At 34.9% G+C, this 135,214-nt stretch overlaps 1 protein-coding gene and 1 non-coding gene across 6 annotated transcripts; one reads left to right on the top strand and one right to left on the bottom strand.

The window, feature by feature from the left end:
• Nucleotides 1-3,170: 3,170 nt before the first annotated feature.
• PRKACB (protein kinase cAMP-activated catalytic subunit beta) lies at nucleotides 3,171-120,947 on the bottom strand. 5 transcript variants are annotated; one of them, XR_012078994.1, is made up of 11 exons: nucleotides 69,637-69,913; nucleotides 40,175-40,236; nucleotides 37,930-38,058; nucleotides 30,954-31,052; nucleotides 29,774-29,856; nucleotides 26,873-26,999; nucleotides 25,890-25,985; nucleotides 22,878-23,000; nucleotides 12,272-12,436; nucleotides 5,126-6,471; nucleotides 3,171-4,714 (listed from the first exon to the last, which is right to left on the bottom strand). XR_012078994.1 is itself a non-coding variant. In XM_072974103.1 (11 exons), exons 4-11 carry the CDS (start codon nucleotides 37,990-37,992, stop codon nucleotides 6,346-6,348), a joined length of 882 nt encoding a protein of 293 aa, XP_072830204.1. In that variant the 5' UTR covers nucleotides 37,993-38,058; nucleotides 40,175-40,236; nucleotides 81,848-81,897; nucleotides 120,620-120,946; the 3' UTR covers nucleotides 3,171-6,345. The 5 variants fall into 5 exon arrangements, 4 of the variants coding, with proteins under 4 accessions (XP_072830204.1, XP_072830203.1, XP_072830202.1 ...); XM_072974103.1 differs by lacking the exon at nucleotides 69,637-69,913 and adding exons at nucleotides 81,848-81,897; nucleotides 120,620-120,946 and having other exon boundaries at nucleotides 3,171-6,471; XM_072974102.1 differs by lacking the exon at nucleotides 69,637-69,913 and adding exons at nucleotides 81,848-81,902; nucleotides 120,620-120,641 and having other exon boundaries at nucleotides 3,171-6,471.
• TRNAS-AGA (transfer RNA serine (anticodon AGA)) lies at nucleotides 23,831-23,903 on the top strand. Its single transcript has one exon. It is a non-coding gene; the product is annotated as a tRNA-Ser (tRNA).
• Nucleotides 120,948-135,214: the final 14,267 nt, after the last annotated feature.

Raw genomic sequence — 135,214 nt, forward strand, 5'->3', positions numbered from 1 at the left:
TGCCATCCTCCAGTCCTTTACCATCACTTCCCCCTGGCCAGACCTATCTTGGTGCCAGAGGGCCGACTGGGAACTAGTGTCCCACCTACCTTTACAATGAAGCCATGGTTCACCTCGGTATATAATCCTAGGTAAAACCATCACTCAGAACTTTGAAAACATTACTTTCCCATTTTTCTGTCTCTTCCTTTTAGAACTTTCAGACAATTATCATCTCTCTTGAAGCTAACATTCCATGTTTTAACTTTCCTCTCATATTTTTTTTATTTTTTAATATTAATTCTGAGGGATTTCAAAGGCCATATTTTCCAGATCACTAATCTTCTGTTTAATCAAATCTATTCTAAAATTTATTTTCTTTTCTTAATTCTTAAAATCATCTTTACTAAGGTGCAGTATACTCATCTTTAAGTATATAGTTCAATGAATTTTGAGAAATGCATACAACCAAACTGCTTCTTAGATGCATTCGTGTTGTTGCTTGTATCAGCAGCTTGTCCCTTTTTATTGGTGAGAAGTCTTTCGATGCATGGACACAGCACTATCTGTTGATGCGTTTGTTTGGGACTGTTACAAACTTGCTATGAACGCTCATGTCTTTGTGTGGACATACGTTTGCGTTATCTTGGGTAAACACCTAGAGGCAGAAAGGCTAGTCATGTGGTAAGAAAGTGCTTAAGTTTGTAGTAAACTGCAAACTCTCACCCACAGTGGTTGTGCCATTTTCTGTCCCCACTAGCGACGCATGACAATTCCAGTTTTCTGCCTCCTCACCAACACTTTAATTTTAGTCATTCTATTGGTGGGTAATGGTGTCTACTGCGGTTTTAATGTTCAATTTGCTGATGAATAGTGATGCTGAGTATCTTTGAAGGTAGGCAAAACTGACGCTGCTACTCAGGTTTTGTGACAATGTACTTGAATATTCATTGCATGCTAAGCGCTGTGCTTCAGGATAATGTTTAAGCCTTTGTCCTTTTTGAATTGTGACAGGGTAGTCTCTACTCCCATATTTCAGATAATCGTATTTTCTACCTAAGATGACATTAAATGTGGTAGGCCAAATGATGTCTCCCCACACCCCTCACCCCAAAGCTGCCACTCCTAAATCCCCAGAACCTGTAAGTGGCTTCGGTTATACGGCAAAGGAACTACGGTTGCTCATCCGCCGATCTTGAACGTGGGAGAGCAGCCTGCATTAGCCAGGTGGGCTCACCATAATCCTAAGGGCCTTCAAAAAGGAAAGAGGGAGGCAGAAGAGCACATCAGAGGGACGCAGTGTAAGGACTCGGCCCAATTTTGCTGCCTTTGAAGATGGAGGAATAGGGTCACAAATCAAGGAAAATGAGAGCCTCTGAAGCTGGAAAAGGCAAGGAAACAGGTTCTCCCCTAGAGCTTCTAGGAAGGAAAGCAGGCCTTGCCGATACCTCGATTTTAACCCAGGGAGACCCATGCCAGATGTGAGACTTCCAGAGCTATTAAGACAGAATAAATTTGTGATGTTTTAAACCACTGATTTGATGGTGATTTGTTACAGCAGCAATAGGGAACTAACACATTAAGGTAATCATTGGCTGTAAGCATTACTGCTCCCTCAGTCGTCAGACAACAAAGCACCAGGGGTTCCCTCACCAGCCCTTCATCCCCATTCTCACTTTCCTTTTGGCCATTTCAGTAACATCACCATTAAGAGATGAGCAGACACTCTAAGCTCAACGAGCCTGGTGTGTTCAATTTTATGTCATATTATCACGAGAAGAGCTCGATGCCAAGGGCAAGTCTGCCCAGGAGTGAGGCTGCTCTCACTCGCCCCTGCTTCCCCTACTCTCATTAGCTACGGTTTCCTGTTTCCCGCTAGTGTTCCAGGAAAGAACAGAAACAAGCAGCAGGTGCATGAGGTTTGTGACCATGTGTTTTTTCCTCCCCTTTTTGGCTTATGGTAAATTAGCTCAGTACTAGCCAGGTGCGCAGCACCCGAAGGGCGAGGACCACAAGCCTTTGGCGGTGGGAACACGGCGCACGCCACGGGAGCGGGCTCGGCGGGGGCACCGGCGGTAGGACTGCCGAGGCGAGGCACCGCGGACGGGGGTCTGCACAGCAGGCGCGCACCCGCACGCGATCGAGCTGTCAGCGGGCTTGGCTGCGTTTGAGGCCTTTCCCCCTGGCGGAGACGGCCAGTTCCCTCTGACGTGCTCGCGTGGTCTTTTCTCGGTTTGTGTCTCTCTGTCCTAATCTGCTCTTATAAAGACGTCAGTCTTACTGGATTAGGGCCCATCCATGGGACCTGATTTTACCTAAAGTATCTCTTTAAAGCCCTACATTTAAATACAGTCATATTCTGAGGTGCTGGGGGGTCAGGACTTCAACAGATGAATTTTGGCAGGACACAATTCAGCCCTCGTCAGAGGGCACAAAGGCGACTAGATAAGGCATACAGAAAATGCTCAGGGAAGTTAAAATGGAAGTATTTAACTTCGCATTCGGTATTTGTGTGTAAGAGAAAAATTAAATGAGTTTCAACTGATGATAGTTCTGGAGTGAAGATATGCCCAGATTTTTATAATTAGTTACATAAGGAAATGAGGAAACTAGATTTTATATTAAGCCCTAACAGTGATAAAATGAAGCAATCACTGGAATAAAAATAGTAAGCATTATGTTATAAAACGCATCAATATTTATAACCGCAGTAACAATCACAGCAATAAAAAATGGTAAGCTATTAAAATAATTACCTAAAAATGTATTTCTTGAGGTAAAGGACAACTTTAGAAACACACATTAATCAACTTGGCTAAACCCAGAAGAGGTACTGGTGAAGCTCAAAAGTACTTCTGAAGAAAAAAGTATAAATTCATAGTTCATTTTTATAAGGATGAGGGCTCTTACAGTGTCATTCCTGTAAATATGAATATTTTCAACATTATTTTAACAGTAATTCAGACAAATGCCACAAGGAAAAAGGAGAAGCACTTACTAAAAACTATGGAACGAATCCAGTGGCTTCTCAGTAAACACCAGGCTGGAATTGACTGGTGGACGTTTGACCCCCCGTCTCTCTGTTCTCACCCAAACACGTAAAAACCAGGAATCCATAAACATCTGCAGTATCCACAGAAAGTAAATCAGGAAGCAAGTGCACTGAATATTAGGATACAAGACTCAATAAATTGTTTTATCCTTTGAAGATACTTTAATTTTGCAGTTATTGATTAATTAAAAAACACAGCTGTTTTCAGCATTTCCTAGCTACAGTGGTGCATAGGAAATTCCATTCTAAACAAAGAAGTAAGTAATGAAATAACAACACACCTTAACGTTTTACATTGATAGGTTACAGTGTACAAGGTGCTTTCACATAACATTATTTCATTTGATTCTTCAACAAGCAGAAAAAACAGTGGGAAATAAAAATGATTATTTTAGGCTTACAAAGAGTATTTTCAGGCCAATGGGCAGTCACTACAAGAACATATCAAAACAAGACAGCAATGCCCACAAGCCACAATATTTTTTTGGTAGGCTGACAGTTTGATATCAATTAGATATTTAGCATCAGTGAAGGAGGAAGGAATCAGAACAGATACAAGGTTCTCATGATATTCAAAGAACTGTAAGAACACTGTAAGAGTAAGAAGGAAGATGCCCTAAAATACCGCCTTACCACGGCTGGCTCCAAAGCACGTGAGCACTTCAAAAACGCCACATGAAAAGAATCTCGTCACAACACGTCAAAGTTAGAAGGGACCTCAGAAACTGCCTTATGGAACTCTTCCATTTCACAGATAAGACAACTGAGGCCAAGGGCATGAGGATAGTGACAGATCAGGCCTGACACTCAGACAACTTGACTTTCAGTCTAGGGCTCCTTCCTCTACAATGTCACCTCCTTATTATTTATTGAGCAAAATGTAATTTCTTGTTTCAAATAATGTAATTTGAGATTAAATACTGATTCATTCCATTTATTTCTTATTCAAGTTTTTATCTTATTCTTGGCTAAACTGTGGCTGAAACTGGGAATTTTATATAATTCTAAGATTCTAATTCAGTGTACTTGAGTGGTTAGAAATAGACTCCCTTGAGATATTTGAAAGCTTGCTAATGTCCTTTAAATGGAGAGTTACGTGGCTAACTAGCCCTCAAAACCAGCGTATGCCTAGGGGTCACTACCTAGATTCTATAGATTCTATAGCAAATTGTACTGGGCAGTAGTAATTTCATAAAATTTTTTTTCAGAATTCATAGAAATCTTTTTAAATTACTGGAACTCTAAAAATGTAATAATCAAATTGTCATCCCTATGACTTATTAAAATTATTATGCAATAATTTTACAATAATATACAACAAAGGTACCATAGCATTTATAGCATACATATAGAATACATGATCAGCATGTTCTTGGGTCTAAATGAAATAAAAAAAACTAATTAAAATATTTTATACAAATGATGTTTTAAATTTATTAACATGATATATTTTTGTTACATAAAACTTGCTACAGCAAAGTATTTCATTTTTCTTGCACGTTTTAAATATAGGTGGACCAGTCAATCAGTATCAGCTTTTAAGTGACATGACCATGCAGAAACACTTGACAAACAAAAGATGTACAGAGTGATGCAGAGAACATCTCAGACAGATCTTTCAGTGTCTTCAAAGGTGTTACAAGGGTGTGGTACAGATGAGAAGAAGTAGAGTCAGTGACCTATCTGCACCGGTGATGAAGCAAAAAAAGAGTGCTTATGTACATTGAGATCAGTCTGATTAAATACAGCTCATCTTATATGCATGTAAATTGATCATAAAAAATGAACACAGTTTATTTTTAACTATTTTGGTGTGTCATCTTATGATAGGTCACTGACACACAGAGATAAAACCAGACAGTAAATTTAAAAGCAAAGGAAAAAAATAGTTTAAAAACTGAGTTAAGCCATGGAGTCTCAACAGTGAACAAAATGTGCAAAAGTGCTTGAAATTTCCACATGACAGCCATGTTAAGTCAGTTGGCAAAAAGTATATAAAAATCTAAACTCAAATACTAAAATTGTATCTGCATGATCATAATTCTGTTTAATAAAAGAAGAGGCTAGAAATTGACATATCTAAAAAGACCACACCTCAAAATTAAAACACAACTGTGGCAGTTTTGTGAACTTCGTCCTTTTCCATTGGTGAGGCACGGGGCGGAAGCGGAGCCGCGACAGCGCCTCCGCAGAGGCTGACAAATCCGGCGGGCGCCCCAGCGCAGTCGCCCGGCAACAGCGCCTTCTGTTGTCTCTGCGACAAAACACAAGCAAAGCAAAACAAACAAAACCCCTCTGCATTTAAATGAAAGTGCCTCCGTATTGTTTACAAAAATCAAGCCATTTGTTTGACTTAGCCAAGTATTTGTCCATATTAATGTTCTTTTTTAGCTCATTTCTCTTCTTTTAAAAAAGTTTACAATGAGCACTATTTGAGAAACTTAAAAATGCGTCACTTCGTTTAGTCACATTTTATTAAAATATTGGCTAAAACCCTGATGGAAAGTTAAGGTTTAGGAATCTTAGAACTCCTCTCTGTTACCTACGAAAGTGCTGGTACCAGGTGAGGGAATCCGGGTGACAGTGAGCCTTATCGTTCACTTTTCCTGCAAATGAGACATGCCTGTCACGCTGCACAGGCTGGTCACTTAGTTCCTCAAGGGGATGACGACAGAAAAGGTGACAAAGGGAAACAGAGCTTCTGAGCTGCAGGAATCCAAATTGCTGGGTCTAGCTACTCTGTGTTAGTGAGTTCTAAGAAAGTTATTATTTTGTTTGTATAAATTTCCTTGGTGAAGAGACACTATCTTCAAAAATTGTCAAGAGTTTTGGCAAAACAGTATGAGCTACTCAAAGTAAAAACAATTATTAGAAAGTATATCCTCAAGCAACTGACCAACAAAAATATTGGCAAGCACTTCTAAGAGCAACATTCACCCTTCCTTCCAATGTCACAGAGCCGTAACACTGCCCATCTGAAACACCAACAAAATAAAATCAAGCACTATTTGCGGAAAAACTAATGAAACGAGAAAGGAAGAAATGGATGTAGGAGGAGAGGAGAAAGACAAACCAAAGAGCAGCAGGAAAGTGTCTCGTTCTGTGCTCTGGCACAGACGACGCGTGCTTAGCGGTGCCTTGTTACACAGGTGATGCAGAGTGCACACACGGATGACGGCAATTAAGACCTCACTCAGTCGCTGGAATGAAGGAACTAGGTAACTGCTTCGACAAGGACGGTCTCGGCTCCACCTTCTCTCTCAACAGAGTGCAAAGACTGAGTGTGAGCTCTGATGTCATCTGGTTGCTCATCCCTAAAATTCGCAAAATTCTTTTCCACATTTTTCTGTTATAGAGACACGGATATCTTCTTCTTCATAGTCATCAAAGTTGCTGGTATCTCCAGAGCCTCGGAACTTTGGTATGAATGGAGCTTCAACCTACAATTGAGACAGAGGGAAAAAGAAGTGTGATATTTCTTATAATAAGAAATATGTATTTGGTCTTCTTGTCAGTTCCTGGCACAAAGCTCTTAAAACCCTTGGATCTCCCAAGAGTTAAGAGTGGTAAAGGTGCCTTTTGTTATGTTAATGAGGTGCCTTCCGGGAAAGCTCCGAGGTAACCTAAGGATGGAGGCTGGTTGCCAGGGGAACCAACCGTGTGATTAGAGGGTTGGAACTTTCAGCCCCACTCTGACCTCCTGGAAGGGGAGAGCGGCTGGAGATTGAGTTCAATTTTCAACGGACAGTGATTTAATCATGCCCGTGTAATGAAGCCTCCATAAAACCCCCAGGAGGGGTTCAGTTTCCAGAGAGCTTCTGGGTTGGTGAACATGTGGGGATCTGAGGGTGCTTGCCTGGGGAGAGGAGGAAGCCCTGGGCCCCTTCCCACATTCCTTGTCCTAGGCATGTCTTCCATCTGGCTGTTCCTCGGTTACACCCCTTTACAATAAACTGGTAATCTACTAAATTTCTCAGTTCTGTGAACCACCCACCAAATTAGTCGATCCCTCAGGGGTTTGTGGGAATCTGATCTATAGCCTCCCGGTCGGAAGCCCACGTGACAAACTGGACTTGCAGCTGGTTTCCCCAGATCGTGTCAGAAGTGAGTTAACTGCTCGGTGGGATGGAAAAAGGAAAAATAAATGCCTGAGAATTTCTAAGGAAAATAAATTCTATTGCTACGTGGTGGCAATCTTTAAATGCCTTTAAGTACCTATATGATAACAGCATTAAAAGAGGAAGCAAACTGTAGATTTGCTATTAATCGCAACATTTCCATTCAAGGACTGGTACAGGCCAACGCAATACTTAAAAGAGACTTCTAGGATAACTAACTGTTCGCATCAAAATGCTGGCACTTAAGGTTACAGAACTCCACTTTTTCCTTTTTCAGTTTCTTATTTCTAAAGTCTATTTCTCTATCCCTTTTTCCTTAATTCCTTCCTCCCGACGTGACAGAAAACTCAGACTTATTTTTAATCTCCTTGCTTTTCTAATTCTCAGGTTTACTTTGTTTAAAAAAAATCTGGCCATCAAAAATTTCTGGGAAATTTGAAAAAAAATCTCTTTCAGAATTATAAAATTGTTAAATTCTGAACATTTTTCTTCTTGGACCCTAAAAATAAAATGTCTTTCCATTATTTAAAATATGGTCTTTATAAAGATAATGTGGTATACTGAATATGTTTGAGGAAAAGATTTTAAAAGCTGAAAAAAATAGTACCACGATTGACACAGCGTTTACAACGTTTATGGACGATCACACGCAGGCTGTGTCATTTCCTCAGCACAACGCTGTGAGGGAGGCGGGGCAGGCATTGTGATTTCCATCTTACAGCTTATAAAACGGAGAGTTGACCAAATGCACATGACTAATAAGTGGCTAAAGCAGGTTTCAAATTCATAATTTTCCACTTCCGGTCCAGAGCTGTTTCTAATTATTTACACCAGTAGTTTCTGAAGTTTTTGATGTATATGCTTTTTAGTAAATCATTTTTTGAGTACATATCACCAACACAGGTATAGTTATTTATAAATTATTGACACACATGACTAAACTAGTATAATATACACACAAACAAGACATTTAAAAAGAATAAGGTGAAAAATAAGGACTGGAGAATCTGGTATCTTTGTTTGCCAGCTGCTGGCCTCGTGTGCCTGTCTGGGGACTGCAGTCCTGCACCACGCGGAAGCACGAGCTAAGCAGACAGAAGCCTCCTGTCAAGCCAGGCAGCAACTTAGGACCACAGCTACTGAGCAGTCATCTCCAGAAGATGACAGTACAGTCTGAGTTGTCCAGGCCCTTTCCTTCCGTTTCCTGTTCATGAGCATTTAGTCAGAGGACAGAAAGGACTACGAAGACTCTTCAGATTTACTATTATTTCTGTGCTCCTGTACAGAAGTAGAAGAATCTGTACAGAGTTACAGTTGAGAGGATATTAAAACAAACGGCTGCACTGAAGTACTGAATTATTTCTACTTGTAAAGTATCCAGGGGCCCCCAAGTCCACTTCTGCTGACCATCACGATATGCTGTCAGTCAAGCTGCCCCCACAACCACCTGTCTGTTGCAGGGCACCACTTCCTGGCAGGTACGTTGTTTCCCAGCGGAGCTCAGTCAAGCCCTCTGTGAGCAAGTGAACGCTAAGTGAGCAGGAGCAGTTCCGCTCTACCTATTTTAAGAATGACTGTTAAAGTTACAATACATGGTATGGATAGGTTAGTAAATATTGGCTAAGTAGCAGCAGAAATTTTTATTTCTAAATATAAATAGGAAAATATTCAAAACATACCATAAATCTTTAAAAATACTAATAAAATGGACAAGCTTCAAGAAAATCTAATCAATGCATCTAAATATAGCATTAATTAATAATACAACTATAAAGATCATATGAATAGTGATAATTACAAAGGGATATGAATGATTTTGTAGGAAAATATAAATTTCTAAAATTGACTCAAGAGGCAAAAATTTGAAAAGACCAATATCCACAGAAGAGTTAATTTGTTAAAATTTCCAAGATATAAATATAATTCCTATGTTCTTTAAATTTCCAAAAGAGTAAGAAACATGGAAAATTTCCACACTCACTTTATGAATCCAACTCCATATGAATCCATATGGATTTTATGAAGCCATAAATTTCAACTCCAGAAGAACAAAAGCTACAAGTCAATAAAACCTATGACTATGGAAGTAAATCCTAAATAAAATTTTAGGAAATTGATTTCAGGCAGATATTAAAATAATACCCTATATTCGTGATGTTTACTTCAGGAATGTTAGGGTATCTCATCAGTATGACTCCTTATACTAATATGTCAAAGAAAATAAAATACAGTATGCTAGCAATTAAAGATATTTTCTTGACCAGAACAAGAATACTTTTCCAAGACAAACAGCTAATTTCGTATTTGGTGGTAAAGCATGAAAGGCATTCTCATTTAAGAGAGGAACAAGACAAGACAGCTCAACAGGCCCACCATTTTAAAGTATTATTCTAGACATTCCAGCATATAAAATAAAACAAAATGGAAATAAAAGATATAAATATTAAAAAAGAAGAAGCAAATGACATCTCTGTCCACATCCGTCAATAAAATCCAAAGGAATCACTGAAAAAAATCTGTGAAAATCAAGAACAGAATTTATTTAATAAGGTGGCCAAGTACACCATGAACAGAAATGTTTTCTCCTATGTACTCTTATAATGGGAAAGAAACACATTCACAATAGTAACCAAAATATAAATTTAAGGAAAAACTTTGAAGAAGAAATTGGCCCTGTATGAGGGAGGGGTCTCTACACATTTACGGAATGACAGAAAATACTCGAATATTTGTAGAAATATAACATGTTCATTATAAAGAATTCTCAAGAGTGTGGTTCCCTTCTAATTAGAGTACTGTAATCCCAATTAAGATCCCCAAATACAACATACATATTAAGACCAATAAAACAGAGGAGTTATTGTTTAGTGGGTACAGAGTTTCAGTTTTGCAAGATGAGAAAAGTTCTGGAGATAAATGGTAGTACAATAACATGAATGTACTTAATGCCACTGAACTGTACACTTACATATGATTAAGATATTAAATTTTACGTTATGTGTACTTTACTACAATAAAAACTGGAAAAAACTGAATTATGTATTTTTCACAAACATGAGAATTCCACATATTAAATATGTATTTTGAAAACTGAAAAACATATAAAGCTGCATAAAATGGTATAGTGTGCATACATGAACAGACAAAAAGAACTCATAAAAAATGAAGTTCAGAAACAGACTGAAGTATACAGTAATTTGTATTAGCAAAGGTGGAGTTTCAAATAAGAGGACAGATAATTATTCAACAAATGCTGAGAGGATAATCGGGTAATTATTAAACAACAGTAACAAAATTTAGATCAAAAAGCACTGAAAGAAAATGTAGATTAAGTAAGTCACCCAAACAGAATCTTGCAGTAGGTAGTAAATGTGATGTAACGGTCTGAAGCTGCGGGGAAAGTGCAGGTTGGAGGGAAGTAGATGTTAGGTGGCTACTGAAGTCATGGGAACGGACTGTAGTGATAACGAGCACAGAAAGAAAGAATGAATACGCCAGATGTTAACAGAAGTGCTGTCTGGGTGATGGGATTACGACAATTTCAAGTCTATTTACTTAACAAATGATTACCTGATTATAACTCTATGGAGCATACCTCAACCAGAAAGAAGAATAGAGCCTGGACCAGTCTATTTAATCTTTCCCTCCAAGCTACTCCGCCTTTCGCATTCTCTACCTTAACCCAAATTTTAAGGATAAGAAGTAATTGGCTTGAGATCTCAGGGCTAATGTCCGGCTGATCTGGGATTCAGCCCAGTGTCGGCCTAACCCCAGAGTTCATGCTCTCTCTGCTGCCCTCTGAGGCAGTCTTCCTGCTCCAAAAATGCTCAAAGCATGAAAGTTAAGCAGATAGTGTGCAAAATCCACGACTAGCTTATGAAACAATGTATTGTTCTGTGCTTGGGGGCTTTATTTAATTACACATGTTCAAAGGCCTTTAAAGAGGTAATGTGGTCCTGGAATTGGGAATCTGAAGAATCTGGAATCTAATATAGGTGTTATTTTGCAGCTGTGTGATTATGTTTAAAGTAGTTAACCTTTCTGAACCAATTTTCTTGAGGAAAATGATACCACTGATCCCAGAGGATTGCTTCAAAGATTAAAATGAGAAGTTACAGAGTTGCTTTTGTTAATTATAAAGTACTACATTGGTGCTAGGAAATCTGGAAAGAAATATGAAATGTTTATTTATTAGGTTTAAAATCTATTTTAAACTGCTTTGGACCTTATTCTTGACTACATAACATATCCAGTTGAGATAATGACGCTAACGGCTATGTTGGATGAATTTAATGGTTAGAGAGTTTCTGAACCCCTCTTTGCCTCTCAAAGAGGGGTTTTGGTCTTGCTATATTTTCGATTTGCTGCATTTTAAAATTCTTTTAATGTTTTAAAAAATCTTTATAAAAATATAAATTAGAAAAATTGTATTAATAATAATTAGAGCATTTACATTTCTTCTCTAAGGAAATTCACTCGTGTGGCAGCACAGCTTTATTAAATGTGGCAAATTTCTGAAACAGAAGTTTTGGTTTTATGAAAAAAAGAAAAATTAATATATTCAATATGAAAACACTTTATTCATAAAAATCATCTTTAACTGAGCATTTAAGAAGCAAAAGGAGAGAGAAAGGTTGTTCAGCACAGCAAAATCTTTTCTTAAATGTCTCAATTTATTACAAAGGTGAGGCAATAATGACTGAAAAATATCTGATGCATCCAGCAATTAAATGTTATTAAATCTGGCTGTGTGCCATTTCTCGTAGGAGAATGTATTTATTTACATGTCATCCTACTAATATGGTCTCATGTCAGTTCTGATGCACAAACCCTTAGAACATTGCCTAATATATAATTACCATGGTATCGTGAAGAGAAAGAGGCACGGGTAGGAAAAATTTAATAAGGGAAACATATGAAATTGATGGTCAAGACTGAATATGCGCTTTCTCTTCTATCAAGGAGAAAACTCAGTTTTAAGTTGTGGGCTATAAAATTTCTTTAAGTCCTGCATAAGATTAATTCAAAAGGTAAAAAATTAAAACCACGTGCTCAGTTGAAGACACTTCTGTTACATATAATGTAGACAGGAACTTTTAAATTGAAGAAAGAAAAGGCTCACCTTCCTCTGGTAAATAGCGATCCAGTCTGTTGTGGCAAACCACTTGTGAGTTTTTATGTCGCTCACGCCGTTCTTCAGGTTTCCGAACCGCTTCGTCAAGTCCACCTGCAGCAGGTTCCTTAGAAGGTCCTTGAGATCCGAACTGAAGTGCGATGGGAATCGGACCTGCAGGACAGACCGTGGTGTAACACATGTTCCAACACTCAGGTTTCTGTTTTGATTTCAGAAGGGTTTTTTTTTTTTTTTTTTGAGGTTGCAGATCATTATATAAACAGAAATATGTAACGATGAGCTTCAACTACTTTTAACTACATTCTTCAGTCTTGACAGTAGCCTTTAAAAGGAGAATTATTTGGTTGAATGAGCTAAAACTGTTCTTTTAGGGCCTTGTTTTGGTCATGAACCCTCTTTAAGAAATGGATCCTTCTCCAGAAAAATGTGCATAAGTACAGACTTTTCCAGCTCTTCTAGAAACGTCAAAAGGTTTACTCACCTTCAAGAGAGACCCCTTAAATCCCACAATATAAACCTTTGTCTTAGAGACATACACGTTTAAACTTGTAATTTAAGTAGAAAAAGCAGCATATGAAAATGTCAGTATGTACACTTTTGAAAGAGACGATCAAAAAGGAAGTCTAAAAATGATTATAAAAACCCATGCTGCCTTTTATAGAACAGGAAACCACTTTTACTAGTGGGTGACTTTTAAGCATAATTTTGCTATTATGCAATAGTTTAAAAATAATTTAGATTGGTTTAAAAGTATTCTCCGTCTTCTAAATTGTGAAGACTTTACAATTAGTTGACTGACCCCCAGCCTTAAAAACAAACAAAAAACCCAAAATAACTGAAGATGTTATGTATTAGACCATCAATAAAATAAAGTGCCAAACACAGGAGACCTAGGCTTGCTTTCTGTTTGTTTAAACACATTCTTCTCTAACTCTCTGCTCCAACCTAACTCCTAGTTCTCACCTTTTATTAATACGGGTACTGAAAAATTGGAATGAGTATTACTGAGGGATGGTATTAGAAGGAATAGCTGCATCTCGGCCCCATTTCATGTTTCCACCTTCACTGAACAGAATATTCTCTGCATTATCATGGCCTCAACTTCAAACTAACCACAGATCTCTGAAGCAATCCCTTAAAGGGTCAACAGATCCATTTCTGAACTCCTTGCATTCTTTCTTTGGTTCTCTACATGTGCCATCATCACCTTATAACCTGCATCACGCACTGTCACCTAACCTCAGGGGATCTCCACAATGCATTCGTTCATTTAATGATGCTGTAGTATTTGTGCATGTCTGTCTCACCCTGACTGTGAGCTTCTGGAGGGAAGGTACTGTGTCATTTTTGTGTTTCTATTCCCAGAATTTACTAAATCATTTCAAATTATGTAGTTCCTCCATTTGACAGTTACTTATTGAGTACCTACTATGTACCAGGCACAGTTCTAGGCACTGGACATACATCAGTCAGCAAAAACAAAGACTCTGATTTCATGGAACTTAATCCTAGTTGGATATGACATACTTGGTGAATATGGTATTAATTCTGTTCTGAAAGATGGAGAAACTAGGGTTCAGAGACATTGTATACATTGTATATCTTACCCACTCATTACACTATAAAGTGACGGAGCTGCAATTAGAAATCTAGTGTGACAATTTCTAGCCTCAAGAATTTTGCTCTTCATTACACTGTTTTCAAACATAAAGAACTGTAGTTTATATTATGATTTTTAAAAGTCAAAAAACAATTTTAGTGTAAATCATAAACGAAAATCACCATCACACCAGAGGAAAACTAGTAGTTGTTTCAAGCACCAAAGACTATTTGAAGGTTAAATAGCTAATGAGTGACCAAGTTTGGGGGTTAACTCAGATAAATTAGCAACCAAAAATCTCACTTTTGCAAAACCTATATTATTACGGATTGTAAGAGGTTCTGTGTTCTAAAAAAAATACATCTGAATTACCACCCTCTCTAGTTTTTGCTTTTGACACATGATGGCTTATTAGAAGTTAGGCATTGTGCTAAATAGTTTGTAAGCACTGACTCATAAAATCCAAAACAAAACAATGAGATAAGTATGGTTATAACCCCCATTTTATAGAGAGATTAAGTCATTTGTCTGAGATTACAGAGCTAATAAATGGTAGAGCTATAATTCCAAACCAGGTGCTCCAACCCCATAACATATACCTTAACTCCAGGGTGTTGTCAGGAACCTTATGAAAGGCTGAAATTTTCATTTTAAAAATATTTGCTGCACATTTCCTCATTTACCCTAGTTGGAGTGAAAACTAGACAATATTCAAAGGCACACTGTCTACTTGAAAAATAACATGATTATTTAACACAGCAGTTTTATCTTAACTTTGTTTCGATTCCAAACAAATAATTTATTTGAAGCAGACTTATCTTCAATTACAACAGAGTCTGCATGAGCCACTGAATGCAATGTGTCAGTTATTCTCCCCTTCATGATGTTCAGAATGGTGGACAGTGAGGTACCACATGTAAATTATCTTCTGAACTCAGGTGATATGCAGTGCCATGGATGAAGAATATATATACCTGAATATTTTGGAATGCAGATAAAGTGGTAGTCTTGAGTTAGTTAATGAGTGTGTTTATCTGTTCAGTCCTCAGAACAGCCATTCTTAACTGAGGAGTGGTGGTAGAGGGTTGTGACAGTAGATATCAGAGTCACTGGGGAACCTTTTCAAATCCTAGACATGTCCTCCTCACCTGCATGTCACACCCTCCTTTCCCCAGAGATATTGACAGGAAACCCACGCCCTCATAGTAAGGCATGTTGGTGATGGGAGTCTGTCTTATCCTTACGGTACACTCGAGGAGAGATAATGAGGATTATTGTTAAAGTTATTTTGGTGAGTGCTCTGAAATGTAATCAGAAATGTAGTTTCTTTGTTGATTGAAATTTCCAAAGAGCCACGCTGATTCATCAACTGAAATTAGCAAAAACCAGAAAATAGCTTAAAAGAAGTTATGTGTTAAATGCACGACTTTTATTTGTAGTTTTTAATCTGGAAACACCAAAGACTTCTCTAATGGAAAAAATGATTACTTTTCCTTCAAAACTGTATCAAGCTTTGATATTGTATTATTTCTATCACTATTATCAGTTACAACTGCTGTAGAATGCAGAAAGTAAAATCAGAATTCCAGAATGTTGTAGATCACTGCAGCTTAATTTGTTCTAAACCTTCATTTGAAAGACAGCCTGAGCTTCAGTGAGACTACCAGCTCGGTCAGTTTCATTACTGGGAAAATAACTTAATCCTCCTGACTCTTACATCTGTCTGCAGTCCATTTTCTGCAAATAAGGTGAAAGCAGCTGTGAAGAGCCAGCTATGGAAAAGAGGCAGTTTAACTGTATTAAACTAGTAGATCTTAGTGATAAGGTTACTGGAAACCGGCATCATTTAACATGAAAGAGGTGTCCGTGCAATATATACTCCCTGGAGAGTTTACTGGGCATTTTTTCCCCCTAATATTTCTTGTTTAGAATTCTTTTTCAAGCTTTAGAGACCAAGTTACTTCTGTTTCTTAACAATATATTCTTGAGGATGAATCTGTTTCTACAGTGAGGTACAGACACACACGCACCAACCTTTCCACATGTGCTGTGTATCAAAATCACTTGTAATAATTTAAAGAATTCAGGTGTTTGGAATACACAGAAGGCCCAATGAGTCAGTATCCCTGAGAGTGGGCATCTACTCTAAAAACTTCGTGAAGGCAGAGACCACAACTGACCTGCTGTGTCTAGTAGTGGTCTGCCATATACTATGAGCTTAATAAATATTGAATAAATGCATGAATTTAAATTCAACAACCACTGACTAAGTACCATCTATGTGCTGGGCACTGATGGGCTTGGGATGTGGCAGTAAACCAAAGAAGACGAAGATGACTGCCTCCACAGTGTTTATATTCCACTGAGAAAGATAATAACTAATTTAGCAACAAGAGTGACCCTGCAAAGATGCTGTCAACCTACTGTTCCTGACAAAACCTTGCACTGTGAAGTTTTTAATTTTTTACTCTGAAGAAAATGGGGAATCACTCACTGCAAGGTTCTGAAAGGAGTAAAGGATCTGATTTAATGTTTTTAAAGAACTACTCTAGTGACTCAGAAGAAGAGAGCAGTGTCAGTGGAGGTGGTAGGAAGTGGTTGAATTCTGTGCATTTTCTAAAGATAGAGCCAAGCTGGTATTTCTGTGCATCAAACATGGGTAAGGACTCGAGGGTGTTTGGCCTGAGTAACTGAAAGGATGGTGTTGCCATCAACTGAAATGGGAAAGATGGTGGGAGGAACAGATCTGCTAAGGAAAACAAAAATCTGTCAGTTTTAGACAGGCTGAATTTGAGATATTTATTAGACATCTGAGTGGAGATCTCAGGTAGGAAGTAAGTTGGATCCAAGAGTCTGCAACTCATGAGTCATGTATGGACCAAAAAAATGAATTTGGGAATTGTCAGCTAGCATTAGAAGTCATAACACTGGATAAGCCCACCATGGAGGAAGTGCAGAGAAAGAAGAGAAGAGGACCAAGCCCAAAAGACTTAGAAGGGAAGTCAGTAATTGAAGAGTAAAGCTAAGATTATGAAGCGTCCCTGCAGCCAGGGAGTAATGAATGAACCACTGAACTACATTCTATCTCTTGTTTTGCCAACTAGCTTTTGTCTTTGGGCAATTCTGAGCCTTGATTTACCTACATATAGGATAAAGGAGTTAAACTAAATAAAACTGAACATTTTGGCATCTCAAAAATTCGACTAAGCTATTTCTTTTGCTTCAATGCCTGGGCTCCAATCCCAACTCCATTTACATACATGTTCTATGCTTTAGGGCAAATTCTTTTTACCTTTCTGAGTCTCACGCTAACTATAAAATTATGGGAGTGTTATTTCATCTGGCAGGTGTGAAAAGAAATTAGATAACTTTTATGAAACTGCTTTGCATCTTGACTAGTATCTTGTAGGCACTAATTCATATTTCAGTTTTTCAATCTTGTCATTAGAATAATATTTTAATGATCTGAAGTTGAATTTCTGAATCAAAGAAGGAACCTGGAAATCAGCAGTATCTATTGTTATGTTTCCAGACTACTCAAGAACAGCTTGTGCTAGTTGGAGAAGTGTAAGAAGTTCTTCTTTTCTTCTTGTCTCAAGCTCCACCTGTTAAATTTATAGAACAGACACTCTCTTCTTCTCTTAAGGTACTTAATTTTGATAGAGCGAGGGGGAAATGGACAACTATAACCCTGTTTTATAAGGACAGAATTGTGAATATAGCTGATACCTGAAGTAACTCTGTCAAATCATATTGCATAATATGTTAAATCAACTATGAAATTCACCCTGAACTGAGCAAACTCAAGAGAATATTTGATCTGCTTTTAGCACTGATTATAAAGTCTTACATATTTTGCTTTTAGGAGTAACTATTATTTTCTAAAAATTTAAGAGGAAGTTACATCCAAAAAGTAAATCAGTGCATGTTGTATAGGATCCATACTGGATGATTTAAGTTCACTAATTGGTTTACTGACTCTTTTAATTGTAGAAATAAGACCAAAATCAAGTTTGTCTAAAATCCACTTAATCACAGAAATCACAAAATTGATCTCTGATTGAAGAAGGGAAAATTTTTATTGCTATTCTGCAATTTACAGGGGAAAAGATCATTTAACTAGTAACATTTTCTTTTGTGCAGCAGGATAAAATTTACTGGACTTAAATGACCCAAGAGCCTGCACTCGACAAATAAACAATAATCTATTAACTTCTGTCCACAAGCATGTTGAAATGAAATTTTAAGAAATTCTCTCTCTAAATTAGTACAGTTTGAAGAAATCTACAATTCCACTAAAAAATCATCTAGCAAAAATGAGCATGTACATTGGCTAATTTTTCAAAAGACATAACAACTTTTCATATATGAGGCTTTCTAACAGATATGATGCCAAGCTCTGCACAGCCTCAAAGGCCCTGGATCTTATATAATCAGTCTGGATACTATATACGAAAAGAAACATCTAGGAAATTAAAAACAATACTCATAAGTAGCAGTGCCATGACTGTGAGCTCACAGCGAACAGAGAGGATGAACCCAGAAGGTCACAGAGGACTCTCACCCACCCCGTCCTCAGTCTCCTCTGTGAAACAAGTGGCAAGCGTTTGCCCACAGATCCCCCGGAGTAAGGACTATCAGAGCAAGCATTAAGAAGAATTTTAAATGTCCACAGCAGGTGGTTAAAAAATGGCCCTGGATTTTATACAAAAGGTGCAACTGCTTTTATATTTTATGAAAATAACTACCAAGTATTCTAAGACTTTTAATCTATAGACATAGGCAGACGAAAAATGGCATTTTAATTTCTCAAAAAGCACTAACAATTGTGTCTCAGAAAAAGTGTAGTGGTATATCTGCATGTGTGTATGCTATTTAGGGAGATACAGAAAAAAGCTAACACAGTAGGCCTGAGCCTGCTACTCTTATTTAAAGAAGGCCTGCCTGCTAGTTTGGCCCTTGGCAGGTATCTGGGAATTGGAGTGGTAACAGTTCCAGACATTGAAACGAAACTTTCCTAAACGACATGAATGCCCCTCTGTACCTAGACTGTTGGTACAAACAATATGCTGAACATCTGCTTTTGTTTTGGGAGTGTGGGATTTTGATATGTGCTAGATAGAGGGTGCACACGTGATCCCAGTAAAATCCCGGGCACTGAGTCTTTAATGCGCTTCCCTGGTAGACAACATTTCATCCACATTTGTTGCTGGAGGAATGAAGTGTGTCCTTTGTGACTTCTCTGGGAGAGGACTCTTGAAGGCTTGTGCCTGGTGTCCTCTGGACATTGTCCCATGTGCCTTTTCCCTTTGCTGATTTTACTTAATGTCCTTTCTTGTAACATACCTTGCAACGAAGGTACTTGTTACAACGTTAAGGTATTCATTCCTTAAGTATCACTATACACTGGCTGAATTTTGTGATTCTTCCTAGAGAATCACCCACTCTGGGAATGTTTTTGGGGACCCTGGACACAGAAGGCAATAGCCATTTGGCTGCTAATCAACTACCCTACGCAGGAATGTGGACTGCCCTTCGTGAAAAAGTTAATCTTTGATCATTCTCTGTATACATATGTTTACAACTTTATATTTTGTATAGTGTCTCCTTGTACATTTTTGGTGCTCATTAGAAATGGAATCACTGGAATTTGACACAACATTGTAAAATGATTATAAATCAATAAAAAATGTTAAAAAAAAAAGAAATGGAATCATATTTATATATAATGGAGCTAACGATTTTTAAAATTAGGTAAGTCAGAAACTCTAAGGTTAAGGTACAGAAGCTCAACATGTGTGTTGCTAGGATGAGGCATAGTTAATGTGGGAATTAGAAGACTTTTCTGTCAGCTATGCATTTCTAAACCTGAACCCTGATACTGCATGAATAATCTGACATTTAAAACCACCTCCTCTGTTTTTTTAAAGGCAAAAATATGTGTAGGAGAGAATATAACAAGCTGATTGATCATCTTTCTGTGCACTTAAAAATACCAGTTTGAGTTAAAATATTGCGAACAGAGAAAGACTAACAATCTAATGTTCAAATATATGTACGTTAGTGAACTAATCACTTCATTAAACACATTTTATTTTAACTCTGGTAAGTCACTGATACCTATAATCTTTATAACATGGCTTCAGAAAAATATAATCAACATAAAATGTTGCATAAAATAATTACATGCTTTTTAAAAACTCAGAAAAAAACAATTCTGAAAGAAAAGTATATTTTTAAATATTTGATGTCATTAAAACCATTAAAAATTTTAAATACAAATACAGAATCTGTAAGATCAAAATTGGGTTTTTAATGACTTGGACAATTAAAAAATTTAAAAACAAGTTAGTCTCCAGTTTGACTTTTTGCTAGTAATCAGAGAGATAGTAACATTTTGTGACGTGGATAGTGATGCCTTCTACTTGGGATTTGAGTGCTGAAACAAATGGCTTTCCTGGGAAACGGCGGATATGATTTTATAGTCACATAATACAGATCCTAGTGATCACTTATTGATAATATTTTGCTTTCGTGAGTTTTAGTTTAAGTGAGTAAACAGAACAAGAAAGGAAAATAACTTTACATCCAACATAGGGAGAGATAATCTGGCACCTTTATTTAAAAACAAGGGTACATCAAACAACCTTTCATATTTCTAAATAAACGAAGGGAAAAAAATCAAATATTGTGGTATGATAAAATTTCATGTTTCTACTCTTCTCTTTTAAGATGAATAGGATTAAATTATTACGATTTAAAAATATATGCAGATTTAAATTTTAAGCTAATATTGGATCCTAAATGTTAAAGTTTGATATGAAATAAAAACATATTCATAAACAACTGAAAAACGATGTAAAATGATTGGCAAACGGGGGCCAATTCATACAGATGACGAGAACACATTTTTAACTAAAGCAATCTTTCTAAATAAATGAAATTCAGTATGACAGATGGCATCCTTGTCAGAAAATTTCATTCCTCTTACAAAGTGTGAATAATAGCAATAAATAGTGAAGACTCAAGAACTTTGTAACTACCTGTAATTAAACTCTTTGGAACTCTCACTATAATCTCTTCATTCTTAGTCTCTGTATTAGTAAAATATGCTTCTCCCATTCAGTGATTTAAAAGAGGATTTTAGTCCTCTCATCATTCCTTACATGAACTTTGGTTCTTATTTCCCCTTCGGATTTTATATAATCACTTCTCAAATTCTTAAAAAATAAATCACTGCCTTGTCTATTAATTTTTCTTGATGTTTTGTTTTTGTCCATCTCAAAAAGTTTTTTTACTGTGACTTTAATATTCTGCTGGGTGAAAACAATTACAAAGATAAGAAACCTGAAGTCTAGAGATACACAAATGTAGCAAGGACAGCAGAAATACTTAATTACCTAAGTACCTCATTCTGTCTTTCTCTGTTACTTTAGGTGTAAATCTACCAAAACTTGGCTTAGTTATCTGTAAGAAGTATTCATTTTTTTACCTCTGACATAGTTGAAGTATACATTCTTAAGTTTGTGAATACTGCCTTAATGTAAAACTTTCCTCCATAAATGAAGTAAAGTATAACTGAAAACCCTGTGACCCCTGTGCATGGCATATGTACTATGAGATGTGGAACAATACTGGGTTGAGATGTGGATTCTAGGTGGTTGGACAGACTCATTCTATTGTTCCTACCGCCCAGCTCTGTAGCATCCATAATTTAAATTTAGGTCTTGGTAAAAAAGATAAATTATCACATTATGGCCATTCAGGATACCTTCTAAATAGCAAACATTATAAAATTTAAGTTCATGAATGCTAACAGTCAGCTTTTATACTAAATGTAGAACCTGAATCTGGCTGAGATACAAAGAAACTGAGATTTTTCCCCCTATCTCCTTCCAGATCCTTTAGGTTGATTAGGCTGGTCTCTTCCTTAGAAGGTCACAAAATATGAAAAAGTCAACTACATCACATCTCAGCGTAATGTCATGTCAAGATTGATGCTCTATTTCCTGGTCATATTCTATATGCGGCAATGTGATCAAAAAAAAAAAAAAAAGGAAAAAAAGAGAAAAATAAATAGAGTGTACCACACATGGGATTAGGAAAAAAGAAAAAAAACGGAAAAGATCCCTTCCTGTGAGCTTTGTCATAAATGTACAGAAGGCCTCCCGAGAACTTCTGAAAACCTGTTTCTTTGCTAGCTGGTGGGAAGAATCAGGCTCATCTCTATTAAAATTGACTGCGGTATTTTTAAAAAGGATCTGAGGTATGAGTTGAGGCAAGAGTGAATAGATGACTTTAAACAAAATACTCTTGGAAACAAGATTAGGAATTAAAAATGCAAAAGAAGGAAGGTTTATGGAGTGATTCGAAAATGTGAAACACTATGACTCACAGTAAATCTACTCATATTCAAGAAAAATTGATGTTATTTCCATACTTGCTAAAGATTAATGGCAATTATAATCACATTAACAACTGTTTACATCATTTCTATGAATTCTCATCTTAAAAAAGGCTTAGCTATTCAATATTTACTTCCAATTTTGTGCTGTCTGACATAATTCAAACAAGAAGTCTCTCCTAAAAGAGGAAGGGCATATAAAAATAGCCCCTGAAACTTCTCTCCAAGCAGATTTCCACATATCTAACTAAATAACTAACCATTTTTACTTATTTGAAGGAATTTGGAAGGATTAGGGCTATGATCCTGTATTTTGTAAGTGATAAAAATATTTAAAGTGGAAACTGTTTATCATCTTGCTAATACGTTTGTAAAATTGCCCTTTTTTATTTAAGAGACTTCAATGACTAAATATTTATTCTGTTATCTTAAATGGGTGCTAGACATAAGGGCAGCAACTATGGATATTTCTGTATTTTTTCCCAATTTAGGGTAATATTCTGATGACATTAAATGGTTTCACTCTACAAAGCTTAAAATTCATGTACAGAAATAATTATTAATAAAAAATAATAAAATACATTGCTTACCTTTCCGGAGACAATCTTCTCATAAATCTGAATTGGCTGGTCTGCAAAGAATGGGGGGTAGCCAGCTGCCATTTCATAGATTAGCACTCCTAATGCCCACCAGTCCACTGCCTTATTGTAGCCCTACGATGAACCAACACCAAGTGTCTGTTATCACCTACTTCACCCAGAAGAGAATGACGTCATGCATTACTTCACAATGACCTTAAGTATGTGAAAGTTTTAAAAAAGCAGTTGCTGAGCAGTTATTCAGGGTAAAATAAAAAAAATAAAATAAACAAAATGTATCAAGTCAGATTTGAATTAAACAAAGGGGAGAATTTCCAGATATTGAAATTGGATATTAGGAAATATTATTCAATCTTCTCCCTAAAATCATTAAGAATATTATAGACAATAAAATATGCCCTGTTTAATTGAGATAATTTAGTTGCTGCTCAGTAATAGGAAGAGAGTTGAACCAAATTACCTCTTAAAGCTCATTCTGGTTCCATAATCTTATGAATCAAGCTTTCTAGGAAATACTTAGAAAGGTCAAAAGTTTTGAAATGAAAGGGTAGATATTGTACTTCATAATAAGTAGTGGAGTTGACTTCATAACACTCTATATTGTTGGAGTTAGGAGGGTGAATATACTATGGATAATCCTGTCTACTTCATAAGATCGTAGGAAAGCTAAAAGTTTAATGCAGAACCTAATAAATGTAAGTATTTAAGTATTCTTTATCTAATTACTGTTTTCTTTCTCATCTCTAAAAGCTATACAGGAGAGATTAACTAAGTCATGGGGTTTTGTGAGAACTACATCAAATAAAAGGAAATGATGTACATAAAAAGAGTGTTGCAAACCAAATATACAATTCTAAGGTTATTCTTAATTGGGTTGTTTTCATGTTAAGCTTATTAAAATTAAGATCTAGAAGTATTTATAAAAAAAAAAAAAGACTAAAGGGGGAAGGTATAGCTCAGTGGTAGAGTGTGTGCCTAGAATGCACACGGTCCTGGGTTCAATCCCCAGTACCTCTGCTAAAAAAGAGAAAAACCTAATTAGCTCTCCCCAAAATAAAAATAAAAACTATAAATTAAAAAAAAAAAGACTAAAATATTAACGTATTTATATAAAGTTTGTTATCAACTAGAATCAGTGTCAATTGGCAAAAGATTATGGGAAAAAAAGTCCAACTTGATGCCGGAGAGAAATGAGCTGAGTTCCTACCAGATCTTCTGGTCTGCCCTCAGATGTATCCTTTAATTACCTCTGCCGCTCCCCATAGCCCAACCTTCTGTCAAAATTTTAGCTTTATAAACTATTAAAATTACAAATTATTTCTAAAATATAATACTATAGAGTTTTTTCTTTTTATTTTCTGATTCTGCATGTTTCTAAAAACAGAGACTAGTATACTAGAAACAGCACTTTGTTTTACTAATAGAAAGGAGTCAACTTTGCTTTAATTCTGTAAGTTCAACTCACTAGTAATATAATTACAATTATTTTTTGCTACAATGAAAGCATGTAATGTTGAAACAAGACATCTTTTTTTTTTTACTAAACTTTGATTTCTAGTTTTTAGATTGTGTGCGAATATTTATGTAAGTGTGCCAGATGCTTTTAATATCTCAGGTGTAAAAAATTAAAACAAATCAGTAAGAAAAACTAACTTCCAATAGATAAATGGGCAAAGGACATGAACTAGTAATTCACACACAAATACCAAATGGCCAATAAGCATTAAAAAAACTAACAAAGACATGAAACTTAAAGTAATTCAGGTATCATTTACTGTCTACCAAATTAGTAATGATTTTTAAAATAAGAATACCCAATGCTAGAGAAAGTGTGGTGGAACACTCTCAAACACTGCTGAGGGGTGTAAAATGTTACAATCTTTTTGGAAAGCCCTTTGGCAGTATGTATTGAAAGCCTTAAAAATGTTCATACCCTCTGACCAGGTAATTCCATTTCTAGAAATCTATCCTAAAAAATTAATTTGAAATGTAGAAAAAGTTTTATGCACAAAGATGTTTGTCAGATCTACTTACAATAGAAAATAAAAGTAAGTAACCTGAATATTCAACAATAGAAGAATGGCAAAATATGATATGGTACATTTTCAAATAAGCCATTAGAATTATGTTTGCATACTTGTTATCATTCAAGTGAAAAAAGCTGAATATAAAACTGTACACAATATAACATGCATAGAAAAATACATTGAAAATTTTTTTAAAAAAGTCTGCCTCTGGGTGGTAAAATTATAGGTTTTTTGATTGTTTCCTTATATTTTCCAAACTTCATACAAGGAATATATATTTCTTTTACTATATATATAGTATAAGTATATAGTACAGTAAAAAAAAGTATATGGTGTAAAGAAAGGCATCTATCTTATCCCTTTCCTGGCTCCTGTCTGTGCCCAGAAATTATCAGTTTCTCCTTTTTAGCTTTCTTCAACAAGGGATGGCAGTAGAGAGGAAAACAGAAGTTAAACCATCTTTTCAGATATGATTAAAAATTTCTCTCACCATATTTTCATTGTTTAGAAAAGTAGAAATGTCTTCAATAAGACAGTATTCAACTGCCGTAATATTCCTATTTTTAAACTAAAATTAAAAAAATTATTCACACACATTTCTTTCATTTAAATGGTAAAGCTGAAACAAGAAGAAGTGACAACTAGCACATGTCATCTTCAGTTTGCCTCTTGGTGTGATCCAGAGCAAGGCCTTCCCGCCCTCCTGTTATTTGGGATAATTATGAAAAGGCTACGCTTTTGGCTTCAAAACAGGTCAGATTTATTCACACTAAATTCTCTCAGATTCAGAGTTAAAATGAATTGTTTATGGGATTAGTAGCAGACTCTAAATAATTAATTATGCACAAATAGGTTTAAGTTCATAATTTAGATTAAATAAATGTCAAATTAGATCAATAAACTGTTTTTAAATAAAACTACACAGTGAAGCACGCAGTGTATTTCTACTTTTTACATAGCAACATTATAAATATACCTTGCTGAGGATTATTTCTGGAGCCAAATATTCTGGAGTGCCACATAATGTCCAAGTTCTGCCTTTAACTCTTTTGGCAAACCCAAAGTCTGTGACCTACAAAAGAAAAAAAAATTATTTCATAACAAATGCATTATCATACCTAAGTTGAAAGTTAAAAATTAGGGTTAAAATTAACAACATAAAAAAAAAATAAGTCAATGTAACTGAGATTAATCCATGAATGCTACTATTTAGTGAATGAAACTTAAAGCAACCCATGCTGGAAAACCTTTCCTTAACTCAAACAGAGAAACAAATGAACAAAAAAATTAGTTTTAATAAAAATGAAGCAGTGCTAGGAGTGTTCCCTGAATCCAGCATGTCCTCTGCCATTATCATCATCAGAAGCACAAAAGCATCACTGGGAGAATCTATTGATAGCCGAGTAAAAAGGAATGCTCACATTGTATTAATAGTGGAAATGGAAAGAAAATGCTGTCACCAGTCCAGTGCTGGTAGCTAGGCTCTTTTGGCAGCTACGCTGTAGAGTTAAAAAGCACGAACTCTCGAACAGACTGTCTGAGTTCAAATCCTAACTCTACCTGTGTGACCTCGCTGTGTCTTAGTTTCATTAACTTTAAAATGAGGATAACAATAGGATTTATACTTCACAGTGTTATCAGAATTAAGAGATGATACACATAAGACACTAAGAATAATGCCTGGCACTAAGTGAACACTCATAAATTCAGCTATTATTTCTTCATGCAGGAGCCTGTGCTCAGTCCACAGGTATAGATCATGGGAGAGATAAGCAGGCTCTGATGGAATTTCTGGTTCTCTGTAAACAGCGGCAGAATTATTAGCTCAACTTAAGCTATCAGGAAGAGCTGTTTCCCTCAAAGAAAAAAAATCCAATATTAGTAGTTGTGGTTAAACACATACAATTTCTTACCTAGCGTTTCCCCAAACACATTATATATAATGTGTTCAAGTCATACCTGGATATAACCTTGGTGGTCAATTAAGAGATTTTCAGGCTTTAGATCTCTGTAGATGAGGTCTAGTGAATGGAGATACTCAAATGTTAGCACTATCTGAGCTGCATAGAACCGTGCATGGGGTTCACTACAAAGAAACAAAACATTGATTTTCTGTCAAATGGGTTAACATATACAGTAATTAGTAGATTATGCAAAAAATTAATATAAGGTAGAGGTATTCTGGGAGCAAACAACATTTGTTTTCTTTTAAGCATATACAAAGAATATTGTTATTTTCCAGTATGTACTAAATTATAAATCACCTTCAAATAATGCTTTGATACTCCTGGTGGGCAGCAGATGTTGAAGAAATATATACTCAGATTGTCATTGTAATTCAAATTATTATTGGCCACATTAGAAGATTAAAGATGTCTTTATAATTGTGTCTGACCTTGAGAATGACTGAAAAGTGCCAGTTAGGTTGTCTCTCAGGGCCATTGCTGCTGTTGATAGGCTCCATCTACCTTCCTCATAAGCTTTAAGTACTTATTTAACTGCATTAATCTGCAGACTTCTGCCATTTTACCCAGGCTCTTCCTATTACAAAAGTGACATATGCTCATTGTAGAAAAAAATTATGAATTATTAATGAAGAATAAAAATACCAATAATCCCATTCAGAAACCACAGACACAATCCCGGTGTCTGCATTTCCCAATCTCCTACTACACCTGTTTCCACAGACACCTAAACATAAGTATAATCTGCATATTTGTGTAAATACACATCATTCTTGCATGCATAGATTAGATCAACTGATAGATTAATTGTTATTTTGAAGTCACATTCTGAGTATTTCTCTAAAAGAATGTACCAATTTTCTAGTTTGTGTTTCTGTTTCATTTTCTAGTATATATGCTGAATTCTGCTAATCCCCCTGATAAATTGCAATGACTTTCAGATTTATGTCCTCAGTGAACAACCTTAACTATGAATAGAATTTCCCTCAAGATCGTTGGCATGAGTTTGATCCGTTAGCACCAGGAATAGAAATTCTAAAAAAAGACTGTATATGCTGCTCTTTTTGCTTGTCACTCATTATATTTCCAAGGTCCTAGTCTGATATATACCAAGTGCTCAGCAAATATTTGTTGAATAAATGAATATGTGAAGAAAAACACTTTTTTTTTGTGGCAAAATTTTATAATACCATTCCAGTTCCAGCCCCATGCCAACACTGTAACAAGCTAGGCCATATGTTGTATGACAAGGAATGAGAGCACTATAAAGGGAGATTTGAAGAATTACCCTGGTCATTGAAACATACATCCCTAATTTTGGAAATGTTTGACCTGGGAGGTCAAACATCCTATTTTCTCCATACATTTGTTAATATAAGATGAATTTACCATCTTATACTTATCAACGTAAGTATAAGATACACTCAGTATTTTATATTAATCTCCACACTGGTGTTCGATTGGAGGTACACAAACATTACATAGATCTATAATCAAATTGTTGAAATGTGAGAGCAGCATATTCTATAGGAACATTTAATGTTGTAGCAACTTCAAGTCTAGATGGTTACTATTTATGTAGAGAACTGTAGTGACTCCACTGATTCTGATTAGAGCCATGCTCAACAATAACTCAGTCTTCTCATCACCTCAAAGCTTCTAAGGTAGGAGTTAGCAACCTTCCAAGTGTGTGTGTGTGTGTATACATATATATATATATATATATAGTACGTGTGAAAGGTTAAATACAGTGTCTCTGTGTAAATTACATCAATCAACTTGCTTTCCTCTTACTATCAAGTCAAGCATTAAATAAGAGTGTGGAGAGTTGCAAAGGAAAGATGTTAGTTATTACAGAATGGACAAAATGTTTTTTGAAGAAAGGCTTAGGTTTGGTACTTCAGTGTAAAACTTTAAATTATCACAGGGCAATATGAAGATTCTGGGCCTGCCTGGACAAGGTGTGTTGGAAAGGATAACAGGAGGTGAAAGAAAATTATTAAGATGAACAGAAGCTACTCTGTATTAGCACAGTGCCTGACCCATATTAGGAGCCTGAAAGATATTAAGTCAATAAGTGAATTTTGGCTTAGGCCTCCAGTAACTAAAATAACTCTCACGATGGCCCATTACTGAATATGATCTTATGTAATCTGAGTCTATCATCATCTCTTCATGAACTGAATTACCATCTTCAATCCTGTTTGAATTCATACTGATATTTAAATTATGCCAATATATAATATATTGAATGAAGCTGGACCTGCTCTTGGTTTCAGCTTCATTCTAATAGTGATTATTAACAAACAGTAGGAGCTTACAAACTATTACACATAGGTAAAGCTAACAGAATCTATAAACTATTTCAATAACTGTGTAACCTTATTAGTAATAACCTAATGATAAGGTGCAAACTCTTTTAAAATTACATACAGATGCTTAAAACTCAGCATGGCAACAATGCTAAGGAGAATTAAACTTGTACAAAACAAACTCACCATCTCATCGCTATGATACCATGATTACCTTTTCTATATATTCCTTTCTTATCTTCATCCTTAGACAAACCTCTTCCCCAGAGATGTATTACTAATATTTGTTCAATAAATACAGGTTTAAATTGAATTAATGTTTGTGATATCTGGAAATTCTTCAAATAATGGACCTACCAATGGTATTTTGGAAGAATATTTACATTGCTATCATGGTGTTTTCATTTAATTTTTAAAACTCAGTATGGTATGGCCTCTTATTAATATTTCCACCAATTATTCATGTAGCTAAAATACTACTAAATTAAATGAAATACATTTTTAGCACTGACAAAAACTTAAAATTTCGATTTAAAACAAATACACAGCGTATAAAGGTTTGATGAGCATAAATTATTAGTTACCTGAATCTTCCAATTCTCCTTAGATGTGAAAACATTTCACCACCAGGGACATATTCCATAACCATGTATAAATTAGAATTATCCTAGGAACAAATAAAAAGGATAAATAAATCAAAATTATGAAACCTAGATTATTTCTCAAGAAAATATTTTAAGATAATGCCAATTAATGTTCAATTAAAAAAAGACTAATTAAAAAATCTATCTGACAGACTACTAACATTGGGAAACAGAGAATAAATGGAAAATGCTCTAACTTTTCCACACCGGGTCACATATTTTTTTTCTTCCCTTAGTATTCCTGCCACAGATTAGTCTGGGATATTTCCTGTTCCTGATCTCAGAGGGAACACATAATTCTTGAACAGTTAAACACTGTGACAATGACTTACTGCTAAAGTATAAGCAAAAGTTAAAGAACAATTTGAAAAAGTAAGAATATTACATTTTATGTACCAAAAAAGGTCAGAGAGATTAATGATTTTTAACATCATCCTAAATACACAGGTCTTCATCTGATTTAAAGAATAAAGGAGGAGGGAGTGGATGCAGCTAAGCGGTAGAGCACGTGCTTAGCATGTGCGAGGTCCTGGGTTCTATTCCCAGTGCCTGCATTAAAAAAAAAAGAAGAGCAAAGGAGGAAAAAGAAAAAAGGCTAAAATGTTTCATGTAAATCAACTGGCAGAGATACCAAGTAAATCATTCCAAAAAGCTGGAAAGCTGCCAACCTAAAGAATAAATCTTGTGCAACATTATGAGGCACTTAAGGGCCAAAGACTACTCTGCTTCAAAGGTAGGCAGGTGTATTCATTTGTATGAGTGTAAGATTTGCAAAATAAGATTTCACTATGAACTCTGAAAAACTGAAATTCTTGATTTTATAATACTATCTCATGAAAAACTACACATTATCTTTAACAATTTCCTCAAAGAGAACCAAAACCTTTTCAAATGCCACCTGTCTTTAAGCACAACAGGATTTAATTACATAAAATCTAAATGTGTTACTTACTTTGTTTATTCATATTCTCTAGGTTTATCATCTAGTTTAGAGTCCTATTATAGCTTCATATTTTAAAAAATAAAAGGTTTATTATCTAGTTTAGATCCCTATTATAGCTTCATATTTTAAAAAAATATCAGTTTGAAAATATTTCATTTGGATAAAAGTAAAATTTACCTTAAAAGAATACTCCAGTCGAACAAGAAAAGGAAAATTCACTGCCTGTAATATTCTTTTCTCATTCAAAGTATGCTCTATTTGCTTCAGTTTAACAACCTGTAATTGAGAGAAAAAATATATTTAATGTATTTGAACAAAATTTTAAGGTTACTATATATTTTTTGAAAAGCTTTCCATATAATAATGAACCTGAATAAGCAAAATTGTGACTAGACTTGAACAAAGACAACAATAATAGCCACCAATTAGGCTTGTCAGATTCAAATAAAAAAACCTAACAGAGGGGTAAAACTTGGTCTTAAGGTCAACTATAAACTTCAGTCAAGAAGCAAGTGCCAAGAAGAAAGAAACCCATAATTAATTACTTAAAAATTAATATGTGAAAATACTTAGCTCACAATTTCTAGTCCACTAAAAGAGTTGCCACGAATTACCGTACTAAGCAGGTATTGATTTTAAATCTTGAGAAGGAAGGAAATTAAAGACAGAGGAAAAACCAATAATTAAAAAAACAGTAGATAAAAATGAACAATCTATTAATTTCATAATATCTGAATAAATACAAGAACAAATCCTAAAAATTCAATTCACATAATAACATAATATTGACATAAAACGACTATGCTTTTATAATAGGTCGTTTTCAATTAATCAAGCTTCCACTGGATTGTCTAATCAATCAGGTACATAGTATGGAATGCATCTTATCTTGACTTCATAGAGACTGTGATTCTATCCCACATGTGATTAGATTTTGAATTTAAGAAAAAAGGTGACCTTAGCTAAGGAAACAAACTGTCTTGTATATGTGTAAATCATTAGAAGGAGGCATTTTTTTCTTGATAGAGGTATGCTGTCAGTGTGGAGCAGTCACAGGATTGAAGAAGTTGAACATAAATAAGGAAGGTAATTAAAGATATCATCCCATAATTTAGAATATAAAAATTATAGCATAAAAATAATGCTGGGCAAAGAATAACTGACTGAGTCAGAAGACCTGTGTTCTAATCTGAGCCTTCTAGTCAACCAGTTTTGTGACACAGATGTTACTTCAGTTCTTTGGACTTCAGTTGTTTTTTCACCTGAACACTGAAGTGGCTGGATCACTACTGTCCACATTTAACTAGTTTCAGAACCAACTAGTCCATACTTATCACAATAAATTATATAACATGAGCTGGAGAATTACTGTTGAACTTTGTGTTTACTTTTTATTAATAGACTTTTTTTTTTTTTAGCAGTTTCAGGTTCACAGCAGAAATGAACAAAAAGTATAGAGATTTTCCATGTATCTCCTGCCGCTATACATGCATAGTTTCCCCCATTATCAACATTCCCCACCAAAGTAGGACATTAAACCTCCACTGACCTATCATTATCACCCAGAGTTCATAGTTACATTAGGGTTCACTCTTGGTGTTGCACATTCTATGAGTTTGAGCAAATGTATAATGACCTACCCACCATTATAATAATAGATAGAGTAGTTTCTCTGCTCCAAAAATCTCCTGTGCCCCACCTATTCATCCTTTCCTTCCCACCAAACCCAGGTGACCATCAATCTTTTTACTGTCTGGATAGTTTCACCTTTTCCAGAATGTCATAGTTGGAATCACATAATACATAGCCTTTTCAGATTGGCTTCTTTCACTTAGCAATATGCATTTAAGTTTCCTACATGCTTCATAATGGCTTGAAAGCTCATTTCTTTTTAGCACTGAATAATATTCCATTGTCTAGATGTACCACAGTGTTTACTTTTATATATTATGATATAGCAGGTTTTTAAACATAAACAATGTGTTACCTTGTAAAATAAATAATGAAAACTGCAACAGAGAGGCTTCCTACATTATGTCCTTACTTAGCCCACTACGTGTGTGGGAGCATAACAATTAAAATGAACCTAAGCTATATGAGCTGGCAAAGCAAATATGGTAGTTAATTTTTAAATTAACTTAATTTTTAAAATTAACTAATTAAAATCTAATTTACTTTTAAATGTGCACACCTGCTACATATAAGGCATACTAGTAAGTGCAATGGAGATAAAGACAAGAAAGTACCTGCCTTCATGCTGCATAAAATCTACCTGGAAATATGATGCATAAATATGTGAATAACAGTATGTGAATAACTGCCAAGTGAGAGTTCTAAGTGTTCAGAGGAGAAAATGTTCATACCAGGCCTAGACATAATCTTTCTGAGTCCCAGACTCTTCATCTAACATTGCTGATGACAATAATAATGCTTACTTTGAAAGTGACTGTGTAGCATAATACATGGTAAGTGCTTGGCATAAAGAGAAAGCTAAAAAATGTCAGTCTTTACTATAATCTATTAAAAAAGGTGAGAGCTCGGCTAGGTCTTAAAGATGGATAGATAACAAACATCAGGAAAAGACAGAGAAGTACTGCAGTCAGGGTTAATACCCAGAACCATTACCTGGATGGGGTAAATATGAAATAAGACTTATAAACTCTTAAATAAATACTAGAGACATAATGGATAACATGACAATTATAATTAACACTTTTGTATGTTATACATGAAAGCTGCTGAGAGTAAACTAAGAGTTCTCATCATAAGGAAAAACATTTTTTCCTTTTTCTTTTATGTTGTCTCTATGAGATGATGAATATTCATTAAACTTATGGTAAACATTTCATGATGTTATTATATAAATCAAATAATTACTTATACAGTGCCTTATGTCAATTATGTATCAATAAAACTGGAAGGAAGAAAGGTAAGTCCGATGGCTAATTCCTTTTGGTTATAGCTTAGGACAATGCTTCTCAAAATTTGGTAATGAAGTATACCAAAATGGCAGAGAAAAATTAACAAATACCCCTGGGAGTACAGGTACAGTCCATGTTTTATTTTCACAATTCAAATAAAATTTATATTTACTTCTTAGTATTTCTGTCACTTTAAATACATATACTTAAAAGTATTTATAAATGATTACTCATCAGTTGGCTTATTTTAGCCAAACATTTGAGAAGTTATTAATAAGGAAGACAGGCCACGGATCGTCACATACTACCCTGTACCACTCAGCATAGCACCAAATATTCCTGTGAGTCCAGTTTCAATCAGAGAAGTAGAGAATAGAGGACATATAGAGGAACTGTGTGAATGAGACTGACTTCATTTAATAAACATCAGGAAAATTTCTGAGTAAGTGAAAGAATATGATATGGTTAAAAAAACTTTGTTGGTAATGAGGAGGGTAAATTAGTACAAGGTGGAAAGTCTTAAGATGCTACTGTGCTTCTGCAGTGAAGGAAACGATGAACAAAATGAAAAGGCAGCCTACTGAATGAGAGAAGATATTTGCAAACAATATATCTGATAAGGGGTTAATAGCCTAAAAGAAAACAAAACAAACAAACTCATACAACTCAACATCAAAAAAAACAAACCTATTAAAAACCAGACAGAGGACCTGAACAGACATTTTTCCAAAGACATATAGGTGGCCAAAAGGCACATGAAAAAATGCTTGACATCACCAATCATCAGGGAAATGCAAATCAAAATCACAGTATCACCTCATGCCTGTCAGAATGGCTATTATAAAAAGACACAAATAACAAGTACAAGGATGTGGAAAAAGGGAACCTTCATACACTGTTGCTGGGAATGTATATTGGTACCATCACTATGGAAAACAGTTCAGAGGTTCCTCAAAAACCTAAAAGTAGAACTACCATATGATTCAGCAATTCCACTTCTGGGTACTTTTCCAAAGAACACAAAAACATTAATTCAAAAAGATATATGCAACCCTATGCTCACTACAACATTACTCACAATAATAGCCAAGATATGCAGAAGCAACCTAAGTGTCCATTGATAGATGGATAGATAAAAAAGACAGAATATAAAATGGAATATACTCAGCCACAAAAAAGAAGGAAATCTTACCATTTGCAGCAACATGGATGGACCTACAGGGTATGAGGGTATTATGCTAAGTAAAATTAGTCAAAGAAAAATACCATATGATTTCACTTATATGTAGACTCTGAGTAACAAAATGAATGACCAAATAAAACAGAATCATAGATACGGAAACTGAGAGGGGAGGGGAATGGGGGAATGAGTGATACAGGTATGGGGGGTTAACAGATACAAACTTACAGTTACAAAATAAGTGAGTCACAGGGATCAAATGTATAGCATGCAGCATAGTGTCAATAATATGATAACTTTGCATAGTGATAGATGGTAATTAGACTCATTGTGGTGATCATTTTGTAATGTATAGAGATACCAAATAACTATATTGTACATCTGTAACTAACATAGTATTGCAGGTCAGTTACACTTCAAATAAATAAACACTTTTTTATCGTTGTTTTGCTAGCAACACAAGTATACTAGTCACTTACCCTCTCTGAGATCCAATTACCCCACCTAGACAATTAGGGTAAGAATTAGTTGATCTCTAAGAGTTCCATGCTCAGATTGTTCAAACTAGGAGTGCAGAGCTCAAGGATGAGCTGAAGCTCATATAGAACAAGAAAATAGGACAAGCACATAGTTCAGAGATTAAGATTAGCTATCTTTAAAGAGTAGAAAAGTAGACAGAAGTTAAAAATAGGGGAAAAAAAAAAGAAATCAAAACAAACAAACAGAAAACAGGAAAAGGCAAAAAGACATATAAAAAAGAACCCCGAGAGGCAAGAAGTCCAGGGACAAGACAGTTTCAAGGGAGTGGTCAACACATCATAGGCTCTAAAATGTCATGTAAGATGAGCAAAAAGCCCGCTGAACTTGGTGATTACATCACTGGATTGGTGACCCTTGGTAACATCATTCCAGTAGAGTAGCAAGAGGTAGGAGATAAACAAGGAGGCAGCTAAATTGTTGTGGGCTAAAGAATTAAAAGGAAGTTGATTGATCCAGTAATCCTACTCCTGGGCTTGTATCCAGAGGAAGTTCTAATGTGAAAAGATACATGTACCCCAGTGTTCACAGCAGCTCTATTTACAATAGCCAAGACATGGAAACAACCTAAATGTCCATGGACAAATGACTAGATAAAGAAGTTGTGGTACATGCACATGTGCGTGTGCGTGTGCACACGCGCGCACACACACAGGAATACTACTTAGCCATAAAAAAGAACAATGCCATTTGCAGCAACATTAATGGACCTGGAAATTGTCATACTAAGTGAAGTAAGCCAGAAAGTAAAAGAAAAATACCATATGATATCACTTATATATGAAATCTAAAAAAAAAAAAAGTACACAAATGAATTTATTTACAAAACAGAGACAGACTCACAGACATAGAAAATAAACTTATGGTTACCAAGGGGGAGAGGGGGTTGGGAGGGATAAATTGGGAGTTCAGAATTTGTAGATACTAAGTACTATATATAAAACAGATAAACAACAAGGTCCTACTGTATAGCACAGGGAACTATATTCAATACCTTGTGGCTTATAATGAAAAATAATATGAAAAGGGATATATATATATATATATATATATTTATATACTTACAATGTTGTGTTAATTTCTGGTGTTCAGCATAGTCATTCATATACATATATGTATGTATATGTGTATATATATGTATATATTCATATATATGTATATGAATGACAATGCTGTACAGCAGAAATTAACACAACAGTGTAAATCAACTATACTTCAATAAAAAAAGGAAGTGAGTTAGTGGATAAAGTGATTAAACTATTTTTTTCAAGAAGCCCTGTTAGAAAAGATATGTGAAAGAGGGCAGTAAACAAAGATGCACAAATGTGTATATGTGTGTATTTAATTTTAGAGAGATTTTTTCATGTTAGATGTCAGTTTTGTTTTTTGTTTTCAAGTAGAGGTTGCATTGAAACCTCAGACCAGTTTAATGATGTGTTGTCCAATATGGTAGCCACTAGCCACGTGTGGTTATTTAACACTTGGAAGTGTAGCTCATTTGAATGGAGATATACTGCAATTGTGAAATATAAATCAGATTTTGAAAACTTGGTATGCAAAAAAGAATATGAAACAACTCTAATATTTATATTAATTATATGTTGCAATGATAATATTTTAGATACACTGGGCTAAATAAAATCGATCATTAAGATTACAACTATTTCTTTTTTTTTTTTAAATGCAGCTACTAAAAAATTTAAAATTACCTATGTGGCTGACATTATACTTCTGTTGGATAGCATTCGTTTACCTACTATCTGTAACCCTGACTACTAGTTCAGTACTGTCTCCTCCATTTTCTTATCTATATGCCAGTAAACCAAAATGTCACTCTTGAGAATGTAGAATCTATAAGATAATATATCAAGATTTGCCATTTTTTCTTACTTTCCCTCAATCATGATTACTAGGAAAATAGAAGCTTAATATTTAAAGCACGAATAATTCAGATACCCCAATTCATTAGATAGCACTAATATATGATAAATACTTTAAAATTATTTTTTAATTTTTTAAAGATATAACTGACAGATAACATTATCAGTTTCAGGTGTACAACATAACAATTTGATATATGATAGTACATAGGTTTTCAAATTTTCCCCTGCTTAACTTACATTTTAAATTAAACAACCTCAATTATGTTGAACAAAAGGGCTTTGATTATCAATTAAAATAAGTCATAGAATAAAATCAGTAAGTTTCTGTTAGCTCAATCTAAGGATCAAGCAACTGATCCTTGTATTTTTCCACAAGGCAGAGTGTAGTAGAGATGCCTGTTCTCTACATATAGAATTTAATATTTTGTTAGTAAATATATATATACCTACTGTGTATAAATACTGAAATAATATTTCATACATTAAAACAATTAACTATGTGTATCACACAGTCACAATAAATAGGAGTGGAAATTAAATGCAATGGTAAGTCATTCTATTGCATGTGTTCAATTATCTAGAGCATAAAACCGAAGTTTACCTTTCAGGTACATAACAGTGAATACACTAACCTTCTGCTTATCTAAGATCTTCATGGCGTAATACTGCTCAGTGGCTTTATGTTTCACCAACATGACTCTTCCAAATGAACCCGTTCCAAGGGTTTTTTTCCTTTCAAAGTCCTCCAGCCCGGCATTATTCTACATATACATGAAAAAATAAACTTAAAAATTGGAAATTTTCATAAGAAGACTATGGTAACTATAATAGATTTAGTGATAAATTATCAGAATAGATAATCTGTAACTATTCATTTAAAAATAATACAAAGAAACTATTGAAATTCGAGGTTATTGGTTCTATTTTTTCTTTGAATAAGAAAGGATCTACTAATTGAAAGAGACATATCACAAAACAGTAATGTGAGGAAATAAGAGCCTCGGCTGAAATGTGAAAGGTCATTTTCCAGTATGAATTCCTAGTACTGGACTTCTAATGAATTAGCTCCATATTTTAATAATTACAAGCCGACCAGAAGTATGCAATCATGGAAGACACACGATGTCAGTGCACTTGCAAACTGCAGTGGATGGATAAGCTGAGAATCAGAACCCTTTCACTAGAGTTACATCTGAAGAAAGCACTTTCTCATTTCTATCCTGGTATGAGCTTATAGACCTAGATAATAGCAGCATGAGAGCTCCTAATGGCCTCTCTCTCTGGTGTTGTAAAAACCCTGTATTACTTTAAAAAGTAACAGTAAGATAAAAAGAGTTCCTCACTCCCACCCAGATAACCAAAAGTCAGAGTCCCAGAACAATAATCAGTCTCTTTTCCTCCTTGAATAGATGCTTTGTTACAAGCAAACATCTTTGTTTGGCTTTCACTATATAACATGGAAGCAAAGAATTGGAGGCATCAATCTATTGCATTTGTTGCTGCCACAATAAACTGAAAATTACTAGGAAAAATTATGTGCTAAACAGCACCAAGTGGTAATTGCTGTCCCATTTATTTAATAGGTTTTCATTATAAAGGTCCCCATGAAAATCTTGGAAATAATATTTCCAAGGGCCAGTCTGTACGGTGTTAAACTTAATAAAAATGTGACTCAATATGACTTGTTTATAATGAAGGAGTCTGAATAACTACAAGAATTCACTGTAGTTGGATTTATTCTCTATTGCAAACCAAACTTTGCCTTTGGAGACACATCATAGCTTCTAAATAAATCATTACAGAGAAAGCAAGTAACTCTAGGTTTCTATTTATAAAATCTGTTTTCAACATATTTTAACTCCCATTTCTAATAACTTTAAATTGCCATGAGATTCTATATCAATATAGAAGAAGTCCTTATAATACTGATAGAATTAATTTTATAGATTAATATTTAATTTCTGTTTTATCAACAACAATGAATTGAAATGTTTAATATACTTCCCAAATAATGAAAACGAACATTATTAATAGACAACAGAACATCTCTTTTTGCTAGTCACTGCTTTTCATACAATAATCCATCTTCCTTACCTCTCTCTTAATGCTTCATGTTAGATAATATCTAATGTTTTGTAATCACTAGAGTGACTATGTTTTAAATTATATCTCATGCTCTAAATCCTGGTAATTACGTCATCTTCCCAAAACATAACATTTATTTAGAATTAAATATCTTTTAGTGAAAAAAATACTTGAAATAAAGATTTTGTGCTAAAAAAGGTTTTCAAAATTTAATATACTATTAAAGTTTATTAAATATTTATAAAAAGAGATTCAAAAATTTTTTTTGGCAAGTACAGAGAGCTCTTTTATATACAGGTTTTAGATCTTACTTAAGATCTAAAGTACTTAAATTACATAGGACTTAACACATCAAAACATTTATGAAAGGATTCTTGTGTACTTGATATGTTGTCAACAGCCAAGTGTTTGTGATTGAGAATTTGAAGCTGCACAGTGTGATCCCTACTGTCATAATTAATAAAAATAATAAATATGCTATCAAAGACAAATCAAAATTAGTATAATATTAGAAAGTATCAGAAATATCAACATTTTGTAACAGTTTGGAATTAGTATCAAAATTTGTAATCAGGTATCGTCCTGGAAATTAGTTCCCACTCCAATTTAGGTATAAATAAAATTATTAATAAATCAAAATATAATGTTATGGCAAGATTCTCATGTTAAGCTTACATTTATTAATGCTACCTGAAAATTAAGCTTTCTGAAGTAGCAAATTATTTGGGCAAGAGTCATGATTTTACTCAACACAGGATTTTTAAATTACAGAAAATTAAAGATATTCCTTACCGGAGCAGGATTTTCCCATTTTTTTAAAAAGTCTTCTTTGGCTTTGGCTAGAAACTCTTTCACTGAAAACATATTAAAAAAAAACAAAAAACAAATTATGACTTGTAAGAATATTTACATTGCATATATAAATATTTTACATATAACTATACTTGCTTAAAAAACACAGACTTAGGCCAACTATGTTGCCATGAAATGTGTATTCACAACCATGATACACTAGAGAGCTATTTAATTTCTTTAAAGAAGCAGCAAACATTTTCTTAAGTTTCTAAGAATATCTAATACACTTCTACATGGAGATCACTTTGATAATTTCAAATCTGATAATAAAAATACTGTTCCTGAAAACACATCTGAAAGTAACGAAAAAAGTTAGAAATCAATCTATGACAAAATACTGATCGTAAAAAAAATAAACCAGAGTGATATTAACAGAGCCTTTAAACATAAGAACTGAAAACACTGGGAGAACTTTGTTGATTTACGGAGTTTCAAAAATAACTGATTTTAATAAAAGGCTGTTTTCAGGTGTAAGAATTTATATTATTAGATTTGTCTTCTCTACTAAAGGTAGAGAGAAAAAGGAAAAACCACAGAGTAACACAAAGAATAGCCACAAAGACAAAAACAAAACAGAACAAACCACAAACAAAAAACCCAAATGGCTTAAAACTCTCATTCTAAATCTGGAACAAAACTAAATGCCTAATTTAAAATGTAAACTAAAGTAAAGCAATTCAAAACCAGATGTTTATACAATGATCAATAATGGCCACATTATTTTACAGAGCTGTGGTTTGAAGTTTTAGATTTGCTAAATGAAGAATCATGTAAAAAGCTTCCTTTTTTTCATTATCTTCCCACAAAGTCATTAACAAAGACTTCTGTTTACAAAACAACTCCAGGGCTTTAAAAATAAATAGGAAAAAAATTTCAGAGAGAGAGAAAATGGCATTAACAAACTGTATTCTTGTTCCTATAGTTAGGTATGAGAGCAAAACCTAACTAAACAAGAAGTAATTATTTTAGTCCTTCTTTTTGCTGGGAAAGTTCCCAGTATTCCTCTGATATCTGAATCTATAAGTAAAGAAAAAAGTAACAGAAAGTAAGATTTAAATAATGTTGAAATAGTAAAAGGCTAAACAAATGGCACACTGATATTTATTTCAGAGGTAGTAAAAATGATGGCGATGATGAAAAGAAAAAATTAAAAGTGGGAGTGAAGAGTTCACAAATTCTTTAATAAGACTATCTAATGATGTAGTAGTATTAAACTGAGGCATTTAAAATATACATTATAATTTCCTCCTTTAACCCCCACTGAGGTACCTCTGGCAAAACATTGTTAAATGAGAAAGTTGTTGGCGTTCTAAATGCTTTGAGATTTCAAAATGGTGATGAACACGCATCAAGTGGAGTCTTAGATTTTATGTAACACTAGCATGCATTTCTGAAGATATTACTTTACTATTTTATACAAACTGTCACTTGTATTTTGCTGTAAAATACTCTCAAGATACCTATTTTAGAAAATTTGAGAAAAATAATTTTTAAAATTAGAATCTTTCCATTGTATGAAAATCTCATTCACCAAAACAATGAATAAAATAATTGTACCTAATTATGCAAATATGATCTAATTCCTTCTGGGGGTGGAAAATTATTACATTTTCTTTGACTTTAGGATGGTTCAAGTCATTCTACTTCTAAAAGTTAATGTACTAGTTACAACTGAAGAAGAGTGGTTTTGTAAGTAAGACTTTCTTTTTTTTTTTGCATGGAGCAGACATATCTGCATATGGCACTGACTTGGAAATGACAGCTATAAAATAAATTAAGAACATAATTTATTGCTAAATGCAACTGTGGCTTTTAAGAAACAACTTGTGACTCTCAAAATATACCTCTGATTTCTTTTGAAAAATATTTTTAGTTATCTTCTATTTATAGAACTTGTACATCAAGTAGCAGTATAAACTCTCCAGATGCCTGCATGAGTTGTAATTTGAAGACATGGAGAATCAGGAAAAGAAAAAAATATTCCTAACATACAGTTTCAGCTTCTTCAGTCACTTCCTGCTAATTGGACCTTGAGTTAAGAAAAAAGTAACTGGTCAAAGGAAACACTGGCAGTATTTGCCAAAGGTGGTAAGTGAAAGAAAATTTCCTTTTTCCTGCTTGGTGAATGAGCTAAAAGAAAAATTTTAGGTACTCTTTCAATTTCATTCACTGATAGAATATTCAGGAAAATCTTTGAAATACTCTCTGTACTCATCAGTATTCTGAGTTTATCGCCAAGCCATACTGCAGAAAGCAAATAATCTCATAAAGGTCTTATATGAACATTATCAGAAATGATATGAATCAAAGATATTAATTTTGTAAATTATTTCGACAAATAAAGAGATTCCCTTTTAGAGTAAAGATAAGTGTTAATTATAATGTCATTAAATAGTTTCATGAGTAAAACTTTTTCTGAAACACTTTTTGCCACATAAGTATATATACATATACACATGAAATCTCTAATTTGTATGTGCAATATTTAGATGCAAAGATGAACAAAATTAACTCTTTGTAAAAATGCTACTTAACCAAAATATACATCTTATAAAGACAAATACCAAAATTAAAATATTTCACAGTATGCTAGATTATGAATAGTTCTAAAACAACAGGTGATCCAGGACCACATGTGCTTGCTTAGAATTTTGTTAGTTTTACACAGTGGTTAATTTAACTTTCTGAATGATCTTCTCTGGTTATTTAAAAAATTTATATCCACTTATGTAAGGAGTTGGCAACTAATTAATAAAATGAGTGGTGGGAGAGAGCTAAATTCAAACACTGAAGCACATTTAATTCAGAGTTTCCTATAAAGCATACACTTTAAGGTCTCAAATCTTTTGTTTTCTTGTTGTGTTCTAGTATATAAGCTGTATCTATATTTAAAATTAACTTAAACCATTGTGATATCCTGCAATAGCCACAGGCTTTGGAGCTCGGCACACCTAAGTTATAATATTGGTTCTAATACTTCTTAGTAATCATCAGGACCTATTAAAGGTGAGCAGTAACTCCCCTGAAGAAAAAAAATCTCAACAAAGGATTTTTCAGCAAATATGTTTTGTTCTGTACTAGTCAATAACGGAGCAAACTAGGTAATAAAAAAGTGAGACGGACACACCAAAAATTAACTCAGTTTCTCCTCAGAAGCATATATTTCAATTAAATTTATTTTCCAAATAAATTTATTTTCTCTTCAGTTTAAGAAATGAGCATACCAAAGAGATCTATATACGTTCACCCAGTGTTCATTTGTAGAAGTATTCATCCACGTTCATGAGACGAAGAAAGAAGAAACAAAGGAATCATTTTTATGCACTTGCACAAGTACGTTAAAAAAAACAAAACAAAACTTAATTCTTACCACTCTTAAAATAGGTTTGAATATATTTATCCACAGAACATAGTTAAAAAACAGAATATAGAGTTCATTTTAAACATTAGAAAAATTTATTAAAAATTCAAGTATGGTATATCTTTATTCCAAGTTATTCGGATAATTCTGCAATGTTTCATGAATTACATTTAGTGACTTTATCTATTCGGCATTTTTCAGTTCTGTGTTAGATAAACTAGATTGCTGTTTATTATTAAAAAAGCATGTTGTTAGTTACAGCATGCCTAATCTAATGCTTACCTGAGGTTATCAGTCACGTTTTTATAAGAAGAGTTTAGAAATCTATTACTATATAGATTACAGCTACTCTGGATGTTGAATTCTCTAGTTTTCTTTGTAATGAGATGACTGTCACTTCTCTCCTTCACACCTCTTTTACAATAAAAGCACAATTGTATTTAATGGATATCCAAAAATAGAAGGGAAACATATAGAAAATAGAACACAGAATATAAACTTCCTAGGGTAAATACCCAATTAAAATATTAGCTAAAATGGATAGATATCACACAAAATTTATAACAGTATTTTTTCTTTCAAAAATCTTTCATTAATCTGGGTTACCTAATTTCAATGTTGTGTATTAATCTGTCTTTGGCTGTCCTGTACAACTCCCACTACACAGTGCTGTATTTGTTGTTTCTAAAATATCACACAAGATACTGCAATATAAATCATTTCTATAGATAAAACTCAACATAAAACCAAACAAACTATTCCTTCCATCAACTAAAATATCTTATTAACTTAGAATATTTTATAAAAATATGACTTTCTGAGGAGCATAACAAGTGGCAAACAACCAAATAAAAAGTTTTAAAGATAACATTTGCTTTATTAAAAGTAGTTGCCTACCAGATACTTCTGAAGAGGAGCAAGCTTGTATTCAAAAAATAAATTAAACATTGATTAAATGATACTCATAAAAACAAGATATTAGCACGAAATCACCTATACACCTTTTCCCAGAATATTACATATAGAATAAAACATTAAGGTGGAAACAATTATTTGACTAACATGTTCAGGTAGACTTTTAAAATTAAATTGTAAGGAAATAAAATAAATAATTACTGTTTGGGGCCAAAATCAATACCATTCTGATTTTCCCTAAAGCAACCAACAAAAACTTTAACTTCTCATAGCAGTAGTGCTAATAATATTAAGTAGCATATATTGAAATACACATCCTGTAACTATTGCAATGCCATCTCTGGACTTCTGTTTTTTATTCAAAACTCTATTGTAGGAAAGACACTCTGAATTATAATACATCGCTGATTCCCTTCTGAAAGACAACAGCGTCTTTCAGGTATTTTTACTTCATTAGTGCTGTTCTAACAATCTTTCCAACATTTAATGAGCACTGTTCAGTGGTACTAGAAACTGAGCTAGACTCTAGGAACACAACAAAGAATAAACATATCTCCACTATGTAGGAGATGAGAAGCTAAAGGGAAGACAGATGGACCATTATAATGGAATGTGAAAAGGACTACAACTAAGGAAACTATAAGGTGCTGTTAGAGCTGAGAAGAGGAAATTCTTGGGTGCTAAGGCACGGCATAACAGATGATGCAGCATTTGTGCTGAATCTTGACAGATAAAGAGCTCCTCCGATGGATAAAGTTGAAGATGAAGATAGGCTGGGATGATCTTGAATAAAAGGCATGGAGGAAGGAGCATGGTTTTTTCAGGAAATGGCAACAGATTTGCAATAGCTGCAGGGTATACGAGTGCAGCGTGGGAGGTGAAGTGTAAAGGCAGGAAAGTGGCCAATCACAGAAGTTTGCCATGGTGATGCTTTTCAATGTGTGGAAAGGAATGGGAGTAAACTGAGTTACGCACAATCACTATACTGCATTTCTTCTGGGAAACAGGAAGCGAGATCACTTGCTTAAGGAAGAGGGGAGCCAGATGGAGTAAGGAGGGATAACAGTGTGGGTTAGAGGTCTGAATATTTTAAACCTTGATGGCTTATCCATGCAGGGAATAAGAGAGGGGGCAATTCCTCTAAAATTTCCTATTAGGGAAAGAGCAAGTATTCCATACTATAACCAACTGTTTCTTAATAGTATTTTTTTTGGTAGTAACAGTTAATTTTTTTTAACTGGACAGATAATTCATGAGCCCCCTAATCTCTTTGTAATTATTTTTATTTTCCTTCTCTACATAAATAAAAGCTTTATTCTATTTAAATTATTTAGTGTATATCAGAAAACACAAAACAGGATGGGATCTGAGTAAATTACCTATGAAAACACCAAATTCTATCAACAAATAACGGAAAGTGCCATCCCTTCCAATACCTCTGGGAAGTGTAAATCGAGTGAACTGTCACAGTCTGTCTTCTGCCACCCCTCCTTCAAACACCCACCTCTTTAGAGCTCAATATTTGTTGTTTCTAAATATGCTCCCCCCAACACACACATGCTGTATTACAAATATTTTTAGTAAACTAATATAAAATATTCCAGTTGCCACAAAGTACCTCATAAAAATTCAACTTATAGCAACAAAGCAACAGAATTATTCTGTAAAAAGTGGTTTCCTACCAGATGCTTCTGATGACTTGCGTGCTTGATCAAAAAGAATAAATTAAACAGATTAAATGACACATAAAATCACATACACACAAGAAGTTACCCATCCATATATGGTCATTAGATATTCACAATGAGGAACAGAATGAAAAACACATACTTAAAAGTGCTTTATATAATGATAACACAATTTTTTTTGTTACGTATTGTTTTTTTAACCAATCAAAACCCTACTCTGGAAATGTGTTAATGAAATATCATCTTCTTTCCCTTTATTCTGAAGAGCAATTGTGTTCACTTTGTTGAAGAGATACTTTGTTTCACCACATTCAAACATGTTCATTCAAAGCAAATTCACTGTAACCTTTAAAATGACAGTGGGTATAAAAAACAACTTTAACTATATTTCAGCTATATTTGTGCAGTTCAGTGGATGGGGCTATGCCTAGTTTTGTGTTCTAAGATATTAATTAGTCTTGCACAAAGTCAAACAGGATATGAGTGGTTGGAAATTTAATAGGCAACAAAGGCTACATTTCCTATTGCAATACTACTTTACCCTTCCTCTCCTTATGATTTTTTATTAGTTAATTCTTTTATCAAATCTTGGTTACAAGTGAGCAGTATAGTTACTCACTACGCTGTTAAAAAATTTAAAACTCTTGGTGAGATATCTATATTTAAATAATCAAATTATAGAAAGAAACACATTAACTTATTTGACTAGTATCTACATAGACAGATGGATGCACCGTGAATCCATGTAGCTTACTCATTCACAACTAGTCACTCTTACATGCTTTCTCTCAACTGGCTCTCTAGCTAGGGATGCTGCAGATTTTCTAGGCCATCAAAGCAATGTCTGATTGAAGATGTTCCCTATATAGCACTTTGTAATAAAACTTACACTAAATTTATGGTCATAAAACTAATGACCCAGGCAATTCTTGAAATGCTCTTTGAAATGCACTTTACTTCCTTAATTGTTCACTGAAGCTTTTTCTCAGAGGAATATTTTATCTACCACAATCATATGCTAACAATTTTCCATTTGGTTCTGAATTCAAATATTCTGTCCTATTGCTGGACAGAACAGAGCTAGGAGTGAATCCCTAGATGACAGGGTGTACACATTTTCAACTTTACTAGACAGTAGTAAGTGGCTCAATAAATGGTTGTGCCACTTTACAGTACTACCATACCCTTGATAAGCCACATCCTTGACAAAAAGCGTTGTTTAATTTTTACTTTCTAATTTCTGACAGTCTAAGGGGTATGAAATTATATCTGATTATGAAATATTAGGTAAATGTCTCAGTAGAATTTTATAATTTTTTCCCTTAAAGGTTTTATTATTCTTTTACTACATTTATTCCTAAATTCTTTAGAGCTTTGATTGCTATTGCAAAAGGGAGATTTTTTTTAAAATTACCATTTGTTTGTTGCTGATAGATAGCACATCATTGATGTTTATATACTGATCTTATAGTATCTGGCAATCTTGCCAGACTCTCTGTTAATTCTAAAATAACACTGGTAGATTCTCTTGAATTTTATATGCAGACAATCACATATCTGTGAACAATGACAACTTTGTTTCCTCCAACTTTTTTTTCATCTTACTGTGCAGGTTATGACTAACAGTACGACAGACACAGACAATAAGCATCCTGTTTCTAACTTCAGAGAACATGTTTCTAACCAATTTGCTTTCCCATACTTTACTTATAAAGCTATACTAGGATAAATACATGTAAGAATATCTTCTATTTTTTAATTCTTTGAAAGATTGCGTACAAGATTAAAATTTTTGTTCTTTTTGAATGTGACTGTAAAACTGTCCCGTCCAAATTTTGTTAAGCTTTGAATAAGATTTTTAACTATGATTAAATCCTAAATTGGTATAGTTCTAATCAGTTGTTTTAAGTCTTCTCCATGAACTAAACTTTGGCTCTGATGTATCTTTATTTTCTATTTAACTGATTTTTGCTCATGTGTCTATTAGCTTTTTTTTTTCTTCTGATTAACCATGCTGTGCTTCCTCTGACTTGTTTACTTGAACTTACATCATAAATGTCCTTCTCTTTTCCTATTAAAAATGTCTCTAAATCCACTTCAGCTGTATCTCAAGTTTTGATACATAATTAAATTTGTGAGTTATTTCTTGACTGTGAGTTATTTGAATTTTTAAATCTTTCAATATATTATTTGTGGTATTTGCTTAGTCTTTTATTATTGGTTGCTTTGTGGTCAGAGACCACAGCCTGTATAGTAATTCTTTAAAATATTTTGAATATATTTAGTCATATAATCAGCTTTGTAAATGTTCTACATATTTCTGTGTATTCTCCGATTACTGGGTGAGAATTCTTTATATAAGTCTGTAAGTCTTATATACGTATAATTTTTCCTTCTAAACAGGTCAGTTTTGTTTTATATATTTTGAGGCTCTGTGAGAGGTGCATAGAATTTTTCTCTATTTCTTTTTTACATGATTATTAATTTTAAATGGCAGTTTGTATGTGACAGTTCCACTCTCTGACATTCTTGGGAGGGTCCAACCCTGTTGAATCTGCTGAATACCATTTGTTGCAGGTACGTGTGTGTTGTGTATATATTTTGATTTTGGATTGTGAACTTAAAGTTCTGTGGGGCTTTATCTGTGAGAAAACTGAACGGTTTGATTTGAGGATGTTTTGTATTAGCTTCTGTTTGGCATCCTGTAGGTGTTACTAGCCTGAAAGTGTTACTGTAAGGTATTTTACTTTATTGGCGATTCTCAGACCGTACAATTAATGTAGACTGAAACGTGAACTCTACTGGTGGAAAAGCAGTAAATGACACTGTCAGGAGAAGCGTCCCGCACATATGCACAACCCCCACCCGTCCCCAGGAACCCAAGCCAAAAAATACAAGCTTCTTATTCCCTCCCTGTGTCAGTGGAGATGTTTTATTTTTCAGTCTGTGCTTTCACTGAGGTTAAGATCCTTTGAGGATCCTGGCTTCATATAGGAGGCTAAGAAACCCCAAGGTGCACGGATCAAAGAACTCGGCTCTCTCTGTAAGGTCATGTAAAACAAAAGCCCTCTGGTCACCAAGGTATGAAAATTTCCTCAGGATAGTCAAAGTATGCTCCCCCTTAGAGCTCTGGCTGCCCTTTACCACTTCACTTTTTATACACTGGGGTTTCTATTACATTCTTGTAAGTTCAGGCATTTACTTGAAGGGATGCTCGTTACGTTTTACTCAGGATTTCTAAGTGCTGTTGTATCTTCTTTAACTTTTGGTATAAAAGGATTTTCAAATTATCTAGTCTCCCATTTTAGGATTTTTTCCCTTTATAAGACAAACCTTGTGTTAAACTGTAAGATGCAAAGAGACCTGGATGTTTATGAAATTCATTTTTTATCCTCATAATCCAAAACTTACATCAGGATGCATTTAGGTGCTGGTGCTCTGTTATCTTTGCCAAAACACAATGAGCTCTTCCAATGTATACATGTAGGTTTTTCTTCAGCTAAGTTTTCCTCAATGTTCTATTATCTGTTCTAAGAGAAAGTCATTCATTCAGTATGTAGTTCCCTAGTGCTATCTAACATAATTTTTACCTCATAATTTTCATCCTGTCCATTTCCCTTACAACCTGGTAGTTTTCTCAAGTTAGTTCTTTACGTCATTAATTTACCATTTAAGTTACCAGTGACTATTTCGCTCTTCACTGCTTCTAATGCAGCTTTATGTTTTGCAAATGCCAGGGTCATTTTCATAGAAACTTCTCTTATCATATCATTATTGTTTCTTTTTTACTCCTGCCTCTCACCCAGCTCTCTTCATCCTAGTTTCTTGTTTTGTCTTATTTTATAGATTCCATGCTCACTTGAAATTTTTAAGGATTCTACATAGATGCTATCTGTAAGTTCTTATTTTTAAACCCTCCTCCCACAGAAATTTTCTATACATAAGTTCATTCTCTTCTCCTTGAAGGCTGTGAACTTATCCCTGTGCATAATCTCTTTCATAGGCTCACATTATTGCTTTTCTTATTTATTCATTTGTGAACAATGAGAAGCCTTTCAAAACTTTACACATGCTCCCCCCAGATAAGTGGATCTTCCCATCTCCTTCTTGGCTGTGTTAGAAACAACTTCTCAGACCTTTTAGTTAACACATATTTACATTATCATTCAAGTAATCCAGTGACTCTAAGAAATGGGAACAGAGCCAGGACTTAGGGCTCCTTACTGGTAGTGATGCCCACCACATCAGGGAAGAGCCCTGTTATATCTGGAAAAAGAAAAACAACTTTCTTAACTTGGTTAGAATAGCAAATTCCTGACTGTCTCACTATTAATTATTTTAGAATAAAAATAATCAGCAGCGTTGGATCTTCTACTCATCTGTCCCACAGTCTTTCTTAAAAGCCTTACCCACCCAAGTTAGGGAGGGGGAAACTATTTTTATTTCATGAAGGAAGCTACTCAATATAAAACTTAAACTTTGATGTTTGACCTTCAATCTGATACTGTACTTTTTCTAGGCAAGTACCCTTCCTTAATTCCAGGACTGATATTTTCCCGGTTTTGTGTTCTTAAATTTACAATCTAGAAAACAGATCTAGAAAGAGGAATTAATTAAATGCATTTGCTCAAGTCTGTAACTTTCCTGTAATTCAAAGCATAGCAAATCTTTTTCAGAGATTTGCCTTCAACTACAGCTAGGCCAATCAGCTTTTATCTGAGATTTTGAAATAATGATGCTAATTATGTTCCAATAAGCACATGAACCCCAAAATATCAAAACACACGACTGATATTTTTCATTGGTAACATAAGAAAAGTGTTCAAATATGTAAAAAATGGATAAGTTTTAATTATTCATTTATTTCACAACAATTTATGAGTTTACTACTATGTTTGGGGCACTAGGGTAACCACCGGAAACACACAGATGAACGCGGCACTATCCTCGACTTAAAGAATTCAGAGGCTGGAGACTGGAAACTGACATGCAAATATATAATTTCAATAGAACACAAGTAACTGTTATAGTCTGTAAGTTTGCTTTGGGAGTACAGAGGAATCACCTAACACTATGGAGTCAATGATGGAGGCACTGAAAAGCATAGCTGATTTTCAGAACTTTTATGATAAAAGATATAAATATGGAAAGGCAGCAAGAAATAGTATGCTGTATAATACGGCCAGATCAGAATTTCATGAGTGATGCAAAAAAAAAAAATTAAAAAATAAAATAAAAAAGCCAGAAAGGCAGATCATTGATCTTGTATGCCACTAAGGAGTTTAACCTCTAATCTTACAGACAATAAGGAGTAACTGAAAGTTTTCATGTTGGGTTAATAAATGGGCATATTTGTATTTTTAAAATGGTAGCATAGGAAACGGTCTGGAAGGATAGAAAACTGGAAGTTGAGACTAGTGAAGCTGCTACATTGCAGTAGAATGCCAGATCTAAAAGCATTCTCAGTGTCAGTGAGACTGGAAAAGAACTGAGTGATTTTTGAGATATTTCTAATGTAGAGTCAATAGAAATTAATGGCTGAGTGCATGTCTGGGGAGTGAGAAACAAGTCAGGAATGACTACAAGGTTTCTGTTTTAAGTTACTGCCTGGAGAGTGGGATCATTAACAAAAATCAAAATGAATGAAAAAGGAGCAGATTTGGAATGGAAAGAGAAAATTCACTTTTGCACTGAACATTCAGGTAACAACTAAAGATGTGGGCATGGATGAGATCATTTAGATAAATTATAGCATTAAAAGAAGGCCAAAGATAGATTCCCAGAGAAAACTATTCCCAGGAAAGCCTAACATTTAATAGGCAAGGAAGGAGAAAATAAATAGCTTTTTAACTAGAAAAGTACCACATACACATAAATATTACAAATATAGCTATAGGCCTGGATAAAAAGGTCTAGCATTTGCTTATTTTCAAAAATAAAACCACACTTCATTTGAAATTTTCCACCTCTTGAAATGGCTAAGGCATTTAACCACTTATGATATGAATAAAATTAGTTGAACTTGGACAATCCTGAAAAAGTCAGAATGTTTAGTTATGACTACTGTAATTCCTGTGGTAGAAGAGGTTATAAGGGTAGGCCAGTCTGATCAAGTATATAAAATACTATCTGAATAATCCACAGCTTTCTTGAAAGAAAAATAAAGCAATAGAGAAACAGTAACAATTGTCTTCGGCTAAGGCCAACACCCCTAATTGTAAAATCTCTAGGACAGTTTCAAAGAAAAAAAACATACTGTCTAGATTCAAGGAAGTTCAACCCTGTAAGTATGATAACCAGGTATACTCAGTTTTGACATCCAAGAAATCCTAAGAAACGTTAACATGTTGATTTTATAATCTTAGCCCAAATTTAAAACACTAGACCAGAAAAAGCTATCTAACAGCAAAATAACAGGATAATAACAATAACAATTAATCCTTAATATATTGCATGTAAAATGTTCTGTTAATGTCTAATACCATCCTATAAACAAATATCTAACAGGGTTGAAGAGGGTTATGTGATACGGCAGCAGGATAAAAAATATTTAGTGGCAATAATGAGATGATCCCCAATTATGGAAGAAAAGGTTAATCTACTTTGAATTCTACCACTATAGAGCAAAAAGCCAACCCTCTTAGGTTCTGAATTCCAATTCCAAATCCTTTTAGAATAAATTATAGACTGTTACAAGCGAAAAACCATATAACACTTCTCCTAAACATGCACCCGATTCAAAGATTAACTTACAAACATCCTCCTTTTTAGTTAAACAAAAAGATGCTAATGAATTATGCTCTAAGCAAATATTTCTTCCTCTAACAACAGGATATCTATTTTTAGCTGCAGGTTTGGCTTAAAGTGAACAGCTTTTACCCTATGATAAACTGCAGTATATACTACAGTATATTTTCTCAAAAACCATTTTTAGAAATGTTTAGAAAAATAAATCCGTATTACCAAAACGAAAAGAAACGAATCATCACAAATTACTCATCTTAACAAATTATTTCCCCAAAAATAATTCCTGAAAAATTTTAACAAAGCCTCTGAAACCAAAATGGGTATATTTATTTCATCATGAAATCCATATTTCTCAATGAATTATAGTTCAAAGCAACCAATAAATCAACAAAATTTTGACATCTTATTCAAGATTGAGTATTTTTTTATATAACCAAAATGGAGCTAACAAAAATTAATATTAGAATGACAAAGCCAATAAAAGGAAAGTTTAATTATCCTCAGAATCAGATATTAAAAAAAAAATCCTCCTTTACCATAGTGGGTCTTTTACTCACTAATTTATAACACAATTAATAACAGTGAATACAATAAATCAAACCATAAAATAGATTAGAAACTGATTACTGCTATTAACTATTAATAGTGGTATTAACTGTTCACAGTTCTTAATGGATTTAAAAGCGTATTACTATAATGCCTAAATGTAAAAGCATCAACAGGAAATGTAATTCACAGTAGCTCTGGCTTTACAACAGCCCCTTAAAAAATATTTTTTCCTCTTACAGTTATATATTTTTCAAAAATACAAAGCTGCAGTCTCAGAGAGCATACTTACCACTCATGATGAAAATCAGCCTTTCCAAAACATATTGTTCAAAACAACAACCCAACAGCAAAGGGAGTTATGCTAATCTCTAGAGGTAGAAGAACCGATGGTGTAAACACATACACTAGAGCATGCAGCATACAGAAAATGAAAAGAGCTTTCTTTTGTTTTAAAAAGAAAAGCCCCTAGAAGCAGAGCATAACTGCTCAGTGTGAGATATCACTAGTAAACATCAGATTAATGCCAAAGATGTGTATAACTAGATTTAATTCCTTTCAAGCTAGTTATCCTAGCTTCCTTTATATACCAGAACAACTCAAAATGGCAGGGAGAAAATGTTCGAACCAGGATGTATAAGATGTTCTCAATTATATCAGCATGAGTTGTTACCACGGCAACATTAGACCAGAATTATCGGTTCACTTGTAACCAAGCTGTAGCTTTTCTAAAGCTTTAATCAACCAAGACAAATAAAATGCCTTTTTATTCTAGAGCCACATGATTTTAAAATTACCACGTTTCTTAAATTTAAGCATTTATCTACCCGTTTTACATCTTTCAAAGATATTTTAAAAATTGCTGTTTTCTTCAAATACTCACACAATCCCATGTTGAACCTGGCAAGGAACACACAGCAGAATGATTGCACCTAAACGTCTTTCAATTACACCAGCTCTTACTGCTAGCTGTGGACCTCACTGATATTAAAATGCTGTGTGCTGTTGCTAGTGACTATTGGCGATGAATCTTATTGCCCAGATCGCTGATAGCTTTCATTTTTCATGAGCCAGAAAGCTATACTGCAGCACAAATGTTAACCATTTAAACATTCTGTACTATGGGAGAGACAAAACATAATACTATATATATCTCTTCATTTATAAAGGAGAATTGTAAAACAACTTATTTATAAACTTCCATTACATTCGGCATTACAAACAGTGTCCAATTTCATTTAAATGTGGTTTTCAAGATGGGAGTACACAAAAAATTACTGACAATTATTGTTGAAGTGTAAAATACCCTACGTTAAACAGGATTAAGATGATAGATTGTTTAGAAAGGTGGGCAGACTAGACGGTATGCTGAACAACCGTTCTGATTCCCAGAGACCCAAAATTTGTACCAAAATGGTACAGAGAATCTATAGAATGGTTCCTTGTTAAGTGGAACTTCAGCAAGTGAACATGCCATTTTAAAAGTTGACAGATGAGACAGGACTTCCGGTGATGGGAGAATGAGTAAGTCAGTAAATCTCTCTAAGAAACAACTATGAAGCTGGACAAAATTATGAAAAATAATGACCTCATGGTTTTGGAAATCTGGTGATCACAAACGACAAACTGAGAAGTATTTATTCACGAAAAACTGCTGCACTCTGCACACAAACGGTGGGAGTCTGCGGTGTTCTTGTCTGGTGCTGCCACTGTTCCCCACCGGCTCAGTTAGTGCAGCACTTCTGTCAGGGCGGGGCTGGCCATGACAACCAGCAGCTTTGCTGCCAGAGAGGGCTGACATGATTTGGAGAGGAAGCCAAGAAACTCTACAAGAGTGATGTTTTCTATAAAAAAAAAAACCAAACTGTAGGAAATGAACAGGGAAAGGATTCAGCTTTGCTAGTCTGAAGTGGTGGCCTTAGTAGGGGTGAGAAGTAGATTGATGGTCTAGCAAAAAATTTAATACAGAAAATGGAAATGAGAGAGGAAAAAGAGGGCCTAGAGAAGCTCTCCACATACCCAAGGTTGACAAGGAAGCTGTTCCCCTAGGGGAGACCCAAGAGGTCCCAAAGGAAAGCTAAAGCCGGTACAGCCTTGAAAACTGCCTGATGGTTGACTGTACTCCCCAACCCATAAACAGCTCCATCAGCACAGACTGGCTCAAAGTGTTTGAGTACAACCTCTGATTAATTACTGAATAACAACTAAGCGATGCAGACACAGGGTGCTCCCTAGCAAAGAAATCAGTGGCCAGACAACACGGGAGATATAGCATAGATTAAAGCCAAGGAAGTTATGAAAAGAAAACAAAATGTAGATAAAAACAATCTTCAGGGAAGAAAGAATAATCAAAATGCAGAGCTAGAAAATATTATTTTTAAAAGTCAAATTTTTGACAGAAGCATTATATAATCCATAATGAGGAAAAAAGATACAAAATGCCTCTGAATGGGCCCATATATAGGATTTAGCAGACAAAAGACTTCAAAGCAGCTATTATAAATATATCAAAAGAATTTTTTTAAATTGTACTTAAAAATTAAAGGAAAATATGATAGCAATGATACAACAAAGAATTTCAATATCGAAAAATAAACTATTTAAAATATAAAAATTACAGACTTTGAAAGTACAATAACCCAAATTTAAAAACTCACTACATAGACCCAACAGATCTGAGGAGGGCAAAACGTTCAATCAGTAAGCCTGAAGATGGACCAGAGGAAGTCATCCAGTCTGAAGACAAACAACAGGAGAAAAATGAACAGAGCCTTAGAAACCTGTAGGATATCAAAGGTATCAATATATAGGTAATGCAACTCCCAGAATGAGAAGAGAGAGACGGGGCAAAGAAACAATATTTGAAGATATAATGGTTGAAAATGTCCCAACTTGATGGAAAGCATTAACCTGCGATCCAAGTTCAGCCAATGCCAAACATGTTAAGCACAAAGAGATTCATACCTAGACACCTCATATTCAAGTTATTAAAACACAAAGACAAAGAAAAATCTTGAAAGCAGCAAGAGAAAATGACTAATCACATACAGTGGAAGAGCAATATGATTAATGATGACTTCTTAACAAAAATAAGAGAGGTCAGAAGGCAGTGGAATAATATATTCACAGTGCTAAAAGGAAAAAGAAAAAAAGTTTTTTACAAATCTCTGCCTGGGAACACTATCCTCCAAACACAAAGGTGAAATAAAGACATTCCCAGATAAACAACAACTGAGGATATTTGCTGCAAGCAGAAATACTTAAGGAAGTCTTCCCAGAGGAGAGGAAATGACACTGGACAATACTCAAACTGACAGGAAGAAAAAAAGAATACTAGAAATGGTAAATATATAAGTAAAAGGCTATATAAGCACATATTTATGCTTTCTTTTCTTAATTTCTTTAGAGAAATTAAAACTGTATGAAGCAATCATTGTAGCACTGCAATTCTGGGTTAATAAAAATACAAATGTAACATGAAAATAATAACACAAAATTTGAGAAGAAATTGAGCTGTATTGGATCAAAGTTGCTATATTTTACTAGAATTAAGTCAATGCTGTCCTAATGTAGACTGTGATAAGATAAACTGCATATTTTAACCCCTAGATCAACCATTAAGAAAATGTCTTTTTAGAAGGTAGTTTAAAAATCAAAGAGGAATTAAAATGGCATCCTACAAATATCTGTTTAACATAAAAAAGAGAGAAACTGATACAAAAAGTCTAAGACATACAGAAAACAAACAGCACAATGAAAGACATAAATCCAGCCATATCAATAAATCCAGCCATATCAATAATTACACTAAATGTGAGTGGAATAAACAGATCAAAAGGCGGAATTTATCAGACTGGATAAAAAAGCAAGGTCCAACTATATTCTGTCTACAAGAGCCACACTTTAGATTTCAAGATAAAAATAGGTTGGAGATAAAAGGAGAGAAAAAGATACACCATATGAACAGTTAACCATAAAACAGCTAGAGTACCTATAGCAATATCAGACAGAATAGACTCTAAGACAAGAAAGATTGCTAAAGTCAAAACAAGGAAATTTTATGATGATAAAAGGGACAATTCACCTGGGAGATTTAACAATCAGAAATGTATATGTACTGAACAAAAGAGTCTCCACAATGCTAAAACAATAATGACAGAATTGAAAGGAGAACTAAATAATTCAACAATTATAGTTGAAAATTTCAATATTCCTCTCTCAATAACTCATAGAAAAACCAGACAGAAAAATCAGTTGGATATAGAAGACTTGAATAAACCAATAAAATGATATTTATAAAATACAGCGTATAAATAACATTAGCAGAACACACATTCTTTTCAAGCATACATAGAAATTCTCTATATTAACCATATGCTAAGCAGTAAAACACATCTCAAATTAATTTGAAAGGATTAAAAAGTCATTCAAAATATCATCTCTGATCATAGCACAATCAAATTAGGAATCAACAGAGAGAAATTTTGGAAGTCCCAATATTTGGATTTAGGTCACAAAGAAATCCCAAGGGAAATTAGAAAATATTTTGGTGGGGAGGTATAGCTTAAGTGGTAGAGGACACGCTTAGTATGCATGAGGTCCCGGGTTCAATTCCCAGTACCTCCTCTAAAAAATAATAAATAAACAAACAAACAAACAAACAAACTTAACTATCTACCCCAACCAAAAAAAATATTTTGAACTGAATGGAAAAAAGCCTACGAGAAACCAACATTTATGGGATACAGATAAGGCATAACTTACAGGGAAAGTCATCACTTTAAACACTGTATTAAAAAAAAAAAGGTCTCAAATTAATAATTTAAGCTTTCACCTTAAGAAACTCAGAAAGAGGAGCAAATTAAACCAAAAACCAAAAAGATCACAGCAGAATTCAATGAAATGGAAAATAAAAACAGAGAAAATGAATGCAACCATTAGTCTTACTAATAAAACTTTAGCTAGACTGACAAAAATTAAGACAATACAAAACAAAATAGAAAGAAACTAAATACCAAAATCAGGAATGAAAAGATGATAACACCCCTAAAGAATGCTAAAGATGCTAAAGAAATCTGAAGAATTATGAGAGAATGCTATAAACAACTTTATGCAAACTACGTAAGATAACTGAGATGACATGGACAAATTCATAGAAAGATATAAATTACCAAAACTAACTCAAGAAAAAACAGAAAATCTGAAAAGATCCATAAACAAATAAAAATATTAATTTATTAATTTAAATTCTTCCCACAAAGAAAAAAGGGTCAGATGGCTTCACTGGGGAATTCTTTGAAACATTCAAAGATATAATACCAACCCTACACAAACTTCTTCAGAATACAGAGGAGGATGTAATACTTCCCAACTTATTCCATAAGGCTTGATGCCAAACTAGTCAAAGACCAAAATAAAATCACAGATCAGTATTCAATACAATGCAAACATCTTTACCAAAATACTAACAAACCTAATCTAGAAGTATATAAAAAGGATTATACACCAGGGCCATGCAGGATTTATCCTAGGAAGGAAAGGTTGGTTCAACATTGAAAATCAATTAATGAAATACACCACATTAATAGAATAAAAAACTACATAAACATCTCAATATATGGAGCAGAAGCATTCAACAGAATCCAATACCTGTGATAAAAACCTCTCCACAAACTAGGCCTAGAGCGGAACTTCCTCAAGCTAGTAAAGGGCATGCGGGTGTAGGGGTGAGTTGGGGAGGGGGACCCTACGTAGTTTACATCATATATAATACTGAAAAATGGGAAGTTTTTCCTAAGAATGGGAATAAGGCAAGGATGTCAGCACTCACCACTAGTATGCAACTAGACATTCTAGCAGTGCAATGAGGTGAGAACTAAGATACTGAAGGCATACAGATCGATAAGAAAGAAGTAAAACCGTCTTTTTGCAGATGACATAATGCTATACGTAGAAAATTCTAAAGAAACTAGAGAGAAACTACTAGAATTCATAAATAAATTTATCAACACCACGGGATATAATAATATATATATAAAATTTTAATATACTAGGAACAAACAATCCAAAAATGAAATTAAAAGAACAGCTCCATTCACAATGCTATTAACAGACATAAAATACTTAGGAATCCATTTTAACAAGACTTGTTCACTAAAAAAACAGAAAACATTACACAGAAATTAAAGAACATCTAAATAAATGAAGCGCTGTTTCATTTTCACAGACTGCAAGACTCAATATCATTAAGAGAGGATTCTCCACAACTTGATCTACAGATTCAGTGAAATCTCTCTGAAAATCGCAGCGGGCTTTTCTCTAGACGCAGACAGGCTAACACTGAAATCTACATGGAACGTAAAGGACCCAGAAGAGCCAGAACAATTCTGAAAAGAGCAAAGTTGCAGGACCTATACCACTTGGTTTCAGAACTTTTTTTTAAAGTTATAGTAACCAAGCCAATGTGGTCTTGGCACAGGATAGACATGTATAGACCACTGGGACAAAACTTAGAATTCAGAAGTGAACTCTTATATTTATGGCCAACTGATTTTTTGGCAAAGGTGCCAAAATGATTAACGGAAAAAGAAAAGTCTTCAACAAATGGTTCAGTAAAAGCTGGATATCCATATGAATAAAAAAAGAACCCCATTCCATACCTCATACCATATATAAAATAACTCAAAAGAACAAATTTCGAGATAAAAGTACAAAATAAAAATCCTCATTACTTTGGGTTAGATAAAGATTTCTTAAGATTTGGCACAAAAGTACAGTCTATAAAGGAAAAAATGATAAATCTGATTTCATTTAGATGACAAACTTTTACTCTTCAAGGACATCATTTAAGAAGATAAGTCACAGATGGGGAGAAACATTTGCAAATTTATTTCGTAAAGAACTTGTGTTCAGAATATATAAAGAACTTTTAAGACCAGATAATAATAAGAAAGAAAATACCCTCAATTTTGAAAGTGGGCAACAGATTTGAAAATATATTTCTCCAAAGTAGATACATTAATGGTCTATTAAGAACATGAAAATATGCTCAACATCATCAATCATTAGGTAAATACAAACTGAAACCACAATTAACTACCAATTCACACACACCAGAATGGCTAAAACCAATAAAGATGAATGATACCAAGTATTAACAAGAATGTGAAGAAACTATAACCCTCCTACATTGCTGAAGGGAATGTAAAGCCACTTAGGAAAACAATTTGGAAATTTCTTAAAAAGATAAATATAAACTTACCATATGATCCAGCAATTCTAACCCTAGATATCAACTCAAGAAAAATGAAAGCATATGTCCATCCAGTCTTGCATGCAAATAGTTACTGCAACATTATCCAAATAAGCCAGAAACTGGGAACAATCTTAATATTCATCAATTGCTAAATGGATAAACAAAATGTTACATTCATACAAAATAGTATAATTCAGCAATAAAAAGGAACCGACTACTGATATGTTCTATACCATGGTTGAACCTCAAAAACATCATTCTAAGTTCAAGAAGCCAGAAACAATAGATTATATATTATATAATTGCATTTACATAAAACATCCAGAAAAGGAAATCTGTAGGGATAGAAAACAGACCAGTGTTTGTTTGAGGTTGAGCTGAAAGTGGGGATCGATTAAAAAAGGGTACAAAAGGTTGATGCAAATGTTCTAAAACTGAATTGTGGTGATGGCTGCGTAACTCTACAAGTTTATTAATAAACACTGACTTATACACTTATAATGAGTGAGTTTTATGGTATGTAAATTACATTTTGATTTTTTAAAAAGTTGTCAAGTGCTTCTCTACCTAAGTAGAGACAATCTGAAGCAGATCTTTTGCTGTGGGAAGAATCACTTCAGTGGACAACTTAATTATGTAAATTCAATGCTAGTAGGCATCCATTACCTTGGGGAAAATGATCTAACATAACCGTTTGGAACTTGGTAAAGGCTGTTCCTTCTCAATACCCTATGGTAAAGAGATCTAACTAAAGGGAAAGAAGGAAGTAGATCTACATTAAAAATAAAACAGGAATTGAAAGGCTGGGATCAAAACCCAGACGCCATTCTTTCTAAGGTTCAGAATTACCCGTACTTCTTTCATCAACTGTAGTGATAGTATTTGTGGCCCATGAGTAGGAAGGAACACTAAATAACTTTTATTAAAGAAGAAAGGACAATCTGGTGATTTAGGCTCACTTTAGAGGGTCTGTAGGTCAAATTCAAGTGCTTACAGAGTGCTTACAGAGAACAGGAAGGTAAAACAACAGAAGCAGTGAAACAGTGAATGCTAGAGCCAATCAGACTGTAAATCCTGACTAAAGAGAACAGTTATTCAGGGCTGCCCATCTGTTCTCATATGAGAATAAGAGGCCACAGAAATCAATTTTTCAAATGGTTCAAGAATATGAAAGTCTAGATATTAATATGAAATATCTTTTTTTAAAATCGTTGTATTTTATATTTATATATAAAATAATGGTGTTGCACTCAATTATTTAAAAATATCATGAGGACTAAACAAAACATGCCTGTGAACTACATCTAGGTCATAGATAACCAGTTTTCTATCCCTGGAAAGATGTTCAAGAAAGGAAGGCCAATTTTAGTACAGTGTGGGGATGGGTTGAAAGCACCTTTTCACACATTCAACCTGGCATGAAGCCAGGATGACTAAGCATAAAGGATAAATTAAGGAAACTAAATCTGTGATATAAGCCTTGAATGAGTGTAACACTGAAAAGGGTGGATCATCCTCTCGTTAAGAATCAGGCCTCTACAAGTCTCAGTGGCATCACATCAAGAGCAAGGATATGTCAAATTTTGGGGGACCAATTTAAACCATGAAATTATGTAGCAGCGGCAAAGTCAATAGCAGGCAAAAATGAGATTACTAGCTTATGTACTAATAAAAATGCCCATCTCTTTAACCAAACTTTGGGAAGAATAGTCTCTCTGGAATGAGTAAACTTCCCGAAGTTTAGCAATACTTGAAGTGGCCTGGAAGAGGATGCCAAGAAAAGAGCCACTTAGAAGCCCTGCTAATTTGAATAGATGGGTACAATTGATTAATTTGAATACTTCAAATATGAGGCCTAATTTGTATCCCTAGTGGGCTACACTTGTCAGAGTTAAAAGCAGCCATTGTTTTAGGGCTTGCAAGTACTATTCACTCCCTCAGGAAATGCATCATTCTTCCAGTTTTAACTTATTAGCTCTTTGTGAATGACATCTTACTTTCAAAGTTCTCTGACCAGCCTGTTAGTCTTCTGGGTCCTCACAGTATGCACTAAGTTTCTGCAGCTAACAGTAAACCCCAGACACAAATCTTTGTTATAGGATGCAGAGACCTGTTCTTCTCACATACACAAAGAAAGACTTCACAGGATCGTGATTAAGAGCATGGGCTTTGGAGCCAGACTGGCTGGGTTCAAATTTTATCCATCAGTTATGTTACCTTGAAGAGATTACCTCAGTGTGTTTCAGTCTCTTCATCTGTAAGATATGACTAATAACAGTACCTATCATATTGGGGACTTTTTAAAGGATTACATAAACTGATATAAGCATCGTGCTTAGAACAATGCATGACAGATAGTAAATAAGTGTTTCATATGATAATGCACACGGCAGTATTTCACCCAGGAAATGTGGGAGTGAAGTGGTACAAGTCACTGCTATATTGTGCAGTCAGAATTACAGGATGTACTTCATAATATGACTGAATCTCCAAGCCAAGCAGGTTATACGATGATGATTACCAAAGATAACGCTCTATTCATGGGGGGGGGGCTGTAGCTCTAGTGGTAGAGTGCATGCTTAGCATGCATGAGGTCCTGGGTTCAATCCCCAGTACCTCCTCCAAAATAAATAAACCTGATCACCAAAGATAATGCTCTATTCAGCAACCAAAAATGTCTCTCAGGCCATTTGCTACTAATAATTGACCCATTTTGAAAAGTGGAAAAATTTTGATTAACACCAATAATAAAGAAGAAAACAAAGCATGCTTGGTGTACCAGAAAATTATACTAAGGAATTTAAACATGTCCTCTCTGAATACTGAAGCAAGTATATCTGGGATGCAATTAATTTAATACAAAAGCCTTAAAATGGTTATAACAGCTTTAAAATTTGTCCTATAAAATATAAAAATAATGATATGCACAAAGATTTAGGAACAGTATTTATCATAGTATTTTTTACATAACAGTAAAGATTTAAAACCAATCTGGATAGCTAGTGATTGTTTCAATAAATTGTGGTGCATCTTTAAGACTGAATACAAAACAGCCATCTTAAAAAATATTGTAGAAGAAATCTTTATGATAAGGAAAAATGTTATGAAACACTGTACTGAGAGATCCAAGTTTAAGAACTGGTAGAAATCTGTACATCTATGCACAAAAGAGACTGTATATAGAACAACATTAGTAGTGATTATCTTTTAGTGGGATTGCATATGATTTTTACTGTTGTCTTTGCTCTTCTCTATGAGTTGCAAATGTTCTCCAATGAAGACATACTATTTGGTAATCAAATTAAAATGTTAATAGGGAAAAAGTCCTTCTCAAATTTTAATGTGCATATGAATCAGATGGGTGATCTTGTTAAAATGCGGATTCTGAATCAGAAGGTGTAGAAGGGGCCTGAGAGTCTTCCTTCTTAACAGGCTCCTGGGTGATGTTAACGCTGCTGAACTGGGACTGAACTTGAAGAGCAAGACACTAGCTAGAGTATGTACTTCATTTTCCTTCTTCTTTAACCAGTTAGTGTGGCTAGTCTTGCAAAACACCAGCAAGTATATGCTTCTCATTATGTTATTGCACTTGATTAGTACTTGGCATTGTTAGATAGCCCATGGAAATATTTTCTAATTTCAAATCATTTAATATCCCAACTACTTAGTTTTACTATATAAAGTTCACTGATTACGCAAAATCTTACTAACATTCATGATAAAAATGCACAGGAGACATTGAAAAGTTCAGTGCTTCTGGAATGTGGTATTTACTAGGGTCAGATCAGCATTTTACTGCGTTTGCTTAATGGCCATAGGCCTTTAAAATAAACTCCAAAGATCACAATAGAACAAATGAGAGAAGGCTTGTTAGTGTTAAGACTGTAGTCATAGTCGTCGTTAATCTAACAAACAACTTAACGTGTATTGAGAACTATGCTGGCAATACGCAAACAAACTAACAAATTCTATGCCTTTCTAGGAGTTCAAAGTTAAATAAGGGAGGTAGCTGTCTTGAGGGTTAATGTAATATAATCTTAATATTATAAAATAAAACATAATAAAGTGAATATTAGATGATATGAGAACATAGGAAGAGATGATGAATTCTAAAAAGGATGAAGGACAGAGGAATAGAACACTTGGTGATTCAGTTACAGAGAGATATTTGAGCAGAGTCTTAAAGTATGAGCAAATCTCACCGTTGGCAGAAGTAGGAAAAGGGAATTTCAGGTAGAAGAAACATCTTAAATAACCACTATTGTTATGAAGGGAATCTACTTTCTGACTATTCATTGCCATGTTAATGTAGTGATCAAAAGTGTTAGTTCTGCATCGCTAATTATTAGAGAAATGCGAATCAAAACCACAATGAGGTATCACCTCACATCTGTCAGAATGCCTATCATCAAAAATCTACAAATAACAAATGTTGGAGAAGATCTGAAGAAAAGGAAACCTTTGTAAACTGGTAGACTGTTGGTGGGAATGTAAATTGGTGCAGCCACTATGGAAAACAGTATGGAGATTCCTTAAAAAAAAAAAAATAAAACAACCATATGATCCAGCAATTCCACTCCTGAGTATATTTCCAGAAAAGACAAAAAACACTAATTCAAAAAGACACATGCACCTCTATTTTCATAGCAGCACTATTTACAATAGCCAAGGCATGGAAGCAACCCAAATGCCTAGCAACAGACAACTGGATTAAGCAGTGGTATATATGCATACTATATACATTAAGAAGATGTGGTATATATATTTACACACACACACACACACACACACAAATATGACATAACACTCGGACATAAAAAAAGAATGAAATACTGACATCTGTAGTAACGTGGATGGACCTAGAGAATATTATGCTTAGTGAAATAAGTCAGAGAGAAAGACAAATAGTATATGACATCATTTATATGTGGAATTTAAAAAATTATACAATGAATATATATACAAAAACAGACTCTCACACAGAGAAAACAAACTTGTGGTTACCAAATGGGAGAGGGAAGGGGAAGGAGACAAATCAGGGGTATTACGAGATTAACATGTACAAACTACTATACATAAAAGAGATAAGCAACAAGGATTTACTGTACAGCACAGGGAATTATACTCATTATCTTATAATAACCTATAATGGAATAGAATCTGCAAAATAACTGAATCACTACACTGTACACTTGAAACTAAAACAATATTGTGACTCAACTGTGCGTCAGTTAAAAAAAAAGTCCTGAGAAAAAGTGTTAGTTCTGATTAAGTGCCCAGCTCCAGTAGAAAATGTATAGTAGATATATATATATTTCCCTGAGTAGAATAAACAAGTTAACTTTTCCTTTATTATGCTAGTTAAAGTTCTTTAGGCTCTTTTAGTAAAGGTTGCATTATATATTATTCTCCACTTAAAAAATTGCATTGGCTCCCCACTGCTTATTAGAATATAGTCCAAAATTCTGAATATCTAATACAGTTTTCAGATAATACTGCCTTTCCAGGCAACATCTTATCTTTTAAGTAAATCTTAAATGTTCATATATTCACATAGCTGTGTATGTTATTTTCTTATAATGAAATAATCTTTTCCTCCTTCTCTGAGTCTCAGAATTCAATACATTCAATATACTTGAAGGTCCCATCTTCTCTTCAGTGCTAATTTCTTCTTACACTAAGCTCCCACAGTAAACTACTTACATATTTTTAAGCAACCATTTTACTATGCCTGGAATATTATACTGTCTGTATGTTTGCTCTTTCTACTCTTGTTTTTGAGAGTAAGAACTAGACCTTACTGTTTCCCAGAGTCTAGTTTACAGGCTATGATAATGTAAATCCTCAAAAAAGTTTGCCAAAGGAATAAAAATTGATTACTACCAAGAAGCTTATGTATAGTTACAGATGGAAAAAGTAAATAAAAAGATAATGTGGAAGGTCTTTTAGCTTAGAAGTTACAAATGATACAGATTTAGTGGACTAAGAAGTAAGTATTGATGTGAACTGCCTTAAAGACTGTATGAGCCTTTGAAAGGTAAAACTGACTAGACAGAGTAGGCTATTACAACCACTTGAGCTCTGATTCTACCTGAAGAAGTCCATGTACAAAACTGCTCTTTTGTTCAATATACTTTCAGAAATGTGGATTTTTATCCACAAGAGAAATAAGCTGTCAATTTATGGGAAAGGGGAATAGGTAAATTGTTTGAAGTTATTCATCTATTCAGTCCTTAAAATGTTGTAATTAGACGCTCATTAAATGTATAAAGTCCGAGATTTAAAATGTGCAAAACTTCCATCCAGTTCAGCATTGCATAACTCAACAAACCATATATGATGAAAGGAAGATTTAAAAGCTAACCATAATAAATTTGCTGGAACAGGAGCCCAATGAATGTCAATACTCCCATTCATTCTGAGAATAAAGAGCAGAATTCCATTTCCAAGTTTTTGTTTTGAACTTCATGTACTTACATGTGCATGGAATCAGCTGTTAAATATTTATGTTATCAAACAGGAATTCCTGTTACTTAATTTAGTAGTGAAAGATAAAACACATTTAAGGCACCTGGAAACCACTATGTGGCCTCTTTATTCTTTGTTCCTATATTTAATGTCACTGGAGAAGAAAGTAACTTGGGTTAAAGTTGTTATATTTCATACATGCTTAAGTTGGTAATTAATCTTTACTAAATAGTTCACAATCCAATTTTTATAAAATTACACGTAGTTTCTGTGCCTAGCTGATTTCTTAAATAGCACTTTTGGAATAAGCATATTCAGAGAGCTTATTATCAGGAGGTATTACATTCCTTTTTCTTATCAAACAAGTCATGCAAGTAAACTGCTTTAAGTAGCTTTGAAGAATGTGGTTTGTATGGAAACTTCAAATAGTCAAAACTCCTTCCATAACGCACATTATAAATGAGTAAAAATCTGTGTTTTCACAACAAAAATAAACCTTGGAATTCTGAAACAAAAGCATTCCTCTGTTTCTGTTGCATCACTGTTTTTCTCCCCTATATCAACACATTCCATAATAGGAAACTAGAACTCCATACTTCCCATTCTTATCACTACATATATAAAACTATTGTCTATTTTGACATTTGGGGATATGAAAGAGAAAGTGGAAGAACTCTTGATTAATGACATTTCAGTTACTCATTAAATACTTCTTATATTATGCCTATTATTTGAAAGGCTACAGGGTTTGCACCTAATTTCACTGCGTACAATAATTCTATTTATTTTATCTTGTGACATCACAATAAAGAAAAATGTTAGCAGCATTTTACCAGTCTGCTTTTTTCAAAAGAAATCATAGTTCACATTATCTTCAATTGCTAGATTTTAAAATGTGTCTCAGAAAACGTTATAAGCCCCACACATTTTTTAAATGGTGAGTATAGTTCAAACATAACTTTAATTATTAAAAGCCCATGATATTCATTGATCTGAGATATATTTACAAAACACCTACATTTGTAGGAACAGGCATTAGTGAAACAAACTAATTCAGTACTGTCCTCATGACTCATCGAATGTTTAATTAAAAGGTCTTTTAAATGCATAAAAATGATCCCAAAAGACCTTAAGAGACTGTGATTTAACCGAATAGAACAAACAGAATGAATAGCAAACTTTTATTGCATAGTAAATTTTAATAACATACTACTGCTTCAATATTCAACAGTTCATTACGTTGAAGATATCTAAGATTTCTCATCCATCAACTTGCTATGTAGTAAGGATTAATTACAAAAAACCAAAACTTCTAAAGTGAAAAAAAGAGTTGCACAAATATATGTTCTTTACTTTCTCCCTAAAATAGCTTTAAGAAGGTCAAAAATTCTGATGCAATAAAAAAAATAATTCAAATTAGCTTCTGTGGAACTATGAAGTTACTATATAAGCCAAGGAGTCAATTTTGTAAGCCATTCGTGGTTTTTTGGTTGCTTTTTTTAACTGAGTTTCTTCCTTAACTGCTATGGAGTATATAAACAGAAAGGCAAAATCTAGTGCTATTTTGTGATCAAACACACTAAAAAGGGCAAGAGTACCAAGAGTAATTCTATTGTTCCTGTAATCAGACAGACAAAAATACCCTGGGGAAGGTAAGGTCCAAGGTGAGATGTGGAATGGCGGCACCAGTATTGTTTACATGTGAAATTTATCTTTTAAAGGGCATGTCACAAAAAAATCATTACATATCACCATTTTACCAAAGCAGTAAGTACAAACATTTTAACATGCCTGGAAAGAATGTGATGCATGTAAACAACTTCCCCCCATAATTATAAGTAAGATAAAATAATTATAAAAGCTTCTGATATTTATAACATTATAAATATTTCACAAAGAATAATCATACTATGCTTTCATATTAGAAATCCTGCTAGCAAAACTGAAGTAACTTTGACACATACATTTAAAAATAAAAGATGGCAAACATGATAAAATTTAATTATAAATTCAAGAGTCCTTTTGCCCCTTTTTAATTTTAAGGCTTACAAATCTAAGACTTAATTTAAAAAAATAAGCTGACCATTTTTTCCTTAAATGTAGGCATTTCACTTTTACATAAGAACAAACAAAATAAAAATAAAGAAACAGTAACACATACTAGAGATGATGTAAGAATTTTATAGAAAAACTTTCCACTGATATTCAACTTAAATAATCATATTTAAAATAAAACAATGAACTACATGAGTCAGCTCAACTTGCAATCAAGTTTTGTGGATTTTTTCCCACTTTATCTTGCAAAATATCCTTGTGCAAATCATAAAAAGACAAAAAAACCACATAGTTCTGTGTTTGATTCTAAAACTCCAATTAGTATTTTAGCTTCTAGTTACAATGTATCATAAAAAAAACTTACTTGATCTGTCCCATAAGGCAGTATGTTCAGAGAAATGAAGGCTGTCATTTTCCAGAGTTGTTTTCTGATCGTGTGCAGTACCTTTGGAGTGTCTATGAAATAATCGGCTAGCAAAACCTTCCAATTTCTGAAGAGCAGTTGTACCTGTATACTGGTTACAGGGTAGTTCTCTATAAGCTGCCATTCACGTGCATTTACACTTAACTTAAAGTAACTGAGAATATTTTCAGAAGGAGCTCAACAACTTCTAACACAGAAGCTAAGAGCTATGCATGTGTCAAACTTCCTGTTTGCAGGGTATTCTAACCACTACTGCTGTTCTGTTTCCTGTTAATATAAAACAGCACATTACTGAGCCTTTCTTAGCAAAACTCTTTATCTCAACTAGAGATGAAGATTTTAAAGACTTGTAATATCATCCTAAAAGGCTCTATGTTTAAGAGTTTTTTAATATTAATACACAGGTTAATGACAGCATTAAATATAAAGCTTTATATATAGATAGTAGGCTGAAAATAATTTTTTAAAAAGGAAAACTAGTTAAACATGTATTACAGTCCTATGCAAACAACTGAAGACCACAACACTCTCTAAATATAATATGTTAAAAAAGTTGTGTTTTTTTTTTTCAGGAAATCAGCTTACATATAGATTTTATGCATCTTTATAAGCTGTTAACTTTTCATTAAAAACTGGTTTGTAATGGATATTACAAAACACTTGGAAAAATTTTACAACATAACTTTTAACTAAAAAAAACAAACTAGCACTTAACTCAAACTTGCTAACTCATTGACTTTAATACATACAGGAACTATAAAAACTTACTATGTCAGTACTGCTTATCAAACATACCTGCTGACAAGCACCTAGCTGCAGTATTTCTAAAACATTCTAAATATTGAAAAAAAATGATTTAAAATTATATAAAATCAGCCACAGCAAGAAATTTCAATTGAGAGGGAAAAAATCCTTCTAGTTGACTGAGACATGTTAGTTTTTAAAGTTAACTCTGAGACTACTGCTTACCTGATCCCTGATTAAGGGTTCTCAGTTAGAAACCACTCCTTCGGTTATAAGTAAATTGTCCACTGGCATGAGAAAAGTAACCTGTGACATTTAACAATGATTCTGAGTACTTGCCTTCTGACGCTAATTAAAGGATTAGAAATTTGTGGGGTTCTCTTTGGAAGCTTTAAATAAGGGAAAGAAGGAAGGAAGGAAGGAAGAAAGAAAGGAAGGAAGAATCTTTTAAAAAATCTATCTAAAAAAATCTTAGTCAAGATTTCCTGCCTACTGCTTAACAAACAGAATAAATAGAAACAGTGACAAATAAATAGGAATAATAATGTAATCAAAGTAGGGCACAACACACACACACAGAGGAAACGTGGACTAATGATTTTGCCAAGTAACAGCTCATTTGTGTAATTTTATTTTGTGAAATAAAAATAGTATCAATCTAAACAAATAGGCAACAGTTCCTCCAAAACCAAACTTCTTGAATTTGTAGCTTTCTGATAAATGTGTGTATATAATATCAGACAATTTATTTATTAACATCTGACTTTATACAAAACAGACACTGAACAGGTGTCTTCAGTCTTTCATAAACATCTACAGAGTATGAACTGACTCTGTATGGGCCTAAGTGGATAAAATTCCTGAATTCTTTGACTTGCTTTCTTGGGAGAAATTCTATTCATCCTCAAGGTACACTAAAAATGTCACCTCTTCACTGAAGAAAAATAAACTACTCTCTCCTGTTTCCAATGATCTTATAATTTTATGTTAAAATTTTTGTTTATAAATATATATCTCAAGTTTTGTTACTTGAATTCATAAATGCAATGCATGTATTACATACTCAATAAATATATGTTGAAGTACTCATTTTTAATAAATTAATGGTCTAAATAGAATCATCAAACACTTGAAAATATTCTAATTTTATTTATGATAGGACCATATTTGTAAATTACCCAACAGTCACCCAGTTGTTCATATACAGACACAACAGCAATAGAAGTAATGCTATTTAACTTCTTTTTCTCTATATTCAGTGAGTTACTAAATTTTATCTATTCTTTGAGTTTCATTTTCACTACGGCAAATGTGAATTTCTAAAATAATTTGTTTTCCCTGCTTCCAGCTACTCTTTTCAGTCACTCATCTCTGACATATTAACCTCCCCAAAATATTACACTCATGGTAATCCTTTGCCAGAAGTACAAACTACTTCTAATAGTTCAGTCCCACAATACTCACTTTCAACATGTCTAGCCAGACTTACATTCAATGTTGCTTGAGTTCAGTACAGATATTCCAGACTTCTAACTAGAACACTAAGATTAATTTATTTAAAGCAATGTATAAGCCTTACAACAAAATTATTATAGCCAAACAAGAAAATAAGAAAAAGGATGAAGAGGAAAAGGAAGAGGAGGAGAAAAGAGTAAGCTTCACTAGGTGAGTATCTAGAAAACACTACCTTTGAAATTTGTACATTTTTCTTCAATAAAACTGCTTTTTATTTGTTACAAAGTCCTTATAGAAAGTAGAATCTTTAGTCCTCAGAGCAATGTTTCTATATATGGTAACATGACCAAGAAGCGGTTGCTATGGAAGTACTTAGGCAATTTGATTTTTATTAAAAAGAAGAACTCTACTGGCATCTACTGCTAGAAAGAAACAACTACAGCTTTAACGAAAAATGAATTCCTTCATAATTCAAATTAATCTTAAGAAATATATTACTTGTTCTTCTTCTTGATATTTCAGAACTTGGATTTGTGCTAAGATGTCTAGTCATGTACCCAAAATTTGCTGTAATAACATGTCTTATATTCTATTAATAGCCAAAATAATGTATGATAAAACTAGAGAGTAATCAACTCTGAAGTTATATAAAGTCCTTATTATTCATTCTGCATTAATTTTAGAAATTATAAAATTTTTCAGAGTTGACCCTCTTTTGATTGCCAGATCACAAAATACTGGTTTATTTCTTATGTTTAATAACAGTAGTGATATTTTACACTTACAAAGTAATTTACAACATATAAAATGGTTTCCATTGGTTCATCAGATCTTTACAAATGAAGTAAGCAAGACCAGTATTATTATCCCTATTTTAAGATGAGAAAACAAACTTATAAATATTAAGTGACTTGCCCAAAGTCATCTGTGTCTTCTACTTCCTAGATCAGGGCTCTCTTGTACTAAACAACAATGATTACCACAAGTAAAGATTTTTCCAGATGCAGTATTTGTCAAACAAGGATGGGGAGGTAGGGATAAAAGGATAGTAGGAAATGGAATTGGCTTGGATATACCATCCAGAGTCTGAGAATCTGCTATGAGAATGTTTTCATTCAGATGGTCAGCTTATAGCCATTCAATTTCATTGTCCACATTTAAGCTTACAATCATATTGGAGCCAAGTAGAACTATGTACTTTAGAGTTGAAGGTTAAAGAAAAGAAAAATACAGAAGCATATTTGACATGTAAATAATATATTTGCTCCGTGTGGAGGGCAAATGATATGACCATGACCCCAGCTTTCAAATAAAAGTTTTAGAGTAATAGTTTTGCCTTTCCCAAAATGTTATAAATGGTTTCATACCTTTACTAAATGGATTCAACCATATAAGACTGGTTTCTTTCATTTGCCACAGCATAATAACTAAGGTTCATCCATGTTGTGTGTTTCAGTTCTCTAATTTTTTATTGAATAGTATTCCATTGTATGGATTTACCACAATTTATATATCCATTTACAATTGAACTGTCTTTGCACCTTTGTCAAAAATTGGGTCTATTCTGGATTTTCTATTTTGTTCCACTGATCTACGTGTCAGTTTTTTCATCAATACTATGCTGTGTTGGTTACTGAGGCTTTTTGGTTTCTTAAATCTGACTGTATGCCTTCTAACACTGTTTTCTTTTTCTAAATTGTTTTGGCTATAGTTTCTTAACCTTTCCATATAAAAGTTCGTCTATTTACACAAAAATAATCTTGCTAGGACTTTTTGAGATTATGTTCATTGAGAGAAATGGTATCTTAACTATACTGAATCTCTCAATCCATTATCACATTATATCTTCCATTTATTTGGGTCTTTGATTTCTTTCATCAGGCTTTATAGTTTTCAGCATGCAGACTTTGTACATATTTTGTTAGACTTAAGTATGTATTTTTTTTAAATTGGAGCTATTATGAATGGTACTTTAAAAGACGTTTACAATTATTCATTGCTAGTATATAGAAATATGACTTATTTTTATATTCCAACCTTGCATACTGCAACTTTGCTAAACTCATTTATGACTTTAAGAAATCTTTTTCTTTTTGTAGATCTCTTGGTATTTTCTGTGTAGGCAATCATGCTCTCTTTGAACAGATACAGTTTGTTTAAGTTTTTCCTTTTTAATCTCTATGTCTTTTATTTACTTTTCTTGCCATATTGCGCTGGCTAGAACTTCCACTAAAATGTAAAACAAGTGGTGAGAGTGAACATTTTTGCCTTATTCCCAGTCTTAGGAAGAAAGCATTTAGTTTTTCATCATTAATTATGATTCAGCTGTAGAAATTTTTGTCAATGCCTCTGATTTAGAGAAAGAAGTTTCCTTGTATTTCTAGTAAGCTGAGTGTTTTTATCTCAGAGGGATGTTGACTTTCATCTAATGCTTTTTCAATATCTATTGAAATAATCATATGGTTTTACTTCTGTAGTCTACTATTATGGTGGATTACAGTTACTAATTAATTTTCAAATATTAAACCAACCTTGAATTCCCAGGATAAAATGCTTTGGTGTACTATTCTTTTTCTATATCACTGGATTCAATTTACTAATACTTTACTGAAGATTTGTATATGGTTACAAGGCATATTGCATCAAAGTTTTATTTTTATGTACGGTCATTGCATGATTTTGATATCAGATTAAGGATGGCCTCATAAAACAAGATGGGAAGTATTCTGTCTTTTATTTTCTGAAGGAGAATGCAGGAAACTAGTATCATTTCTTCCTGAAATGTTTGGTAGAATTTGTCAGGAAAACTATTTGGGCCTGTAGTTCTCTTTTGAAAGGCCACAAATACTAATTCAATTTCTTCAATAGATACAGTACTATTCAGTTATCTATTTCATCTTCAATGAATATTGGTAATTTGAGTCTTTCAAAAGATGGTCTATTTCAACTAAGTTGTGAAATTCACGTGAATAGTTTCTAATATCCCTTTATTACCCTTTAATGTCTGTGGCATTTGTAGTTATATATCCTCTTTCATTCCTGATATTAATAATTTGCCTTCTCTTTCTTGATCAGTCTGGCTAAAGGATTCTAAGTTTTTATTTTTTAAAAAAACTACCGTTTGTTTTCATTGATTTTCTGTATCATTTTTTCTGTATTCAATTTCATTAATTCCTGCTCTTATCTTCCCTCTACTTTCCCTCTATCTTCTTTGAGTTTTGTTATTTTCTGTTTGTCCATCTTTTTTTTTGAAAGCTTTAATAAATATAATTACTGTACAGTAAACTGCAAATATTTGAAGTGTAGAACTGGATGTTTTGATATACAAAAACAACTGTGAAACTATCACCACACTCAAGATGATAAATATATCCATCACCCCCAAAACTTTTCTCATATCTCCTCATGATCTTTCCCTCCTGCCATTCCAAATCCCTAGGCAACTTATACTTTCTGATAATATAATTGGCATTTTCAAGACTTTTATATAAAATGGAACTTTCTGTTAAACTTTTTATTTTGGAATAGTTTTAGAGTTACAGAAAAACTGCAAAGGTAGTACAGAGAGGTGCCACATATCCAACACCCAGTTTCATTATTAACCTCTTACATTAGTATGGTATATTTGTACAATTAATAAACTAATTTTGATACATTATTGTCAACTAACATCCAAAGTTTATTCAAATTTCCTTAACTTTTACCTGATTATCCTTTTTCTGTTGCAGGATCCCATTCAGGATACCACATTACATTTAATACTCATGTCTTCTTAGGCTCTTCTTGGCTGTGATGGTTTCTCAAACTTTCCTTGTTTTGATGACCTTGACAATTTTGAGGAGTATTAGTCAAGTAAGTTGTAGAGTACCCCTCAGTTGGTATTTGTGTTAAGTGGTTTTTTTTTCCTTATTAGCTGGGGTTATGGGTTATTGAGAAGAGGAAACAGAAGTTAAGTGTCTTTTTTTATATCATATTATATCAAAGGTATATACCATCATCATGACTTATCACTGTCGATGCTGATCTTGATCACCTGTTTGAGGTAGTGTTTGTCAAGTGTCTCCTCTATATAATTACTTTTCTTTCTCCCTTTCCATACTGTGAAATGAAATCACTATGCCCAGCACATACTTAAGGAATGGGGAGTTATACTCTACCTCCTTGAAGGCAGAGTGGAAATCCTCTGTGTGGGCAATGTGTCTTATCTATCTATCTATCTATCTATCTATCTATCTATCTATCTATCTATCTATCTATCTATCATCTGTCTATCTATCTAATCATTTATTTACATCAGTACGGACCCACAGATATTTTTTAAAATTTGGGGCTCTAATTCAATACTACATTTTCTTGCTCAAATTATCAAGCTTTGGCCACTGGAAACTCTTTCAATTGCCTTCTATGTCCCTTTGATATACAACTGTGTGCACGCATGCATATGCATGCGTATTGGAGCACTTAGTTATTTCCCACCACTACAAAATGGCCCATGCACATTTTCTATACTTACTACCCCAGTCCTAGAATTAGCCATTTCTCCAAGCAGCCCTAGTTCCTTTTATTGGAGAATGGTATTAGAAATCAAGACTTTGGAACTAAATGTGCTTGCTGCTACTGAGGTGTTGTTGCTTCTAGGCCCTCTCAGCTATCAGAACAAAGAAATATATGTGTATACTAATGTGAATATATACTCATATCTATTTCTATATGTAACCATCTATATCTATAATAAGGTAAACATAAGTTCTTTCTGGTATCTCCAACTCTGATTCACTGCCGTATGATTCATTTTAGCTTCCTCTCCTTTCATACCAGAAAACTCCCACTTCAACAGTGAGAAACCCAGCTTCTACCATCCACTATCCATTTACTTACTTGTTCAATTTCAGTATACGCACATGGCAATACCAGCACTGTGTATCTATACAGTTAAAAACTATTTCCCCATAGGAAGCAACTTTATCAACTAGAGAACAACACTACGTAGTTTTCTTTTGCCTCTGGTCTTACAGACTCCACTTACGTCCAAATTTACTTAGGTCAGCACTTATCATATCATCTTCGGTGAAGTTGTTTCATACATTTGTAATACAGTTAGACTGCTTTGTCACATTTTGTATTTTATTTTTGGATTCCTCAACCTACTAAGTGATTTTTGAAAAAAAATTGCATACATCAAGGCTTACTCTTTATACTTTAAGTGTTATGGGTTTGGACAAGTACTTAATGTCATGTATCCACAATTATGTATCATACACAATAGTTATGTATCATACACTTTAGTAAATCCCCTGTGCTTCCCTGATCCTTGGCATCTACTGACCTTTTTTACCATTAGCTAGAGTTTTGCATTTTCCAGAATGTCAATTAACTGCAATCACACTCCATGGAGCCTTTTCAGACTGCTACCACTTAGCAATATGCATTTAAAATTCATGCATATCTTTCTGTGGCTTTATAGTTAATTTCTTTATAATCACTGAATAATTTTCCATTGTATGGATGTACCACAGTCTGTTTATCCATCACCTATTGAAGGATGTTTTGGTTGCTTCCAGTTTTGGGGAATCTGAGTAAAACTGATATAATCTTCTATGTGCAGTTTTTGTATGGACAGTTTTTTAAATCATTGCAATAAGTTCCTAGGAGTGTGACTGCTGGATTATACGGTAAGACTATATTTAGCTTTGCAAGAAATTGCTGAAGTGGCTGTACCATTTCATTACTATCAGCAATAAAATGAATTCCTATTGTTCTGCATCCTTGTCAACAACTGGCAGTCAGTTTTGTGTGTGTATGTGTTTAGCCATTCTAAAAGATGTATAGTGGTATATCATTGTCTTAATTTTCAATTCCCTAGTGACAAATAATGTTAAGCATCTTTTCATATGCTTATTTGCCATGAGTATCTTTAGTGAATTTAGACATTTCTTCTTTTTCAGTATATGCATTGAAGGTTATAAACTGCCCTCTAAGCACTGCTTTTTCTAAATCCCCCAAATTTTGATAAACTGTATTTTCATTATCATTTAGTTAAAAATATGTTAAAATTCCTCTTGAGATCTCTTCTTTGACTCATGTATCATTCAGAAGTATGTTCTTTAATTAATTTCCAAATATTTGGGAATTTTTCCAGCTTACTTTCTGCTATCAATTTCTAGTTTAATTCCACTGTGATCTACATACATACTTTGCATGAATACTACTTTTAAATTTGTTAAGGTGTGGTTTATGATACAGAATGTGCTCTATCTTGGAGAACAATCCATGTGAGCTAGAGAAGAATGCAGATTCTGTTGTTAAATGGCATATTCTGTAAATGTTAATTAGATCCAGTTGACTGATAGTGTTGTTCATGTCATCTACATACTTACTGATTTTCTGCCTGCTTAATCTATCAATTATTGAAACAGAAATGCTGAAGTCTCCAACTGTAATAGTAGATTTGTTTTTTCTCCTTTTCAATTCTATCAGCTTTTGTCTCATGTGTTTTGACACTCTGTTTAGGATTGTTAAGTCTTGGAGAACTGGCCACCAAATCATTCATAATGTCCCTCTGTATCCCTCATAATTTTCATTGTTCTAAAATCTGCTTTGTCTGAAATTAATATAGGTACTCCAGCTTCCTTTTGGTTAGTGATAATATGGTAGTATGGTATAACTTTCTCCACTTATTTCTTTTTTACCTTATTCTTTAGAGTTTCTTACAGACAACACATAACTGGGTCTTCTTTATTTTGTATAAAAAGGTCTGTTTTTTTTTAATCTACCCTGAAAATTTCTGTTTTTAATTGAGTATTTATACCATTCATATTTAACCTGATTACTGACATAGTTTAATATCCACTATGTAACTGCTGTCTACTTGTTGCATTTTTCTTCCCGATTTTTCTGCCTCTTCTAATTTTAATTGAAAGTTTATATGATTTTATTTAATCTCTTCTCTTAATGTATCAATTATACTTCTTTTTAGAATTTAATGTTTGTCCTAGTGTTTGCAATACACATGTTTAACTGAACTATGTCCACCTTTAAATAACACTCTATTGCTTCACTTGTAGTGCAGCTACCTTGTAATAATGTATTTCCAAGTCTTTTCTCCTATCTCTATGACACTGTTGTAATTCATCTCATTTATTCATATTCTAAAATCACCCTGTACACTGTTACTATTATTACTTCAAAAAATTATCTTTTAGATCAATGACAAATAAGAAAGATTTTATTTTAACTTCATTTTTTCTTATCTGATTCTTTTCCTTTCTTTATGTACATCCAAATTTCTAACATATATAATTATCCTTCTTCCTGAAGAACTCTTTATGATTTTTGCTGGACAAATCTGTTGATAATGAATACCCTTGGTTTTTGTTTGTCTGGGAGTCTCTGTCCTTCACTTCTGAAGGATAATTTCACTGGATAAAGAATTAATTATAGAATAGTGGGGTGTTTTCTTTCAATTTTTAAATATTTCACTCCACTCTCTTCTCGCCTGCATGGTGATGAGAAGTCTGCTCTTTCATAAGTAAGGTTTTTTCCATCCCGCCTCTGGCTTCTTTCATGATTTTCTTAGTCTTTGGTTTTCTGCAGTTTAAATATGATGTGCCCAGGTGTAGTTGTTTGGTATTTATTGTGCTTGGTGCTTTTTAGCTAGGCTTCCTGGACCTATATTTTGATGTCTGTCATTAATTTGTAACATTCTCTGCCACTCTTACTTCAAATATTTCTTTTACTCCTTCTTTCTCCTTCTGATATTCCAATTAAGCTTTCCAAAACTATCCCCTAATTCTTGGGAATTATCTTCAACTTCATTGAAACTTTCCTCAGTTGTGTTGTATGCTCATCCATCTGTTGATGAGCCCACCAAAAGCACTTATTTCTGTTACAGTGTTTAAGCATTTCCATTTGATTCTTTCTCAGAGTTTCTTTCTGCTCACATTATTTATGTGTTCTTGCATATTGCCTACTTTTACCATTAGAATTTTCAACATATTAATCAGTCGTTATAAATTCCCTATCTGATAATTCCAACATCTGCCATATCTGAGTCTGGTTCTGATGCTTACTTTGTCTCTTTGGTTTTTCTTTTTTCTTGCATTTAGGCATGCTTTCTAATTTTTTTTGTTGAAAGTTTACCACGTAGCATTGGATAATAAGAAAAGAGGGAAACAGGCATTTACTGTGTCTATTTGTTAATCTGGCCAGGAGGTGGGCTGTGTTTAATGTTTGCTGTAGGTGTCAGAAGCTTCAAGTTCCTCTGGTATCCTTGTTTGGACTCTGGGCTTCCCTCAGTACTCCTCAGAGAGAGTCCATGTCTTGTAGCTATTCAGCCGTAATCTGTTGTTCTTATACTGGAGCTCCATTATATATCTATATATTTGCATAGTTTTTTTTTTCTTTTTGCTGTTGGTATGAAGGTAAAGTGTGGGGGAGGAAAGCATTCTATAACTTTAGATATAAATCTCTCTCTTTTTTTAACTGGCCTCTGTCTCTAGGATGTGAACCTCACAGGTATTTCTCCAGTGAGATAGCTTCCCTCTGCTTAAGATAGGAAGGCTGGAAGGGGCTGGAGAAGGACAGATGTCCTACTCAAACTGGAATATGGCTCTGGTAATATATTTTCCCCCAGAGAGTAGATCTTGGTTGGGAGTGCTGTGGGCATGTTTCACAATGATTATCCTTCTCTCCTTTTGCAAAAGCCACAAGGGGTTTCTTCCCCAGGATCTTCATCTTGAGAACCTGATGGGGTTCCTGGAAGCGAAACCCACGAGAGCCTTCCTAAGACTGGTGCTCCCAGGAGTTTCATACTCTCACGCAAGTCCATACTCAACCTCCAGCAACTTGTCAAAATTATCTTTGAAATGTTTTTCTTAACAATTTATGGCTCCAGTGGCTTCTGTTCTACTGGTAAGCAGATCTCTGCTGCAATTCTCTGGATTTGCCTCTCTGCAGATTTCAGGTTGGTGGCTGCTCTTGTGAAAACAGGAATGATGACGTCCAGGTTTGTTCTATGTCAGAGCTGAAACCAGAAGTCTCTTTCCTTCCTCTTTCATTCTTCTGCTTCCTGATTTCTGCCTTCTTTTGGATTACTTGAATATCTGCATATTTATATAGTTGGTTTTTCTTTTTTGGTGATGTTCTAGAGATTATAATATGCATACTTCACTTTTCAGTCTACTTAAAATTAAAATTTTACTACTTCAAGTGAAACTTATAAACACTTGGTTCCCTTTAAAGTCTTCCCCCTTTATATTGCAGTTGTCATGTATATACATCTACATACACTGGAAACCTCATAAGATAATGTTATATAATTTTTTATTTCAACCATGATACATATTTTAATGAACACAAGAGAAATACAGTCTATTTATCCAGATATTTACCATCTCCGTTGCTCTTCTTCCTTTAGTGAAGTTCCAAATTTCTCTCTGGTATCACTTCTCTTCTTCCTAAATAACTTCCTTTTGCATTTCTTTTAGAGCAGGATTGCTTGTGACGAAGTATCTTTGGTTTTAGTAATTTAATTATGATATATTTGGGTGTGGTTTTTTTTGTGCTCACTGAGCTTCTTCAACTTGTAAATTTATGTGTTTTGCCAAATTTAGGAAGCCTTCAGCTGTATGTCTTTTTTTCTCTCTGCATTAATTTCTTTCCTCTCCTACCATAATTTCAATGACATATATATTAGGTGTTTTTACATCATCCCACAGGTCCTAAAGCTCTATTCTTTTTTTAATGATTGTTTTTCCGTTGTTTACATTAGAAAATTTCCTCTGATCTTCTGTATTAATCCCCTCTTTCCTCTGCCGTCTTACTCTGTCTCAGAGTTTTAGGTAGCTGTGCAGTCACTGTTGCTCCCACCACGGCCACAAAAGTGCAGTTTAAAGAGTGTGCCTTACCTAGAGACAGGACTAGGAAAAACAACAACAAACAGAATTTCCCTCACCTTTTCCTTCCTGAAGAAGCTTCAGTTCTGGGATTCAGACTGCCTTGAATCTAAGCTGGGAGATGTGGGAGAAAACAGAAAAACAAGAAAATTCACTACTGCATCCTTCTTCAAGTTTGGATTTCTAACCCCAATCTGCTTGTTATTATTTACTTTTCAGAGTCTTCCCGTAACTACATTATGTGCTCTGTTCAAGGATTTTAGGTGTAATCAGAAGGAGAGATAGAGTGACATGTGCTTATTCCATCTTAATTGGAACTAGAAACCGATTTCACCACTTTTTATTTTAATAAAAAGCAATTTACAAATAAAAAAATATTTTAAATACAACTAGACTTTCAATATGCTCCACCTTAATCTTAGTATAAAATTAGCAAACATGTCCTCTAAATAAACCCACAGTAATGCTGTAGTACTTTTGTTACTGTACTTTATGCAACTAAAAAAAATTAAATGCACACTTTCCTTGAAAAACATAATTTTTATATAAAATTTAATAATTACTACTAATAACAAAGATGGTGTCATCATTAATATGGAATTGACTTCCACACCAGGCGAACTGATACATTTTCAAATATATAAACAAAATTTCAAAACTGTACTCCATGTTTTTCATTCTTAGGCTACCTATAATGCCTAAGAACACACAAATCTAAATTTATGACAATCTAAAGAAGCTTATATTTTTGCTAAATATTAAGGAATACAATAAATTAATACAAGATACTAAGATAGTATTTTAATACTCCACATCAAAAGAGAAATTGAAGCTTATTTGAATCTTGATATATTAATGTAATGTAACTATTCAAAACATATGTTCTACATCAAAAGAGACATTCTGTAATTTTTCTTTCACAATTTTACACTGCTTTATTCAGATGTTTGAGTCTGGAACACACTGTCAAATACGGTAGTCACTAGCAACATGTGGTCATCTAAATTAAAATTCATTAAGTTCAACAAAAATAAATCCCGTTTCTCGATAACATTAGCTATATATCAAGGGCTCAATAGTCACATGTGGCTAGGGGCTACCTTTTAGACAGTGTAGATATAGAACATTTTCATCATCACAGAAAGTTCTATTGGACAGAACTGGACAATAGGAACAATCAAAATTTATGCGACCAAAGTTCCTGAGATATCTATAGGCCAAAACTGTGTTATCCCTTATTAGCTTATGGTGAAAAGAATTTCAAATTATTATTATTATTTTTTAATATGAACTTCTTATTTTAAATTTCCCAGTTGGAAGTATTTTTAGGAGTTATTGTATGTTAGTATTTATTCGAACCTGTGATTTCACCAAGCCATATATTTGATTCAGGGCTTACTGAAGAGGTACAAAATGACTTAATTTTTTTAAAAGACAATCAAGGGCAGTTCTTAATTTAGAGTTGAACTTCTGTTAAGAAAACTCGCCCTATTGGGTCAACTGCTGCTCAGGCTGGTAGGGAAGCTGGACTCCAATTGCTGTTCCAGGCTTGGGTGAGTGTGACCAGTCCAGCTGAATCAACATCTTCACGGATGGACTGAAGACAAGAAAGGTCAAGAGCTTTAATCCATGTTCTGAATAGCAGTATCTCACTAGCTTATGAAGAGCACCTTCAGCTCACGTGAGCCAGACTCCAATCCTACAACTTTTTTTTTTCAATTTGATGAATTTTGATAGATGTAAACATCAATGAAACCACTACCACAATCAAAATATCTAACATTTCCATCATTCCCCAAGAGATGCAAATTTCCAATTCCCAATTTATCCCTTCCCCTGGTAACCATAAGTTTGTTCTCTATGTCTGTGAGTCTGTTTCTGTTTTGTAGATAATTTCATTTGTGTCCTTTTTTTTTTTTTTTAGATTCCACATATAATATTATATGGTATTTTTCTTTCTCTTTCTGGCTTACTTCACCTATAATGACAATCTCCAGGTCCATTCATGTTGCTGCGAATGGCATTATTTTATTCTTTTTATGGCTGAGTAGTATTCCATTGCATATACACACCACAACTTCCTTATTCAGTCAGCTGCAGATGGGCATTTAGCTTGTTTCTGTGTCTTGGCTATTGTAAATAGTGCTGCTGTGAACACTGGGGTATATGTGTCTTTTTGAATTATATTTTCACTGGAAATATGCCCAGGAGTGGGACTGCTGGATCATACAGTAAGTCTATTTTTAGTTTTTTGAGGAATCTACATACTGTCCTCCATAGTGGCTGCACCAATTTACATTACTACCAACAGTGTAGGAGGGTTCCTGTTTTCTCCACACCCTCTTCAGCATTTACTGTTTGTGTAATTTTTGATGATGGTCATTCTCACTGGTTTGAGGTGGTATCTCAGTGTAGTTTTGATTTGTATTTCTCTAACAATTAGTGATGTTGAGCATCTTCTCATGTGCTTGTTGGCCATCTGGATATCCTCTTTGGAGAGATGTCTATTTATGTCTTCTGCCCATTTTTTGACTGGGTTGCTTGTTTTTTTTTTTTTTTTTTTGATATTAAGTGTATAAGCTGTTTGTATATTTTGGAAATTAGTCCCTTGTCGGTTGCATCATTTGCAAATATTTTCTTCCATTCTGTGGGTTGTTTTTTCATTTTGTTGATGGTATCCCTAGCCATGCAAAAGCTTTAAGTTTAATTAGATCCCATTTGTTTATTTTTGCTTTTATTTCAATTACTCTAGGAGCTGGTTCGAAAAAAAATATTGTGATTTATGTCAAAGAGTGTTCTGCCTATGTTTTCCTCCAGGAGTTTTGTAATATCTGGTCTTACATTTTAAGTATCTAATCCATCTTGAGTTTATTTTTGTATATGGTGTTACAGAACATTCTAATTTCACTCTTACAGGTAGCTGTCCAGTCTTCCCAGCACCACTTGTTTTAAGAGACTGTCTTTTCTCCATTATATATTCATGCGTCCTTTGTCATAGATTAATTGACCATAAATGCATGGGTTTATTTCTGGACTTTCTATCCCGTTCCATTGATCTATACATCTATCTTTTGGGCCAGTACCATAGTGTTTTGATTACTGTAGCTTTGTAGTATAGTCTGAAGTCTGATTCCCTCAGCTGTGTTCTCCTTTTCCAAGACTCTTTTGGCTATTGGGGGTCTTTTGTATTTCCACACAAATTTTAACTTTTTTTGTTCTAGCTCTGTGAAAAATGTCAAAATGACTTAAAATTTTAAATTACAGATCTTCCTCAACTAACTATGGGGTTACATCCTTATGAACCCATTTTAAGTTGAAAATATCATAACCTGAAAATGTATTTCACACACTTAACCTACTGAACATCATAGCTTAGTTTAGCCTAATGTAAACATGCTCAGAACACTGACATTAGCTTAATCATCTAACACAAAGCCTATTGTATAATAAAGTGCTGAATATCTCATGTAATCTACTGAACACTGTACTGAAAGTGAAAAACAGAGTGGTTGTATGGATACAGAGTGGTTGTAAGTGTATCAGTTGTTTTCCCTCATGATGGTGTGGCTGACTGGGAACTGTGGCCTATGCCCAGCATCACAAAAGAGCATTGTAGCTGCATGTCACTAGGCTGGGAAAATACAAAAATTCAAAATTTGAAGTACACTTTCTACTGAATGCATACTGCTTTTGCTTCATCATAAAGTTGAAAAATTGTAAGTCGAACCATCATCAAGTCAGGGGACCATCTATACTAGGAAATAACAAATGTAATGACAGAAACTTGTTTGATAAATACCCAGGATCAAAAGATACAGGAAAAAAGATGTCGAAGCTTGCATTATCTTGGCTGATTATCCACTTAAACACTGAATAATAGTAGGTACATTGATAATATTAAACAAAACTGCTGATAGATAGATAATACTTTTCTTAAAACTGTTCTTAATAGATTTGAAGAGAATATTACAGATGGGAAGAACCACAGACTTGGATTTAAGTTAGTTATTTCTTTGAATTAACTGGTTCCTCACACACCGAGTATTTTAAAGAACCCAGGATTTGTCATACTTGCGGAACCCATAGATGGGTTTATGAGACTTTTTAACCAGTCAGTTATCTCTATAATCCTTGGCGTCCTCTTCTGTAAAATAAGATCATTAATTCCTTCCCTGACTATTATCACTGGTTTTATGTGTAACTCAAATAAGATGATGTAAGTGAAATGGCTTTGTAAACTGTAAATATTATAAAAATGCAGACTGGTATTACATTAACATATTTTATTAATAACTACACAACTACCATTTACTTAGATTAAGGAAGGTCAAACTATACTTCAATATCACTTTTTAATGTCTAGACACTGGAAGCATTCAAACAACCAAATGGTTCAAACAAGATTTTTTTAAAATATTGTGTTGTAATATTGCAGTATGTCTATGAGAAAGCAGTGAGTGTGCCGTAACAGTCAATTTATGCAGTGACATCAAGGAAATAATGCTCTTAAAATACGAATGGTATCAGTTCTCTGTGTCCCACACTGTACAATATATCTTGTATGCCAAAACGTCCTTTTTAAAATTGTGCTTTTTACAAAGTAAGGTACCTATATTATGAAAATAATTTTAATAAAAAATAGATTAGATTATGAACAGTCCTGGGCAAAGCCTTTTGTCTGCATAATAAAAAATTTTGCAAATGAGTTGTCCTTAAATAAAAAATTCCCATTTAAACATATATTTATCTTTAATATAATGTTATGATATAAAAATAGAAAATATTAAATTGTATTCAAAACATAAAATGTTTTCACTGGAGGTACTCTTAAACTAATAAATCTCCAGATAGAAACAGAGTCACTACAGACTCTATTCAATATGTTCTTAAAACAACTTTTCAAAAGTCAGAGTCCAACAGGGAATAAGAGCTAAATTTGCTATGTATAGCTATCAAATATAAGAAAAACAGAGGCAAAAAAGGACAAAATTTAATCTGTATCATAGACACAGTAAACTAGTTCAGTAATACACTAGGAACAATTAAACATTTATGGCAAATGATTAATTGTTCTCGAAGAATTTTTAACAAAATAGCCCTACTGATACACTAACCCAAACACATTTGTGAAGTACTTCTCACATATCAAAGAACTCCAGCCACTTGATCTATACAGAAGACACCACAATAAATATAATAAAATTTGACCATTTTAGAACTCTAACAGCCTTGACTATTAGTATGGTCAGCTTAAAGGACTTTAAAGGATAAGGAAACTTTCATGCACCAAAAGACCCGTCAAGAGTAGAAAGGGGAGTTCAGTGCATACTAGGTATTGAGGAAAATGGAATGGAATATGTGAAATTTGAGAAGAGTCTTAGAGGCTAAGTAGGATTTAGGTAGACCAGAAAAAGTAACAAGGGTAATTCAAGAAGTTAAAACTCTATGAACAAAAGCTTAGAGTTAAGAATAAATATGACATGCTCTATTCTCTCCACTCTCCTTTTCACATTAAGAAATGTAAAGAAGAAAATAAGGGAAGATATGATAGAAAGTAATAGCAGGAAGAGGGCTGCTTTGTGTAGAGAGGTCAGAAGCATCTGAGGAACATGATCTTTTTGTTGAGTTTTAAGACCTAAAGTATAAATATAAAGAGCAAGTTAAGGGATGATGGAAGAAGAGTACACCAGGAAGAAGGAACAATGAATCAAAGACCCAAAAGAAGGAAGAGGCAGAAACAGTGCAACTACCAGGCAGAGAATGGACGGGGAAATGGTCTAAGGGTAAGGGTAGAAGCAGAGAAAACCATCAAGACTGCTGTTAACAGTCCAGGCAAGAGATGGCGGCCACTTAAACCTCGACAGTGATAGGAGAGAGAGAGAGATGGACAGATTTTTCACATATTTTGGAGAAACTGGAGATTGGCCAATAGTTTGAACCTAGAGAATAAACAAAAGGAAGTTACCAAAAAAAATTACCTGTTTTTGGCTTAATAAATAGTGATTCCAATTACTAAGAAGAGGAAGAGTGAAGAAGAAAGAGGTTGGAAGAATGTTGTAATAAAGATTTTGTTGGACAAAAAATTGGAGATTTCAAAAAAAGAGGTGGATATGAGTCTGAAACACATCATTGCATTCTAAATTTTAATTATATGCATATGTTATCCACTATTTTATATTTCTGGTTGTCCAGGGGAAGAAAGAACAACTTAATTTTACATAAACTATTAACTAAATCCTCCTCTCAATGGTGACTGTGAGTCTGATACACATGCCAAAGGTCAGTCTCTCTGTACTTCCTCTTCTCTGCCAACTCCCAATGTCTTAGTTCTGACTCTCATTGTATTTGTCATATTAATAAAACACAACCATATTTCTAAAACACAATCCTATTTATTCCAAAGAAAAATATACTCAAGTAACTTCCCATGGCCTACAAAATCCCAACCCTTGGCATAGTAACCAAACCTTTGCCAACCTTAAGAAGGCCTCCATTTGGCTCCATTTCACCAATTTATATCTCAGCAATAATACTATTAAATTAACTGCCATTTCTTGAGAACAACTTGCCTTTTCTTAACTCTATGCCTTTGCAAACACAATCTCCCACTTTAGTTCAAAAATCATACTTGAAAGTTAAACAATGGATTTGTGATAGGCAGAAGACCCCCCTTTTCCCCCGTTTGTTTCATCTATTCTCTGGAACCTGTAAAAGTGTTATAACATACGGCTAAAGAAACTCTGCAGATAAAATTAAAGTTACTAATTAATGACCTTAAAATAGGTTCCTATGGATTATCTAGGCAGGCCAAATCCAATCACATTAGCTTTTAAAAGCAGAAAACTTTCTCTAGCTTGAAGCAGAAGACAGCCAGGACAAGAAGTTGTCAGATTGCAAGCATAAAAAGGAGTCACTGAACTACTGCTGGCTCTGAAATATTAAGAGTCCATGTGCAAGGACCAGAGAGGGCCCTCTAAGAGGTAAGAGCAGCCCCAAGACGACAGACAGCAAGAAAACAGAGACCTCAGTCCTATAATCACTAGAGACTGGATTCTGCCAAAATACGAATGCGCTCGGAAGCAGATTCTCCCCTAGAAACTCCAGCTAAGAACCTGCCAGAATTCTGACTTATAGAATTGTGAGACAAGAAATTGGTGTTATTTTTAACTGCTAAATTTATGATAATTTGTTATAGCAGCAATAGAAAGTATTAGAACACTAACACCAGGCTTAAGTGTAACAAGGTGATAGATGTGGGAAAAGTGGAATTGTATTTCCAGAGTGCTAAAATATATAAAGTATGAAAACATAAAATTTCTAACCATAGTTGATGCAGGCAATTCCTGCCTTTAGCCCTTATAATCCTTCGTGGTGATTGGAACCTTCTCATTGACTCATCACTGGCTCACTAGCCAAGATAATGTCCAGGCAGCCCAACATCTAAATTTCCATGTAAGGACTTTCCAACCTGGAACAGAAATGAAGACGATAACAATTATCTCCTCAACTTTCACTAACACTACACAGAGTCACTCTCCTCACTCACTCATAAGAGAATTCTCATCAGTGTAGACGAGGGCAAGTTGCAGATGTCAGGTATCTGACAGCTGGCATGGTAGGTCTGGCTCCACAGAACAGGAAGGTGAATGCAGGGGGCTCAGATTTCAGCACTGCATATGTCCACCCAGAAAAATTCAGTTCACCTTTACCCAGAATTACCATGATGGAAGCCAGGTCTTCCCTACTAAAATACAAAAGCTTGAAAACCTCACTCTTCAGGGGATGTTTGGCAAAGCATTCTGGATATGAAAGGCAATACAGTAGTACTAATATGAAATGTTAGAATGTGCAGATAAACTAGTAGTCAAAAATATCTAACATAAAACTTCCATTTCTGTAAGATGACTTTCCCCTGGCAAATTCCTACTTGTTACTCAAAGTCCATTTAAACATTATTTCCTCTGTTCCAGTTCCTAACCTACATTAGCACCCACATGACTGTACTGACAACACCGTGCAATAATTATATGCTTATATTTCTGACTCTTTGAGCTTCTCCCATAATTTTTTCCTCTAGAATCTAACACAATGGTAATCACATAGTAAACATTCAATAAATGGTTTTTGAATTGATAAAATTTTAGAGCATTGCAGTGCTTTCATGAGATAATTTTAGGTTTCTCAAGTCAAAGCTGAGTCACATGCAGAAACACGGCCTTTATTAGGTCCCAGAGCAGCACACATGTTTCTGCGCTACTTTAGAAGACTATGTATTTCCACTATCTTTGATTTCTCTAATTTTTTCAAATATTGGATACAAACCTGTAAGTAAATACAAAACTTATTGCCTAGGATACTTTGGAATCTATTTACTTATAAAATATGTATTTTAAATGTTGTCAGATTGACGATAATACTAACTTCTTATATGTCAGGCATTGTTCTAAGCATTTTACATGAAATAACATATTTATTCCTCACAACAACCTACTTTTTTTTCTATTTTTATGTTTTAAGTTTACGATAATAAAATTTAGATTTTTTTTCCATTTTAAATTGTGCAATTCAGAAGCATTAAGTGCATTCACAATGCTGTGCAACCATCATCACTGTCTAGCTTCAGACTGTTTCCTTCCTCAAAATAAAACCCTGTATTCAAAGCACACTCCCCTTCCTCCGTCCTCCAGCCCCTGACAAGCCCTCATCACCTTTCTCTCTGTGTGTCTTTCCCACCCTGGATGTTCTCTATCAATGAAATCATACAAAAGGTGGCTGTTTGTGTCTGCCCTTATATTTTAACCAGAGACTGGTGATTTTTTTTTCCTTTTTTTAACTTTTTTTAAATTGAGTTATAGTCATTTTACAATGTTGTGTCAAATTCCAGTGTAGAGCACAATTTTTCAGTTATAATGAACATACATATAATCATTGTCATATTTTTTTTGCTGTGAGCTATCACAAGATCTTGTATGTATTTCCCTGTGCTATACGGTCTAACCTTGCTTATCTATTCTACATATGCCTGTCAGTATGCACAAATTTTGAACTCCCAGTCTGTTCCTTCCCACCCCATAACAACCTACTTTTAATGAGTATTACCTAATTTTCCAGAGGCACAGAGGTAAAGTATATTGTAAAAGGTCACAAAACTACAATATTCTATATTAATTCTCTCTTCTTATCTTCCCAAGAAGTATATCATACTTTTATTTAATGAATTACTTCTTCAAAAGTTTTAAGTCTTCACCAAGATTTTTTTGAATAAATGAAAATATACTGAAGAGTCACAAAACCAAGGGTATAAAATACTAAGATTTCATTAACATGCTTAAAGTTCTCCTTTTATTTTAGAACTCTGATAAGTGATGACTGAACCCAACATTAGTTTCTCTTTAGAACTTAGTAGCAATTTCAGTAGTTTTGATTTCTCTATCGTTCTCCTAATAACGTTCTTATTGTGACTGTGATAAATAGCTAACAAATTTGATATAGTTTTAATATCAAGTGGAAAAGCAAAAGTAGTTATAACTACAACTGTTAGAAGAAATACCCCGAGACATCATCATATGGCATCCTATTCCAATAAACTCTGACACATTTTAGCCCTAAGAAATAAACATGAGCCTAAGGCACTAGAGCTGCATCACAGTTTAACCTGACTCTATTTGAAATCTCCCAGGCCCCAAAATAAATGGTCTGGTGCCAACTGTGGCAGGAACAGTTAGATGACACTTAATTCAAAGCACTATAAAATACGGAGTCTGCCAGAAGGTGGCAGAATGAGGCCATTTAGGCTTCGCATACAAATTCAGAAAAATCTATTATTGTCATTACCTTAGATTTTAGCAGTATACAAAAAACACAATCTTAGACCCTTACACAAGTAAGAGTTTTATGTATTAGAGATATGCAAGAGCATTATCTCATGCATACAGGTCAAACTGTAAGTTTCCCACACAGACTACCATCTTAGAAACAAATCCTCATTCTCCTTCTTGATAGATCTTCCCTATTTACACAACACTACGAAAAAATGAAATCCTCCAAAGTCCCCCATATTATTCCAGTATCACATATGAATTCACTAACAATTTAATGAAGAATTACTACTAAATGTTTTATTATGTAATATATTTAATTTTAGAAGTTCAATCATAGTTACTACATAGTGACAAAGTGAAATCTTTTGTAATCTCATATAATTGTAAAGAAAACAGTTGTTTTTATATTGGGTTTTTTAAATGGGGTTTAAGCACTATGGTTTTTAACCACATTATCATTCATACTGCATTCGAATGTTTACAATAGATCAGTTTATTTTTGCATGACTGGTACTCATCATAAGACTGAGAACACATAGCAGGAGTTCAAGGAGAAAACTGAGGGCTAAAAGCAATTAAGCAGATACCGAAGACATCAATCTATACTAAAACGGATCTCTACTTTTCCATCAGGTGACCAGCCCCCTGAAACTGAACATAAAACAGTAGGTGCTAATTGCCCTCAGGTAAGGACTAGGCCACATACAGAGACAAACTAAGAGGTCATAAAACCAGATCTGCCAAAATTAGCCAATTTACATCAGAGGTAGAGGCTAAAGAGTCCTGGAGTGAACTGTTAGGAATCAAGTTGTGAGGCAGGCAACACCATGAAGAGGAAGAAATGCTTCACCCTCATCTCAAATCAAAAGGGACCTCTAGGAAACCACTCAGAGATGTGACATATATCCTACTCTCCAGAGTCTACAGTTGTTGGGGCTGTTTTGGAGGACTCGCCAAATGTAGATACTCAATGGTGGATGAAGCTGCAAGCCCAGCGGCAGAGCAATGAGCTGTACTGAGACAGCTCCTTTTGGGAAGGCAGGGAAAATGCACCTCTGTTCAATGGATTCCATAAAAAGGAGTATGAGTAAGGAAGTGATAAGCGGCCAGCCAGAGGAGAGGCAATCCCTCATAAAGATAATGAAAATCCAAGATCCACAGCAGATTTACTGTGAAGCTAAAGAAGATTAAATTTCAGAAACCCTAAGGTACAGGGGGAAATTCTGAAACCCTGGGAAAGGCTCTAGCACTGTGTTCATAAGGATATAGGCTTTTATAAGAGTTCAGGAAGATACTTTAACTATAATCCATTAAAACTGCTCTTGTCATTCCAAATTCCCCTCTTTCACACTTCCTATTATGTCAGGTTTTAATAAAATGGATGCAAGCATTTTAAAGACTTTGCTAAGGGGAAACTGAGACAGGACTATGCCATTTTAACTGCAATGGGAAGAAGTTTTAGTTTTCAAATTTTTTAACAAAAAGGAAATTACAGATTCATGATTTGAACATCCATGAAGAGCACATCCTTTTTTATCCTTAAATTTATGTATTTAAAAAAAAAACAAGATAAAATTTAGATAAAAGAACACAGTAGAATATAAAAAACAAAGATGAAAAAGAGACACAAAATCAATAAAAATTATCCTTATTTAAACACTCCCTTACACCATATACAAAAATCAACTCAAAATGGATTAAAGACTTAAACATAAGACAAGATACAATAAACATCCTAGAGGAAAACATAGGCAAAACATTATCTGACATACATTTCAAAAATTTTCTCCTAGAAGAAATAAAAGCAAGAATAAACAAATGGGACCTAATGAAACTTACAAGCTTCTGCAGAGCAAAGGAAACCAGAAGTAAAACAAGAAGAAAACCTATGGAATGGGAGAACATTTTTGCAAGTGAAACCGACAAAGGCTTGATCTCCAGAATATATAAGCAGCTCATACGATTCAATAAGAAAAAAATAAACAACCCAATCCAAAAATGGGCAGAAGACCTAAACAAGCAATTCTCCAAGGAAGACATACAAATGATCAAAAAGCACATGAAAAAATGTTCAATATCACAAATTATCAGAGAAATGCAAATCAAAACTACAATGAGGTATCACCTCACACCAGTCAGAATGGCCGTCATTCAAAAATCCACAAATGACAAATGCTGGAGAGGCTGTGGAGAGAGGGGAACCCTCCTACACTGCTGGTGGGAATGCAGTTTGGTGCAGCCACTGTGGAAAACAGTGTGGAGATTCCTCAAAAGACTAGGAATAGACTTACCGTATGACCCAGGAATCCCACTCCTGGGCTTGTATCCAGAAGGAAATCTACTTCAGGATGACACCTGCACCCCAATGTTCATAGCAGCACTATTTACAATAGCCAAAACATGGAAACAGCCTAAATGTCCATCAACAGGTGACTGGATAAAGAAGATGTGGTATATTTATACAATGGAATACTACTCAGCCATAAAAACCAACAACATAACGCCATTTGCAGCAACATGGATGTTCCTAGAGAATGTCATTCTAAGTGAAGTAAGCCAGAAAGAGAAAGAAAAATACCATATGAGATCGCTCATATGTGGAATCTAAAAAACAAAAACAAAAACAAACAAACAAAAACAAAGCATAAATACAGGACAGAAATAGACTCACAGACAGAGAATACAGACTTGTGGTTACCAGGGGGGCAGAGGGTGGGAAGGGATAGACTGGGATTTCAAAATTGTAGAATAGATAAACAAGATTACACTGTATAGCACAGGGAAATATACACAAAATGTTATGATAAATCACAGAGAAAAAAATGTGACAATGAGTGTGTATATGTCCATGAATGACTGAAAAATTGTGCTGAACACTGGAATTTGACACAGCATTGTAAAGTGATTATAAATCAATAAAAATGTTAAAAAAATTATCCTTATTTAGAAAAATGAATCACAACAAAAATTTTCTAGATCATACAAAGGCCACTAAATTATTAAAAAGGAAAAATTCTAAATAAATCGATAAGCAATTTGACTATTTCATAATAAGATTAAGAGAATATGAACAGGATAGAAAAGTATTTTTAAATTTTTTGCTAATTTGATGAAAAAACTAACACTGATAGAGATACATAAAACTTGTAACAACCACTACAGTGAGGACACTGGAGAAAAAATAAAAAATTAACATTGTTAGTTCAAAAATTAAAATTATTGCTAAGAAAACCTGAAATGTCCTAAACTCTTACAGCTCACATACAAAAGAAATGTCAGCCACCAGTGTATAGTGGTGTTTCTTCCACCACAGAAGACACAGGTGTGGGAACCACTGGAGGAGAGATAGAGAGGTAGACCTCACTACTCTATTTCACTGAATCCATAAGACTATCACTGTCAGAATTATCATTATTTTATGTACCACTAAGAAAGAAAAAAGAGAAGAAAGTGCAGCAATTAAACGACAGGATAATGCTTTGTTACAAATTTTACTTTTCTTTAAGAGAAAAGGCCAAAAAGGAAAGAAATTACTTTTATTTCGGTGTTTAATCCTGGTTACCAGTGAGACGTAGATTCTCGCTACAAAACATGTGCAGGGAAGAACAGGACTGGAACCCAGGAGATCCTGTGGGGGTATCGTCTTATAATTTCCATATTGAGTAGTGAAAGGAATCGGTTACTTTAGCAATCTAATATAGGGAACATTATCAAGGTCTCAATAACTCAAGAATAAAGTCTGAAGTGCTATCCTGAAATAGAACCCCTTCTGGTCTATATGCCAGCAGAGGGAACCACAATGGAAGGAGCTGTAGACATGATTTTTATATATATATATATAAAAGAGGTATATATATATACCTCCTTTCCAACTTCTAGACAGAACAACAAGGAATGCAGAAGCTACCCATAAATACATTGCTCTGCTATGTGTGTGCATATGTATGTGTGTGTATAAAACACATTAAAATCCTCTCCTTTCCCCAGTAATTTTATATAAGGTATGACAGTGGTGGTGAATTTCATAATTTAGGAGAGGGTAGCAGAAAATCAATGATATTACGGCTAAATGAGATGAGTATCATTCAGAGACTGATACAGGGACTGATGGAATACTGAGTCTTTTCCTCTGAATAAAAGTTGAGTGTGTTTTCATTCATATGAAGGATATTAGCATTAAATTAGATGTAGCATATTGTGATTGCCAGTGTATGGAAATGTCAGGAGGAGGGTACATATAGGTGATGAACAGTCAGAGAAGTGGACTATATTGGGTGCTGCAAGTTGACTCATACAACATCTTTTCCACTCTATAATAGCAGGCAAGGGTGAAAAGCTATAAAATATATTTCCTTTTTTCATCCTTTCCATCTATAAAAGTAGAAGCTAGAAAGCTAGAAAATATACTTTCTGGACTTCCTAAAATTTGGGATGCAAATAAAGTTCTCCCCATTAGACGTGCTTCTATGATATTTGGAAGGTTGAAATGGGCCCCCTTTTTTGTATATTTCTGATAGCAAGCATGGTCATGGAAATAAGGTTTCCCAAAAGCAGTAATTCAATGACTTCCAACTCCTGCTCATGAAAAAAAATGACTTCCAGCTCCTGCCCATGAAAAAAAAATCATATCAATGACAAAGAGAGACACAGAAAGAAAGAAAAATTTAATAATATGAGGCCCTGAATACTGCAATACCTAAAGCCAGTTCATTAAGTTTCAAGTTACTTTAAAAAATTAATTCTCTTTGTGTTTCAATCAGTTTGAATTGGGTTTCTGCCTTCAGAAACTAAAAGAAACTCATTTAATACATATTCTGAAAACAAGTTTAATTTTTTGGATGATCTTACTTTTTACAAAAATCAACTATTTTCTATATGTAAACTCATTTTAAGAGCTGCTAGGGAGTTCCCAATTTCAACTGAAAAAATGAATTATGTTATAAGTGGTTTGAAAAACACTGTGAAATTTTATAAGCGAAGTTATTGTCAAATAACAAACACAGGATAATGGCAAGTGTGTCACATGTGGCTATGAGATGTTCAAAATATTATAATCTGGGAAGTTCACTAACAGCATTATGGCCCCTGCCAATAAAATATCATGATTCCTAAGTTCCTCTGTTCCCAGGCAGAATCCTAGGTTTGCCCACTGTGGTCACTGATGCTCTGTTCCGAAGCGCAGTGACCTTCATGGTGAGCTGTTCTGCTCCTGCTGTTCCTCAGGTCTCCTTTGGGCTCACAGGGTTATCAATGCCACTTTTCAGATTTTTTTTCACTTTTACATTTTTAAGTTTTTACATCTTCACATTAGGTAATCAAAGAGAAGGATGCTCTTTTATATTTGTTTCTTAGATTTGTTTTTTTCCCTCATCCTCATTCTTACCATCCAAAAATACTATTATTTATATTTTGGAATATTTGCTTCAAGTCCATTTTTTTGTTTATACTTTAAACAATTATATAATTTTGAATGTAGTATCTATTTAGAAATCAGATTATATACAATACAAACTTTCTACTATCCTTATTTCTACCCCATCCTGACTCCCCTGCTCTGGCTCCCTAGAAGCAACCACTATTCTAAATTTGCTTGTAGTCTTACATTTTCTCTTTTATATTTATATATATATTTCCACATATATACTAATTTTTCAAAATATACTTGAATAGTATCATGCTCTACACACCTTTTCACGAGTCGCTTTTTTCAAATGCACCATATTCTACTTAGATGCTTCTTTACTGATGGGCCTTTAGATTATTTCAGTTTCCATTATTACAAAGAATGTGATAATGAACATCTGTATCTCCTTTCCTCTCCCCTCCTCTCTTTCTCCCTCTCTTTTCCTCTTTCTCTCTGTTTTCCATTTTTTACATTTCTCCTAGTAAAAGGCATGCTATGTCTCGGGTCATAATTTCTTCCAGCTATCCTTCATGCAAGTGCTGGCCTACCACCTTAGGTTACAGTGTTTACAAAGTCCCCAGTGATTAACCATTTTTAACAGTTTTATTCAGATATAACTTACAAATCATAAATTAACCAGTTTTAAGTGCACAGTTCAGTGGGGTTTTTTAGGTAAATTTACAGAGTTTTGCAATCATCTTCACTACTTACTTTTAGAATTTCCATCACCCCAAAACGAACCTCATGCCCATCTGCAGTCGCTCTCCATTCTTACCACTCACCCTGGGCAGCAGCTATTCTATTTTGTTTACATAGATTTTGTCATTTTCATATAAATGCAATCATACAATGTGTGGTCTTTTGTGCCTCACCTCTTCCACTTAGCATAATGGTTCTGAGATTTATCCATGTTGCAGCATGTATCAATATTTAGCTATTTTTTCTGCTGAACAGTATTCCATTGAATGGATACACCATATTCTGTTTCACCAGTCGTTTCCACTTTATGGCTATTATAAATAATGCTGCTTTGAACATTCATGTACAAGTTGTTGTGTGGACATAACATTTTTAATTCTCTTGGATAGATTTCTAGGAATAAAAACTGCTGGGTATGGTAATTTTGTGCTTAACATTTTGAGAAACTGACAAAGGTGTTTCCAAAGTAGCTGCACCATTTTACATTTCCACCAACAATGTATGAGGTCCAATTTCTTCACACTCACACCAATACACACCTTTTTTAAAATACACACTTGTTTTTGCACATGTATAAATGCTTCTACTCAGAAGATATCTGGGTCACTGTTTATATCTATTTTCAGTTTTAATAGATACTGCCAGTATCATCTCAGGAGTGGCTATCCCAATTTACACTCAACATGCTTGTTGTACATAATACTGTGTGACTTGTTCATCTCTGCTAATCCAGTGAATGAAAAAAGACATTTCATTTTAAATTACATTTCACTGATTACTAGTGAAGTCAAATATCCTTTTACATGTCAACTGATCATCTGAATTCCATCTTCAGTAATTTACCTACTCATATCTGTATTTACTGTATTTTTCTTTCCATTCTCATTGTTTATCTTTTTATTGACTTACAAAATGTTTTTTATTCTGGATATTAATCCTGTCAGTTTTATGCATTGAAAACATTTCCTGTCAATCTATTTTCTTAAGGAATCTGGAGCATCATTTTTCAGAATTCTTTTATGCAAAAACATTTCTCTGAGCTATCAATAAATCTCAGGCTCCTTGATTTCTGTGCCTAACTACAGGGCTTAACTAGCTAACCTAAGAGTATTTTTCACTGTCTTCCTGGGAGCCCAACGAAATATACATACAAATAAGACCTCTAGCTGCCTTTCTTAAGAGGATATGTGAATTAGGCTCCCCTTTTGAAAATGTACTAGTCAGATTGTTAGTTGTTAAAAAAACAAAAACAAACAACAACAAAAAAACTGATGTTACTTATTTTAAGCAGAAAAAAAATTCATTAAATGGGTATATTACAGAATGATTAGGGAGACTGGAAAACCAGGATAAGGTAGGAACCAAAGGAGGTAAGCCACAATTGAGAAGCAATGCACTGAAGGCACTGTCTGTTGGGAAATGGACACTCATGTCCAACGCTGATGGCCATGCCACCAATGGATAGCCACTGCTACATCACTATACTCTCAATTCTGCATAATAATCTCCATCTGAGCTTTTGTCTTTGAGTCAAGTTCACAACACTCACTTGCAATATTAGTTTCTTGTTAAAACATTGCTTCCAATATAACAAGTAAACCCTGGCTTGAAGTTGAATTATTTCCAGGATCATAATTAGTCTTCTGTACTACTAAGTAGAAGTATTTTGATGGCTATCTTCACAATCTTACATTAGAAATGAATACAAAATAAAAATAAAAGCACCACTTGGCACATCATCCTATAGGGTGAGTAGAGATTCAATAGTAATTTTTAGATGTATCAAAGTTGTGATGGCTATATTTAAATCAATCACCTCTCAGGAAAAAAAATACATTTCAAATCTATCATCTTTTGCCTATCAAGAAACTGTATTCATTTACTCATCAAGCATTTCCCGAGTCCCCACTATGTGCCAACCACAAAACTTTGTGCTAGATTTCCAAAAAGACCAAAAACGGACACTATAATTCAGTGGGGAAGACTGTGCTGTAAAAAAAAAGTGGCATGATTCTATGAAAATATCTAACAGGAGACCTTAATCTGGTGTGGCAAGATGAGAGAACACCTTCCTGAAAGCATAATAACTGAAATGAAATGTGAAGGATAGGATAAAGGGTTAATTAGGCAAAAGGAAAAGAGATAAAAAGACTTCCAGACAGGAAAGAATATGAGTAAAGGCCTTATGAAAGAGAAGTATAGGGGTGAATTTCAGACATTATACCTTAAAAAAGGCATGCTTAACATTTTTTTTAATTATCAAGAAATTAGTAATTATGTATGGGTACTATTTATATCAATTAATTTCTTTGAGATGTTCATATCAAATCAAACGATGGAAGAAGCGATCAGGCACAGTAATACTAATTTCGACAATAATGGGAGGTATTGGTGCAGATAACCTCCAGCAGGAAGCAGCAGACAAAATAACTTTGATTCAGTTTTGAATTAACCCTATACATTTTCCCATAGTAGATTGATTTGTTTTGCTCAAAGTAAAAATTTGATTTGTAATATCTTAATAAACATTAGCAAGCAGTACAGAAGGAAGACGTTTGGGGCACACTTCTGAATACAACTTTGGATGTTAAAGTTAGTAACAATGCCAATGCAATTACAGAAATAACAATGTCTTAAAACACACCATAAGGAGTGATAGGAAGGAAATCAAACAAGATACAGGAGTCAAATCATGGCAGGCCTTATATGCCATGCTAACAACAGATTCTATCTGATATCCAATGAAGAACAATAAAAATGATTTTAAGCAGAGGGTAACCAGATCAGATTTGGGAGATGGCTAAGGAAACCAAACATAGAGAGCAAATAAGCAAGTATTTTAGATACCCTGGAAAGGAATGATAAAGAGCTAAACGAAGATAGATGCAGTGAAAGTGGAAATCAGGGGACAAATCGTTGATACGACCCAGTCACCAATGAGAAGCAGAGAATAAGGAAAATGAAAGAATCCAGGATGACTCCCAGATTTCTGGCTTACATGACTATCAAAGTTCCCTATTTTCAATAAAATAGGGAATATAGATTTAGGGAAAGGATAATTTCCTCAATTTGACTCTCCAGGGAAGACATCCAGTAAAAATTAAATATGCCTGTAGAACCGAAGAGAGGTGTGTTGGTCACAAAGATAAGAAGTAATAGGAAGTGGCAGTACTTGAAGTCACTGAATGGATGACTCACTTAGGGAAACACTATAGAGTAGAGAAACAACTTGTCAAAGCAGGGAGGAATAGATATATCAACCTTAGAATTTAAAGTATAAACAGAAAGAAAGCAGAAGCTGTAAAATTAGCCTATTAATTAAGAAGTTTGGTCTTGAAGGAGATTTGATAAAAAGATGATATAGCATAGAGGGAGAATGCTTACATTTTCATATTATTTTTCAAATGGGAAAAACTTGAAATATGTACACATACATACACATACACAAAGGGGAGGAAGAGAGTGGAATTGAATATGAGTAGGCCCTTTAAAGCATGACACCAAAGACAAAAACTGTTAAACATACATTTGATTATATAAAAACTTAAATTTTTGTAAAATTGAAAGATAAATAGGTTTGTAACATATAGCCAAAAAAGAGTTAATAATGATAATAAAGACATTCACAAACATTTCAACTGAAATATGAGCACACAATGAGAAAAGGTTATTAAAAATATTAAAAATTACCAATACAATGTTCAACTTTTGCTGGAAATAAACTTAATTTAAAAATATGAGGTGCTATATCATGCTGAATAACTAGAGCTGTAAAAGTTACAATAACTCACTCTTATAATGTTTCACCAAAATAAACACTAAAGTTATTTGTACAATTATGAACATGGGAAATTGTATCAGAAATCTTAAAAAGTAAATCTACAAGAGTATTAGTCTCAACACCTTTCAAAAAAAGAATGAAAACAACTTAAATGCCCCAAAATAGGAGCTGCCTTTTAAAACAAAGAGTGCATATCCACACAATGGAACACTGGTATGCATAAAAATGTTATAACACCCACCAGAATGGCTAAAGCAAAAAGAGAAAGGAAAATCCAGAAGTTGTTGAGAATGTGGAACAATGAGAACTCTTATACAATGCTGATAGTAATGCAAATTGGTACAACCACTTCAGAAAACTATTGATCATATCTATTAAATGTCCACAAAACACTCAATAGAAATTCATACATATGTCCACCAGAATATGTGTACCAGAATGTTTATAGCAGTACTCTTTATAATAGCCCCCAAACGAAAACTTAATACATACCAACAACAGAATGGGTGAACTGTGATAGACTCAAATAATGGAATACTATACAGCAAAGAAAATGGACAATTGACAACTACACTGAACAATATGGATGAATCAGACACAAAAGAGTACCTACTGTATGATTACATTTATAAAACAAACAAAACTAATCAATGCTATTGGAATAGATAGAATGGTTACTATTGAAGTGGAGAGTTAAAAATTTAGTTCTATACATGCTATTAGTTTAATAAATTTAACACATTAAATGTAAGAAAATTCCCTATAGAACATCTAACTGCATGGAAAAAAGTCATGACATAAAGATGAAAAACAAAACAAAACAAATTATAAGTATGCTTAATATGGATGGCAGATTAGGATAATGGTTAAAAGTGCAGGCTCTACAGTCAAGACTACCTGGATATGGGAATTTGACACAACATTGTAAAATGATTATAAATCAATAAAAAATGTTAAAAAAAAAAGACTATCTGGATATGAATCCCAGTTACGTGCTCTTGGGCAAATTACTTAACTGCTTCAAGTTTCTTCACTTGCCATTTTAAATGGGGTTAACAAAAGCACAGACCTCAGTGACTTATGAGGTGGATCAAATAAAATAAACCAGAGTAAAGTGCTTATAATAGTGCATGACACATAATAAGCACTATATTATTATTATTCTATTTTTATTAAAACTCACCATATATTTTTTAAAAAGATATATTGAAGGAAAAATGCTAACTGGTTATATGTGAATGGTGGGATTCTAGTTGAGATTTTTTTTTTCTTATACAGAAGTAATGATGAATAGAAATTTACACTTCAGTTGTTATTATCCACATTCATTTGTTGACAGAAATGGTTTGATAAACTCACTCTAGGTAAAAAAAAAATTTTAAAAAAAAGTGTCAGTGCCTCAATATCAGATTCAGTTTTCTGTGAAAGAGAGAAGTTTGTCTGCATAAAAAGGAGGTGGGAAGGAATTGGATGTTCCAGAACAAAACATCCAGAAGAGAGACAGGACCAGGGTAGAATTCTGTTCTAGCAGATGGTCAACAAAGACCTCTAATCAAGAGTACATTCAGAAAAACATTTAAGAAAAACTTCAATGTCTCATGAGAACTGAATTGTTTACTTTTTGGTATATTACATAAATAATCCTGAATTTCATTTAAGACATTTTCAGTCAATTGTACTTTGCTAACTAAATGCTTTTGTATGATGGATTTCTTCTATGAAACACTCAAAGGAGAAGGTCCCGCTAGTTTACTTGTTAAACTAAGTAATAGTACACAGCTGTATCTCAGATTACATCATTATCTAGAACTGAGTCAAGGAAGTATGCTAACCAAAACTGTCCAACTATTAGACGCAAGGTGGTAGGGAAAAACCCACGTTACATGGAAAACCTGTAGGTGCAGACAGATTTGCTAATGGAAAACAGGTTCCAGAGGGTCCTAGGGAAAGAACGGGGACACAGGCGGTTTACAATGTGACTGAAGTTGGGCAGGTGATAGAATTTTTCTGTATTTCAGTTCTTCATTTGTGCTTCATTTCAGTTCTACCACTATGTAACAAAAACCAAAGCTTCATGTTAAAATTATAACCATATTTTGCTCACAATTCTGTGGTTCGAGAATTTGGACAAGGTACAGTAGGAATTGCTCATCTCTGTTCCAAAAGGTCTGGGGTCTGAGCTGAGTGACTCAAATGCTGGAGGATGGCTGGAACAGCCCAACTGAGATCATAATCTGGCATCTCACTTCTCACTGTTGGCTGAGTCACTCACTCATCTGGGTTCAGCTGAAGGCTGCGCTGACTGAAAAGGCTAAGAAAGTTTCACTCACTTGTCTAGTGACCAGGTGCTATTCCATGGGGCATATCTCTCTCTCTCTCTCCCCCTCCCCTCTTTTTCTCTCTCCTCTCTTTCTCTCTCTCACGTCTCTCTCTCCAAGTGGCTAGCTGGGCTTTGAACAGCATGCTGGTCTCAAAATAGTCAGGCTTCTTATATAGCAGCTGGCTTCTACAAGAGCAGAGGCTGTCAGTCATCTCAAAGGCGTAAGCCTGGAACTGACCCAGCATCACATCCACCATATTTTATTGGTTAAACAACCCCAAGTCTAGCCCAGATTCAAAGAGGTAAAGAAATCCACTACGCTTCTGGGTGGAAAGAGTGGCTAAAAATTTGCAGCCATCGTTACTCTGTCACAGTATACTCTGGCCACATACTATTTACTCTTCACCATTTTCAAAATACACTCAACACCTTCCAAGGCTCCCCAAAATCTCATCCCTTTAGCAGCATCGGCGCAAAGTCCAGGACCTAGCCTAAATCAAGTGCAGGTGGAGATGAGGCTCCTCAGACTGTTTCTTGGTTGCAGCTCCTCAGGTATGACTCCTCTAATCTGAAGACCTATAAACTAAAGATACAAGTTATCTGCCCAGTATGAACCCAATGTACAGTGGTGAGACAAAGGAATCTAAATTGCAGTGGGCACTCCCATTCAAAAAGGGAGAGAACAAGAGGCACATAACAGTCACTGGTCAACAGCAAATCTGAAATCCAGCTGGCATATGTCGCCAGTTCCTTGACTAGCCCTGGGAGTGGCTTCCCATGTCTCTGAGCTCTCCTCTCTGGCTTTTTGGCTGCATCCTCTGGGTCATCCTTCATTTTCCATAAGAAACGGTCTATGTTTAGAGCTGAGCAGCTTCTCAGCCTGCTTCCTTTCCACAGGAGGCTGAGGGCCCAGAACCTTCTTTTCATTATGAATTCTTTCTGCCCCTTTCAATCTAAGTGATATAATTCCTTTTAAAACCTTGGATTTTGAATCAAATTATAATTAACTCCAATAGACAAAAGCCATGTTCACATTTTCTTTTCGAGAGGCCCTTCTCTACCTTGGGCCTCACGTAAGGCTGCTGTAGGACAGTAGTTTCATTTCTAGAAACCTCAGCTGCCCAATTGAGAGAGTCTGTGAGACACACACATAAGGGTCTTATGTCTTTCATCTAGTTGAAGATCTATGAGGCATCATTTTAAATCCCCTATGTTTTAGTAAAGAATCTTACAGTAGTTTGAATTTTATTTATCAAAAGAGGATAAAAAGTTCAAGATATAAATAAGAATTACCAAAAAATAAGAATTGCAGACAGCTTTCTGAAACCCTCCTTCCTGCACCTAGGAATCTAGAGAGAGAATTCTTTCTTTTATTAAGCAATAATGATCTTGTAAATTATACAGGCCAATGCTCCCTGTATTTAGATAGATTAAATTCCTGTTAGAATTCAGTGCCTAGTTCCTGTTAGAATTTCAGTGATTCAGAAAGAAATTCTAAACAAAGTTCCTTTGCTATGTAACATGTGCTAAATTTTGTGCTCAGATACACTAGTCTCACCATAGGTTTTCTAGTTCAATCATTTCTCTACCTTTTATTCTGAGGCTTTAATTTATTTTTAAAATTTTACTTTAAAGATAATATAATTTATGTCTATGCCTTCTATTACAAAACACTTAAAATCTTTTTTGACTGTGGTAATAGGGGGGTGGATGGAATTGAGGAGGTGGCAGGAATGATCAATAAATAAATGAGGTTGAAAGAAAATGGAAAGTTCCATTCCTGGTCTGGGGAAAATGAAAGGCTCTGGCCACCCTTCACCCCAGGGTAAAAAAAGAAAAAAAGATGTCTGTAATAATCGGTTTTCTACATCAGCTTGGCTAGGGTATAGTCTCCAGTTAGTCAGTCAAACACTAATCTAGGTGTTGCTGTGAAGGTATTTTGTAGATGTGATGAAAGTGCATAATCAGGTCACTTCAAGTAAAGAAGATTATCCTAGATAATCTGGGTGGGTCTGATTCAATTGAAAAGCCTTGAAGAGCAGAACTGAAGCCTCCCTGAAGAAAGTCAGCCTGTGGACTGCAGCTTCAGCCTGTGCCTGAGAGTTTCAGCATGCCCTCCCTGGCGGCCTGCCCTATGGATTTTGGACTTGCATAGCCAGCCCCCATAATCAATAAGTCAATTCCTTAAACTATATCTCTTAATATATATTCTATTGATTCTGTTTCTCTGGTGTAACCCTGGCTGATACACTGCCTCACAGAGTAATGAGTTTTCTATCACTGGTAAGTTATAAAAGACTTAAGTAAATAAAACAAAATATTTACAAAATTTTCATAAAGTAGCCAATATGGCATGATGGTTAAGAATAGAGACTCTAAGAACTGCCATCATTAAAAAGTCTACAAAAAACAAATTCTGGAGAGGGTGTGAGAAAAAGGAACCCTCCTACGCTCTTGGTGGAAATATAAATTGGTGCAGCCACTATGGAAAACAGTATGGAGGTTCCTTAAAAAACTAAAAATAGACTTACCATATGATCCAGCAATCCCACTCCTGGGCATATATCTGGAGAAAATTCTAATTCAAAAAGATACATGCAGGACCAATATTCATAGCAGCATTATTTACAACAGCCAAGAAGACATGGAAGCAACCTAAATGTCTATCAACAGATGACTGGATAAAGAAGATGTAAGATAGATAGATAGATAGATAGATAGATAGATAGATAGATAAACAGAATACGACTCAGCCATAAAAAAGAAATAATGCCACTTGTAGCAATGTGGATGGACCTAAAGATTATCATACTAAGTAAATCAGAAAGAGAAAGACAAATACCATATGATATCACTTCTTTGTGGAATCTAAAATATGACACAAATGAATTTATTTACAAAACAGAAAAAGACTCACAGATACAGAAAACAAACTTATGGTTACCAAAGGTAAAGGAGGGTGGGAGAGGGATAAATTGGGAGTTTGGGATTAGCAGATACAAACTACTATATATAAAACAGATAAACAATAAGGTTCTACTGTATAGCACAGGGAACTATATTCAATATTCTGTAATAAACCATAATGGAAAAGAATATGAAAAAGAATATATATACATACATATACACATATATATATGTATGTGTATATATATAAAAACACTGGATCACTTTGCTGTACACCAGAAACTAACACAACATTGTAAACCAACTATACCTCAATTAAAAACAAACCCCAAAAAATTGACTCTAGAGTCACACTGCCTATTGCCTGGGTTCAAATCCCAGCGTGACTACTTACTAACCATGTGGCTTTGGACAAATTGCTGAACCTCTCTGTGCCTAAATTTCCTCTTGTATAAAATAAGAGCAATCATAGTTCCTACCTCAAAAAGTTGTGAAGATTAAGTGGGTTACTATACATATAGCCCTGACAACAGTGCCTGGCACACAGGAAAAGCTAAGTAATAGTCTAAAAACATGATATAGTAGGAGACTGACTTTCTAAAGGCCCTTTGGAGTCTAAGACAGTTTCAAATGCACAATTTTTTAAATTATCATTGCCAGGCTGGGGGAGCAGAATAACTAATGATTACAAGCAGAGGGCCTAGAACAGACTAAGTTTGCATCACAAACAGCTCTGCCATTGAATTGTGTGATCTTGTTAAACTTCTCTAAACCTTAATTTTCTTACTAGAAAAAAATGATGATAATAATATCTACTACTAGGGTTATAGTGAGAAATAAATGATATAAGCTGCTTTATGTAATTTTTAAAGTTTTGATGAGTTTGATAACTCCAAAATTTCCCACTGAAATTCCCAAGAATATCTTTTCGTTCCTGACAACCCTGAGGTTATGAATATAAGCCAGCTCCTTATAACCTAATATAACATTACTCCAGTAGATTAATTTGCTATTTCTAGCTGTCCATTAACTTGCAATTCAGACAACTTGTTAAAAAATGTGCCCAATCTATAGATCCAGTGGTTAGGGATTTCCCTTAAAAACTACAGTACTATTTATTGATCACCATCTAAGTGCCAAGAGAAATCACATACAACTCTAAATCTCACAACCAGCGTTATCTCCATTTTACAGATTAGGAAAGATTTTGAAAGCACCTGTGTAAACAGGTATAAATACGCTGTCATATCTATTATTATTCCTTTGAGAACACTTTTATTACTTTCTAGATCTCAGGGTGATCCTGACACCAGGTTAATAATATTAAGTGCCCAGGTAAGTAACCTCTGATCACCTAAGTAGCTAGCTCCTAAGTTCCCAAAGGATTTTCAGTTAATTTATTTTTAAAAAGGGGCAGAGGAATAATTCATTTCCTTTCTCAGTTAGATAAATTTAAATTAGCTGTTAATAAAAGCTTTATTTCCACAGGGAGTATGACACTCCCATTTGACTATGCAAGTATAAATATTTTTAAATTCAAGAAGAGATACATATTTAATCTGAAGTATATTTTAACCTACAGAATATATAAACCAACGTGATTCCACTTTGTCTTTGGCTATATACTATTAATTGAAACTCATGCCATTAAAATACATTTAAAATATTGTCTTATAATCTGAAAATTACATTGTTAAAATCCAATTTTTAAGTACTTTGCTAAGATTTTTAATAGAAGTCTTAAACACTGTACATATGAGCATACATCTTATATTTAACACTACAAATAAAATTGGGCTACTGTAGTTCATTTAATATATATGTTTATGTTGTAAGTATATACTCCGACCTTTCTAATTTAGTCTTTATATTCACCTAATATGTGCATCCCCACTCTACCCCAGCTCAGATACTCACCTGAAAGACTACACCCCAGACTAATCTCATTCTGTCCTCTGACAACCATCTACCTTTTTAGCTCACTTGCTTTAGTACTACAACTCCAACAATCTTCAGACTTTACCAAGGTCTCCAATCCCTTTCATTATACTTCACACCACAATATTGCTTTTCCTCTTTAAAAAGCATATATCCCAAGGCCAAGCATTACGATCACCTCCTTGCACACACTTTCAGCCATCTGCTCCTCTATTATTTTAAGATTTTTTTATGCTTCTATGTTTTTACATACTGAAATGCTTACAGGCAGTCCAAACTTTCAAATGTATTGTATTCTAAAAGCTGACCTCCATTAAACATAGGTTACATTCTCTGCATCATGATTGTAAAAAAGCAAAAAGAGAAAAAGAGAACATTTTCTGTTTTTTTTTTTAATCTTGACCTTAGGTTTTACCCAACACATATTTTAATTACCTGCCTGACCACCAAAGGCAACTGAAATGGCCACATGTACTATAAATCATAGGCCAGTTTAGTAGGTGAGAGTTGAAAAAAGGAAGGAAGAGAATGTAGAGTCAAAAAGCAAGAAAGAAAATTAAAGAATAAGGGGTGCACATTTTTTAAAACAAATGAGAAGACAGACAATATAAAAGGGAAGAATACTCAATAGGATAAGGTTCTTGGGAAAGCAAGAGGGGACGGGGTCCAAAGTAATGGTAGAGAGACTGGCCTTGTAGAGAAAGACGTATATTGTGGTGATTTTTAAAAATATGCCAAAAATTCTTTGACCTCCTTCCATCAAAGGGTAGAATCTAATACAGCTTCTTCAAATATGGACTCATCTAAGTGACTCACTTGCACTGAACAGAACACAGAGGAAATGACACTGCTTGACTCCTGAGGCTGGGTCATAAAAGGGAACCAGCTCCCGCTGGCTCTCCCTCCTCCCCTGGAACTCAGCCACCATGTTATAAGGAAGCCCAAGCCACATGCCGAGGCCATGTGTATGCGTTCCAGTGAAAGTCCCAGCTAAGGCGCCACCCACCTACAGCCAGTATAACAAGGAAACATGTGAATGAGCAAGTCTTTAGGCGATTCTAGGCCCTGGCCATTGAGCTGAGCTAGCTCCCATCAATTAGAGCAGAGACGAGATGTCCTTGTAGAACTATGCCCAAAGTGTACTTTCCCAAGCAAAATAAATGTTGTCATTGCTTTAAGCCACTAAATGTAGGAGAGATACGTGATGGAACAGTAGATAAATGGAACAGACAACTCCTCTATTGTAACAGAACAACAAGATAGACTAAATTAAAATACAGGAGATACAGATGTTTGATACAAACAAGTTTAAGGGGTTCTTGTATAATATCTTTTATTTTCTTTGGGAAATATGAGGCAAGATCATTGCTTAGAATGAGAGAGATAACGGGGATTTCAGAAGCGTAAAGAAGAAACTGAAATAGAAATTGTGATGAATAAGAAACAGAGTTAATCAGAGAAATGTGGTACAACTGTGAAGTCACATTGACAGCCATTTGAGGTTGAATTTATGTGCCCCTTCCATGCGGCATTCTCCAGCAGTGCTTAGCCCCTGGCTGAGGGTGCTGAGAAAGCAGAGAGCTGAGTTTAGTAGATTCTTGTTGGACAGATGTGATAAAAAGGCAAACATGCAAAGAATTTCAGGGACCAAATAATCTCCACTGGTTAAGAAAGAAAATGAAAAAAGTGAGAGGTCTGATGGATAAATGGATGAGAGTTTCCAATGAAGAATGATCATAATGGAAATATTTAAAAAGCGAACAACTAGGAGAGGAGACTGAAAGCAGAAAATGACATGCTACATTAGTGATTCTTGAGTAGGCAATGAATACGACAAAGTTCCTGGTAAGAATGGCTACTGGAAATGAAGTGAAGAGAAGTAGGTAAGAAATAATATGGTCAAGGAATTGAGATGCAAAGGTAATGGTTGGGTGATCCACATAGAATTTAAAGCCACCCAGAGTTAATGCAGGGCTTAGAGTATAGATAAAGATTGTGAGCCTGGTACCAAAATTTTTGATTAATAAATGTAAGTGAGAAGAGATTGGTAAATGACAGCAACAAGGATGGGGAGCATACTGGTATAGCTAACTGGTACAGACTTTGTCTTGTTCTGTTCGGGCTATTACAATAAAATGCCATTGACTGGGTGGCTTATAAACAAAAGAAATTTATTTCTCACAGTTCTGAAGGCTGGAAATTCAAGATCTGGTGCTGGCAGATTTAATACTTGGTGTGACAGCCCACTTCCTCACTGACAACCGTCTTCTCACTGCTAACCTCACACAGTGGAAGGAGTAAGGGAGCTCTCTCGCCCTTTTTATAAGGGCACTAATCCCATTCTTGAGGCTCTGCCCTCATGGCCTAATCACTCCCAAAGATCCCACCTTCTAATACCACCTACTTGGGAGTTAGGAGTTCAACCTATGAATTTGGGGGAGACACAGACATAGGCCTCTAACGAGCAGAGGTTTTCATCAAGAGGTTGGGAGCATAACAGTTTTTCCTAATCTCACGTCTTCGTAACCTTAGCCTAAGACCAATCTCTCCCTACCAAGTAAAAGTGATGCAATTTTGACATATAAATGTCAAATAAACTACTATGTGCTAAGAAGAGAGGGAACGAGGTAGCTTCTTGTCAAGTAAGTCAACTAGACTCAAATAGTCAATGTACTACAGAGAAAGTACCTGCTAACTGGGGAGGAGGAAGGGTAAACACTTCTGAAAAAGGCTTGAATTTTTTTTTTATCCATTTAATATCCAATATGAGCTTAGGAACTGTGTAAAATTTTAGAGATTAAAGCACTAAACAAGGTAGATATTGTCTCTGCCCTTAAGGATCACAATATGTAGTAGGAGGAACAGCTGAGAAATCAATGTGAGTGTAAGTGCTACAGGTACAGGTAAACATCTCCAAAATGGATCAAAAGCAGTTTCTATTTCAGGCAGTTACAGCCTATTTTCTAAGATGGTCTCAGAAATTCTATACTATTTCCTATATAAGCCCCTGTGTTGTATTTTCACCCTAATATCAATCTCAGGACCTGGGTATCATTGTGTATTTTATCGTAAATATCTGTGTGTGTCCGTCTCCCAGCTTAAGGACAGGAACGAAGTCTTACTTTTATTATCATATCTGCATTCATGGATCAGCACAACGTCTGGTATAAGGCAGGCACTTACTAAGCACTGACTGAGAGTGACTACAGGATTGAATGAATGACAAACAAATGGCTGTTCTGTCTCTATGACATTCTAGCAGTTGAAGTATGATTTATTTAGTAACCTCACGACTACAGTCTAAAGAGGGGTTCATATTCTTCCCCAGTTCAACCTTTCGTGCCTTCTATGCAACCAGGGAGCTGAGCTAGGACTGGACAAGCTGAATTATTAGCAGAACTGGCTCTTACAAAAGAAGCTAAACAATATCTGCGTAGACATGTTCTCTCCAGTTTGCGGCTCACACACGACAGTCTGTTGAGGCCATATGGTCTTCTACTTGAATCAGTGGCATAAAACTGAAAACTCATTTTTTTTAAAGTAAGACCCTAAAATAATGAGATCTCAAGACAGTATCTTTAATTTTTTGAGGTCAAAGTCCAAATGGAGAATACAGATTTGTCAAGGACTTAAAGGTTTAGATTCAGCAGTAGTTTTACTAGAAAACAAAAGTTTCAGAAGTGATTGAAAAGTTAACATTATATGAATAGTAGGCATCAGGGAATATAACTTCAGACCATGGCCATAAAGCCTGGGACTTTATACCTTGGAACAGCAAGTCAGCTAAAGCTATGGCATTTATATTGGATTTTCTAAGACAGCCCTAGTGTCAAATGTGCTAGTGCATCATCCATCATTGTGAATCATGAATGAGTGCATTTTTTTCTTTAAAGGAGCCCCAAATTTGATTCAGAAAATTATACACATAGATTCAGAGCATTACTTAATATAATTTACATTATAACCCAAAAATTGTTACTGCAGGAAACATGCTATACTTCCTACAGAATTCTCATGGTTGTGCTTTTACTTAGCTAAATCTTCCACTAGACTATGGGCTACATGAAGGCAGCTCTTTATCTCCCATCTCCCAGAAATGAAAAAAACAGATGAATTATAACAGATTAAAATATAAAAATTTAAGCTATACCTCTGTACAGGGGAAACAACATGTTATTTGCATTACAGAAATAAACCTCAATTATCAGCAAGAAAAAGGTCTATTCGTTAATACTGATGACTCTTTTTGAAGCTGTAAGTGGCTGATAAGGTTTAAAAAAAAGCATTAACATTTTCTAGCAATTTTTAAGTTGCTAAAAATATTAGCTGAATTTATAAGTACAAATGTTTTTACCTTTAAACATAAATAATGAGTTAAATATATTTATTCTCTACGCTAAGTTTATCAAGGTTTCACTGTACTTTTATTTGCTCTACAACTACCTTTTATAAGCTTTGAGGAATATAGCCTATGAGTTCTAGTGTTTTAAATCTAGGTGAGCAATCCCAGATTTTCTCTAGCTATACTATTTGGTTTGTATACTTCAATTGTGTAGCCCTAATCTTTCTAGAATGAAGAGTTCTTTTTCTTTTTTTTTAATTTATCCTCATACAATAGACCCTCAATTCTCTTACTCCTATTAGCAGTCTCTGATTTTAACTTTCTCTAGTTCTGCTATATGCAAAACATCGTAACTATACATAACATGTCAAGGGTTTTACATTAAGAGTAGAATGTTTTATGTTTGTTTCCAACACATTCCCCTGATGATCAACATTGACACAGTCCATTTACCTACAGCAGAGCATGAGAATTCCCTCTAAGATCAATATAGTAATTCATAAATTTGTTTCTTAGGCCAAAATTCAGAGACTATCATTCTTTCAGTATAGATCAAAAATTTCCCCAAATACATTATTACCTTGTATTTGCTCACATTAAGGCTCATTTGCCACTTCTCTACTCATATAATTTTGTGAGAACCTTATATAATGTATTCCCAACTCTTGCTACTTTTTAAATGTACATCTTTGTTTAAAAAAAAATAAATGTATAGGAATCATTGGATTATAAAGCTGGAAAAGACCCCAGCCTCATTATCAAACTCATCTTTTTCAATTTTATAGTACAGCTCGGAGGTATTAAAACACTTGTCTAAAGTGAACTAATGTAAAGCATTAGAAAACAGAATTTAGATTTTTCTTATTCCAAGTTCATATTCTTACTGTTAAACCACATTTTAACTTTTTAATATCTATTTTAAAGGACTCTAGGGGAAGAATACTGATATTTACTTAGTACAACGTACGCTGGTACTGTATTTGACATGCTCTCTTCACTAGTCCACATGACTCTACAAAGCTCGATAGCTTACAGGATGCTTATTCTAATTATGAAAGTAACATTTCATCTAACTTTAAGTTATTTTGTTTATTTAAAGGTTACACTGTTCTCATCAGTGCTTTGACTTTTACTTTTTTCAAAACAAAAAAGTTACACCTTTAGAAGTTATAGTTCTTAATTTATAGAAGTTAGGTCAAATATCACACATAGTTCTATAGTTTCTAAACAGCTGACCTTAAAAGTAAAGCAAAATGAATATAAAACGTGGAAATGATCCTTTGGCCATCCAAGGTCATTTCCCCCCCCATAACTGGGAGAAGAAAAGACACTCCACATATAAAACCACCAATCAGAAGTCCTTTCTCAGAAATGCCACAGGCACCTTGTGTTCAGTATGCCCCCCTAAATCTGTTCCTCCCCTTGTATTCACTTCCTGATCCCATTACTGGCATCACAACCCATCCGCCAAGACGCAGAAGCTAAACACTTGGGAGTTATTCCCAATTCCTCCTTTTCCTCATTCCCCACATGCAACCAGTAAAGTACAGCCTGCTCATTTTTACTTTCCAAATTTCTCACATTTCAGATCCTTCCTGTATCCCTACCTCTGCCACTTTGATTCAGACCCTCAAAGTCCCTCACTTGAGTGAGTCTTTTACTTGATCTTCTTGCTTCCACTTCACTTGTTTCATGGTGACATCTTTACATTACCACCAAAGTAATTCTCTGTAAAATCCAAATTTAATCATGTCTGTCTCTTATTTCAAAGTCTACGATAGCTCCCTCATGTCCATGGGATAAAATTCAACCTCTTTTCATTATATGCCCTCTGTCTACTTCCTCAGTCTCATCTTTCATTATACAATCTCTTATTTTTCCTACCACTACCCCATCCTCTATCACTTAGTCATACTGGACAACTTACTTTCTTTCCTGAATATGCCATGCTGTTTCACTCCTCTGCATCTTTGCTCACTCTGTGCTCCCTCTGCTCAAAACACACTTCCTCCTGTAATCTTGCTGTTGAACATTTACCATTTTCAGTGCTCAACTCAAGACTCACCGCCTCTTTGAAGTCCTTTTTGAACCTCACCCCCACCCTCCTCAGTGGAAATAATCATACTTTCTATTGGCTCCCCCAATGAGCTTTTATGAAAATATTTTAACAGGTTTTCTTTTTTTTTCAAGTAAGTTGTTGACATTTCTGTCTTCCCCTTCTGAAATACATGCACTCTGGAGCAGGTACTGTATCCTATTCAACCTTTATGCCCATCGACTTGCAAAGTCTGTCACATACTAGAAGCTCAATATGTGGAATCAAAGAATGAATAAAGGAATGAACAAAGAAAAGAATAATATGGAATACTACTGGAGGAATATTGTTTAAATTAAGATAAACTACTCAAAATAATATGGTACTGGCCTACGTATATTTACCTACCATAAATTCCACATTTTTTATTTAACATAATTTTTTCATTAAAAATCTAGGATTTATTCCCTTGAGGAAATGTGGACACATATATGTACTAACATTTCTTATCACCTAGATATATAATTTTATAAATTATACTAATTGTTTATTTTATTAACTTAATGGAATATCAAAATGATTTATGGTCAACTCCTAACTCTCCGACAGAATCTTAACAGCTATCTTGGCTTACCTAGGATCTTTTCATGTGCTGCTTCTGCCACTCAGCCTTGGCTTACTTTTCTAAGCTGGCTTTCATGCGTCTAATTATCCTGCGGCCAGCAACAAAAAGCAATAATCTGTTTATATCCTAAGTGGAGGACACTGACCAAGAGAATGGGAGAAATGGTTCCTGAATAGGAGATAATTTTACACAGTAGATAATCTGCACAAAATGAATCACAGAATCATGGAACTGGGTGAGATAAGTATTTATCATCCAAATAATATTGCTGTTTACTTTGACTTCTCTTTTTTCTTTATTTTTTAACCCAAGAAAGGTCTTCTTCCAAAGATCTTCTGCCAATCCATTAAAATGGAACAAATATCTGCTACTGATTTTCCTTTTTAAAAAAGTCTGATAATTGAAAGGTTTAAGGACATGAATGAGATATGAGATCACTAAATTTGTTCCTAATCAACACTTAAATCTTCAACATTTTTCAATAGAAATATATTCACTGAGATTCAGTATTAAAAACCAAAAAATTCTTGTAGAGTCCAACAAGGAAATTAACTTTGTACATAACTTTTCAGATTATAACAAACTACTAAATTATAACAATCTATTCACCACGTTTATAAATGCTTATTATGAGGAAATAATGAAGAATTAAGTTAATCCCTAGTATGAGAAAAGATAAATTCAGCATTTTGTTCCTATATAAAAACTTATGGATCCACAAATCACCAAGATGACAGAATGATGGGTTGACACTTTCATTATATGTAAAGATACCTATGTTCCAAACCTGTGCTGTCCAATATACAAAACACTAATTGTCACATATAAGTTAAAAATTCAGTTTCTCAGTTGCCCCAGTCACATTTCAAGTGCTCAATACCTACCTGTACTTAGCGGCTACCACATGAGACAATACAGATAGGAACATTTCCATCACAGCAGAAAGTCTGATTGGATACTGCTATTCTAACCATGGTAAAATGCAAATTTCTAAATACTTTCAAAATGGAAATAGATGTTCAAAACGTAATTTTTTGATTGGCTATTTACCAGGAGGAGAAAGTATACATTTACAAATAAGAAAAAACTAAATACAAATATTAATGAAGGTTTTAAGTATATAAAATTAATTCCATATGGCTTAATTTGAAATTATACCATACTGAATCTGAAAAGACTTAAGGAAATTTACATTCTTCATCCTCATTTTACAGAAACTGAATCTAGAGGATAGTACAAAACAATAACTCTTCAATATATTAACCATATCCAAATAAAGTCACTATTAAAAACTAAAATTTTTTATGATTAATAATAAACTGATTAACATGAAGACTAAGCTATTCTGTCTGTCTCAGATTTTCCATTGGCTATAGAGGCTGTTTGCACAATGGTTAGGATTTCAGGTTATAGGTTTAATGTTGCTCCTTGACTTACTAGCTGTGCAAACTTAGGCAAGTCATTTAGGTTCTCTGAGCCTCCATTTTCTCATCTATAAAATGGAGAAACAACTGAACTACTTCATACATTTGAAAAGATTAAGTGAAATTATGCATGCAAAGCCCTTAGAGAAACTGGCACATAGTAATCCCTTTAAAAATGCTAGTCTTTATGAAACTTACATTTTGATTGTACCTAATCTACTCATAACTTTAATTTCCATTCACCTTCAAATTCTTAAGACAGAGAGACACTTTGGAAAACATTCAAAAATCATTATATGAACACTGGGTTACATGGCAGCTCTACCACTTGGAGTTATGGGAGAATCTGCATCCAAATCTCACCAACACTTCACCCACAGACTTCAACACCTTGACACTGACAGTTTAATACAAAGCCCCACAGGCAACATGCCGCGCGGGTGGGAGGGGCATCTAATTTCTTTTTAATTAAATAAATAAATACCCTCTCAAGTTAAAATAGGTGTCGTGTGTTTTTATGTTGGGGACTGTGGGTAAAGTAAAAAGTGAAAGATATTTTGTAGGATAAGTAAAACAATTTTGAATGACAAGTTTAAAATTTCTCAGAGAATTACATGCACACTTATTTTTCTAAACTTTATACTTCGGTGTATTAGCTGAAGTTTAAATAACTACATCCAAATTTTGAGACGCATATACTTTTAGAGTAATTTTTTTTAAATACACAGAACAGTTAGGTATATAATGGTAAGAGTTGTTCTTTCATTAAGTTTTAAGACATATTAATACAATGTCCTAGTTCACTGTAGCAGAATAATAGGTACCCAACCTAATGGTATCTTCAGAAACTGTGGAGATGAAAATGGAATCTCTCTAGCTTTCAAGTCTTACCCCAAAATGTTTCATTCTAAGAGCAGAGGAATAGATTTCAACAGAGTGCAACATAAGCACCAGATGGTCAAAGCTGAACAAGACCCTTCTCAAATATTTTTATGCCCAGCTTCCTTCTCCTGGAATATTTTTAGAACTAAGCTCCAGAGTTACCTGCATGCGCGGCATGGGCCAAATCCTTAAATCCTAACAGACCTGATAGTTTTTAATCATTTCAAATCAAACATTTTCCTATTGGCAGTTTTCAGAGTCTTAATTTCACTTTCCATAATGTTAGCACCTGTTATATTTTGCTTTTCAGTTAACTTTTATATGCACATTTCTCTCTCATACTAGACAGTAAAATTTCTTGAACTTTTACTTAGTCTCCAAATGAAATTAATATTTTGTATACAATTTGAAAATATATGTATTAATTGATTATGCAGTGATGTTGAATGGAGTCAGGGCACCAGATTCTGTCCTTTTCTTTGCTATCACTAACAGCATGATCTCAACTCCAGTTTCTTCAGCAGTCAGGCTCTGGCTTTGAAATGGAATGATTACTTAGGCTGATCTCTAAAAACACTAATATTCCTAAAAGTTTATACAGTTTAAATAACTACATTCAAACTTTGAAAGGCATATATTTTCATGAGTAATTTTTTAAAAATATACAGAACAGTTGGGTATATAATGGTAAAAGTTGTTCTTTCATTAAGTTTCAAGATATATCGATAAAATTTATTTGTTTGCCACAGTAGAACAGCAACTAACCCTAACCTGATAACATTGCTCCAACTAAAATCACAAGCTGATCAACATGTGACATTTCAAATGACTGTCCCAACGAGACATCACTTGTTATTTTCTTTTATCACTTCACAACATTTATTCAAACTACTATAATGAGTTTAGTTTCCATAATAAACTTAAGTTTCCATAAATAAACGTACATAAAAAGCTGGCTAACATACTTAAGAACTAGGCTGTCACTAACAATGAAAGCTTAGAAAAGAATTTATTAATAGGAATAATTTCAATCTATTTAGATAAATATTAAAGTTTCCATTCTGCTTTCTGTAAATATACCAAGATTATCCCACAGCTATGAGCTTCAAATTAATACTGTCTAGGGGAAAATTAGTTTGATAACTTAATGGAAATACATAGATCACAGAAGAGTCTACTATCATTGTTAAAAATACAAACACTGTACAAGCCAGCATCTATTAATGAAAATTACTAATATGATTCAATTACCAAGCACAGTCTTTGTAATACTTAGCACGTTTTATTGTTAACTTAATAGACAGAGCTTTAAGTTAAAAGGGAAAATGATACAAGGCACAAATAATTCTTTACACTTTCTGCATTTTTAACACTTTCTTTACAGTTAGTTACTACATCTGTGCAATTTTAAAGACTCACTAAAGTTCTACCTCTACACTGGCTTTTTTAAATCTCCACGTCACATATTAAACTTTAAACATTAAACTTTTCTGGAGCTCCCCAAAATTAACACCAAAACTTTAGTGGTGAAACATGAACTATATAATCTGATCTAACTATTCACATTAAACACAATGAATGACTAAATCTTTCCAAATCAATTCTGCCTTATTGATACCGAAACAAGCTATTTTCTTCATGATAAGTTATGCAATTAACCTAAAACATGTTACAAACATAAAAACATTATTAAAAGATGCTATTTATACAAATGGGGGATTAATCTTCAGGCATTCCCTCAAGTGCTGAGTGAGATGTTACTCTTGGTAATATAACAAATACCACTTGTTATCTGGTCATTCTGAATTATAAAATCTGAGCTGAACCTGGCAAAGGCAAAAACCATTCAGTTTCATTAACTGATTGATAAATAAAATCATATAGCCATACAAAAATCCATGATTTTTCACTGTTGGGTGTAAAGCATAGACTGCCTGCACTTTCAGCTCTTAGAAGAAATCCACCGTATTCTGGAAGCACTTCAAATCAAGAGTGGCCTGTAAGTTTTACAGACATTGTAGCAAATCCTTGAATGTCTCAAGAAAAGGCAAACCTGCCTTGCCTTTTTTTTTCTCTAATGGATAAAGTTGCTATTTACTCATTAAATATTTTCCACTCCTAATCTCAAAAGATGGAGGATCTCTAAAGCACAGTTGCCCACTGTGGATTAACCTCACCTGCAGAGGGCCCGACTAGCAGTCCCTCGACCTGGTGATAAGGTTGGTTTGGACCCAAGTGATGGAGGGAAAAGAGCCAACTCTGCTCACAGCACTACCTGTGGCTCCCAAAGAGGGGCTCCAGGGGATGGAGCAGGGTTAGGATGGTCCAAGAGACTTCTTTAACTGGACCCTATTTGGGGAAACGTCTAAGCGTGTGTGCGTCCCCCTGGCTCCAGAGAGAAAGGGACTCGCGAGGACCGCTCTCCTCCCTCGCCCTCTGCATCCGGCCCTCCAAGCTCAGCCCTCACGCCGGAGCGGGGGGAGGGGGTGGAGGAGGAAGGCTCCCGGTCCCCAGGGCCCCCCGAGCGGCTCCCGGCGGCCGGCGCGAGGCCTGGACCGTGCCCGCGGCCTCCGGGCTCCGACCCGCAGGGACGCTTGCTGCCCCGCGCCGGCCTGCCCGCCCCGCGGGCCCCCAGACCCGGCCCCTGACTCACCGCTCTCCACCTCGCTGCCTTTCTTGGCGGTCGCCGCGTTCCCCATGACTGGGGCGATGGAAGGAAGGGGTCACGGAGGGGAAGGGGGTCCGAGGCCGACCCCACCGCTCCTCAGGCTTAGGCAGCTCCCGCTGCTGCACGGGTCAGAGCGCTCAGTGCGCCCGGCGCTGGCGCCCGGAGTCCGGGCGGGAAGACTGGGCCGGTTCTGAAGCCAAGGCTTCAGCGAACTCCTCAGCCCCGGAGGCAGCTGCTGTAGCGGCGGCGGCGGCGGCAGCGGCGGCGGCGGCGGCGGGCAGACACTCCCCCTTCCCCCGCCCCGCCCTCCCTGCGCGCCCCGGCAGCCGCGCGCCCCGTCCCGGACCCTGTCTCTCTCCCCAGGCGGGCGCGCGCGCCGGAAGTGACGTGTCAGCCCGGGACCCGGGCGGCGGGCTGAGGGGGGCCGGGCTCGCGGCGGCTGGTCCCCGTAACCCCGCCGGCACCTCCGCGGCCCAGCGAGCCGGGAGCGACGTGGAGGCCCAGGCCTGCTCCCGAATGCCCATCCCCGCGATGTGGGAGGCGGCGTGGGGACCGTTAGCTTTGAGGAATCCGTCGTCTGTCAGCCTGGCGTCCCCGTGGAGCGGGGCTGCAGGAGGCCGTGCAGGGGCTCCGGTGGCTGTCTCTGTGTCCCGCGTCGCGGCGGCTCATCACTCAGAGGCTGCCTTGGCCCCACCGCCCCACAGGCCGGAGAGGACCGCACTGGTGGGGAGGAGATCTCCCGGAGTGGGGAGCCCTCTGGTTCTCGCCTCGGGACCTTGCGGACTGGTCGGTATCAGCCCGGGGAATAACCTTGTCCCTAATCTGGATCGTGGTCCGAGCATCTCTGCGTCGCGGATCCAGGTATTCGCCGAGCCCACCACGATGTCCTCCCAGTTCTTAGGCACCAGTCACATGCCTTTTGATGTTTCCAGTTAAGCTTTCTTTCGCTGTGGTTTTGCAGGATCGCCCTCACAGGTTTTGTCGTAGCTCAAGCGGAGAGAAAGTATTACTATTTCTGCAGAATGCCTTTTGATGTTTGATGTGAGTCATTGTATTTAGCAAGTCTCTGTGTAGAGGTCAAAATAAATGCATTCCCAATTGGTAGTTGCGTTTTTATTAATATACATCTTAGAGCACTTGAATTTGTGAGTAGTTTTACCTACCAGCTAATTTATGTGGCACTCGGGTACTTTTTGTTGCCTGTTCCTTTGAACTTCGCGCTGTGAGCATTTATTCTAAATTTGGTGTATAAGACTGTAACCCGAGGGGCAGAGACTACATAAATTTATTTTGTGTCTTCAGCACCAGGCATGTAGGTGTTTAACGGAAACCTGTTGACTTTGAAAGTAAGCAGAGGAAATCTCTCAGAATTTTTTTTTTAAATACCTAATTACTGACAAAAATGGAGTGTAGTTTCTCAGTAAGTTCTTCCTGCTATTTCTTACTACCAGTTCTATTAAACTAATTTAACAAAGAATTATGTCATGTACAGTGTATTCCAAGCACTACCATGCAAATAGCAACTCATTTGATCCTCAAGAACCCTACGAGATAGGTAATTTTACTACCATTATTTCACTTGTAAACAAACAGAGGCACAGAGAAGTTAAACAATTTGCCAGCTGTTGTCTTGTGGAAGCAGGATTTGAACCTAGGTAGTTGGGCTCCAAAGTCTTTTTATCCATGATGTTATGTAGATGTTATGGTAAATTGCTTTCTCTACATTTGAAATCCCATTGACATGAAAAGATGCACGCATAGTAAGTTTATTTCTTGAGGAAATTCATTATTTTGTTTTCTGGGTTTCCATTAAATCCGAGTAACATAGAAATAATAAGTAAATGAAGGATTTGGACGAGGTGCTATGAGGTTTAGTGTCAGCATGCATCCATGTTGCAACAATGGCACATCCTTCCAAATCACATTTAGTTTTGTGTTGTGGCTATGATATTTTGACCTATGTACATAGAAAGTTCAATAAATAGCATTAAAGTCATATACCAAATTAAAGACAACTTTTTGATACACTTTACTCTGGAGAGAATCTTTCTAGAATCATGGAATACTCCTGCTGCCCTCATTGGGGTGAGTTTTAAAATGTATGCCTTTTTAAAGACGAGCTTTACAGTAAAAAAGTGGTTTTGTGCATTATTTGTCCCTATCCTTAACATAATTTTGAATTCTAGGTCTCAAACAAGAGGGCAGCCATCTGTTTAGTAAATGATTAATTTGCAAGAGACAGTTGACAGTGATTACAGAGTTAAGATACATTGTAACTATATCCTGGAAAATTAATAAGTAAAAAATTCAGCTCTACAAATTTCTCCCTTTCTCTCTCAATTTAACTTTATTATTCATTGGTTAAGAAATTGTTAATAAAGAAAAAATGATCAGTTGGAAATATCTTGTTGTTTTTCTTTTTTCCAAATATTATTATTATCTGTGTTTTTTTTAATATTAACTTACACTGCTGCTCTGATTCAAAAAAGATTACACTTAGAATATAGTTTCATTAATAGTTTTCAATTAGTTAACGTTGACAATCATCTACTTGCAATTATATATAAGTTGCTTTTTCATTATTAGAGAAGAGTTCTCTTTAGGAATCAGTTGTGTATGTAGCATCTAAAAGACTATGTTTCAAGAACAGTTTTTTTACATCCAGAAGGGCAGAAATTTTATTAACTGTGCAGTTATTCTTGAGTGATCAGAGCTAGCATGGGCAATTGCTCTCCTTTGCCACTAATGCCTTTGCTATAACCTAAACAAGTACAAAGGTAGAACTGTATCTTGTTTCCCTAGGAAAGCAGATGCAGAAAGAAGGAAGTGATACAGAGAAAAGACTGAGTTCCCTTCCATATAATATTTTATCTAAGAACATACATCACTATGTAGCAGGGAAAATTGGTGGTTACTTTGGAAATAATTACACTTATGTTTTCTGATACTTAATACAAATATTTCACATGCCATTTTTTCAATCTGATCCCCACAGCAAACCTGCAAAAAAAAGGTTATTTTGGCCACATTTTACAAATGAGAAAAAATGTCAAAGAAGTGAAGTAATTAGGCCAAGTTCATTCAATGGTAAGTGGCAGAGCACAAGATTGTATGCCATTACTGTGTGAGACAAATGTAATGTCAATCATATTAAGATTAGGTTTTATTATCCCCATTTTGCAGTTGAGAAAACTAAGGCTCAGGAGCAAAGAGCCTTGGCTCTCTTCTTCCTAGGGTCATCCCTTCAATCAGGAGTGAGAAAGTGGGGAAAAATTAGTAAATTTTTATTCCTATTTATTTTCTAGTTTTTACTTATATTATCAGCTAGATTTCTAAGTCTTTTTAAAGTAAAATACCCTCAAAAGCAATATATGTCAGAAATACTTGTTCTGTCTTTACAACCACCAGGACAGATAAAGTGAAATTATTAATTGTTGGAAAATATGACTACGTCATTTTGTTCTGTATTTTACATCAAGTAAGTGCAAGTGAGAATTGATTTAACCATCATAAATTTATGACTGTTTTGAATGATAACTAGTAATCCACATAGTCTAATATTTCATTATTATACAGTATTATACCTTCTAGACCAAATGATACCACATTAAATATCAGGCAAAGGGCAGGCTAATACTTGCAAAATGAGGAAGTAATTTTATAGTTAATAAATTACAAATATGATCATTGTTCCATAGCATTCCAGTACAGTACAAAGTTTTCTAGTTGAGCATAATATAATCCCTTTGTTCAAGAACAAGTTTATTGTTTGAAGTTTGATATTCACCTTTTTGGGGATTCCCTTACAGATGAAGAGACTGAAATAATGACTGTGGTTAAGTAACCTGCTAAAAGTCAACAAAAATGAACACACAGAATGGAATTGTAGCTTATCTCTTGGATAGGGACTGGAATACAAACTGAAAATATTAAGGAAAAAAGAGAAAACGTGGGAGGGAGAACAAAAACCAACATTTTCCCCCTTTCTTGAGATGTAATATACTCAGGAAAAGAATATATTTGTTTTAGATATTCTGATTTTACTAGTGTGTTTTATCAAAACTATGGTTAAATTTCTGCTATTTCAGTTTTGCACTATGCATTTTTTAGCAATAAGTAGATCAAAACTAAGACACACAAATTTACAAAACACTTGCTTCTTTATAAAATCACCAAAGAGGTATGGCATGAACTTTCATGAAATCATGAAGCCTTTATAATCAAAGCCTATCTTTGAGCAAGGCGAATCTGGCCCACTAAATTAAAATTAAATCTGTATTATTGATAGTGACAAACTACAGTGGTGTGTAGTAAAGTAGAAAGGGTCTGAGCTCTGTAGTTGGAAAAATCTGGGTACAAGTTCTGGTATAGCCACTATCTGTGACCTTCACATAAATTACTTTATTTCCCTTTGCTTTAGTTTCCCAAAGTGTGAAGTTATATGGATTAAATTAAATCATCTTTGAAAAAAAACTTGTTATATAATATGCACTTAATAAATATAACCCTGCACCCCACCTCCAATAACATTCTATGTTTTCTTGCATTTATGTTTCAGTAACAATCATTCAACATATGATTACAACAAATTTAATGAATTCTTACTATATACAAAGCGAGATAGGGATACAAAGATGACTAAAATGTGTTCCCAACACTCAGGAAGTTTTGTTTAAGGTAAGAAGGACATAGAAGTAATTATGTAAAATAAGACTAACTTTGTACTATAATATAAATATGAATGAATCACTGAGGAAACATAAAGTGCTGTTAAATCATCAACCACATAGAGAAATTAGCATTGAATTTTCCTCTTAAACAGGTGGGGAAGATAATTGAAAACTAAGAACAGCATGAGCAGAACATACCAGAGCAGATGTTGTAGAAGGATGTGGTAAGAGGTACAACCTTCACACTGGAATGTAAACTACTTTGTCATCACTGTATCTGCTGTATCCAGAGTGACGTCTGTGAAGAAAGTAGATGCTCAATAAATGTTGACTGAATGAATGGTAGTTTCAGACTAGATTGTGCTCATTTGGGGAAAACTTTCATGCCTTTTAAGAATGTGGACTTTGTTCACTATGCAACAGAGAAACATTGAAAACATTTAAAGAAAGGAGGAATATAATCCACATTTTATTAGTAAGCTAGCTTCTATAGCAGTGTGATGGATATGTTGGATGAACAGTGGATTGGCAGCAAGCAGACCCATAAGGTTAATTGTAATAGAAGAATGATGTGAAGTTGAGTGGTGAAGCAGCAGTGGAAGAGAAAAGAGAGGACAGATGTGAGACATTTGAATGTAAGGGCAATAGGATTTAGTAACTATTAGGGCTCTTTAGCATAGTACAACTGTTAGAAGCCAAATTTAATCTAACGTAAGACAAAACAAGAAGAATTTATTGGGTCAAAGAACTGAAAAGTCTAGATTAGACATGGTCTCAGGCTTAGGTCAACCCAAGAGTTCAAGGCTATGTATCTCCACCTACATAACTAATTCGGTTGGTATACTGAGTATATTCGGTGAAATAGTCTCTCTCCACGTGATCGATTTACATTCTCCCAGCTTAGCAATTTAAAGAACAATGCCTTCTCTTTCCTAATATCTATATATTATAAATATGTTACATATATTTGTTCTGTATGGATCACATGACCATTCCTGTGAAGAGGAGGCAGGGCACCACGACTGACATGAAATGAGAGAAGGGCCATTTTCTAGAAGAAATTGTCATATAGGGTAGGCAAAAACAACAGATGCTTAATACAGTGAAAACAAGAAAGCGTTCTCAATCAATTTTCCATCCTGGGTAACTGGATAACAGAAGTCAGGAATGAAGGAGAGAAAACTAGTTTTTAAATGAATGAGACAAGTGTGATTTGGGTCATCCTGAGTCTGACTTAGTAGTGTGACATCTATCTGGGGATGGTGAACACAGGCACACGTTGAGTTAGATCAATACAGGAGTTGTGAATTCAGTGTAGATGAGAGTCAAAAAAAAGGCAGCTAGGAATGGACGGTTATAGAACAGAGAATAAAGAGGAGTGCTGACAGCATCCTGGGGTGGTAGGAGCCCGGAGTGATCAGACAAGCTGAAAAAGAACTAGGAAAGCCAGTCACAGAAGTCAAGAAAGAAAGAGGGCCACCTATTTGATTGACTGCATACTAGGAATTGATATATATATAAGTGAGATGATGTAAGTGAAACTGAAATTCATGGAAAGAATATACAGATGCTTGTAGGACAGAAAAAAAAACAAAAGCTGAAGGACCAGTCTTGGCACAGTCAAGAACCAAAGCAGCTCCACAAAGTCGAATTAATAGTTGCTGCTTGACATTTTCCCCTGAAATGGAATGAAAACAACAAAAATACTGCTTTCGGTCTTGTTCCTTTTCCCACAATTCAGTTTCTAAGGAGAGAATTCAGTTGGCCTACCTTGGGTTAAGTTTCTGCTTCTTCCTCAGCACAGGGCAACTGATTAGCAGTCCCATGAGACTTGTCAGTGGGGAAGCAGAAATTTCCCAGTACCAAAAAAAAAAGAAAGAAAGAAAAAGATGGACTAGAAGTTGAGCACTCAATAAGACAACAACGTCCACTGCAGAGGGTTTATTTAAGTGTTAGTGAAGGCAAGTATTTCTCCTCAGTGCAGCTGTAATGGACTACTTTTTCTGCCCCCCACCCCAAAATGTGCTGGACTTTATCATAAAATCATAGACTTTTTTCATTTAAATTTACCAGAAATATTCTGTTACCTGACATGGTAGGCAAAATAATGCCCTTCCCAAAGATGTCCATGTCCTAATTTCCAGAATCTGAATGTCACTTGGAATGACAAAGGGAAATTATGATTGCAGATGGAATTAAGATTGTTAATAAGCTAGAAAAAATTCTCACCACTAAAATTCCTTATCTTGAATTATCCCTTTGGATCCAGTGCAGTCACAAAGGTCCTTAAAATTGGAAGAAATAACCTGAAGATGTCGGAATGATGTTACATGAGGACTCAACGCCATTGCTGACTTTGAAGATGGAGGAAGGGGGCCAAAAGTCGAGGAATGTGGGCAGCCAAGGGAAGGTAAAAAAAAAACAAGGAAATGATTCTCTCCTAGAGTCTCCAGAAAGGAACTCAGCCCTGCTGACATCCTGAGATTAGGCCATTGAGACCTGGGTCAGGTTTCTGACCTACTGAACTTTATGATAATAATAGTGTGTTGTTTTAAGCCACTAAATTTATGGTAATTTGTTACAGCAGCAATTGAAAAATAAAACACGCCGCATCATTTTAAAAATAGAGTAGACAGTGAGATAGGTTAGATGATTTGCTAAGTTGTCTGAGACAAAACCAAGATTGAAACCCAGGCTCTAAATTCTCAAGCTAAGTTTCATTCCACGTCACACAGGGTGTTTGAAGTTCTTACCGCTGAAACTCATTATTTGGAAACACTGATTTCCTGGAAACAGGATGAAAAAGGAAAAGAAAGTTTAATTTGCTTCTAAATTGTTCTGTTAAATAACTATTGAGAGTGTAAAGAGAATAAAGTCAAATAAAACTGAAGTTTTTCTGATCTGGAAGTTTAAGGGACTATTTAAATAACATCTGTGGAACGTGGCAGAACCGTGGTTGAAAATTAAGGTGATTGTCCTTTTTTTCTTTTACTTCAAATCTGGCAACTCCTCTTCTCAATATTCATTTCCAAACGTTTTGGTTTATACTATGTACTACTTATAACCACAATTGTTCTCTAAGAAATGATGAATCTTGTTAAATAAAAGGTACTATATATATATTTTTAAAAGAATAATTATGCAAATTTAGGAGTGGCTAGAGAGAATTGAATTGTTCAGTCTAATTAAGGGAGAGTTCAAAATTCCAGGGCAATCCAGGAGGGAGTAAGTGAAGAAGAAGAGATAAGAAAGGAAAAATTAGCAAGATGTCAGGAGACTGGTGTTTTTATATGGAGTTTTTATAGGGAGTTAAAAGGTCTAACATGTGATTCTGAGTTTTTTCCTATGTAACACTCAAGATAGCCCCTAAATCTTCAACTACATTTTTCCTGCATAAAACAGCTTTGTATTTGTGGCTGTGTTGCTGGTAGATACAGCCGGTGTCCAGGTTCTTGTCCTGTCCCGTCCCAGAAAGAATTCAGAGAAAAGACAGAGAGATTAAGAAAGTAAAGTGAGGATTTATAAAGGGATGGATAGTACACTCTCAAAGGGAGAGCGGGCAGGCTCAGGCGAGCGGCTGCTTTGTGTTTCTTTGGCGCATTGGTTACATAGAGTGTAGAAATGAATGGGCAGAATATTCAGAGGAGGGAATAGTTTGGAGTCATATTCCCTGATTTTCATTCCAACTCCACCTTCCTGAAGGGAGGAGGGATTTTTATCCGTATTTAGTCTTTTTGTTTGTTTGTTTGTTTTGTTTTGTTCTTTTTTTGGGGGGAGGGGAGGTAATTAGGTTTATTTATTTATTTTAAATTTTTTTTTAAATGGAGGTACTGGAACCCAGGACCTCATGTATGCTAAGCACACACTCTATCACTGAGCTATGCCTTCCCTCATTGTCCTAATTTAGTCTTGACTGGAAGTGTCATGGTGTCGGTGCATGATGGGTAATTCTAATCTGCAAGGCTAATTTTATTGTAATGAGGGCATAATAAGCAAAAAGTTACATTCGGACGCTGGAGATTCCTGCCTTTTCTCACCCGTTCTTTGTTGGCCTCCAGGCCTCTCATCACCACAAAAGGTGTGACCACTTATCAACTCAGAGGTTCCTGCTTTTCTTTCTCTGCCCAGGGACCCCTGGTGCTTACATGATGTATGTTTCCTGCATTTGGCCTGTGCCCCTCCTTTCTGCCCAATTCCTGCCTTTTGGCCTGTGTCCCCCTTTCTCAGTTCATATCTAGCTATCTGCCAGCTCTAGTGGCTGCCCTGAAGGAAATAAAGTATAAAGGATAATAATGCCTTGACCTAAAATTTTGATGGAAAAGTGAATAGTCATAAGCTATTATAGAACAAAGAGCAAAAATTCCCCAGAGGCAAGAAATCAAAGCCAGAGGGGTCCATGAAAACATAAGTCCGCGAGAAGTATATACAAAATCATAAGGAGGGCTTTGGATACTAGTATCCACGTAACAGGAATTTGAAGCAATGTTTTGTAGAGAATTAAGTAGCCGGATGGGTTACACAATCACCACCACCACCAACAACAACAAAGCCAACAATAATTGTAATCATAACCAAAATGCACAGAAGATTCTCTATGTACCAGGCCCTGCACTAAACCTTAAAAATATATTACTTTCTATAATTCACACAGCAATCTTATGAAGTAGGAACTATGAAATTTCCATTTCACAAGGTGAACACGAGGCATAGAAAGGTAAAGTAACTGGCCCAAGATTTTACACCCAGGAAATGAAGAACTTGGTGTACTTCATTTGAACCGAGATTGGTCTCATTCCAGAACTTGAATCACTGGAATCAGCATTTCTAAAAGCCTAGTCCAGACCATCCGCATTACTATGACTGATATATTTTGAAAACGCAGCGTCCTGGACCCAGTCCAAGCCAATTAAATATAAATCTTTTGTCTGGGTTCTAATTAATCTACTTCTTAACAAAATGTGATCCTTGTGTATATGTGTGTGTAATTCTGATGTGGTTAAGTGTGATCCTTACACATGCTTAGGTTTGAGAACCATGACCCTATTGTATTGCATTCAAAGTCTTAAATGCCCCAGATGAACAGCCCTAACACAAGCTAGTCAGGCAAACCTTGAGAATACTTGGGTTAGTATGGGACTTCTGGAAATGGGGCTGAAAATCTATCTAGTATACTCATTCTTTGCTATCTGTTTATACACATGTACAATATGGTGTTGAGAAAAGGGTAGAAGGTGGAAAACTAACAATTATTGAGTCTTACTTTGGGCCATATAGTTCAAGATACTTACATAAATGCTTTTAATGCCAAATAATTATTCAAGCTACCCACCATCCTGGCTTCCAGGTCTTCAGATTTCTTTTGTGTGGATAACTGCATTAGTCTTATAGCCAGCCTCTTACCCCCAGTTTCTCATCTCTTCTATTAAATATTCTTATATTGTTAAAATAGAGCATATCTAACAAAGAGTATGTAAATATGAAAATGCAGATTCAATAATGATTAATAATAATAATAATAATAATAATAATAATAATAATAATAATAATAATAATAAAACAAAATTCATGCACCCACATCCAGGCCAGAAAGAGAATATTATCATAGTCAGATGAATCCTGAGACCTTCTAATTCATTGTCCCCATCCAAAGATAAGCATTACCCTGAATTAATCTTTTTTTTTGCTTTCCTTTATAGGTATTGTGGGAAATTGTATATGTTTTTATTTTGCTACCTAAGTATATAGCTCTTAAAATACAGTTTTCAGTTTTTCCTGCTGTAAAAATTTACAAGGATTCTTTTGTAACTTGCTTGTTCCACTCAACATTTTTTGGAGGTGTAATCATGTTGATGTATGTGCTGTAGGTCATTCATTGTTTTGTGTGTGTTTCTTACTTAATATATAGTTGATTAATTAATATTGAATTCACAGCCAACAGGACAGTAACTCACGCCTGAATGATGCTTGTCTAACACATATTTTCTCAATAAAGCACCCCACAACTTTCTTGAACTTGGGAACACTAGACAGCATCTCAGATCTTCTCTTGGGGGCCATTTTAAACAGCAAAACCACCAACAGAAAACACACACAAAAAAGCAAAAAACTTGGCACTAAATAGACCAAAAAGAACACCCGTTTATTGTATGAGAGATGAGCATGGGTTTGTTCCATCTCAGGTGAGCATGTGTGCAACAAACGGCTCAAAGTTTTTGCAGTTATATATGATCACAAATGACCGCAAAAGTGCTGTGAGTATTGATTTTGGGGTACAAATAAATTCTAGCAAGTGGGTGAATTCACAGATATGGAGTCCATGAATAATCAGAATTGACTGTATTTCCTCCTCAAGCAGGGACATCTACCTGTTCAGGACAGTGAGGAGTGGGGAAGGTAGATCCTGAAGGTGTCCAGCACTGTCTGAGGCACATGTCTCAAGTGAGTTTCTTGCAAGATTTTTAGCTAAGGGGAGACTGCTACCTTCTAATAAGGGGCAGGGGTCTGTTCTGCCGTTCAGAGTATTCTGGTTGTCCTAGTCTTAGGCCTGCCTGTGGTTCTTAGAATTATGTCCTTTTCCTATCAGGTCCCTGTCTTTGACATTGGAGCCCTAGAATGGCTGGGCTTTCCATTTTTATCATAGCACTGGCACTCTTACAGACAAATCTTGAGTCTAATTTTCATTTAGATTGCAGAAGGTGGGAATTACCTTTAACACTACTATTAAATCACGCATATGTGGATTAAGGGTTGGATGACCTGAGCTTGTCCTGTCTTCTTCAGGGCATCTAAGAGAGTTAACCAAAGCCTGCAGCAACTCTACAACCCTTTTAATTACCATTGTTCCCATAATTTCAAATGTCATAGCTATTCTATAACCCAAGGTTTTATCTTTCATCTTCACTCCATCCAAATCCCAACCCACCACAGATAAGAGAGAATAGGTAACAAAATTCTAAAACTGAAAAGTAATGAGAGAAAACTTAGCTTTCTTTATCACATATTAAAGGATATTTTAAAACCAAAGTAAATGATGTCAGCATCATGGCAGCATAAGACCACCATGGTTGTTTCTGTCCCCCCCCGCAAACAAAGGGGACAGCATTGGTTCCATTTGATCTGCACCATGGCCACCTAACTGGATTATTTAATTGTCCCAGTTTGAGGGCAGTGGTATAATTTGAGTTTAAAAAATATTGGTACCACTTAAAATTATTTTCTTCTTTATCTATTTCTCTTAAAGAAGCTTCCTGATATTCCACTTCATTTGGGAAGAGTGTTGAGTTGGAGAATGGAACTGGTAAAAATTTGAAGTTATTATTATTTCAGACTTCAGAGCTGGTGAGTTTCTGAATCAGAATCTGCCTGAATCATGCTTGATCTCAGTGGGGAAAGGATCCCATGAGGCAAGGAAATCTCCTGAGAGTCTGCTTCCCCCCTCCCTAATGCTGTTAAAAAGTTGGGGTGGGGGGTCTTTCCAGACCTTGGGGGGAAAAATTGTTCCTAAATGCAAGAAAGCTGTGATGTGCTTTGCAGAGAAGATATGTGTGTTAGATAAGCTTCACTCAGGTGTAAGTTATAGTACTGTTGGCTGTGTACCCACCCCCACCAGCAAGAACAAATATTCAGTGTCCATCAATGAGTAAAAGTGCCTTTGTGGGAGTTATGGGGTCCAGCACCATAGTTCTGGCTAAAGGACCCAGAAGGAGCTTAACCCACCCATGTATGAGGTAATAGGCAGAGGGACCTTTGTCCCAGCTGTGGACACTGAAGTGACCCACAGGCTAGTTCCAGCCCCTCCTGACTACAGTCTGGGGGCCCCTGGAGAACTCAGATTGACTCAGACAATCACCCAAGAATGAGTGAGCCTTTACTGAAGTGCAGGTTTCCAGAGAAGACTATCCAGCACTCCACTGGAGTTAAACATAGGAGTTTTGAGATTAGATGTATTGCTGTGGGTAAGAGGAACAGTTTGATTCTACCCATCACTCCTCCCGCAAGGCAGCGCAGTTTAGGGTTAAGAGAGCTCTTCCTTGGCCCTCGCTTTTTCCCATGGTGGGAAGGGATGTGAGCATGTGAGTGAGCATCCGGCTTCCCCAGCTGTGTGCATTCTTACAGAGGCTCAGTTCTCTGTCACCTTGTCTAGAGGACTAACTGAAGAGTTCTGTGACTGAGGATGAGGGGGGGTGGGGCGGGCAAGACGAGTCTGCGGAGGTCACATAAGACGTTGTGGGGCATTGGAGTGACACAGACCCTGCTAACTGTGTCACTCCCCCAAAACACTGAGAGTGCCCCGCTTGTGGGAACCGCCAGATGGCCCATAGGCCGCCTGAGTGCCTCCTGCGGCTCACTCACACATCCTCACCCCACAGCCTCTCCTTGCTCTGTGGCTAGCACCCTGTGCGTGCTCCTAGAGGTGCTAGGCCACAGCAAGCTTTAGAGGACAGCTAGTGCACATGCACAAAGCCGGTCTGGTCTGCAGGCCAGCAAGAGACCACAGACTTAAGCTGTAGCACCAGCTTTGGAAAAAAACAAGAGAGGCTGTCAGCACTGAGCTGCTGAAAGACTGCGAGAAGGCATACACGCTAAGAATTCTGCCACAAGAGGGAGCAGGTGTAACCACAGAAGGTCTGAGAAAGCCTCAAAATCCCTACTGATGGAGGGTCGTTCTTACCCAAAGGCAGTTGGTAAAAACTGAAAGAGGTGACTCCTACTTCAAATGCAAAGACAGCAACACAAAATTCTAAGAAACATAAAAAAATCAAAGAAACATGACACCACGAAAGGATCACAATAGTCTTCTAGTTATTGAACCTAAAGATGCATAGAAATCTATGATTTACCCAATAAAGGATTCAAAACAACTGAAGGGAAACTCAATGAGCTACAAGAAAACACAGAGACAATTCAAAAAAATCATAAAAACAATACATGAACAAAATGAGAAATTTAACAAAGAGGTGTAAGTCATAAAAAAGAACCAAACAGAAATTCTGGAGCCAAGAATTCAATCAATGAAATTAAAAATGCAATAGGCAGCATCAATAACAGACTTGATCAAGCAGAAGAAAGAATCAGTGGAATTGAAGATAAGAATTTTAAAATTATTCTGTCAGAGGAGAACAAAGCAAACAGAATGAAAAAAAAGTAAAAAAAATAAAGTCTCTGTGATCTACAGGATACCATCAAAAGGGCCAATTTTCTAATTATTGTACTTCAAGAGGGAAAAGAGAAGGGGGCTGAAAGCTTAATTTTTAATTTCTAAAAATTGAAGTATAGTTGATGTACAGTATCTTAGTTTCAGGTGTACATCGTAGTGATTCAATACTGCTGTGCAGTATATCCCTGTTGCTTATTTATTTTATACGTAGTAGTTTATGCCGCTTAATGCCTGACCCCTGTCTCGCCTCTCGCCCGCTACTCTCTCCCCACTGCTATCCACTAGTTTGTTCTCTGTATCTGTCAGTCTGCACAGCACAGGGAATACAGCCAATATTTTGTAAGCTTTAGATGAAATATAATCTGTAAAGATATTAAATCACTATGCTGTACATCTGAGACTAATATAACATTGTACATCAACTGTACTTCATTTTAAAAAATTTTTAAATAAAGAGAAGAAGAAAGCTGGTAACTTTGAAGGGAGAGGTAGAAAAATGCTGAAAGGAGTTTTTCAGGCTGAAATTAAAGGATGCTCATTGGTAACAAAATATGTGAAAATATATCACATACTAATAAAGGTGAGCATATAGTTAAATATGGAATATTCTAATATTGCAATATGGTGGTGTGTTAAATGTAAGATTTAAGTAAGTATTTAGTGTAAGTGTTTAGTGTGAGGTTAAAGACAAGAGGATTAAAAATAACTATAGCTACACAATTTAACTGTGGTTAACTGTGACAGCACAATATA

This window comes from Vicugna pacos, chromosome 13 (genome assembly GCF_048564905.1).
Source record: "Vicugna pacos chromosome 13, VicPac4, whole genome shotgun sequence".
Classification (NCBI taxonomy): Eukaryota; Metazoa; Chordata; class Mammalia; order Artiodactyla; family Camelidae; genus Vicugna; species Vicugna pacos.

Excerpts from the sequence above, each read along its gene's own strand:
- PRKACB (XM_006205946.4), bottom strand. The coding sequence starts at position 69,820 with ATGGCAGCTTATAGAGAACTACCCTGTAACCAGTATACAGGTACAACT. Across the intron at positions 29,857-30,953 it reads GACTGGAGTATTCTTTTAAG|GATAATTCTAATTTATACAT; the intron begins GTAAATTTTACT and ends ATTTGTTCCTAG. Across the intron at positions 6,472-12,271 it reads TCGCTATTTACCAGAGGAAG|GTTGAAGCTCCATTCATACC; the intron begins GTGAGCCTTTTC and ends TCTCAATTGTAG.